This window comes from Oryx dammah, unplaced genomic scaffold (genome assembly GCF_014754425.2).
Source record: "Oryx dammah isolate SB20612 unplaced genomic scaffold, SCBI_Odam_1.1 HiC_scaffold_9, whole genome shotgun sequence".
Taxonomy (NCBI): domain Eukaryota; kingdom Metazoa; phylum Chordata; class Mammalia; order Artiodactyla; family Bovidae; genus Oryx; species Oryx dammah.
The window spans coordinates 60,089,973-60,234,151 of record NW_024070193.1 but is presented as its reverse complement, the minus strand read 5'-3'; the positions used below and the strand labels follow the sequence as shown (position 1 = coordinate 60,234,151).

Below are 144,179 nucleotides of genomic sequence, written 5' to 3'. Positions count from 1 at the left end.
GAACTTTAAAAGACAGTTGTAAATTTCTCTAAGATTTCTGATGACTGAAACACAGCTATACAATGTCTAAATTCATTTCCTTCTATTAGAATGTCATACTTAAAGTTGATTTTGATTTTTTTGCTGTGTTTAGTATAATAACGCTAACTTCTTACATTTATCAAAATAGTTATAAGGGGGTGGACAGGGCTGAGTTAAGGGGCGTGTCCAGAGATGACTATGGACTTAGAAAGTCATTTTAGGCACCATGTCGCCTGATAGTAGGGCTGTGTTCCCAATCAGTTGGTTTTTTGGCATGAGGTGTCCCAGCACTGAAACTTACAGGCTGTTGAGTGGAGCCAGGTCTCCATATCAAGGGCCTAAAGTATCTGCCTCTGACTCCAGCCAGAGTTCACATAGGCCCCTGCTGTGTCTGCCATCAGCTTTTATGACTCCAGAGAGAGCTACAGTCGCCTCCCTGCCTCTCCAAGAGACCCTCCAAGACAGGCATTGTGATAAAATGGAAAAAATTAAACTTGGCAAAAACAAGATTTGATGTCTGGGTCCCAAGTCAGAGGCAGCCCTGCCCAGCTTGAAGCTTTGCTCTTCAGAACACAGGCACAAGTCACCCCTAACAAGAAATCAACACAAACAACCCAACTATCTTTCCCTCCAAGGGCAAAAACCAAAAGGAAGAAGTAAGACAACCCTAAATCCTGAGAAAAGGAGACCTCAAGTGGAGCAAGTCAGAAAAAAGTGATGAAAAGACAGAGAAGTATAGTACAAATGAAAGAGCAAGGCAAAAACTCACAAGACCAAATAAATGAAGAGGAAATAACCAATCTCTCTGGGAGAGAATTCAGAATAATGAGAGTAAAGATGCTCTGAAGACTTGAAAATAGAGTGGAGAAAATGCAAGAAGCATTTAACACAGTTAATACAATCACCAAGGACATAGAAGAAATAAAGAATAAGCAAACAGAAATGAACAACACAATTACTGAAATTAAAAATACTCTAGAAGGAACCAATAGGATACTAACTGACAGAGGAACAGATAAGTGAGCTGGAGGATAGAGTGGTGGAAATAACTGCTTAAGGGCAGAATAAAGGGGAAGGAATGAGAAGATTGAGGATAGCCTCAGAGACCTTTGGGACAATATTAAACAAATCAACATTCGAGTTATAGGGGTCCCAGGGGAAGGAAAAAAAAAGGCACTGAGAAAATTTTTGAAGAAATTATAGTTGAATCCCCCACATGGGAAAGGAAATAGTCAATCAAGTCCAAGAAGCACAGAGAGTCCTGTACAGGATAAGCCCAAGGAGAAACACACTGATACACATATTAATCAAGCTAACAGAGATTAAGTGGAAAGAATATTAAATGCAGCAAGGGAAAGACAACAAGTAACATACAAGAGAAAACCCATATGATTAACAGCGGATCTTTCAGCAGAAACTCTGTAGACCAGAAGGAAATGGCAGGATATATTTAAAGTACTGAAAGAGAAAAATCTACAACCAAGATTACTATACCTGGCAAAGATCTTATTCAAAATTGATGAAGTCAAAAGTTTTACAGACAAGAAGAAGTTAAGAGAATTCAGCACCACCAAACTAGCCTTGAAACAAATACTAAAGGGACTTTACATAGCCACTACATATAAGAGAAAGGAAAGACCTACAAAAACAAAATCAAAATTATCAAGAAAATGTCAATAAGAACGTATGTATCAATAATTACCTTAAACGTAAATGGATTAAATCACTAACCAAAAATACACACTGACTGAATGGATACAAAAACAAGACCAAGTCACTGGGACTTATTGCCTCCTCTGTCCCTGCCACTAGGTTTTCTGGGTGTACAACTGACGCACCTTCTCAGGCAGATGTCAACCTTCCAGAATCTCAAGAAAGCTTGGTTGGCAAAGAAGCCTGCTTGCGGTTTGGTAAATGATGCCTCTCTGGGGCCACAATTGCCCCCTTCTGGCTCTGGCTGCCCTTGCCTGCCTGTCTCTGGCGGGGGATGGGCCGGTCCGCAGCCAGCTAGCTGTAGTCAGTCCTTTGTTCTGTGAGCGGGCCTGGTGGTGTCTTAGGTTAGGGCTTTTCACAGGGTAGTATCCCACAGTCTGGTTTACTCTCTCAAGTTAGTTCCCTCAGATTGGCCTCGGGGCATTCAGGCCTGGTCCTTACTCTAAGCAAAGCAGCCTACACCTCCCTGCCCAGCCCCCACTTGCTAGTGGCGGATGCAGGCTGCCCTGCTTCTCCACTGGGAGTTACCACTGGGCACATAATCTGTGGGTTTTAATTATTTATTTTTCCTTCCTGTTATGTTGCCCTCTGAGGTTCCAAGGCTTGCCATAGAGTCACCAGTGAGAATGTTTCCTGGTGTTTGGAAACTTCTCTCTTTTTTAAGACTCCCTTCCTGGGACTGATCTCCATCCCTACCTCTTTTGTTTCTCTTTTTATCTTTTATATTTTTTCCTACCTCCTTTCAAACACAATGGGCTGCTTTTCTGGGTGCCTGATGTCCTCTGCCGGCATTCAGAAGTTGTTTTGTGGAATTTATTCAGCGTTCAAATGTTCTTTTGATGAATTTGTGGGGGAGAAAGTGGTCTCCTGTCCTATTTCTCTGACATCTTGGGACCGCCTCCTTATATTGTACATTTTTTTAATTGTTAATAAGAGAGTTTTGAATGTTTTGACAAAATTTTTTATGTCCTTGAACAACTGTATTTTCCCCATTGATTAGCAAGATGCCTTTTTTTTTTTTTACTTTTTATTTTCAATTGGAGTATAATTGATTCCCAATGTTGTGTTAGTTTCAGTTGTAGAACAAAGTGATTCAGTTGTACAAAGACATGAATCTATTCTTTATTCAGGTTCAGCTTTCATGATCATTTTATGATCCTTGAACTACCCTGCAAAGGGAGGGCTGTGTGAAATTGTGTCAAAGTAAAATTGTGCTGACTTAGAAAGTTGTTGCATGATTTATCATAATATTCACAGCTTTATTGTTTACATTCTACACTGTCGTGACATTGGAAGACTCAGAATATAGATAAATGTATCAAATACATTTTCAAAGAAAAATTTCTACATTTTGCAAAATAAAAAAGATTTATTTATATTTTGGCTGTGATGGGTCTTTGTTGCTGTACTTGGGCTTTTTCTAGTTTTGACGAGTGAGGGCTACTCTCTGTTGCAGTGCTTGGGCTTCTCTTGTTGCAGAACGTGGCTTCCGTAGATCCAGCTCATATGGCTCACAGGCTTAGTTGTTCCAAGGCGGGTGTGAACTTCCTGGAACAGGGATTGAACCTATGACCCTTGCTTAGCAAGGTGGATTCTTAACCACTGGACCACCATGGAAGCCCCTCCATATTTTTTATTTAATATGGTTATTTTCTAAGAAATGGGACAGAAAGTAGAGACTGACAGGTACTTCGGTTCATGTAATTTTTTACTTAGGAAGAGCTAAAGTAAATAAAATTAATCTCCAAGGGAGACCCACTGTCATGTTATCAAAAGCAGTTCTGACTGCTTGCCACTAGATAGTCAATTTTCAAGAGACAGGGGTTGGTAGGAATGGAAGGGTGATTTTATTTTGGATGCCAGCAACCAGGGGAGAACACAGACTTGTGTCCAAGAACCAACTCCTGATTGCCGCTCAGGAGACAGAAGATTTTAAAGGGGAGTTTTAGGGGAGTATGGATGGAGGGAGGGGGCAGGATGGCACAGTCACCTCCGACAGTCATCTCGATGTCAGTGACATGGCAGCCCATTCAGCATCATCTTTGTTGTTTTGAGTACAGTTTACCTCTAGTTTCAGCATTTGTCCCTGCTTCTTGGCGACAGTTCCTGGAAGTGGAGCAGCTTATGTCAGAGCTTCTGTCTGGTCATCATGCAGTCATCCACTTATCACATAGTCAGCTTCTGCCTGGTGAGGGGACTTCAGCATCTGGAAAACAGCTCACAGGATATGGCTCAGAATATTATCTATGACTCTTGAGGAGTAACTAAAGGTCCTTGGCTCTGTTTAGTGACTAAACTAGTGTGTTTTGTCTTGCATAAAGGCTTAGAGTGTGAGGCATAACTGGGTTTTAGGATGAAGGTTGTGTTTACAGGAAAAGCCTCTATAAATATTAGCTTTTCTTTCTTTCTAATCCATTCATCTAGTCATGGGCATTTAGGTGGTCTCTTTATCTTTGCTCTTGTCAATAAGAATAACATGAACACAGGGGTGCATATATATTTTTCATGTTTTTGTTTTCCTTGGAAAAATATTCAGCAGTGGATCATAAGATAGTATTTTGTTCCATAGTATTTTGTTTGAAGTATAGATAGTATTTTATTTGAGGACCTCTGTATCATTTTCCAAAGCAGTTGTACCAATGGACGTTCCCATCAACAGTGCACAAGGATTCCCTTTTCTCCACATCTTCACCTGCTGTCTATAGTACTTTGTAGGATAGCCATTCTGTCAGATGTGAGGTGATATCTCACTGTGGTTTTGATGTGCATCTCCTCAGTAAGGAGTGATGTTGAGCATCTTTCCATGTGCCTCTTGGCCATCTGTATACTTTTTTGTGAAAAGAAAAAAAAAGTCCATTTGGATCTCCTGCCCATTTTTTCCAGGTTTGTTTGTTTGTTTGTTTGTTTGTTTTTAAGATCCAAAGAAAATCTTGCTAAGATTGATCTCAAAGAGTGCACATACTGCTGTGTTTTCTTCTAGGAATTTGAAAGGTTGTTGTTGAATCACGCAAAGACACCAGGATTCTTGGCCCCTGGAGGAGAAAAATTCAATCCGAGCCCAGAGACAAGGCTTGATCGCTCAGAGCTTTTGTGTAATAAAGTTTTTTTAAAGTATAAAGGAGACAGAGAAAGTTTCTGACATAGGCATCAGAAGGGGGCAGAAAGAGTACCCCCCTGCTAGTCTTCAGCTGGATGTTATATAGTCACTAGACAGTGGCCCCCCACTCCAGTACTCTTGCCTGGAAAATCCCATGGATGGAGGAGCCTGGTAGGCTGCAGTCCATGGGGTCGCCAAGAGTTGGACACGACTGAGTGACTTCACTTTCACTTTTCACTTTCATGCATTGGAGAAGGAAATGGCAACCCACTCTGGTGTTCTTGCCTGGAGAATCCCAACAGGGGAGCCCGGTGGGCTGCTGTGATTCATCTGGGGTTCCTGTTTGTCTGAACTGTGAGGTGTAAGTCTGTTCGAGTCTTCTGCCCATTGTTTTCATTAGGCTGCTTGTTTTTCAGAGGTTGATTTCAGTATATTCTTGGTTTTCTTGGATAGAATTCCTTATCAGATGAGTGTTTTGTTCTGTTTTTATTTACCTTTTAAAAAATCAGAAGGAGGAAGTTCTACAAACTGTTTTGATGGTGTTTTTGTTCTATTTTAAGTGGACTACAATGGGTCATCAACATTTAACATATTTCAAAAGCACATTTATTGTGTAGCATTGCAAAGATTGCCTCAGAACTTGATTTGTTTAATAGATAGCTATTGATTTTCACAGAAAACTTTTTTCCTGTTATTGTGAGAATTCATGCTGAAATCCATGTTCTCTTGACCACAAATGTATTTTCCCCAGTGTCCTGCACACACGCACTTGTTGTCTTTAGACTTTGTCGTGATTTATGAAGAGAGAGATTCTTATTTCCACTTGCATAGGTTCAAGTGTATCATCCTTTCTAACTTATGGACTTTTCCAGTCTGCTTTCAAAAGACCTCCATTCAAAAGGATGACAATTACAGCAATTCCTGCCTTGTTCTCTGAGCGCTTGCCTGATTTTCATTTGTCAGACCTCATCTTCCCTCCTGGGTTGCCAGGTGGTGCCAGTAGTAAAGAATTCGCCTGCAAATCCAAGAGACACAGGTTTGATCCCTGGGTCGGGAATATCTCCTGGAAGAGGAAATGGCCCCCTACTCCAGTATTCTTGCCAGAAGAATTCCATGGGCAGAGGAGCCTGGTGGGCTACAGCCCATGGGGTGGCAGAGTGGGACACAAATGAGTGAGCAGCAGCAGCAGCAGACCTTCCCTCCCTCCCTGCCTTCCAGCCTCCCGCCGTCCCTCGCTCCTTCTTGTCCCCTACCCTCGCTCCCGCCCTCCCTGCCTCACTCCCTTGCTACCTCCCTTGCAAGAGCCTAGGGAAGCTAAGGGTCTTGCTCATGGAGCCCTGGGCAGCCAGTGCCTGCTGTCCAATTTCCCAGAGTTTCCCTGGACTTTTCTCCACCCAGGGATAGCTTGGGGATTGTTTCTTCTTTAGGCACCCTCCTGCCAATGTTTTCCTAGTCCTCGCCCCTGCCCTCCTCAATCTGGGAGAACGCACCCGAGTCTTACAGAGTCAGGGGTTGCCCAGCAGGGAGCTAGCTCCAAGGCCATGCCTCTAGGCTAAAACTGAGGCCTTCAGCCGACCAGGAAGAGTTCTGTGCAACAAGTACACACCCTCAGGCTGCATGCATGTGTGTTCAGTCGGGTCCCACTCTTTGGGATCCAGTGTACTGTAGCCCGCCAGGCTCCTCTGGTCCTCCGACAAGAATGGGCAATCTGTGGAAAACCCGCGGACGTTGGCGCCTGTTGTCTGGCGCCATCTGGCGGCCGCTTTTATGTTATCTCTTTCTCTGGCTACTGGCAACTTTCTCAAGGGATGGGGTTTGATCTCTGGGCCCGAGGCAGAGTTTTGAGAGACCAGCGGCTCCGTTGGCGACTATTGTGGTTGCATGGGGAGCATGAGCATCCCATGCTCTCGCTGAAGATGGGGGATGTCCGTTCTCTCCGCGGGCGCGGGCCGGTGGGGGGGTGATCAGCACTGCACTCCTGAGCCCAGGGGTGAGTCTGCCTGGCCTGGTCTAACCAGAATTCACAGTACTCCTCCAGCTGAGACCTGACCTGACTCTGGTCAGGCTGCTGAAGGGGAAAGGGAAAGAGTGTCCTTGCTACCATGCACGTGACCTGATCATTTTGTGTTAACCTTATTAATTTTCCCATTTCCTCTCTGCTTCCCACCCCAGAGATAAGGACGGGTGTGAGGTGAGGCCGGTGGAGGGCATGAGTGGCATGCGGCCTTGAGTCCTGGTCATTGACTTTGATTTTTCAAACTTCCACTCTGGAAGTGCGGACCAGCATGGGCTGTGAAAAGTGAAATGGATAGCATGGCATGGGCCCAGTCCCTCGTGGGGCCCAGCCTCAGAGCTCCCTCTCTGTGTTTTTCACCATGTCCCCATTCAGAAACTTGGAGAGACCAGTTCTTTGGATGAATAAGGAGGGGATTTGTCTGGTTCACTTACTCTATGTTCTTAGTGCTTGACCCTCTGCCACTGATAGCTTATGGTGAATGATGTCAGATTCATGATCTCTGAAGAAGATTTAACTTCAGGGCCAGGGACCAGGCTTGATCACCCAAGAGCTTTTGAATAGCAGAGTTTTATTAAAGTGAAAAGGGACAGACAAAGCTTCTGACACAGACATCAGAAGGGGGTGGAGAGTACCCCCCTTGCTAGTGTTACAAGCTGTTTCATGTCTGTTTGAAAGCTATTAATCAGATAAGAGAGATACCTCAAGGCTGATGGAGTTTCACCAGGCCCTTCTCCCACAATATGCATTTTTGAGATAGGATGGCATGAGGTGTGTCATCCCCCAGCCATGAAACAATTGATATGAATACTAGTTTGTTGTGCTATTATCAGCCCAGGGTTTGAGAAAAGAAAAAAATATTCATCTTAGGTGGAACCATTTTGAAGAAAGGCAAATTCCAAAGGAAATACATATGTTTTATTAACATAGCTTAAGAAAAATATTTCCATACAGCATTTGTTTCCTCCTGCCACTTAAGGGAGAGATAAACAAAAATGTCTGACACTTGCACCCTATTTCCTCCCTTTGGAGACCCCTGGCCTTCCTGCCTGTTACCCTCTCATCTCCACAATACCTGGGTCCACCATATGGCCCTGAAAGCTCTGGGGCTGGTGGTAATGGGGTAGTACTGGGAACTTGTTGTCAGAGTGAGGTCCCAGGGACCCCTTGCAATTTGTGGATAGACCATATTGCTAGGCACAGTAATTTTTTCACCCAAGGTGAGCATATTTTTGCTGCCAGGTAGGTGTTGGCTTGGTGTTTTTAGGTTTCTGTTTGCAAGCAACTTTTATTTCTGGGCATGCACTGGACTCTAGACTTAACTATCAGTTTGTTCCAGCTCTATTTTCACTTTCTTAACTCCCTCTGAGCCTGACTGCTGGTTCTTGAGGGTGTATCTGACAACCTGCAGTGCAGTTGATAGCAATGCAAGGGAAGTAAAGCCATGCATGGTGGGTTTTCTATCCTGTGTGCTCCCTACAAGAGGCACCTGGTAGTGTCTGAGACAGCTCTATCACAGAGATTCCATGCCATGCATTAGGTATAATCTTCATGGGGTTGTTGGGCATGCTCACCTGAGAAAAGGTGACTGGTAAGGCTGAAGCAGACTCTGTCAGTGATTGTTCTCATTAGACCTCCTTCTGGGAGGTTTTATATATCATGATTATGTGCTATACTGATGATGGGCTCTCTGAGGATGTTTAAGCCATTCTAGATGATGGATGAACTCATGTTAGCTGGGCTGTTGTGTTTTTTTTTCTTTTTTCCTTGCTCATGGTCCCTCACCTTGCCTTTCTACCTCCTGGTGTGTAGAAAGCAGGGGTGTGGAATCTGGTGTGATTTCAGCCTTCCAATATCTGTCTAATGGCATTGACAAGGCTGAGGTCCTCTGATGCCTCACCCTTCACTTTCTTGGTTTGTTTCTTGAGTGGTTCTTCCTACCATGAAGAGGGCTGAGTCCCAGTGTTGTGTGCCCCATCAGCCCACAAATGTGTTTTATTGACCTGCTTGTGATCTTCCTGAAGGGTTCCTGGTCTTCCCTCAGATGCTTGAGACTGGGTGGTGGTATTATTTTCTCTTCTCATTGATCCTCTCCTGTTTGAATTGAGTTTCTTTCTTAGAGATCAAGATAATGTGGACACACCTTCCCCATTGTGGGGCAGGTGCTTCGTTATTGTCATCCCTACTGTGCAGTAAGGGCAATGGACTTGGCTGGATGGGTGCTGTGAGTCCCCGTTTGCCAGGGTTATATATGGACACATGAACAATGGTGCAGGGCAGGCAATGCAAAGAGGTCTTAGACTTCAAGTGAGACCCAGATGAGTCAGAGGGAGTGCTTCCCAACCTTCACCATGAAGTCTCAGGTTGGTCCATTGATTACTTCTGCTATGAATTACTCCAGACCCAACTACACCCTGGCACCTGTTGAAGTGCCTCTGAGGGTCTCACTGGGAAATGGTAATGATTGGAGAATGTGTGCCTTGGTGGAAAAAGACCTATGTAGTGATCTGAGAGCTATTTGGGGTGGGAGGGGGGTACTGAACCCTTAAGGTGCTGCACTTTCAAAATGTGTAGTACCCATTGGTGAGGTGCCACTGCCGGTGAGCAAAGCTTGCTAACTTCCCCTGTGATGACTCCTTGGTGCAGGTGACCACCACCTCCCTTTGATTACTATAGTCTGTGCTTTTCTCCAATGAGTCAGGGAGGGTCCCTCCAGCCTGGTGTCTGGCACAGGCATGGATATATGTGTGGTTCCCAGGTTGTGTGCTAAGGGGGAATGCTCATTTTCAACTTATCTGTTCCCTCACTAACCAGGTGTCTTTCTTTGGCAGCTGATTAGCACTGGGATTACTTCTGATAAGTGGCAGAGTAGATGCCCCCACACTGACTGCTTTTCCAGTGCCTAGTCTATATACCAGACTTAGTCACCTTTCTGCCTCTCCATACTGGTTGCTGATCCCAGTGCTATGCCCTGATACATCTCACTCCCCCCAATATCATCTTGGCTTCAGTGTCCTTTTGCTATTTGTAGAGTGTTGGCAGCACATGGGGGTGAATTTCCTACTCTGCCTTGACCCACTCTTGTAAGGCAAACCTGAGTGTCAGTGTGAGTTTGGCTGTAGTTACTGGTTTTGACCAGCCACAGTGGACACACTAACTAGGTGAGCATGAGTGGGAGCTGGTCTTGGTACAATAATCTGGTGCCTTAGTCCTCTTTTCATGCCACCTAGAGGGTTGTACCTGGGTTGCACTAAGGCATAATCTCAGTTCAGTTTAGTCACTCAGTCGTGTCTGACTCTTTGCGATCCCATGAATTGCAGCACACCAGGCCTCCCTGTCCATCACCAACTCCCAGAGTTCACTCAAACTCACGTCCATCGAGTTGGTGACACCATCCAGCCATCTCATCCTCTGTTGTTCCCCTCTCCTCCTGCCCCCAATCCCTCCCAGCATCAGAGTTTTTCCAATGAGTCAGTTCTTCGCATGAGGTGGCCAGAGTACTAGAGTTTCAGCTTTAACATCATTCCTTCCAAAGAACACCCAGGACTGATCTCCTTTAGAATGGACTGCTTGGATCTCCTTGCAGTCCAAAGGACTCTCAAGAGTCTTCTCTAACACCACAGTTCAAAAGCATCAATTCTTTGGCTCTCAGCTTTCTTCACAGTCCAACTCTCACATCCATACATGACCACTGGAAAAACCATAGCCTTGACTAGACATACCTTTGTTGGCAAAGTAATGTCTCTGCTTTTGAATATGCTATCTAGGTTGGTCATGGGCTTCCCTGGTGGCTCAGATGGTAAAGAGACTGCCTGCAATGCGGGAGACCTGGGTTCAATCCCCGGGTCAGGAAGACCCCCTGGAGAAGGAAATGGCAACCCACTCCAGGATCCTTGCCTGGAAAATCCTATGGTCATAGGAGCCTAGCAGTCTACAGTCCATGGGGTTGCAAAGAGTCAGACACGACTGAGCAACTTCACTAGGTTGGTCATAACTTTCCTTCCAAGGAGTAAGCATTTTAATTTCATGGCTGCAATCACCATCTGCAGTGATTTTAAAGCCCCAAAAAATAAAGTCTGACACTGTTTCCACTGTTTCCTCATCTATTTCCCATGAAGTGATAGGACCAGATGTCATGATCTTAGTTTTCTGAACGTTGAGCTTTAAGCCAACTTTTTCACTCTCCTCTTTCACTTTCATCAAGAGGCTTTTTAGTTCCTCTTCACTTCTGCCATAAGGGTGGTGTCATCTGCATATCTGAGGTTATTGATATTTCTCCCAGCAATCTTGATTCCAGCTTGTGCTTCTTCCAGTCCAGCGTTTCTCATGATGTACTCTGCATAGAAGTTAAATAAGCAGGGTGACAATATACAGCCTTGACATACTCCTTTTCCTATTTGGAACCAGTCTGTTGTTCCATGTCCATTTCTAAGTGTTGCTTCCTGACCTGCATATAGGTTTCTCAAGAGGCAGGTCAGGTGGTCTGGTATTCCCATGTCTTTCAGAATTTGCCATAGTTTATTATGATCCACACAGTCAAAGGCAACAAAGCAGAAATAGATGTTTTTCTGGAACTCTCTTGCTTTTTCCATGATGCAGTGGATGTTGTCAATTTGAACTCTGGTTCCTCTTCCTTTTCTAAAACCAGCTTGAACATCTGGAAGTTCACCATCCAGCTATTGCTGAAGCCTGGCTTGGAGAATTTTGAGCATTACTTTACTAGCGTGTGAGATGAGTGCAATTGTGCAGTAGTATGAGCATTCTTTGGCATTGCCTTTCTTTGGAATTGGAATGAAAACTGACCTTTTCCAGTCCTGTGGCCATGGCTGAGTTTTCCAAATTTGCTGGCATATTGAGTGCAGCACTTTCACAGCATTATCTTCCAGGATTTGAGATAGCTCAACTGGAATTCCATCACCTCTGCTAGCTTTGTTCATAATGAGGCTTTCTAGGGCCCACTTGACTTCACATTCCAGGATGTCTGGCTCCAGATTAGTGATCACACCATCGTGATTATCTGGGTCATGAAGATCTTTTTGGTACAATTCTGTGTATTCTTGCCACCTCTTTTCTTAATATCTTCTGCTTCTGTTAGGTCAATACCATTTCTGTCCTTTATCCAGCCCATCTTTGCATGAAATGTTCCCTTGGTATCTCTAATTTTCTTGAAGAGATCTCTAGTATTTCCCATTCTGTTATATTCCTTTATTTCTTTTCATTGATTGCTGAGGAAGGCTTTCTTATCTTTCCTTGCTATTCTTTGGAACACTGCCTTCAGATGCTTATATCTTTCCTTTTGCTTCTCTTCTTTTCACAGCTATTTGTAAGGCCTCCCCAGACAGCCATTTTGCTTTTTTTGCATTTCTTTTTCTTGGGGATGGTCTTGATCCCTATCTCCTGTACATTGTCACGAACCTCAGTCCATAGTTCATCAGGCACTCTATCTATCAGATGTAGGCCCTTAAATCTATTTCTCACTTCCACTGTATAATCTAACCTTATATAATTAAAAATGGTCTGTTATCCTTATTTTCAGTCCTGTAGTCAAGAAGCCCAGTAAACTCTTGCATCCTCCCTTGGCTTAGAGGAACCTCCTTCATAACAGTAGGGGGTACACTGTCCCCTTTCTCAGGTCTCTCCAGGGCACTTGGGTGGATGAGGGGTGGGTGAGGGTGTTTGGTACGGCCATCAGCCTGCAGCTGAAAAAGACCAAAATGGCATGAGCTGCCATCTGAGACACTGGCCCATCACAACACTGGCAGTAGACTTGAGTTCCCAACAAATCAAAGCTTTGAGAGTGCGGATATGGGTTGTGCTGGGGGAGGGCAGGGGAGTGGACAAGGATTGCTTCCTTCTTTGTCTGAGGCCTTCGTCCTTCTTTGTCTGATCCTTCCTGCTGATTGCCTCCTCCTCCTCTCTGCCCGCTGTTTCTTTAAGAAAGCACACACTCTTTCCATGTCCCATTGTTGGCACAGGTCAGGGCATCATTCTGTTCAGAATGTCCATGCTTCCTTCCTTGGCTTAGTGGAACCTCCTTCGTAAGAGTGGTGGGTACACTGTCCCCTTATGCGGGTCTCTCCAGGGCACTTGGGGTGGGGGTGGGCTGGGGAGCTGCGGGCATCAGGCTCCACCTGAAAAAGGGGCATCAGCTCCCCCAAAGGGCATGAGCTGCCATTCGAAATGCTGGCCCATCAAGTCTCTGGCAGTAGCCTTGAGCTCCAGGCAACTCAAAGCCTTGGGGGCAGTGGACTGGGACTGCTGTAGGGAAAGGATGCCAGGAGGGCAAGGAGGAGTCGGGAAGGGAAGTGGGAAATGGAGGCAGGGAAAGCAAGGGACCTCGGTGGAGGCCCTGGAGAGAGTGTCCAGTGTCCGGGAATGCCTGGGAGGAGCTGTCAGAGGCAACTGGGGCCAAGGTAGGTGTAGAATGTGAAAAGGTGGGAAAACCCAGAGCGTTTTGGAAGGCAAGGCAGCCTGGGAAAGGGGGCATGGGCAACAACTTTCAAGGGACCTAGGGGAATTCCTAGGAAGTTAGGATTCTGTGCACTGCTGACAGCACTGAGGCCAGGGTTGATCCCACCTGCTAAGTTGGCAGGGCCACAGATCAAAGACCCGAATGGCCCACCCAGCCCAATATGGACCTTGGAGGTCTGTGGAACAAGCTGTGCCCGTGAAAGCCCACTCACTCCACAGGATTCTTTCCAGGGTCTCTGCTTGGAAAGAGGCCAGGGGCATCCCTTCCATCTAGGCATCCACCTCTATTTACAGAAATAGAGGTGGAGCCACCTCACACACTCCAAAGTCCTGAGCTGCTGGGTCCTGGCCTGCTAGGCCAGCAGTCTGCAGAGTCCTTGTGGGTCTCTCATCATGCCTTCATCTGGCTACTCCAGCACCTCAAGTGATGTGTTTACACTCAGTCCCTGGGATTAGGGTTAGTGTTAGCCCCAGCCCCCCAGCCTCTTAGATGAGCTCTTGGCAGCCACAGGTGTCCTGGACATGCAGGCGCCTTCTCCATGGGTCTTTGCTGATGCAGAAGTGCACAGTGCCCTCCCAGGTGCACCCAGCTTCCTAGATGAACCCTTGATGTCCACCAGCATCCCGGACATGCTGGGGCCTTACATGCGGGCCTCTGTAGTTGCAGGACAACAGCCAGCTCTTGCTAGCACACCCAGCCTCTTAGAGGAAATCTTGGCTGCCACGGGCATCCTGGACATGCCAGGGCTTTACCTGGGGCCCTCTGCTGAAGCACGAGCCTGGGCCCATGCTTCCCAGGAGTCAGGTGTGCCCAAAGAGGCATCGCTTGTTCGTTTTTCTACTTTGACACACACATGGCATCTCCTTTCTCTTTTCTGTGATGACGGTGTTGGTTGAGGGGGCAGGGGTAGAGGGGGGATTGGGATGGGACCTTCTTTCCTCATCTTCCTGTGGAAATGGAAGTTGGGGAGCTCTGTGGCTTTGCCACCTTCAGTGGCTTTCTCTCCACAATGGCCTAGTGCCTTCTGTCTTCTGTCAGGTGTTGCATGTTGGGCTTCACTTCGGCTTCCTTCCCTTTCCTTTCCTATGGTCCGTGGTCATGTTAGCCCCGAGAAGCTAGGTGCCCTCCCATTGGCGTCGTGATGGAGGGAAATCTGGGAGAAGCCCCATCGAGACGTTTCCCAGGCATCTCCCCAAATGGAAGGGAAAATGCGGCTCGATACTGTTGTGGTCTTTGGTAGGTGGGAGTTCTTGCTGCCATTGTTTTTGGGCTGGGTTTGGTTTCCTTTCTACTTGCTCGTGTTTCTTGGATTCTTGTGTGGGTGGGGGTTGGGTGGGGGATTTTCCCATCGCCCTTTCCTCTCAGCCTGGCTGTCGGGGTGTAGCCAAGTGACTTCCAAATGCACACCCATCCCCGGGTTCCCAGCTTTGCTCAGGCACAGGGGAAACTAGTCTGGGCAGGGAGCATTCTTGGGTTCTTCCGTCGAGTCCTCCCCCATGTCCTCTGAGACTTTTCCCTTTCTTCTCTTGCACAGGCCCCATTGCCACAGGATCTCAAAGGAGGAGTCTTGTTCTGAAGTTGAGCTGGAAGGATATCCTACAAGCGCTCTTTCAACAGAACCCCTACCCTGGGATAGCGACCAGAGAATGACTGGCCCGAGAGCTTGGCATTGCCGAAAGCAGAGTTCAGGTAGGCCACCATCTCTCCACCCATTCTCCTTTTCAGGCTCTCCATGCCAATCCAAGTCAGTTGAAATCATCTGGTGGCCTTTCTCTTGAGAAGGAATTCTCTCTGTTTGCCCCTAGGTCTGGTTTCAAGAGCAACGAAGAAGACGGTTAAAGCAGAGCCGATCGCCTCCTTAAAATGTGTCCCAAGACTGGGAAGGAGCACCAAGGTGCACGCCCAGGCCACCATTGACACCTCTTCATACTCAGTCTTCCTCTCAAGGTAATTTACCCAGCGTTCTGCAAAGACTAGTCCCCCAGAGGGGGTCCTGAACACTGCCCCTCTTTCCAGAGTATTCTCTCTGCTGGAGATGACCAGTGGAGGCCCAGAAACACCAAGGAGGGAGGGAACAGGGCAACCTGGTTGTTGCAGCCATCAGTGACCCAGATAAGGGGACCATGCCCCCAGTCGGCAGGGACAGGCAGCACTGTTGCCCCTTTGCAACCCCTCCACAGCCCCCATCGGGAACATTAGCTCCTGGCTACCCAGGCAACCTTGGCAGAGAAGCATGCTTCAGGACACTCCACGGCAAGAGGAGGAAGGAGACACACAGGGACATGCATCTGTGCGGAGTGTGCATTTGTGCATGTGTGCACGCACATATCCACGATGGATCCAGGCACGTGATCCATCTGTGGGTGTATTCATTAGAGCTGCCCCAGCTGCAGAGCCACCTGAAGTGATTCAAGTGTGTGGGACTCTCCATCCCCTCCACATCGTCTAGGGTATCTGTGCTGTGAACATTCCATGGGCCTTAAAGTCCTCTCCTCTTGGTATGTTCTTTCTTTGGTAGAACACTCGGCCAGAGAAGCCAGGAGAAAGAGGACAGTCATCTCTCCTTCTCAAACAAGGATCCTTGTGCAAGCCTTCACGTGGGATTGTTTTCCAGTGAATTGCTGCCAGGGAAGAATTGGCTCATCAGAAGAGAATCCCAGAACTTCGAATCCAGGTAAGTTCTCCACCTAGTGCATGGACCCAGGACATGGCCCAGGAGAAAGGAGAGTTCAGCCCTGCCAAGTGTTTGGAGTTGGATACACGTAGGCTTGGGCTGGGGAAGAGGGGGCCAAAAGTTGGTGGGCTGAGTGGTGGGTTTGGGGCCTGTTGTGGCCATGCAGGCACCCCTGATTTCCCAGGGCCAAGGGACTCATTTGCAGAAAATGGCCCTGTAGAAGTCACCCTGGGCCTGAAGACCAGAGGACGGGTGGCCAGGCCAGCTGTTGAATGGGCTCTGTGGAGGCGCCAGCATGTTGATCTGTACGGTCATGACTTCTGATGTGCCTGTCTGCCTTTTGCTCCCCTAAATATAGTTTCAAAACCGAAGTCCTTGGCACCCCCAGCAGAAGGCTAGGGGGTCCATCAATGGCCAAGGCCAAGGCCCAGGAGGTGCATCAGCCATGACTACTCCTGCTCCAGAGGACCGAAGGGCCCCCCTGCTGTCCACAGCGCCTCTCCTCCCCTTCACCCCTCTCAGCCACAGGAGAGCATGCCACCCTTGGCTGCAGCCACCCTTTGGGGCTTTCCCACTTTCTGGGTGCCAGGGACTGCCTCTGGGGTCTGTGTGGGCCAGCCGTTGATGATCTTCATAGTCCAGCCCAGCCCGGTGCCTCTCCAGCCAAGTGGGAAGCCACCACCTCCTCCCCAGGTAGCAGTTCCCTGGGCCAAGTGCTCCCTTGCTGTCACGGCCCCTTGGCAGCCTGGGCCAGGGGCCATTATGACGCCAGGACAGCCTGGGACACACATCCTGTGGTGGCCGGAATCACACTTTGGTGAAGGCATGGCCCCTCTACTAGAGCCATAGCCCCATCACCCAGCCTTCCAAGCTCAACAAGCCTCCTAGATGAGCTCGTGGCTGCCACAGGAGACCTGCACACGCAGGCGCCTTCCCTGAGGGCCGCTGCAGATGCAGATGCGCATTCTGCCCTCCCAGTCTCACCCAGCTTCCTAGAGGAGCTCTTGGCCGCCTCGGGCATCCCAAACATGCTGGTGCCTTCTCCCAGGGTCTGCTGCAAACGCAGGGTCGCACCCTGCCCTCCCAGGTGCACCCAGCTTCCTAGATGAGCTCTTGTCAGCCACACATGTCCTGGACATGATGAGGCCTTCCCTGGGGCTCTCTGAAGATGCATGAGCACACCTCACCCTGCCAGGCTCACCCAGCCTCCAAGACGACCTCCTACCTGCCACATGCATCCCAGGCTCACTGGGGCCTTCCCTGGGGTCCCTACTGTCATCACAGGGTACCGTCCAGCCCTCCCCAGTCACCCAGCCTCCTAGAGGAAATCACGGCTGCCACGGCCATCCAGGAAACACCCTGGTCTTCACTGGGGTCTTCTGTGGTAGAAGAAGTAGTTAAGGCAATCCTGGAAGCACCCCTCGGTGAGGTGATAACCAGGCCCTCCTGGACATGCTTCCAGGCTCCACAGCCCCTTGGGCTTAGAGGGAGAGGAAGGAAGGGACACCTTCTCCCCTGATCCCCTTTCAGATTTCCTTGACTGGAATGCAGAGCCATGGAGCTCGGGGAAATGGGTGGTATTGGGTGAGGGGAGGAGAGAATACAGACAGGATGTCTACCAACAACTTTGGGGACAAACCCAAGAAGTGGACCTCTGGGAAGATTTGGCCCACCCATGAGGGACACCCCACCTGAAGCCTCAAGGAATCCCAGTATTGCAGTGAATAAGAGGGTGCCTATGAAGGGACATGCCATGGAGCCAATAAAGAAACCCTGTGCCTCACCAAGGTGCTTCTGGTCTGGCCCTTCTCTTTTCTGGTCCGGCTCTTCTCTTTTCTGGTCCGGCTCTTTTGTTTTCTGGTCCTGTCTTGCAAGCAGTCCACACAGGAGAACTCCATGCCAGGGGCAGCACAGGGAGGAGGAGTGGGAGATATGGCAGTGGGAAGGTGGAAGGCTGGGAGGTGCAGGTGGGAGGGGGCGAGTGTGTGGAGGGAGTGGGTGGGTCGAGGGAGAGAGTGGCAGTGAAGGGAGAGAGTTGGGGAAGGCTGACTGGGAGAGGGAGGAAGGGAGAGAGGGAAGGGAGGCAGGGAGAGTTGGGGAGGGAGGGTGGAAGAGGGGGGTCGGGGGAGGGGGGTGGTGGCCCCGTCTGGGACTCAGCTTCAAGCCACCAGCAAACCCTGTAAGTATCCCTAAAATACTCTATCAGGGCCAATTTTCCCTTGGTTTTTGAGTGCCTGTTCAGGGCAGGTTTCCCAAGGTTAGATCCTCTGAGCCAGCAGTAGGGACCTACCCACACAACTGCTTTCATGACCAGACTCCATATGAACACACATGCCCGAAATAGCTGCAAAGGCCAATCATCTCCGTGTGTCTCTCTGATCCTCAGTGTAGTGACTGAGCTCGCCCAGCCACCAGCATCTCCCCATCACCTGCAGACATACAGATATTTACTTGCAAACCCATTCCTGAATTCGTAGATCCAGTGGTTTCGAAGTACATCCAAACCCCTGCCTGTTCTCATGTGACCCCCCATGGTTGGGTTTAGAGACCTGGATGGCCAAAGAATACTTTGCTAAAAATGGCTGTGGGTGTGGTGTTGTGGTTCGTTCGTTTCTTTTCAATTCATTTGGGACCTGTTCAGAGCAAAAAGAGAAGTGCCTCTCATCGACCATCACCCGCGTTGCCTCACACAGCCTCTTTCCTTCTTTGTCTGCTCCTTCCTCTTGATTTCCTCCTCCTTCTCCTCTCCACCCTCTGTTTCTTTAAGAAAGCACACACTATTTCCATGTCCTGTTGTTGGGCAGGTCAGGGCTTTGTTTTGTGCAGAACATGCAGGCTTCCTTCCTTGGATTAGTGGAACCTCCTTGCTAACAGTACGGGGTACACTGTCCCCTTTCCCAGGTCTCTCCAGGGCACTTGGGCTGGGGGGTAGGCTGGGGATATGCCGGCATCAGGCTCCACCAGAAAAAGCCCCAAATGGTGTGAACTGCCATTTGAGACGCTGACCTATCACGTCTCTGGCAGTAGACTTGAGTTTCTGGCAACTAAAAGACCTGGGGGTGTAGGTGGGGGGTGGGCGTGGGCAGGGTGTTGGACTGGGACTGCTGTAGGGGAAGACCCCAGTGGGGTACGGAGGAGTTGGGGAGAGATGTGAAACGGAGGCAAGCAAAGCAAGGGATCTAGGTTGCAGCACTGTACAGAGCGTCCAGTGTCTGGAAATGCCTTGGAGGAGCCGGCAGAGCCCATTGAGGCCAACGTATGTGTGGAATGTGAAAAGGCAAGAAAACCCAGAGGGTTTCGGAAGCCAGGGCAGGCTGGGAAAAATGGCGTGGTTGGCCACTTCAAAGGGACCCAGGAAAATTTCTGGGCAGTTAGGACTCTGTGCACCACTGATGGCACCTGAGCCCGGGATTGATCCCAGCTGCTGCCTAGTAGGGCCACAAACCAAAGCCCAGAATGGCCCACCCAGCCCAACGTGGACCTTGTTGGTCTGGGGCACGTGCCGAGGCCATGAAAGCCCACTTGCTCCACGGGATTCTTTCCAGGGTCTCTGCTTGGTGGCCAGGGGTGTCCCCTCTGACTAAGCACCCACCACTATTTATATAAATAGGGGCAGAGCGCCTCACCTATCCAAAGTCCTGAGCTGCTGGGTCCTGGCTCACTAGGCCAGCAGTCTGCAGCTTCCTTGTGACTCTCCCACCATGGCTTTGTCCAGCTCCTCTAGCACCTCAAGTAATACGTTTGTCCTCCCTCCCTGGGGTGGGATCACGTCTCAGGGGGTTTGTGGATCGTCCAGGAAAGCGTTCCTGGCAAACGTGTAGACTGACCACCAGGAATGGCAGGGACCATTTGGCTGAGCCCCTGGTCTCCAGGCGTCAGGTGTGCCCAAAGAGGCACCATTTGGTTGTTTTGCTCCTTTGGCACACACATGGTTTCTCCTTTCTCTTTTCTGATGATGGTGTTGGTTGAGGGGGCAGGGGCGGAGGGGGGACTGGGATGGGGCCCTCTTTCCTCATCTTCCAGTGGAAATGGAAGTCGCAGAGCTCTGTGGCTTTGCCAGCTTCAGTGGCTTTCTCTCCTCGATGGCCTAGTGCCTTCTGTCATTGAGTGTTGGGCTTCACTTTGGCTTCCTTCTCTTTCCTTTCCTTTTCCACTAGTGACGGCAAATATGGCCCAGGCTCGTGTTAGCCCCAAGTAGCCAGGTTCCCTCCCACTGGCATCATGATGAAGGGAATTCGAGAGAAGCCCCATCAAGATGTTTCCCAGGCATCTGCCCAGGCAGGTGGAAAAATATCTCCACAGACAGGTGGGATAGTGTTGTGGCCTTTGGTGGGTGGGATTTCTTGCTGGCTTTGTTTTGGGGGTGGGTTTGGTTTCCCTTCTTCTTGCTCATGTTTCTTGGATTCTGGCATGGGTGGAGGTTGGGGAGTTTCCCTACCACTCTTGACTCTCAGCCTGGCTCTCGGAGTGTAGCAAACTGACTTCCAAATGTGGACCCTTCCCCAGGCTCCCAGCTTTGCTCAGGCACAGGGGCAACTCCCCTGGGCGGGGAGCATGCTTCAGCACCTCCAGTGAGTCATCCCCACCACCACGTCATCTGAGACGTTTCCCTTTCCTCTCTTCCACAGGCCCGATAGCCACAAGATCTCAAAGGAGGAGGCTCATCTGAACCTGAGCTAGAAGAACGCCCTGCAAGCACTCTTTCAACAGAACACCTACCCTGGGATAGCGACCAGAGAATGACTGGCCCGAGAGCTTGGCATTGCCGAAAGCAGAGTTCAAGTAGGTCCCCATCTCTCCACCTGTTCTCCTTTTCAGGCTCTCCATGCTGATCCAAGTCAGTTGAAAGCATCTGGCAGCCTTTCTCTTGAGAAGGAATTCTCTCTGTTTGCCCCTAGGTCTGGTTTCAAAACCAACGAAGAAGACAGTTAAAGCAGGCCAATTGCCTTCTGAAAACATGTGCCAAGACGGGGAAGGGGCACCAAGGTGCACGGCCAGGTCCCATCACCACCTCCTGGACCTCAGTCTTCCTCTCAAGGTAGTTTACCCAGTGTTCTGCAAAGGCAAGCCCCCCAGAAGGGGTCCCAAACCCTGCCCCTCTTGCAAGACAATTCTCTCTGCTGGTGGATTGTTGGGAGCTGCGTTAGGCATTACTGGCAAAATGGAGGCACGGTCCCCAGCCCCCTCTCATTCCACAGGTACGGATCCTGGGATGAAGGAGTTAGGCCTTGTAATTCTGACTTGTCTTTTCCTCTCCTCAGCTGAGTTGACTGAAAAGGAATATTAAGGTGCTTATTGTTCTTGAGAGGAGCATGAGAAGGCACAAAGCCTTCTGCAGCATTGCTCAGAAAATAATTTGTAAAGTTAATCATTGACATTTATTCAAGGACTTTTACAAAAGAGTGTTCCAGGATGAGCACATAGGCCATAGCTTGAGGCCATGGGAGGGATTGATATCTAAAGCCTATTTGCAAGGAGAATGTTTATGGCAAAGGAGTTTACTGAATTTAGGGCTTAGAAATAATTAAAATAGTTATAAGTTAAAGATTTAAGAAATATTGTAAAGTTAGCATATTTTACTATAGCTTATAGAAGTTGGGAATTTTTAGACACTATAGCTAGAAGCCTTTTTAAGGGATAGTGAGCTCAGGATGTTAGGGGCAAACAGGATTTAGGAAGATAAGTAGTAAACTGAGGAATGTAGCATGAGTTACAATGTAATCACAAGTTAACTATAGGACACATTAGAGGAAGTAGATAATAGATGATAATGTTGATTCCAAGAGAATCCCTGAAGCAGGAACTCTGTTTGAGGAGCAACAATGATTTATGGAGATGATAAATCCGGGAGAGGGGGAACTGAAAATGTCAAACTTCTGGCCTAATGTTTTTGTAAAAGTATAAAAGAAAATCTTAAGCTTGGAATAAACGCAGTCCAAAGAAAACTGAGAGGCTGTCTCATTCACCTACACCGTTCACCTCTTCAGGTTGAATCCCTGGCTTCTGGAGTTGGACTCTGGCAGTGGATGACCACCAGAGGCCCAGAAACACCAAGGAAGGAGGAAACAGGGTCATCTGGTTGTTGCACCCACCAGTGACCCAGATAGGGGGACCACTCCCCCAGTCAGCATGGGTGGGCAGCATTGTTCCCGCTTTGCACCCCCTCCCCAGCCCCTGACAGGAACATTAGCCTCTGGCTGCCCAGGCAACCTTGGTGAGGAGCATGCTTCAGGGCACTCTGTGACAAGACCAGAGGAGGAAAGAGATACACAGGGACATGCATGTGTACAGAGTGTGCAGGCACCCATCCATGATGGATCCAGGCAGGCGATCCATCTGTTGGCGTATTCCTTAGAATCTTGCACTGGCTGCAGAGCCACCTGAAGTGATTCAGGTGTGTGGGATTCTCCATCCCCTCTACACCATCTAGGGTATCCCTGCTGTGAACGTTCCATGGGCCTTAACATCCTCTTCTCTCAGTGTGTTCTTTCTTTGGTAGAAAGTCAGAGAGGCCAGGAGAAAGAGGGCAATCATCTCTCCTTCTCAAACCAGGATCCCTGTGCAAGCCTTCACGTGGGATTGCTTTCTGGTGGATTACTGCCAGGGAAGAACTGGCTCATCAGATGGGAATCCCAGAACTTCGAATCCAGGTAAGTTTTCCACCCAGAGCATGGACGCAGAACATGGCCAAGGAGAAAGTAGCATTCAGCACCGCCAAGCATTTGGAACTGGATACACATAGGCTTGGGCTGGGGCTTAGGCTAGGGGAGAGGGGGCCGAAATTTGGTGGGCTGAGTGGTGAGTTTGGGCCGCTTGTGGCCATGCAGGCACCCCTTATTTCCCAGGGGCAAGGGGTTCATTTGCAGAAAATGGCCCTGCCAGACTCACCCTGGGCCTGACAGATCAGAACACGGGCGGCCAGACAGGGTGTTGAATGGGCGCCATGGAGGTCCCAGCACATTGATCTGGACTGTCACGACTTCTGATATGTCTTTATGCTTTTTGCTCCCTTAGAAATGGTTTCAAAACTGAAGAGCTCGGCACTCCCAGCAGAGCACAGGGGGCCCAGGAATGTCTGGGCCCAAGGCCCAGGTGGTGTGTCAGCAATGACTACTCCTGGTCCAGAGGACAAAGTGCCCTATCCATTGTCCACAGCACCTCTCTTCCCCTTCTCCCCTCTCAGCCACAGGAGTGCATGCCACCCTTGGCTACAGGCACTCCTTTGGGCGCTCCCAACTTCTAGGTGCCTGGGACAGCCTCTGGGGTCTGTGTGGGCCAGCCGTTGATGATCTTCATGGTCCAGACCAGCCCGGTGGATCTCCAGCCAAGTGAGAAGCCACCACCTCCTCCCCAGGTAGCAGTTCCCTGGGCCGAGTGCTCCCCTCTTGTCACGGCCCCTTGGCAGCCTGGGCCAGGGGCCATCTTGCCGCCTGGACAACCTGAGACACACTTCCCGTGGTGGCCAGAGTCACCCTATGGTGATGGAATGGCCCCTCAGCTACAGCCACCACCCCATCTGGCCAGCCTTCCAAGCTCAACAGCCTCCTAGGTGAGATCGTGGTGGCCACGCGTGTCCCGGACATGCAGGCGCCTTGCCCGGGGACCGCTGCCAATGCAGGAAGGAGCACACCCTGCCTTCTCAGGTGTACCGAGCTTCCTAGATGAGCTCTTGGAGGCCACAGGCATCCTGGACTCGCAGACCCCTTTCCCAGGGTCCGCTGCAGATGCAGGAGTGCACCCTGCCTTCCGAGGCACACCCAGCTTCCTAGATGAGCTCTTGGCGGCCTTGGTCATCCCAGACAGGATTGGGCCTTCCCTGGGACCCTCTGCAGATGCACCAGCACACCTCGCCCTCCCAGGCTCACCCAGCCTCCAAGATGAGCTCCTACCTGCCACATGCATCCCAGGCTCGCCGGGTCCTTCCCTGGCATACACTACTGTCATGGCAGGGGACCATCCAGCCCTCCACAGGTAAACCAGCCTCCTAGAGGAAATCATGGCTGCCACAATCATCCAGGACATGCCCTGGTGTCACCGGGGTCTGCTGTGCAGGAACAAGGTGATGAGGAAATCCTGGAAGCACTCCTCAGTGAGGATGATTACCAGGCCCGCCTGGACATGCTGCCAGGCTCCCCAGCCTCTCAGGCTTAGAGGGAGAGGAAGGAAGGGACACCATTTCCCCAGAGCACCTTTCAGGTCTCCTTGCCTGGGATGCAGACCATGGAGCTCAGGGAGGAATGTGGTTTTTGGTGGGGGGAGGAGACAATACAGACAGGATGTCTATGAACAACTTTGGGGACAAACTGGAGAGGTAGACCTTTGCTAAGCATGGGCCCACCCATGAGGGACACACCATCTGAAGCCTCAAGTAATACCAGTATTGCAGTTACCAAGAGGGTGCCTAAGAGGGGGCATGCCATGGAACCAATAAAGAAACCCTGAGCCCCACACAGGTTCTTCTTGTCTGTCTCTTCTGCCAGCAGTCCACCCAGGAGAACTCTTTCCTTATGCCAGGGGCAGCAGACAGAGGGGAAGCAGGAGATAGGGCAGTGGGAAGGTGGAAGGCTGGGAGATGCAAGGTGGGAGGGGGCGAGTGGGTGGAGGGAGCGGGTGGGGGTGAAGGGAGAGAGTGGGAGTGAAGGGAGAGAGTTGGGGAATGCTGAGTGGGAGAGGAAGGGAGGGAGAGAGTGAAGGGAGGCAGGGAGAGTTGGGGAATGCTGAGTGGGAGAGGAAGGGAGGGAGAGAGTGAAGGGAGGCAGGGAGAGTTGGGGACAGAGGAAGGGAGGACAGGTCGGAGGAGGGGAGTGGAGCCCCCTTCTGGGACTCAGCTTCGAGCAACAGGCAAACCCTGCAGGTATCCCTAAAATACTCTATCAGGGCCAATTTTCCCTTGGTTTTGGGGTGCCTGATGTAGGCCGGTATCCCGAGGTCAGATCCTCTGAGCCAGCAGTAGGGACCTACCCACACAACCGCTTTCATGACCAGACTCCATGTGAACACACATGCCCGAAATAGCTGCAAAGGCCAACCATCTCCGTGTGTCTCTCTGATCCTCACAGTGTAGTGACTGAGCTCGCCCTGCCACCAGCATCCCACCATCACCCACAGACATACAGACTTTATTTACTTCAAACCCGTTCCTTAATTCGTAGATCCAGTGGTTTCGAAGTACATCGAAACCCCTGACTGATCTCATATCAACCCCCGTGTTTGGGTTTAGAGACCTGGATGGCCAAAGAATACTTCACTAAAAATGGCTGTGGGTGTGGTGTTGTGGTTCATTCATTTCTTTTCAATTCACTGGGACCCGTTCAGAGCGAAAAGAGAAGGGCCTCTCATTGTTCATCATCTGCGTTGCCTCACGCAGCCTCTTTCCTTCTTTGTCTGCTCCTTCCTCCTGATTTCCTCCTCCTTCTCCTCTCCACCCTCTGTTTCTTTAAGAAAGCACACACTATTTCCATGTCCCATTGATAGCACAGGCCAGGGCTTTGTTTTGTGCAGAATGTGCATGCTTCTTTCCTTGGCTTAGTGGGACCTCCCTCCTAACAACAGCGGGTACCCTGTCCCCTTTCCCAGGTCACTCCAGGTCACTGGAGCTGGGGGGTGGGCTGGGGAGGTGCGGGCATCAGGCTCCACCTGAAAAAGCCCAAAATGGTATGAGAAGCCATTTGGGACACTGGCCCATCACATATCTGGCATGAGACTTGAGTTTCTGGGAAACGGAGGCAAGGAAAGGGAGGGATCTAGGTGGAGGCACTGTGCAGAGCATCCAGTGTCTGGGAATGCCTCGGAGGAGCCAGCAGATCCCATTGAGGCCACTGTATGCGTGGAATGTGAAAAGGCGGGAAAACCCAGAGAGTTTCATAGCCAAAGTAGGCTGGGAAAGGAGCCATGGGTGGCCACTTCAAAGGGACCTAGTGGAATTCCCGAGCAGGTAGAACTCTGTGCACTGCTGATGGCCCCTGAACCCAGGGTTGATCCCAGCTTCTTCCTGGGTGGGCCACAAACCAAACCCCAAAAACACACCCAGCCCAACGTGGACCTTGGGGGTGTGGAGCATGGGCCATGCCCATGAAAGCCCATTCACTCCACGGGATTCTTTCCAGAGTCTCTGCTTGGTGACAAGGGGCAGACCCTCTGACTCAGCACCCACCACTATTACATAACTAGGTGTGAAGCCACCTCATCCTATCCAAAGTCCTGAGCTGCTGGGTCCTGCTAGGCCAGCAGTCTGCAGCCTCCTTGTGGCTCTCCCACCATGGCTTTGTCCAGCTCCTCCAGCACCTCAAATGGTACATTTGCCCTCTCTCCCTGGGGTGGGATCATGCCTCAGGAGGTTTGTGGATCACCCAGCCAAGGGTTCCAGGCAAATGTGTCAACAAACCATCAGGAATGGCAGGGACCATTTGGCTGGGCCCCTGATTTTCAGGTGTCAGGTGGTCCTAAAGAGGCACTGTTTGGTCATTTTGCTCCTTTGGTACACACATGGCTTCTCCTTTCTCTTTTCTGTGATGATGCTGTTAGTTGAGGGGGCAGGGGGAGCGGTGATCGGGATGGGGCCCTCTTTCCTCATTTTCCTGTGGAAATGGAAGTCGGGAAGCTCTATGGCTTTGCCACCTTCAGTGACTTTTTCTCCACAATGGCCTACTGCCTTCTGTCTTCCATCAGGCGTTGCCTGTTGGGCTTCACTTCAGCTTCCTTCCCTTTCCTTTCCTTTTCCACTAGTAACAGCAAATATAGCCCATTGTCGTTTTAGCCCTGAGAAGCCAGGTGCCCTCCCATTGGCGTCGTGATGGAGGGAAATCTGGGAGAAGCCCCATCGAGACGTTTCCCAGGCATCTCCCCAGATGGGTGGAAAATGTGGTGGGATAGTGTTGTGGTCTTTGTTGGGTGGAAGTTCTTGCTGCCTTTGTTTTGGGGCTAGGTTTGGTTTCCTTTCTACTTGCTCGTGTTTCTTGGATTCTTGTGTGGGTGGGGTGGGGGATGGGGGTGGGGTGGGGGACTTCCCCATCGCCCTTTCCTCTCAGCCTGGCTGTTGGGGTGTAGCCAAGTGACTTCCAAATGCACACCCATCCCCGGGTTCCCAGCTTTGCTCAGGCACAGGGGAAACTAGTCTGGGCAGGGAGCATTCTTGGGTTCTTCTATCGAGTCCTCCCCCATATCCTCTGAGACTTTTCCCTTTCTTCTCTTGCACAGGCCCCATTGCCACAGGATCTCAAAGGAGGAGGCTTGTTCTGAAGTTGAGCTGGAAGGACGCCCTACAAGCGCTCTTTCAACAGAACTCCTACCCTGGGATAGCGACCAGAGAATGACTGGCCCGAGAGCTTGGCATTGCCGAAAGCAGAGTTCAGGTAGGCCACCATCTCTCCACCCATTCTCCTTTTCAGGCTCTCCATGCTGATCCAAGTCAGTTGAGAGCATCTGGCGGCCTTTCTCTTGAGAAGGAATTCTCTCTGTTTACCCCTAGGTCTGGTTTCAAGAGCAACAAAGAAGACAGTTAAAGCAGAGCCGATCGCCTTCTTAAAATGTGTCCCAAGACTGGGAAGGAGCACCAAGGTGCATGCCCAGGCCACCATCGACACCTCTTCATTCTCAGTCTTCCTCTCAAGGTAATTTACCCAGCGTTCTGCAAAAGCTAGTCCCTCAGAGGGGGTCCTGAACCCTGCCCCTCTTTCCAGAGTATTCTCTCTGCTGGTAGATGACCAGTGGAGGCCCAGAAACACAAAGGAGGGAGGGAACAGGGCCATCTGGTTGTTGCGCCCATCAGTGACCCAGATAGGGCGACCACGCCCCCAGTCCATGGGGACAGGCAGCACTGTTGCCCCTTTGCACCCCTTCCCCAGCCCCCATCGGGAACATTAGCCTCTGGCTACCCAGGCAACTTTGGCAGAGAAGCATGCTTCAGGACACTCCACGGCAAGACTGGAGGAGGAAGGACACACAGGGACATGCATCTGTCAGGAGTGTGCATTTGTGCGTGTGTGCATGCACACATCCATGATGGATCCAGGCACGTGATCCATCTGTGGGTGTATTCCTTAGAGCTGCCCCAGCTGCAGAGCCACCTGAAGTGATTCAGGTGTGTGGGATTCTCCAACCCCTCCACACCATCTAGGGTATCTGTGCTGTGAACATTCCATGGGCCTTAAAGTCCTCTCCTCTCGGTGTGTTCTTTCTTTGGTAGAAAACTCGGCCAGAGAGGCCAGGAGAAAGAGGACAGTCATCTCTCCTTCTCAAATAAGGATCCTTGTGCAAGCCTTCACGTGGGATTGCTTTCCGGTGAATTGCTGCCAGGAAAGAACAGGCTCATCAGATGTGAATCCCAGAACTTGGTGGGCTGAGTGGTGTGTTTTGGGCTACTTGTGGCTTTGCAGGCACCCCTCATTTCCCAGGGCCAAGGGGTTCATTTGCAGAAAATGGCCCTGCAGAACTTTCCCTGTGGCTGACAGATCAGAGGACGGGCGGCCAGGTAGGGTGTTGAATGGGCGCTGGGAGGTGCCAGCACTTTGATCTGGACGGTCACGACTTCTGATGTGCCTGTCTGTCTTTTGTTCCCCTAGACGTGGCTTCAAAACTGAATATCTCAGCACCCCTAGCAGAGCACAAGGAGCCCAGGAATGTCTGGGCCCAAGGCCCAGGTAGTGCATTGGCCATGACTACTGCTCCAGAGACCCGAAGGGCCCCACCCACTGTCCAGAGCACCTCCCCTCCCCTCACACCTCTCAGCCACAGGAGATCATGCCACCCTTGGCTGCAGCAACACCTTTGGGCACCCCACCTTCTGGGTGACTGGAACTGCCTCTGTGGTCTGTGTAGGTCAGCTGTTGATTATCTTCATGGTCCAACCCAGCCAGGTGGATCTCCAGCCAGGTGGGAAGCCACCACCTCCTCCCCAGGTAGCAGTTCCCTGGGCTGAGTTCTCCCCTGCTGTCACGGCATCTTGGCAACCTGTGCCAGGGGCCATCTTGCCACCTGGGCAGCCTGAGACACACATCCCACGGTGGCCAGAGTCACCCTATGGTGAAGTAATGGCCTCTCCACTACAGCCACAGCCCTGTCCACCCAGGCTTCCAAACTCAACAATCCTCCTAGATGAGCCTGTGGTGGCCACGGGTGCCCCAGACATGCAAGTGCCTTCTCTTGTGGCCACTGCAAATGCAGAGGCACACTCTGCCCTCCCAGGTGCACCCAGCTTCCTAGAGGAGCTCTTGAAGGCCACAGGCATCCTGGACATGGAGGTGCTTTCCTTGGGGGCTGCTGCAGGAGTGCACCCTGCCCTCCCAGGAGCCCTCAGCTTCCTAGACGAGCTCTTGGTGGCCATAGGCATCCCTGACATGCAGGCGCCTTTCCCGTGGTCCACTGCAGATGCAGGAGTGCACCTTGCCCTCCCAGGAGGACCCAGCTTCCTAGATGAGCTCTTGGTGCCCCCAGGGAATCTGGACATGATGGAGCCTTCCCTGGGGCCCTCTGCAGATGCACCAGCACACCTCGCCCTGCCAGGCTCACCGAGCCTCCAAGACGAGCTCCTACCTGCCACATGCATCCTAGGCTCGCCGGGTCCTTCCCTGGTGTCCTCTACTGTCATCGTGGGGACCGTCCATCCCTCCCCAGGTCACCCAGCCTCCTAGAGGAAATCATGGCTGCCACAGCCATCCATGACATACCCTGGTCTTCATTGGGGTCCACTGCGAAGGAAGAAGGAGTTGAGGTAATCCTAGAAGCACCCTTCAGTGTGGATGATTACTAGGCCCTCCTGGACATGCTGCCAGGCTCCCCTGCCCCTCCGGCTTAGAGGGAGAGGAAGGAACGGACACCATCCCCCAGAGCACCTTTCAGCTCTCCTTTTCTGGGATGCGGAGCCATGGAGCTTGGGGAGGGGGGCGGTATTGGGTGGGGGGAGGAGAGAATACAGATGGGATGTCTACCAACTGCCAGGAGCCTGCACGGGAGATCCCACCAATGACAAGGTCATGTGGAAGAGAACTGTTAAGCAAGGCTTCAGGACTCGAGGGGCTCCCTAACCTGCTCGAGCATCTACCCCCAAACCAGAATGTCTGTCTTACTATCTTGTGCCTTTCACCAACTCTCCTGACATACAGGGGCTATCCCCGACCACCTTTCTCTGGAGAAAATCAACTTAGGGCTCTAGCTAATAAGTCTCCTGGACATGAGAGGAATATTTCAAATCAAACCCCCTCTGTTAGCATTCTAGCTTGCTTGGCAGGTTTATCCAGACTCTTTCAGCTACGCATGTAATTATTTACAGCCTCCCAACTGTGAGAGGCACAGGAAGCCTAAAACATAGAGCCTTTCAAAGAGTTAAAAGTTATTAGAGTAGTGCTGGTGTAGGATTTCATTATTGGGCCAATGCTTGCTGCTAAGTTCCCATATCTCTTATCCATTGTGCACCTGGGAGTGCATTAGTTAACATAGTTGGAATGTAAGAAAAACAAGTGTAGCCTTGAAATTAACCACATCAGACCTTTGAGCTAATTGGTTCTTTCTTGTAATTCACTGTACCTTTGCTCCATGAGAAATGTAACTCTGTTTAGCATTTTCTAAGGCTGACATAGATTAGAAATATAAAGAAAAAACATTTCAAGGGAAAATAAGTTTTCTGGTTGAGCAGCCTTTATCAAAAGAGGGTCACAAAATGTTCACAGGCCTCCAAGGACAGAAGATAATGTACAAAACATTGTTTACTGGAAAGGTATGCAGAAAAAGTCCTGCCTGGTTTTGATAAAGACAAAACAGATGTAATGTTTGGGCTGACTCTGTATGACTTTGCATATTTCATTTCCTTCTATGTACAAGCTAAGGTATAAAAGTCCCTTTTGAAAATAAAGTAAGGAGCCTCACTCACCAAAGAAGCTTGGTCACCCCATGTTTTTCTTTTTTCTCTTTTTTTCTTTCTCTCTCACTCTCCCTCCCTCTCTTTTTCAGGCTGATCCCTTGGAACACAGAGGCTGTCTGTGTTCACTTTCCTGCCTGGGCTTCTAAGACTTTATTAGCTTTCTGTGTAAACCAAAGAATATCAGTCTCTTTCTCTCCTCTATTTTCTTATCTACAACATTCTTTCCTTATCTCTCTCTAAATCATTCACCGACGCCATTTCTCCTTCGGGTTCCTCTGGATCCTGTGGGGGCTGGACCCGGCAACCAACAACTTTGGGGACAGACCCAAGAGCTGGACATTTGGGAAGCAAGGGCCTCCCAAGAGGGAGAGAGTTGGGGGAAGGCTGAGTGGTAGAGGGAGGGAGGGAGAGAGGGAAGGGAGGCAGGGTGTGTGGCGGACCAAGGGAGGGAGAGGAGGGTTGGGGGAGGGGGGTGGAGCCCCCATCTGGGACTCAGCTTCAAGCCACTGGCAGGTATCCCTAAAATACTCCATCAGAGACATGCTTCCCTTGGTTTCAGGATGCCAGCTCTGAGTGGGTTTCCCAAGGTCAGATCCTCTGAGCCAGCAGTAGGGACCTACCCACACAACCGCTTTCATGACCAGACTCCATGTGAACACACATGCCCGAAATAGCTGCAGAGGTCAATCATCTCTGTGTGTCTCTCTGATCCTCACAGTGTAGTGACTGAGCTTGCCCTGCCACGAGCATCCCCCTGTCACCCACAGACACACAGACTTTATATACTTGCAAACCCGTTCCTGAATTCATAGATCCAGTGGTTTTGAAGTACATCCAAACCCCTGACCGTTCTCATATGAACCCCCGTGGTTGGGTTTAGAAACCTGGGTGGCCATAGAATACATCGCTAAAGATGGCTGTGGGTGTGGTGTTGTGGTTCGTTCATTTCCTTTCAATTCATTGGGACCTGTTCAGAGCAAAAAGAGAAGTGCCTCTCATCAACCATCACCCGCGTTGCCTCATGCAGCCTCCTTCCTTCTTTGTCTCCTTCTTCCTCCTGATTTCCTCCTCTTTCTCCTCTCTGCCCTCCGTTTCTTTAAGGAAGCACACACTCTTTCCATGTCTTGTTGTTGGCACAGGTCAAGGCTTCATTCTGTGCAGAATGTGCATGCTTCCTTCCTTGGCTTATTGGAACGTCCTTCATAACAATAGAGAGTACACTGTACCCTTTCCCAGGTCTCTCCAGGGCACTTGGGTTGGGAGGTGGGCTGGGAAGGTGAGAGCATCAGGCTCCACCTGAAAAAGCCCCAAATGGTGTGGATTGGCCCATCACGTCTCTGGCAGTAGGCTTGAGTTACTGGCACTCAAAGACCCGCGGGTGTAGGTGGGGGTGGGGGTGGGCAGGGGGATGGACTGGGACTGCTGTAGGAAAAGGATGCCAAGGGGTTCTGAGTAGCTGGGGATGGGTGTGGGAAATTGAGGCAAGGAAAGTGAGGGGTCTATGTGGAGGCACTGAGAGAGCGTCCAGTGTCCGGGAATGCCTCAGAGGAGCCTGTAGCGCCTATTGAGGCCAATGTATGTGCGGAATGTGAAAAGGCGGGAAAACCCAGGGAGTTTCAGAAGAAAGGCAAGCTGGGAATGGGGACATGGACGGCAACTTCAAAGGGACCTAGGGGAGTTCCCAGGCAGTTACGACTCTGTGCACTGCTGACAGCACCAGAGCCTGGGTTTGATCTCAGCTGCTGCCTGTGTGGGCCAGAAACTAAAGCCCTGAACAACCCTCCCAGCCCAACGTGGACCTTGGGGTGTGGGGCACAGGCCGTGCCTGTGAAAGCCCACTCGCTCCACGGGATTTTTTTTTTAATATAAATTTATTTAATTGGAGGCTAATTACTTTACAATATTATATTGGTTTTGCCATACATCAACATGAATCCACCATGGGTGTAAACGTGTTCTGCATCCTGAACCCCCCTCCCACCTCCCTCCCCATACCATCTCTCTGGGTCATCCCAGTGCACCAGCTCCAAGAACCCTGTATCATGCATCAAACCTGGACTGGTGATTCATTTCACATATGATATTATACATTGTTTCAATGCCATTCTCCCAAATCATCCCATCCTTGCCCTCTCCCCCAAAGTCCAAAAGACTGTTTTATACGTCTGTGTCTCTTTTGCTGTCTCCCATACAGGGTTATTGTTATCATCTTTCTAAATTCCATATATATGAGTTAGTATACTGTATTGGTGTTTTTCTTTCTGGCTTACTTCACTCTGTATAATAGGCTCCAGTTTCATCCACCTCATTAGAACTGATTCAAAAGTTTTCTTTTTAATGGCTGAGTAATACTCCATTGTGTATATGTACCACAACTTTCTTATGCAGTCCTCTGCTGATGGACATTGCTTCCATGTCCTGGCTATTATAAACAGGACTGCAGTGAACATTGGGGTACACGTGTCTTTCAATTCTGGTTTCCTCAGTGTGTATGTACAGCAGTGGGATTGCTGGGTCATATGGCAGTTCTATTTCCAGTTTTTTAAGGAATCTCCACACTATTCTCCATAGTGGCTGTACTAGTTTGCATTCCCACCAACAGTGTAAGAGCGTCCCCTTTTCTGCAAACCTTCTCCAGCATTTATTGCTTGTAGACTTATGGATAGCAGTCATTCTGACTGGCATGAAAGGGTACCTCATTGTGGTTTTGATTTGCATTTCTCTGATAATGAGTGATGCTGAGCATCTTTTCATGTGTTTGTTAGCCATCTGTATGTCTTCTTTGGAGAAATGTCTGTTTAGTTCTTTGGCCCATTTTTTTGATTGGATCATTTATTTTTCTGGAATTGATCATTCTTTCCTAGGTTTCTGCTTGGTGGCCAGGAGCGCCCTCTCTGACTAAGCACCCAATACTATTTAAAAAACAGGGGTGCAGCTACCTCACTCTATCAAAAGTCCTGAGCTGCTGGGTCCTGGCCCACTGAGACAGCAGTCTGCAGAGTCTGTGTGGCTCTCCCACCATGGCTTTGTCCAGCTCCTCCAGCACCTCAAGCAGTACGTTTGCCCTCACTCCCTGTGGTGGTATCGCATCTTAGGGGGTCTGTGGATTACCCATCCAAGGGTTCATGACAAACCTGTTGACTGACCACCTGGAATGGCAGGGACCAATCAGCTGGGTCCCTGGTTTCCAGGCACCATGTGTGCCCAAAGAGGCACCATTTGATCGTTTTATTCTTTTGGCACACACATGACTCCTTTCTCTTTTCTGTGATGATGGTGTTGGTTGTGGAGGGGAGTGGGGAGCGGGGCCTGGGATGGGGCACTTTTTCTTCATCTTCCTGTGGAAAGGGAAGTCGGGGAGCTCTGTGGCTTTGCCTCCATCAGTGGATTTCTCTCCACAATGGCCTAGTGCCTTCTCTCTTCCATCAGGTGTTGCGTGTTGGGCCTTGCTTCAGCATCCTTCCCTTTCCTTTCCTTTTCCACTAGTGAAGCATATATGGCTCGGGCACGTGTTAGCCCGGAGAAGCCAGGTACTTTCCAATTGTCATCATGATAGAGGGAATTCTGAGAGATGCCCCATCGAGACGTTTCCCAGGCATCTGCCCAAACAGGTGGGAAAATGTCTCTTCAGACAGGAAGAAGTGTTGTGATCTTTGGTGGGTGGGATTTCTTGCCGGTTTGTTTTGGGGGTGGGTTTGGTTTCCTTTCTGCTTGCTCATGTTTCTTGGATTCCACAGTGATTGGGGGTGGGGGGGTCCCCACCAGCCTTGACTCTCAGCCTGGCTCTCGGGGTGTAGCCAAGTGACTTCCAAATACAGACATGTCCCTGGGCACCCGGCTCTGCTCAGGCACAGGGGCAACTCCGCTCAGCAGGGAGCATGCTTGGGCACTTCTGTCAAGTCCTCACTCACTCCCACGTCCTCTGAAACTTTTCCCTTTTTTCTCTTCCACAGGCCTTATCGCCAAACGATCTCAAAGGAGGAGCCTCGCTCTGAAGCTGAGCAGAAGGATGACGTGCAAACCTTCTTTCAACAGAACCCCTACTCTGGGATAGCACCCAGAGAATGACTGGCCTGAGAGTTTGGCACTGCAGAAAGCAGAGTTCAGGTAGGCCCCTCTCTCTCCAACCGTTCTCCCTCTCAGGCTCCCCGTGCCGATCCACGTCAGCCGAAAGCATCGGGCAGCCTTTCTCTTCAGAACGAATTCTCTCTGTTTGCACCCAGGTCTGGTTTCAAAACCAACGAAGAAGATGGTTAAAGCAGAGCCGATCGCCTTCTGAAAATGTGTGCCAAGACGGGGAAGGGGTGTCAAGGTACACAGCCAGGCCTCCATCACCACTTCCTGGACCTCAGTCTTCCTCTCAAGGTAATTTACCCAGAGTTCTGCAAAGACAAGTCCCCAGAGGGGATCCTGAACCCTCCCCACTTGTCAGAGAATCTCTCTGCTGGTGGATGACCATGGGAGGCCCAGAAACACCAAGGAGGGAAGAAACAGGGCCATTTGGTTGCTTTCTCCATCAGTGTCCCAGATACCGGCACAACCCCCTCATTCAGTGTGGACGGGCAGCACTGTTCCCCCTTATACCTCCTCCCCAGCCCCCATCAGGAACTTTAGTCTCCAGCTGCCCAGGCAACCTTGGCCAAGGAGCATGCTTCAGGGCACTCTGTGACAAGACTGGAGGAGGAAAGAAACACACAGGGACATGCATGTGTGTGGCATTTGCCTGTGTGCGTGTGTGCACACACACATCCACGATGGATCCAGGCACGCGATCCATCTATAGGTGTGTTCCTTAGAACCCTGAACTGGCTGCAGAGCCACCTGAGGTAATTGAGGTGTGTGGGACTCTCCATCCCCTCCACACCATCTAGGGTATCTGTGCTGTTAATGTTCCATGGGCCTTAAAGTCCTCTCCTCTCAGTGTGTCCTTTCTTTGGTAGAAGATTCGGCCAGAGAGGCCAGTAGAAAGAGGACGGTCATCTCTCCTTCTCAAACAAGGATCCTTGTGCAAGATTTCACGAGGGAATTCTTTCCAGGGATTGCCTCCGGGGAAGAACTGGTTTGCCAGTAGGGAATCCTAGAATCTGGAATCCAGGTAAGTTCTCCCCCCAGCACATGGGCCCAGGACATGGCCCAGGAGAAAGGAGTGTTCAGTCCTGCCAAGCGTTTGGAGCTGGATACACCTAGGCTTGGGCTGGAGTTTGGGCTAGGGCAGAGGGGGCCAAAAGTTGGTGGGCTGAGTAGTGGGTTTTGGGCCAATTGTGGCCTTGCAGGCACCCCTCATTTCCCAGGGCCAAGGGATTCGTTTGCAGAAAATAGCCCTGCAGAAGTAGCCCTGGGCCAGAGAGATCAGAGGATGGGTGGCCAGGCGGGCTGATGAATGGTAGCAGCGGAGGCACCAGCACATTGATCTGGATGGTCATGACTTCTGATGTGCCTGTCTGCCTTTTGCTCCCCTAGGTATGGTTTCAAAACCAAAGAGCTTGGCACCACGAGCAGAGCACTAGGGGGCCTGGCAGTAGCTGGCCAAGGCCCAGGGGGTGCATCAGCCAGGAGTACTCCTGCTCCAGAGGAGTGAAGGGCCCTACCCACTGTCCACAGCACCTCTCCTCCCCTTCGCCCCTCTCAGCCACAGGAGAGCATGCCACCCTTGGCTGCCGCCGCTCCTTTGGGCATGCCCACCTTCTGGGTGCCTGGGACTGCCTCTGGGGTCTGTGTGGGCCAGCCGTTGATGATCTTCATGGTCCAGCCCAGCCTGGTGGCTCTCCAGCCAAGTGGGAAGCCACCACCTCCTCCCCAGGTAGCAGTTCCCTGGGCCAAGTGCTCCCCTGCTGTCACAGACCTTTGGCAACCTGGTCCAGGGGCCATCCTGCCACCTGTACAGCCTGAGATACATATCCCATGGTGGCCAGAGTCAGCCTATGGTGATGGCACGTTTCCTCCACTATAGCCACAGGCCTATCCACCCAGGCTTCCAAGCTCAACAAGCCTCCTAGATGAGCTAGTGGTGGCCATGGGCATCCTGACACACAGGCACCTTCTGCAGGGGTCACTGCAGAAGCAGAGGCGCACTCTGCCCTCCCAGGCACACCCAGCTTCCTAGAGGAGCTCTTGGCGGCCACAGGCATCCCAGACACGGAGGAGCCTTTTAAAGGGTCTGCTGCAGATGCAGGAGCACACTCTGCCCTTCCAGGTGCACCCAGCTTCCTAGACGAGGTCTTGAAGGCCTCGAGTGTCCCAGACTTGCAGGTGCCTTCCGCGGGGGCCGCTTCCTATTCAGAGGCACACTCTGCCCTCCCAAGGACACTCAGCTTCCTAGATGAGCTCTCGGCGGCCCCGGGCATCCCGGACCTAGAGGCGCCTTCCCTGGGGGCCCCTGCAGATGCAAGAGTGCAGCCTGACCTCTCAGGCACACCCAGCTTCCTAGACGAGCTCTTGGTGGCCACAGGCATCCCAGACACGCAGGCGCCTTCCTCGGTGGCCGCTGCAGATGCACAATCACACCTCTCCCTCCCACACTCACCCAGCCTCCAAGACGAACTCCTGGCTCCCATGTGCATCTTGGGCTCGCTGGGTCCTTTCCCGGGGTCCTCTATTGTCATTGCTGGGGACCACTCAGCTCTCCCTGGGTTATCCAGCCTCCTAGGGGATATTTTGGCTGTCACGGCCACCCTGGACACACCCTGGTTTTCCCCGTGGGCCACTGCAGAGGAGAAAGGAGTTGAGGCAATCCTGAAAACACCCCTCAGTGAGGACGATTGCTAGCGCCTCCTAGACATGCTGCTAGGCTAGCCTCCCTAGGCTCTCAGGCTTAGAGGGAGAGGAAGGAAGGGGCACCTTCTCCCCCGAGCCCCTTTCAGGTCTCCTTGCCTGGGATGCAGAGCCATGGAACTCGGAGAGGGGGTGGTTTTCGGTTGGGAGAGAAGAGAATACGGACTGGATGTCTACCAACAACTTGGGGACAAACACAAGATCTGTATCTTTTGGATGCATGGGCAGGGGCAGGAGGGCTCTTTTTTGCCAGTGTCCCCTCCCAATGAAGCGCTCAGCCATCCTTCCCTAACCGCCCCCCCCCCCCCCCCCCATCCCCCCACCCCCACCACCCCCCACCCCTCGTCGCCTCTCAAGCCAGCCTGGACGTTCTCAAAAGATCCATGTGTCTTAATAGAAAGGCATATGGGTGCAGCCTAGGGGGGGCACCCACTCACTCACTGATCTTGGGTCTTCAGAGAATGACAAGTGCGCTCGTAGTAGGTGGTGGTTGGATGGCGGGAAATTCAACAAAGCAGCAGACATCTAGGCGTCCACCATGAGCTCAGCTACAGGGCTGCAAAATCCTAGATGAGATGAGGAGTGTTCAAACCACCCTCCCGCTCTGCTCCCCCTGCCCGCCTGCCCCTGCCGTTCCAGTGGACTGGTAACTGATCAGAAGGGGAGGAAAGGCAGAATTCGAGCCATCCGTCCTAGTGAGACTGCATCCTGCCCCATGATCATGCCAGGGAAAAAAAGGTCTATTTCCCACTCCGTGGCTGATGCTATGCGACCCTGTAGACTAGTTCTGGAGGCCAGATGGTAGCTTTCTCCCTTCTCCAGGGGATCTTCCCAATGCAGGAATCAACTGGGGTCTTCTGCAATGCAGGCGGATGCTTTACCAACTGAGCTATCAGGGAAGCCCCGAGCACAGGCAAGCCAAGTTCAAGGCCATGCCCCCAGGAGAGAACAGGCTATTTGATCTCGGTGTCATCCATCCGCCAACCCCCAGCCCCCCACATCCCATCCAACAGCACGTCCCAGCATGAATGAGGAAGCATACGTCAGAGGAACAAGCCCCAGTGGAAGCACAGTCCTCCAGGTACTGGCTTCTTTCCCCTGGCATCGGTGTCCTCCAGGTTCAGCCATTTGGCTTGCACCATGCAGAAAAGCGTCTTCTTCTCGAGAGATGGGGGGATAAAACGCATTTGGGAGGGCACAGCAGCTTATCAGTGTCCACACACCTTTCCTTTTCCCTGGACAGTTCAGGTGCTTGACTAAAGTCTTCATGCTTGAGAATCCTGATGCCGATGAACAGGGCATAACTCCCATCTCTGCCAGGGGCCTTACCCCATTTCAATTCTTGGTTTGGCTGGAGGGGCAGTGTGTTGAGCCCGGCCTGACCTGCTTGATCCTCTGGTAGGTCCTTCCACTCCACTGGTGCAGCTGCAGGTCCAACGCTCACAGCCAGGCTCCTTTTGCCACGACTTGCCTTCCTCAACCCTGCCCCATGACCCAAGGACCCTCCCCTCTCCGGTTCTTTGTGTGTTGGGGAGGGGTGGGAAGGGGAGACTAGTTTTTCTTTTTCAAAAACGATGACATTGGCCATAGGGCACTTTTTACCAACCTTAGTAAGCAGGATGGGGTGGCATGGTGTGGTTGAAATTTGAAGGAAGTTCTTGCTATATATCCCCAGGCAAACAAGAGGAGCCTTTCTCTAGTAGAACTGCTCCAGCCCACACCCTCTGGGGGAAAAGGTCATTGCACATATCCTAGGCCATTAACTATCCAGGCTTTCCAGAATTCCCCTGCTTCAGGTGGCTGATAATTTGAGCCTTCGCCGTTGGTCTGTGGCCAAAAGAGTGCACTACTCCAGGAGTGAATGGAGGCATGGGCTGAGGCTCCACTCTTTTCCCCTCTCAATCCCCGCCCACCACCCCCTGACCAAGGTTACTTAAGGCCTTGCCCAGGGGGCCCTCTGTCTCTGTTTGGTCACGGACATTCAGAGGAGGGATAATTTGGTTGGACCTTCTCCCTGTGCCCAGTGCTTACAGCATCCTGCAACCTGGAAGCCCATTGCCAAGACAGAAGGAGGGAAAGCCTGAGTCTCAGTCTGTCTCTTTTGTTCTTAAATCTGAGCTGCTGGGTGGTGTGGGGAGTGTTGCTTTTGCTCTTGTTTTTGGTGGTGCTGGGGTGGTGGCGGTGGGGAGTGGGGACACGTTCCATCCTTGACCCTGCAGGCGCTCACCTATGCGTTCACGGAACCACTACCCCGACACATGCTGCACGCACACACACACACACACACACACACACACGTACACATACACATACCTCATCCCTCATTGCTGTTGAGGGCAGGAGAAGAAGGAGGAAAAGGGGTGTGCAATCAGGGTGTCCTAAAAGCCAAAGGTTTTCTCCAGTTGGCATGTGAGGAGACAGACACAATGGATGTCTCTCGCCCCAGGGGTCCTCTGGCCTTCACTGCCCACATGGTGGGCCAGGCTCATCCAGCCTCTCAGGATGCAGAGGCGATGCCTTATCAGGGGCACCACAGGGGCAGGTTCCTTCCATCCCCAGGCCAAGCACCTTGGAGGTTCCACCTCCAGCACCCTCCTTGGATTTCCCACTTCCCTGGGGAGAGAGCATGGGACAGTCCCCACTGGATTCAGGGGGCTCAACATCAGCTTCTTCCCGCGTGGTGTCCTCACTGTCCCCTGGCTTCACCATGAGGTACCATATGTTTGTCCTGTCATTGCCTAGTCCTTCATGCCCTCCCCTCATGGAGTCCTCCGTGGGCCCCAGCTGCTTGTCACCCAGCACACCTCCCAGACCCCAGCGGGAATCAGAACCCAGTCCTTGGGACACCAGCGGTCCCTGGCAGAGTTCCCACATGTCTTGCTCAGGGTCACCCCTGGCATCAGCGGCAGCCCCCTGAGACTCTCCTGAGGACCCCACCTATTTTCCAACTGTCTCCAGGCTTGTGGGTCCCTGGGCCCATCCCACACAGGAAGCATCAACCCAAGCACCAAGCCTGCCAGGTGCTGGCCCAGGATCTTCTCTGGGTTCACCCATGGCCCTTGGCTCCTTGCCACCCTGCACCCTGCCAAGCCACAGGTGGGAGGAGAAAGCCAGCTCCCCCACCCCAGGCTCCGAGAGGCCCTGGCAGACCTCCCCCATGTCCTCAGCAGAGCCCCCCCTGAGATGGGGCACAGAGCCCTGGGAGCCCTGCAGGAACCCCTGCAGCTGCCAGAGGTGCCAGCGGGAGGCAAAGGCCAGCCCACCGGTTCCCTGGCAAACCTTCCGGGTCTCTTCCACCGAGTCTTCCATGGGCTGTGTCACAGACCCCAGGGAGCCCCCCAACTCCCCCAGGTCCTGCAAGCCCTGCAACCCACCAAGCTGCTGTGTGGCCCCTGATGGCAGCTCCGCAGGTTCCTGGCAGACCTCCCCAGTCTCTTTCACAGGGTCTCCCCTGAGCTTGGGCCCCAAACCAGGCAAGCCCCCCGAGGCCACGAGCTCCTGGCCGCTATGCACCCCTCGGATGGGCTGGCGCTACACAGAGGGCAGCCGAGCAGGTATGCCTGGGCCCTGGCAGAGTTCCCCAGTGTCTTTGTCCGAGTCTCCCCTGAGCTGGGGAGCAGACCTCTGGGAGCCCCGTGGGCACTCCTGCAGCTGCCAGAGGTGCCAGTGGGTGGCAGAGGCCAGCCCGCCAGGCTCCTGGCAAACCTCCTCGGTCTCTTCTCAGAGTATCCCATGGGCTGGGACCTAGATCCCATGGAGGCCCCCCCACCCCGATGTCCCCAGCTCCTGGCTGCCCTGCATCCTGCTGAGCCCCCAGCAGGTTGCAAATGGCAGCTCCTCAGATCCCTGGCAGACCTCCCCCATCTTTTTGACAGAGTATCTGCTGGACTAGGACCCTAAACCTAGCGAGCCCCCTGAGGCCCTCAGCTCTTGGCCACCCTGCACTCCTCCAATGAGCCGGCGGGAGGCAGGGGCCAGCCAGTCAGTGCCCTGGCAGACCTTCCACATCTCTTTGGCAGTGTCTCCTCAGAGCTGTGATGCAGGCACCTTGAAGACCCACGGGGCTCCCTGCACTCCTCCGAGGCATCGGCAGGAGGCAGGCAGGAGGCAGAGCCCAGCCCACCACCTGGGCCCTGGCAGGCCTCCTGTTTCTCTTGGGCGGAGTCTCCTCTGGGATCCCCTGAAGGGAGCTGGGGCTCTCCCATGGCGTCTCCCACTGGCCCCACCCATCCACTGGAGTGGACATGTTCCAGGCTGGAAAGCCCTGTTCTGGCACAGACTTAATGGCTTAACTCCCTTCCCTTTGCCATTTCCCCAGCAAAGACTCTGGCCTCTTTTCCCATGCTCCCACGCTCACTTGGCTTCCCACTGGGATGGACCCAGGGTGTTCCCACCCCTCCCCCTGACGGTTTCTTCCAGGACAGGAAGGCATTGTCTTGAGGATCAAATGGCAGATTCAAGATTTTTAGAGTCAGCAGCAGTAGGCTCACATAGATTATTAGGGCCATCTGAAAAGTACAGAGTCAGAGCCTAGAAAGTAAAGACATAAAACGACATCACTTAGTTCTCCTCAGGGTGCCATCTCTTAATTCAAGTGTGGTATATGCACAAATCAATTCCTGGCACTTTGACAGCTGTGGGAGAAGAAAGAATAACCTGGTAAGGGCCTTCCCAGAGGGGCTCGAGTAATTGGCCCCCAGATCCCAATGTTTTTATCAGGACCCTGGTTCTTGGCTCAAAGGGCAGCTTGCTTGACTCAGAGACTGGGTCAAGAGTCACCTCTTGGACTTCCATTAAGGCCTGTTGAAAAGCTCAGAGATGAGTTTCATAGTTAGTTAGTTCCAAAGTTCTAGGAAAACTTTTCAATTGAGTATTTTCAGGAATTATTAATCGTCCATCCTCTGACTGTAACCACATTTTATCAGTGATCTTTGCTCCTCTTTTCTCATATCTTTCTAATTCTTCCTCAGTATATTATATTTTTTCCTGTTCCACAGGACATGTCCAGATCAAAGGCATCTGCATTGAAAGGGTTTTCTAAAGTGTGGCCTTTCTGGTTTGACAGTCAACCAGCTGATTACCTTCGGCTACTTTACTCCTGGCCCTGCTGTGCCCTTTGCAATGCATAACACCTACTTCTTTAGGACAATATATAAACAAATGACAAGAGTGAACATCAACATTCTAGGAATCAGTGAACTAACATGGACTGGAATGGGTGAATTTAACTCAGATGACTATTATATCTACTACTGTGGACAGGAATCCATTAGAAGAAATAGAGTATCCACCATAATCAACAAAAGAGTCTGAAATGCAGTACTTGGATGCAATCTCAAAAATGACAGAATGATCTCTGTTCATTTCCAAGGCAAACCATTCAATATCCTGGTAATTCAAGTCTTCAGCCCCAACCAGTAAGGCTGAAGAAGCTGAAGTTGAACAGTTCTATGAAGACTTACAAGACCTTCTAGAACTAACACCCTTTAAAAGATGTCCTTTTCATTATAGGGGACTGGAATGCAAAAGTAGGAAGTCAAGAAACACCTGGAGTAACAGGCAAATTGGGCCTTGGAGTACAGAATGAAGCAGGGCAAAGGCTAATAGAGTTCTGCCAAGAGAATGCACTGGTCATAGCAAACCTCCTCTTCTAACAACACAAGAGAGGACTCTACACATGGACATCACCAGATGGTTGACACTGAAATCAGATTGATTATATTCTTTGCAGCCAAAGATGGAGAAGCTCTATAGAGTCGACAAAAACAAGACTGGGAGCTGACTGTGGCTCAAATCATAAACTCCTTATTGCAAAATTCAGACTGAAATTGAAGAAAGTGGAAAAAACCACTAGACCATTCAGATAAGACCTAAATCAAATCCTTTAGGACTATACCGTGGAAGTGAGAAATAGATTTAAGGGACTAGATCTGATAGACAGAGTGCCTGATGAACTATGGATGGAGGTTCGTGACATTGTATAGGAGACAAGAATCAAGACCATCCCCAAGAAAAAGAAATGCAAAAAGGCAAAATGGCTGTCTGAGAAGGCCTTACAAATACCTCTGAAAAGACGGGAAGTGAAAACCAAAGGAGAAAAGGAAAGACATAAGCATCTGAATGCAGAGTTCCAAAGAATAGAAAGGAGAGATAAGAAATACTTCTTCCATGATCAATGCAAAGAAACAGAGGAAAAAATAGAGTGGGAAAGACTGGAGATCTCTTCAAGAAAATTAGAGATACCAAGGCAACATTTCATGCAAAGAAGGGCTCGATAAAGGACAGGAATGGTATGGACCTAACAGAAGCAGAAGATATTAAGAAGAGGTGGCAGGAATACACAGAACTGTATAAAAAAGATCTTCACGACCCAGATAATTATGATGGTGTGATCACTAACCTAGATCCAGACATCCCAGAATGTGAAGTCAAATGGGCCTTAGGAAGCATCACTACAAACAAACCTAGTGGAGGTGATGGAATTCCAGTTGAGCTACTTCAAATCCTGAAAGATGATGCTGTGAAAGTGCTTCACTCAATATGCCAGCAAATTTGGAAAACTCAGCAGTGGTCACAGGACTAGAAAAGGTCAGTTTTCATTCCAATCCCAAAGAAAGGTAATGCCAAAGAATGCTCAAACTACCACACAATTGCACTCATCTCACGTGCTAGTAAAGTAATGCTCAAAATTCTCCAAGCCAGGCTTCAGCAATACGTGAACCATGAACTTCCAGACTTTCAAGCTGGTTTTAGAAAAGGCAGAGGAACCAGAGATCAAATTGACAAGGATCATCAAAAAAGCAAGAGAGTTCCAGAAAAACATCTATTTCTGCTTTATTGACTATGCCAAAGCCTTTGACTGTGGGGATCACAATAAACTGTGGAAGATTCTGAAAGACATGGGAATACAAGACCACCTGATCTGCCTCTTGAGAAATCTATATGCAGGTCAGGAAGCAACAGTTAGAACTGGATATGGAACAACAGACTGGTTCCAAATAGGAAAAGGAGTACGTCAAGGCTGTATATGGTCACCCTGCTTATTTAACTTCTATGCGAAGTACATCATGAGAAACGCTGGACTGGAAGAAGCACAAGCTGGAATCAAGGTTGCTGGAAGAAATATCAATAACCTCAGATATGCAGATGACACCACCCTATGGCAGAAAGTGAAGAAGAACTAAAGAGCCTCTTGATGAAAGTGAAAGAGGAGAGTGAAAAAGTTGGCTTAAGACTCAACATTCAGAAAACTAAGATCATAGCATCAGTCCCATCACTTCATGGCAAATAGATGGAGAAACAATGGAAACAGTGCCTGACTTTATTTTTGGGGGCTCCAAAATCACTGCAGATGGTGCCTGCAGCCATGAAATTAAAAGACGCTTACTCCTTGGAAGGAAAGTTATGAAAAACCTAGACAGCATATTAAAAAGCAGAGACATTACTTTGCTAACAAAGGTCCGTCTAGTAAAGGCTATGGTTTTCTCAGTGGTCATGTATGGATGTGAGAGTTGGACTATAGAGAAAGCTGAGCACCAAAGAATTGATGCTTTTGAACTGTGGTGTTGGAGAAGACTCTTGAGAGTCCCTTGGACTGCAAGGAGATCCAAAAAGTCCATCCGAAGGGAGATCAGTCCTGGGTGTTCATTGGAAGGACTGATATTGAAGCTGAAAATCCAATACTTGGCTGCCTGTTGCAAAGAGCTGACTCATTTGAAAAGACCCTGATGCTGGGAAAGATTGAGGGCAGGAGGAAAAGGGAAGAACAGAGGATGAGATGGTTGGATGGTATCATTGACTCAATGGACATGGGTTTGGGTGGACTCTGGGAGTTGGTGATGGACAGGGAGGCCTGGCTGCTGCGGTTCATGGGGTCACAAAGAGTCGGACAGAACTGAGTGACTGAACTGAACTGATAGCAGTCAAAAGTCTCTCAGTCTCTCTGAGACACTTAATAGGTTCTCCTGTTGCCATTTTAAACTGTTTTTCTTTCCATATTGCAGCATGAGTATGTAAAGTCAGATAAGAATTCTTAGAATCAGTTTAGATATTTACTTGTAGCCCTTTGCTTAACTCTAGAGCTCAGGTCAGAGCCACAAGCTCCAGTAGCTGAGCACTTATTCTCTGGGGGAGAGATTTTGCTTTTAAAATCTTTTCAGCCATCACCACAGCGTAACCTGCTTTATGATTCCCATCCCAAACAAAAGAACTACCATTTGTAAATAATTTCATGTCAGGATTGTCTAACGGGGTATCCATCAGATCTTCCCGAGCTGCATAGCTTAAAGTTAGACATTGGGAACAATCGTGATCATGTGTTTCATTTTCCTTTTCAGGAAGGAAAGTGGCAGGATTAAGTTTCCACAAACGTTAAGCCTAGTTATTGGTCCTTTTAACAACAATGACTGATATTTAAGAAGCCAACTGTCTGTCATCCAAATTTAACCTCAGAGTTTAAGAATACATTCCTAGTGGCTACTGGTAAGGCCTTTGGTGTTGTATCAAAACTCCCAAGTGCATACCTTTTCTTTCAGTGACAAAGAAATTAAATTCTGATCCTGTGGGTAAGTTCAAAGTGGGAGCTTGCAGGAGAGCAGTCTGAAGAGCCTTAGAAGACTTTGAGAATCTGGAGACCAAATCAGTTTGTCAGTTTGGGCTTGTTAATTTCAGTTATAAGTTTATATAAAGGCCAGGAAAGTTGCCCATAAGCCAGAATCCAAATGTGGAAGTAGCCTGTGATCCCTAAAAATCCTCTCAATTGTCTTAAAGTCATAGGTAGGGGATGATTTAGTGTAGGTTTAATTCTAGAAAGCATACTGAAAAATATTTGGCTCTTTCAGGAACTTTAGATAATAGAATATAAGAATTAGGTACCACGGGGTGCAAAGGAACTACAGCCTTATTTATTATTCATAAATCTTGAACTAGGCTCCATTTATCATTTGATTTCTTTATACCCTAAATAGGAGTGTTGCATGGACTGTTACAAGGAATTAATAGCCCCTGCTCCTTTGAATCCTCAATGATGAGTTTTAACCCTTCCTCAACCTCAGGTTTCAGAGGATACTTCTTTTTATGTGGAAATAAATGCATCTTTGCATTTGACAACTACAGAAATAGCATTTTGTGCTCGACCCACAGATTTTCGATCAGTCCACACTCTAGGATTTACATTTTGTTCAATTAAAGGGAGAAAAAGGGAGGGCTTCATATTCATGAAAACAGAGGCATAGACCTTGCTCAGTATATCCCTCCCTAAAAGGGATGAGGGAGACTTTGGCATGATCAGAAACTCATGTGAAAATAGCACAGAGTCCCAATTGCAGCTTCGAGGATGACTGAAATAATGTTTGGCTCATCCTGACAGTCCCATTATGGAAGTGGATTGGGGAGAAAATAGGCCAGGGGCTTCAGTAAGCACAGAGTAAGTTGCCCTAGTGTCTAAAAGGAAATTGATGGATTGTCCCCCACGGTTATTAATACCCAGGTTTCCTCAGGTGTAATTAGGATGGGAGCTTGTGTGCAGATCCCCAGGCACCTTCAGTCCTGATTGTCTTGAGAGTCCGACCCCTGAAACCTATGCCTCTAGGGGCAGTCTTTCTTCGAGTGTGGTCCCTTCCAAACTGGATATGTAGCCAGGAGCGACTTAGATGCCTGAGGGCAATCCCGCTTGAGGTGCCCTTCTTTCCACAGTAATAGCAAGCCCACCCCTTTCCACCTGGGTCCCTCTGGGCATTTTTCTCAGGCTGTTTACGGCCGCTTCTGACAGCCACTACACGGGCTTCTGCCTGCTCTTTTGTCTTTCTCTGCCTTTCTTTTCCTCACATTTTCTGCCATAATAAACTGTCTGAGCCAGTTGCAACAGATTATTTAAAGACTGACTGGTACATACACCTGTTTTAATAGCTTACAGCAGATATCTGGAGCCGACTGACTGAGAAATCTATCTTTTAAGATCACTCTTCCCTCTTCACTCTTGGGATCAATCTCAGTGAATCTGTGAAGGGCTTCTCTCAGTCTATCTAGGAATTTACAAGGATCTTCCTTCTCTTCCTGTTCTATGTCTGCCAATTTGGTATAGTTTAATTCTTAGCATGCACTTGCCTGAGTCCTTCAAGAATACATCTGACAAAATGACTTTGATCTCATCTTCCTTTAGCCATGTTATAGTCTCAATCTGGTTCTATAGTCAGGACCACGTGATACCCAGTGAGGAGGGCAGCTATCTCATCCTTCCCCTTCCCTACTGATTCATCACCAAGCCATTAATGTCCATAGGCAACAGCTTTCCCCAAAACTCGAGTTTTTTGAGTCAAGAGATAGCGTTTGTCCCAAGTAAGGGCCTTTGTCCTTCCAAGTAAGGTCATAAAGCAGAGTAACACCCTTAAAATCTCTAATATACTTTTCTGGGTCTTCTAAATAATCTTCCAGATCATGCTTGATTCTTTGTATTTCTTCATAAGAAAAGGGCTTAATAACTCTCATAGATAGATTATTTCTCCCAGTGGATGCTTCATGAAGACGCAAAAGCTTGTGTGGCTGCTGTTCCTCACCCTCTCTGGCTGCTTGGTGCATATGATCCCATGGATAGACTGGAGAAACCTGTTTTTCCTTATCTCTTTGTCTCCTGTCCTCCATCTCAACCTGTATTTCACCCTTAGTTTTTGCTGTCTAAGCTTCTCTTTCTTCGATTGTCTGAGTTTCCATTGAAACCAGAATTCTGAGGTTGTACTGAGACAGGGGTTGTTTGGACCTCTACTTGGACAGTTTGAATCTGTTTAGGTTTTTACCGACACCAAGGCAACCATTTCTGGGGGTGTTCCCTGACTTTCAGTTTGTTCAGTTCGGAGCCTCAGTTACGGGGGCAAAGTAGGAGGACAGGAGGGAGCTGAAGGTTTCATACCTAAATCTACACTCTTAGGACATAAGTCTGGTATGTCTCACAGAGGGAAAAAGGGCAACACATATGCTACTTCTACCCATTTCCCTTGTTTTCTACAGAACTGGTCTAATTGTAAAACAGTATTATAGTTAAAAGACTCTCCAACTGACCTCCATTCACCATTCTCCAATGGATATCATGACCATGTACTATCACATCAGAAGATCAGGCATATCTTCTTCAAGCTCTGGGGATCAAATCTATCCCAGTTTTTCAGGATACAGTTCAAAGGAGTGAGGCTGGAATTGTTAGCTCCCATCTGTATGAGAGGAAAAAATTGACCAGTGCCATCTTTCTACTGGAGGTGTCCCTCCCTCATCTAGATGGGGGTGTAGACAGACTTTACAAGAAAGCTTTCATTCCCTGGTCAGACTTAGTCTGTCCCTTTCTGACGCAGGCGCCATACTCAGCCCTCCCAGTTCTACCACTGAGGTGGGATGGAGATGCACTAGGGGTAGACTTGATGGCATCCCAGACTAGTGTCCAGTTCCTCACTATTAAAACCTTGCTTGCCTCTGATGCCACCTGGGGTGCAATCAGAGTAACATTCTGGAATGCCTCCAAGCTAAAACCGCTGGGGAAAACATTTGTCTCCTGAGTGCCTGTGCATGACCTTGAGTATATTCCTGACCATAATAAGACCGGTATGGACATAAAACCAATATGTTCCTTTCAAGCATCACCACACCAGTAGAAGTGATAGCAAAAGAGACGGAAGGGGTGGCCAATGAGGAAAAAGTGATTTTTGTCCTCGAGTTATTAGGGCTATTCCTTCCAGTTCATTCCCACAGATTCCACAGAAAGGATATTTAAGGAGTTGGGACAAAAGCCACTGGAGAGCCTCCTCTGGTCCACTAAGAGCTAGCTTTACCAAAGGAAGAAGACCACTGTACTTCCTATCTGAGTAACCTTTAACCTGAGAGATGCTCTTGGAACTGGAGCTCCATCTAGCTTTTGAACTTTCGACTCCTAGCAAGTCTAAGTGCTTCCTGACTACCAATCCAAGTTTGGGACCTAAGTAACAGTACAGAGTAACAACATAGATCACAAGTGCCTTGAAAGTCTATGATCTGAGAGATTAGGTTAGTATTTCTAATTCCCAGGAAGTTATGAAATAGTCAAACTGGAAAGTTTGACTGAGAAAGGAGAGTTTGGTCCACGTGCTTTGTCCATTTCTGGCCATTCCTGCAGGATACATTGGGTGCCCTTGACATTAGCAGGGGGGTATAATCCCCTGACAGGGTTTTCTGCCATAAACTGTATGAGGTCACCTCAGAACCACAGATTAGGACACAGCTCTCGGTTTGCACATGTGTGCCTCTTTCAATTGATCACACACACAAGCACCCCCTAGAGTTAGTAAAGTACAGCAGAAAATGTGTTTGCTAGGAGAACAAGAACTAGAGCACCAAGCGTCCTTAACTTGTCCTGAAGAATCCCAGATGAGCCCCCAAGATGAAAGGTTGTTGCCGAGCTATGAAAAGATACCAGGATTCTTGGCCTCTGGAGGAGAAGAATTCAATCCAGGGCCAGTGAGGAGGCTTGATCACTCAGAACTTTTGTGTAATAAAGTTTTATTAAAGATAGAGAAAGCTTCTGACATAGACATCAGAAGGAGCAGAAAGAGCACCCCTCTGCTAGGCTTTAGCTGGATGTTATATAACTATTAGCAGTCTGCTAATTAGAAAAAGGAAAAGGCTCTAAACTCAGAGACTAGCACCAGGCCCCTCACCCACAACATGCATTTTGAGATAACATTGGCACAGAACAACAAGGTAAGTTGTCCTGGGCCATAACATGATTGACATGAATCTTGAAGAAAGGCAGGTTTCCAAGCAAATACAGTCTCATTACATAGCTTAAAGAACATTTGCATGAGTAACACATACTGGTTTGTCAAGTGGGTTCTGAGTCTTAGGCAAAACAGACTTGAAGACAGATTCTAGGGTAAAAACATAGTTCATTAACATAGCTTAAAACAAACATTTCCATTAAAAAAAAAAAAACACATTGGTTAGGTCAAGGTTTGAGAAAAGTTAAGTTCAGTTGGAGCCAGGCATTGTCATGGCAACACAGAATTTTAAGAGAAACCCCTTTTTAAGTTTGTATCAGTTCAGTTCAGTCACTCAGTTGCCTCCAACTCTTTGCGACCCCATGGACTGCAGCACGCCAGGCCTCCCTGTCCATCACCAACTCCCTAAGTTTACTCAAACTCATGCCCACTAAGTCGGTGATGCCATCCAACCATTTCATCCTCTGTCATCTCCTTCTCCTCCTGCCCTCAATCTTTCCCAGCACCAGGGTCTTTTCAAATGAGTCAGCTCTTCGCATCAGGTAGCCAAATTATTGGATTTTCAGCTTCAACATCAGTCATTCCAATGAATATTCAGAACTTATTTCCTTTCGGATGGACTGGTTGGATCTCCTTGCAGCCCAAGGGACTCTCAAGAGTCTTCTCCAACACCACAGTTCAAAAGCATCAATTCTTTGGTGCTCAGCTTTCTCTATAGTCCAACTCTCACATCCATACATGACTACCAGGAAAACCGTAGCCTTGACTATATGGTCCTTTGATGGCAAAGTAATGTCTCTGCTTTTTATTATGTGGTCTAGGCTGGTCATAACTTTCCTTCCAAGGAGTAAGCATATTTTAATTTCATGGCTGCAGTCACCATCTGCAGTGATTTTGGAGCCCAGAAAAGTAAACTCGGACACTGTTTCCATTGTTTCTCCATCTATTTGCCATGAAGTGATGGGACTGGATGCTATGATCTTAGTTTTCTGAATGTTGAGCTTTAAGCCAACTTTTTCACTCTCCTCTTTCACTTTCAAGAGGATCTTTAGTTCTTCTTCACTTTCTGCCATAAAGGTGGTGTCATCTGCATATCTGAGGTTATTGATATTTCTCCTGGCAATCTTGATTCCAGCTTGTGCTTCCTCCAGCCCAGTGTTTCTCATGATGTACTCTCCATATAAGTTAAATGAGCAGGGTGACGATATACAGCCTTGACGTACTCCTTTTCCTATTTGGAACCAGTCTGTTGTTCCATGTTCAGTTCTAACTGTTGCTTCCTCTGACCTGCATATAGGTTTCTCAAGAGGCAAGTAAGGTGGTCTGGTATTCCCATCTGTTTCAGAATTTCCCACAGTTTATTGTGATCTACACAGTCAAAGGCTTTGGCATAGTCAATAAAACAGAAATAGATGTTTTTCTGCAACTCTCTTGCTTTTTTGATAATCCAGCAGATGTTGTCAATTTGATCTCTGGTTCCTCTGCCTTTTCTAAAACCAACTTGAACATCTGAAAGTCCACAGTTCATGTGTTGTTGAAGTCTGGTTTGGAGAATGTGTAGAAAAGGGGGAAATGTATAGAGAAGGGGAAAAATCTAGCACTTATTTGTTTCCTCCTGCAGCTTAAGAGAGAGAAAGAAAATGTCTGACACTTGCAGCCCATTTCTTCCGTTTGGAGACCCCAGTCCTTCCTGCCTGTTACCCTCTCAGTAGGTCATTTGTTTTTGTTTCTCCTTGCAATCTACTGGTGCCATTTAAAAAGTGATTTTCAACTGGGGCAATCTTGCCCCAACCCCCCACACCCAGGGGACAAGTGGCAATGTTTGGAGATATTTGGGGCAGCTACCACTGAGGAGGTGCTAGTAGGCTGAGGACAGGGGTGCTATTCAACATCCCACAATTAACAGGCAGCCCCCACACCCAAGAATTCTCCAGCTCATAATGCCTTTGATGCTGTGATTGAAAAATCTTGCCTCAGAGCAAGAGCAAAGAGCTTAAATTTCACACAATGTAAATTCTGCACTTTTAAAGGAGAGTGTTTGACTAATATCTTTGTACAGAAAGTACAGACATCTTTGAGATGAGTTGCATTGTAACATCTTTTATTGAAAGTCACCCTCCAAAAATGCAGTTCTTTTCCTGAGCTTCTTGTATATATTGGAACTGTCTACAGCCTGATGAGGGGCTACAATAACTTCTTTTTCTCCTGCTTGGTATATGCAAAACTCTGTTAAGAGGATTATACTGTCAGAGGGGAAAAGAGCATGCAGATGAAACAAGCTCTGAGAGTTTAGAGTGCCCAAAACAAGGAGTGGAGTCTCTGGATAGAAGCTGCAGTCACAAACTATGAGAAGCAGAATAGGAGTGTATGCTCATACAGTGTCAGCCGCCCTGTCCTTAGTAAATGTTCGTGGAATACCTGCTACATGCCAGGCATGGAAATGTCACAGCATAGCCTCAAGCAGCTCCCTTGTGAGCCTGGACCCTCAAGACATGGAATAGGTGCTGTGATAGACACTAGAATATTCTTCAGTTGAGGAGGACACAAAGCATAGCTTGGGGACAGCAGAGGCTCTAATTTGTAAACCTTGAGGCTCCAAGTGTAATGTAACGTGAGAAGCCAAAGAAGAGCCTGATGAAAGGCCAATATTCTTACTCTGTGTTTCCCTAGGAAGGCTGTCTGCCTGGGGTGCTGAGAGACCAGCCCCAGGGAGGACATAGCCAAGCTGCCACCACAGCTGCCTCCATAAGATCTGAACTGCCTGCTCCCATCAACCATGCTGGGCCAACTTGCTCTTTTGTGTGAACAGAAAAGGTCTCTAGTTCACTTTTCTCTGACATTTCTCATTTGTCTGGATGATTATGCAATAACATTTTAAAAGTAGTCAGACAATTTTGACCAAATTAAGTGTTTTGCAGACTTTTCTAAGTTAAATTCCTGTTTAGTCTGTTATCCGAAAAAAAAAAAAAAATGGCAACTAATAAATTTCCCAATGACAAATCTTTGCAAATCTGTGTAGAAGTTAGAAATCTCTTACTTTAAAGCTAGAAAACCAAGTGTACGAGAATAGGCTCACTCAAATTCTGAATTTATTAAATCATCCTACTTTTATCAAGGGAGTTTTCTTATTTTATTTATGAACTATAGCTTAAACCAATTCACTGTTTGTGCTTAAGTGGAAAGTATTAATGACCTCCAACACATTCTACATCCCCACGTGGGGGAATTCAGAAATGCCCTTAGTTGGTCTTCGCATCCAACCATCTGGAAGGGAGGAAACTGAGAGCAGGCATCCAGGATCTCTAGCCAGCTCTAAAAGAGGAGGATAGGGGCAAGGACAGCTGACTGACTAGAAGGAAGGTGCATATGCCTGGCTGTGTCCCCAGCCTGGGTGGCACCAGCCAGAGAGAACCAAAGAAGGGAAAGAAAAGAAACAGGAGGGAGGAGAACAGTTGGGAGACAGTAACTTTCTCCAAGCCAGGATTCAGCAATACATGAACCGTGAACTTCCTGATGTTCAAGCTGGTTTTAGAAAAGGCAGAGGAACCAGAGATCAAATTGCCAACATCCACTGGATGATGGAAAAGGCAAGAGAGTTCCAGAAAAACATCTATTTCTGCTTTATTGACTATACCAAGCCTTTGGCTGTGTCGACCACAATAAACTGTGGAAAATTCTGAGAGAGATGGAAATACCAGACCACTTGACCTGCCTCTTGAGAAATCTGTACGCAGGTCAGGAAGCAAAGTTAGAACTGGACATGGAACAACAGACTGGTTCCAAATAGGAAAAGGAGTACGTCAAGGCTGTATATTGTCACCCTGCTTATTTAACTTATTTGCAGAGTACATCATGAGACACGCTGGATTGGATGAAACACAAGCTGGAATCAAGATTGCCAGGAGAAATATCAATAACCTCAGATATGCAGATGACACCCCTCTTATGGCAGAAAGTGAAGAGGAACTAAAAGCCTCTTGAAAGTGAAAGAGGAGAGTGAAAAAGTTGGCTTAAAGCTCAACATTCAGAAAACAAAGATCATGGCATCAGGTCCCATCACTTCATGGGAAATTGATGGGGAAACAGTGGAAACAATGTCAGACTTTATTTTGGGGGGGATCCAAAATCACTGCAGATGGTGATTGCAGCCATGAAATTAAAAGATGCTTACTCCTTGGAAGAAAAGTTATGATCAACCTAGATAGCATATTCAAAAGCAGAGATCTTACTTTGCCAACTAAGGTCCGTCTAGTCAAGGCTATGGTTTTTCCTGTGGTCATGTATGGATGTGAGAGTTGGACTGTGAAGAAGGCTGAGCACCAAAGAATTGATGCTTTTGAACTGTGGTGTTGGAGAAGACTCTTGAGAGTCCCTTGGACTGCAAGGAGATCCAACCAGTCCATGCTAAAGGAGATTAGCCCTGGGATTTCTTTGAAAGGAATGATGCTGAAGCTGAAACTCCAGTACTTTGGCCACCTCATGAGAAGAGTTGACTCATTGGAAAAGACTCTGATGCTGGGAGGGATTGGGGGCAGGAGGAGAAGGGGACGACAGAGGATGAGATGGCTGGATGGCATCACTGACTCGATGAACGTGAATCTGCGTGAACTCTGGGAGTTGGTGATGGACAAGGAGGCCTGGCGTGCTGTGATTCATGGGGTCACAAAGAGTCAGACACGACTGAGTGACTGAACTGAACTGAACTTTCTTTTTTTGTCGCATCCTTGTCAGGTTTTGGTATTAGGGTGGTGTGGCATCATAGAATGAGTTTGGAAGTTTACCTTCCTCTGCAATTTTCTGGAAGAGTTTGAGTAGGATAGGTGTTAACTCTTCTCTACATTTTTCGCAGAATTCAGCTCTTCAGCCGTCTGCACCTGGGCTTTTGTTTGCTGGAAGATTTCTGATTACAGTTTCAATTTCCGTGCTTGTGATGGGTCTGCTAAGATTTTCCATTTCTTCCTGGTTCAGTTTTGGAAAGTTGTACTTTTCTAAGAATTTATCCATTCTTCTACATTGTCCATTTTATTGGCATATAATTGCTGACAGTAGTCTCTTATGATCCTTTGTATTTCTGTGTTGTCTGTTGTGATCTCTCCATTTTCATTTCTAATTTTATTGATTTGATTCTTCTCCCTTTGTTTCTTGATGAGTCTGGCTAATGGTTTGTCAATTTCATTTATCCTCTCAAAGAACCAGCTTTTGGCTTTGTTGAATTTTGCTGTGGTCTCTTTTGTTTCTTTTGCATTTATTTCTGCCCTAATTTTTAACATTTCTTTCCTTCTACTAACCCTGGGGTTCATCATTTCTTCCTTTTCTAGTTGCTTTAGGTGGAGAGTTAGGTTATTTATTTGGCTTTTTTCTTGTTTCTTGAGGTATGCCTGTATTGCTATGACCTTTCCCCTTAGCACTGCTTTTACAGTGTCTCACAGGTTTTGGGTTGTTGTGTTTTCATTTTCATTCATTTCTATGCATATTTTGATTTCTTTTTTTTTTTCTTCTTCTGTGATTTGTTGGTTATTCAGAAGCGTGTTGTTCAGCCTCCATATGTTGGAATTTTTAATAGTTTTTCTCCTATAATTGATATCTAATCTCACTACATTGTGATCAGAAAAGATGCTTGGCATGATTTCATTTTTTTTGAGTTTACCAAGGCTAGATTTATGGCCCAGGATGTGATCTGTCCTGGAGAAGGTTCCATGTGCACTTGAGAAAAAGGTGAACTTCATTGTTTTGGGGTGAAATGTCCTATAGATATCAATTAGGTCTAACTTGTCTATTGTGTCATTTAAAGTTTGTGTTTCCTTGTTGATTTTCTGTTTAGTTGATCTGTCCATAGGTGTGAGTGGGGTAATAAAGTCTTCCACTATTATTGTGTTATTGTTAATTTCCCCTTTCATACTTGTAAGAATTTGTCTTACATATTGCAGTGCTCCTATGTTGGGTGCATATATATTTATAATTGTTATATCTTCTTCTTGGATTGATCTTTTGGTCATTATGTAGTGTCCTTCTTGTCTCTTTTCACTGCCTTTGTTTTAAAGTCTATTTTATCTGTTATGAGTATTGCTAGTCCTGCTTTCTTTTGGTCTCTATTTGCATGGAATATCTTTTTCCAGCCCTTCACTTTCAGTCTGTATGTGTCCCTTGTTTTGAGGTGGGTCTCTTGTACACAACATATATAGGGGTCTTGTTTTTGTATCCATTCAGCCAATCTTTGTCTTTTGCTTGGGGCATTCAATCCATTCACATTTAAGGTAACTAATGATAAGTATGATCCCGTGGCCATTTACTTTATTGTTTGGGGTTTGAGTTCATACACTGTTTTTCTGTTTCCTGTCTAGAGAAGATCCTTTAGCATTTGTTGGAGAGCTGGTTTGGTGGTGCTGAATTCTCTCAGCTTCTGCTTGTCTGTAAAGCTTTTGTTTTCTACTTCATATTTGAATGAGATCCTTGGTGGGTACAGTAATCTGTGCTGTAGGTTATTTTCTTTCATTACTTTAAGTATGTCCTGCCATTCCCTCCTGGCCTGAAGGGTTTCTATTGAAAGATCAGCTGTTATCCTTATGGGAATCCCCTTGTGTGTTATTTGTTGTTTTTCCCTCGCTGCTTTTAATATTTGTTCTTTGTGTTTGATCTTTGTTAATTTGATTAATATGTGTCTTTGGGTGTTTTGCCTTGGGTTTATCCTGTTTGGGACTCTCTGTGTTTCTTGGACTTGGGTGATTATTTCCTTCCCCATTTTAGGGAAGTTTTCAACTATTATCTCCTTAAGTATTTTCCCATGGTCTTTCTTTTTGTCTTCTTCTTCTAGGACTCCTATGGTTCAAATGTTGGGGCATTTAACATTGTCCCAGAGGTCTCTGGAGATTGTCCTCATTTCTTTTAATTAGTTTTTCTTTTTTCCTCTGATTCATTTATTTCTACCATTCTATCTTCTACTTCACTAATCCTATCTTCTGCCTCTGTTATTCTACTATTTGTTGCCTCCAGAGTGCTTTTGATCTCATTTATTGCATTATTCATTATATATTGACTCTTTTTTATCTTTTCTAGGTCCTTGTTAAACCTTCCTTGCATCTTCTCAATCCTTGTCTCCAGGCTATTTATCTGTGATTCCATTTTGATTTCAAGGTTTTGGATCATTTTCACTATCATTATTTGGAATTCTTTCTCAGGTAGATTCCCTATCTCTTCCTCTTTTGTTTGGCTTGGTGGGCATTTATCCTGTTCCTTTACCTGCTGGGTATTCCTCTGTCTCTTCATATTGTTTATATTGCTGTGTTTGGGGTGGTTTTTCTGTATTCTGGCAATTTGTGGAGTTCTTTTTATTGTGGAGTTTCCTTGCTGTGGGTGGGGTTATACGGGTGGCTTGTCAAGGTTTCCTGGTTAGGGAAGCTTGTGTTGGTGTTCCGGTAGGTGGAGCTGGATTTCTTCTCTCTGGAGTGCAATGAAGTGTCCAATAATGAGTTATGAGATGTCAATCAGTTTGGAGTGACTTTGGGCAGCCTGTATATTGAAGCTCAGGGGTATGTTCCTGTGTTGTTGGAGAATTTGCATGGTATTTCTTGCTCTGGAACTTGTTGGCCCTTGGATAGTGCTTGGTTTCAGTGTAGGTATGGAGGCGTTTGATGAGCTCCTGTCAATTAATATTTCCTGGAGTCAGTTCTCTGGTGTTCTCAGGATTTGGATTTAAGCCTTCTGCTTCTGGTTTTCAGTCTTATTTTTACAGTAGTCTCAAGACTTCTCCATCTATACAGCACCATTGATAAAACATCTAGGTTAAAGATGAAAAGTTTCTCCACAGTGAGGGACACCCAGAGAGGTTCACAGAGTTACATGGAGAAGAGAAGAGGGAAGAGGGAGTTAGAGGTGACCCAAATGAGATGAGGTGGAATCAAAAGAGAAGAGAGCAAGCTAGCCAGTAATCACTCCCCTATGTGTGCTCCACAGTCTGGACTGCTCAGAGATGTTCACGGAGTTATACAGAGAAGAGGAGAGGGAGGAAGGAGACAGAGGTAGCCAGGAGGATAAAAGGGGGAATCAAGAGGAGAGAGACAGATCCAGACAGTAATCGGTTCCCTAAATGTTCCCCACTGTCTGGAACATACAAAAAAATTCACAGAGTTGGGTAGAGAAGAGAAGGGGGAGGGAGGAGATAGAGGCGACCTGGTGGAGAAAAAGGAGAGTCCAAAGGGGGAGAGAGCGGTCAAGCCAGTAATCTCACTCCCAAGAGAAATGGGTACTGAAGATTGGATTCTTAAAGGTACAAAATTGATAAGAAATACCAGAAAGCAAAGATTAAAAATCTACAGTAGAGGTTGGATTTTCAAATACAATATTAAAGAAAAGAAAAGAAAAAAAAAAAGAAAAGAAAAAAAGTCACAAAAATTATAAATATATATATATATGAAGTTTGCTTTAAAAATAGGTCTTTTTTTGCAAAGTAATAGTAGGTTATAAAAATGAAAATTAAAGAAGAACAGGACTTAAAATTTTAAAAAAATTTTAAAAAGATGATAGTAAAAATGTATCTAGGACTTTCTCTGGTGTTGTTGTGGGCAGTGTGGAGTCAGTTCATTTTCAGATAGTTCCTTGGTCCGGCTTATATTTAACAAGATCTATAGGCCCCTTCCTATGTAGTTGGTACTAACTACAGGGTTTTAATCTATTGCACCTGTCACTTCCAAGGCAGTTCCCTCTGTTTTAGCTTCTGTTTGCTGGTCTCTTGAGTGTCTAATTTCCACTCTGACACAAGGGGGCGGTGGTGGACTCTTTTTTAGGCTGACTTGTTCAGTCACACTGTGGGGAGGGAGGGACACTGCAAACAAATAACCCTGGCATGTGCTTGCACTGTCTCAGCTACACTGGGCCTGCCCTCACTCACGGTGTGTGTGCCCTCCCTGCCCACACTGCTCAGTCTCTAGGTTGCCCGCCAGGAACCATCCGAGGCCAGCCCTGGGCTGAATGCAACTCCCAGGTCTAAGCCACTCAGGTTCAGGCACTTGGGTAGTCCTCAGAGGCGCAGACTCGGTTGGGCCTGCGTTTTGTGACCTTCCCAGGTCCAAGCAGCTCAGGTGATCAGGTGTTTGGCCAGCACAGTCGCTGCGACTTATCGCCTCCCCCGTCCCTGCCGCTCAGTTCTCTGGGTGTACAACTGGTGGATGTTGACCATCCAGAACCCCAAGAAGTCTTAGCAAAGAAGCCTGCTTGCAGTTTGGTAGATAATGCCTCTCTGGGGCCATGATTGCCCCTTCCGGCTCTGGCTGCCTGTCACCGGAGGGGGATGGTCTGCAGCTGGCTAGCTCTGCTCACTCCTTTGTTCTGTGAGTGGGCCTGACGGTCTCTTAGGTTAGGGCTTTTTGCGTAGCTCTAGTAGAGTTGGACATGACTGAAGCGACTTAGCAGCAGTAGCAGCAGCTAGTCAGTCCTTTGCTCTGTGAGTGGGCTTGACGGTGTCTTAGGGCTTTTCGCATGGTAGCTATCCCACAGTCTGGTTTGCTAGCCCAAGTTAGTTTCCTCAGATTGCCCTCGGGGTATTCAGGCTCAATCCTTTCTCTAAGCAAGGCAGCCCACGCCTCCCTGGCCAGCCCCCGCTTACTAGTGGCGGATGCAGGCGTCTGAGCTGCTTCTCCGCTGGGGGAGTTACCATTGGACATGTAACCTGTGGGTTTTAATTATTTATTTTTCCTCCCAGTTATGTTGCCCTCTGGTTCCAAGGCTCGCCACAGACTCGGCAGTGAGAGTGTTTCCTGGTGTTTGTAAACTTCCCTCTTTTTAAGACTCCCTTCCTGGGACGGAGCTCCATCCCTACCTCTTTTGTCTCCCTTTACATCTTTTATATTTTTTCCTACCTCCTTTCAAAGACAATGGGCTGCTTTTCTGGGTGCCTGATGTCCTCTGTGGGCATTCAGAAGTTGTTTTGTGAAACTTACTAAGCGTTTAAGTGTTCTTTTAATGAATTTGTGGGGGAGAAAGTGGTCTCCCCGTCCTATTCCTCTGCCATCTTAGGACCACCCCTGTTTTATCTACAATTTTAATAACCAAAAACTATATTACAATGATGTAATGTTATTTTTAATATAAATTTATTTTAATTGGAGGTTAATTACTTTAAAAAAAAAAAGCAGCCTTGCTTAGGGAACTGACAGAAAGCAGCACCTGGGAAAAGCAATGGACAGAGATTAGAGTTCAAGTCTTCTTCTTCAGGGATTGTATTCTCTGAACTTCTTTTCATTAGCAAACGATAAGGACAGGATTCTTAGCATCTGCATGAATTGTTCATGACTTTACTATTGTTTTTCCTCCTCCTTCTGTGCCTCCCCCTAGTACTGCTAATTTGCTTCCTCTCTCCAGATCTGACACCTTTTGAGTTCAGGTGGGCACTGTCTCTCTTTCGCACTCTCAGCGGGTTCTTAACACAGCCCTCTGGCTGCACCTTCTCCACCCTCGTGTTTGCCTTCTCTGTGTGATAAGTGATCTGTTTTAACTGCAGCTCTGAACATGTCAGTTCTCTGTAGCATTTGAATAGCTCCCCATTTCCCTTGGAAAGAGAATGGCATGTACGGCCAGGCCCTAACCCTCTTTCATTCTCTCTTCCTTGTCCCCTTCCTCTGCTGCACCCTCTCTGCATGAACTCCTACAGCCCATGCTTCCTTTGACATCTTCCAGGAGCTTAAATGTATCCTATTCCTTCACACCTGCCTTTTTCAGAGGACTTTCTCTCTATGTTGCACCTACCATTGGCTCCTGGCTCCAGATTCTTGGCTGCTAACTGTATTTCTCAGGCATTGCTTGAACACCATCTCCTCTGACTCCTTCAGGCCGAATCACATCTCCTTGTCCATTCTTCTGGTCCTGTGTGCCATTTGTTTGGTGAGCATCTACCATACGGTGGGACAAATATTTCTTGTCTGACTCCCCTCCTAGGCCCGAGGCTTCCTGAGAGCACGAACCCAGTCTCCAGCCTTGCATGGGCACAGAGGTGCTTGCTGTTTGTCTTCGCAATGACTGGAAGCTGTGACTGTTTCATAAGGCCTCCTGGCTTCCTTGGTCTTTCATCACAAACAGTGTCTGTGCTGTGGAGGAGCAGCTTTTCACTTTAAGGCCCCCTATTTCTCCATCTTCCCAACAGAGTCACATGCTCTCCAGCTTATCCTACTCTACTCCTTCTCCCATTCACTCTTCAGTGTCTGCTGTCTACTAGGGCTGTGGGAGCCCAAGAACACAGATGTGCAGGATTCATCAGCCCTGCCTTCCAGGAGCTTCCAGAGCAGTGGCAGGAGGGGGGAAGGAACAGACAGGCAGGAACTTGAGCATGCCACTTCATATAGGTCCTATGTGTGTTAGGGAAAACACTAACTGAAACCACTCACCCTACCCAGGCACCCTGGCAACCATTTGTATGAGCTATTTTATGACAGGAGGTCCTGGCAAGGAACATAGAACAAATAAGCCACCACTAACCAGAAGAATCTGAGTTAAAGATTCTTTAACTCAGAATGGGTGAATTTAACTCAGATGACCATTATATCTACTACTGTGGGCAGCAATCCCTTAGAAGAAATGGAATAGCCATCATGGTCAACAAGAGTCTGAAATGCAGTATTTGGATGCAATCTCAAAAATGACAGGATGATCTCTGTTCGTTTGCAAGGCAAATCATTCAATATCATGGTAATGCCCCAACCAGTAATGCTGAAGAAGCTGAAGTGGAATGGTTCTATGAAGACCTACAAGACCTTCTAGAACTAACACCCTTTAAAAGATGTCCTTTTTATTATAGCGGACTGGAATGCAAAAGTAGGAAGTCAAAAAACACTTGGAGTAACAGGCAAATTTGGCCTTAGAGTACGGAATGAAGCAGGGCAAAGGCTAATATTGTTTTGCCAAGAGAAGGCATTGGTCATGACAAACACTCTCTTCCAACAACACAAGAGAAGAATCTGCACATGGACATCACCAGATGGTCAACACCAAAATCAGATTGATTATATTCTTTGCAGCCAAAGATGGAGAAGCTGTAGACAGTCAGCAAAAACAAGACCAGGAGCTGACTGTGGCTCAGATCATGAACTCCTGATTGCCAAATTCTGACTTAAATAGAAGAAAGTGGGGGAAACCACTAGACCATTCAAGTATGACCTAAATCAAATCCCTTATGATTATACAGTGAGAAATAGATTTAAGGGACTACATCTGATAGACAGTGCCTGATGAATTATGGACAGAGGTTTGTGACACTGTACAGGAGACAGGGATCAAGACCATCCCCATGGAAAAGAAATGCAAAAAAGCAAAATGGCTGCCTGAGGAGGCCTTACAAATAGCTGTGAATAGAAGAGAAGTGAAAAGCCAAGGAGGAAAGGAAAGATATAAGCATCTGAATGCAAAATTCCAAAGAATAGCACGGAGAGATAAGAAAGCCTTCCTCAGCGATCAATGCAAAGAAATAGAGGAAAACAACAGAATGGGAAAGACTAGAGATCTATTCAAGAAAGTTAGAGATACCAAGGCAACATTTCATGCAAAGAAGGGCTCCATAAAGGACAGAAATGGTATGGACATAAGAGAAGCAGAAGATATTAAGAAGAGGTGGCAAGGATACACAGAAGAACTGTACAAAAAGCACCTTGATGACCCAGATAATCACGATGGTGTGATCACTCACCTAGAGCCAGACATCCTGGAATGTGAAGTCAAATGGGTCTTAGAAAGCATCATTATGAACAAAGCTAGTGGAGGGGATGGAATTCCCATTGAGCTATTTCAAATCCTGGAAGATGACACTGTGAAAGTGCTGCACTCAATATGCCAGCAAATTTGGAAAACTCAGCAGTGGCCACAGGACTGGAAAAGGTCAGTTTTCATTCCAATCCCAAAGAATGGCAATGCCAAAGAATGCTTAAACTACCGCACAATTGTACTCATCTCACACTCTAGTAAAGTAATGCTCAAAATTCTCCAAGCCAGGCTTCAGCAATACGTGAACCGTGAACTTCCTGATGTTCAAGCTGGTTTTAGAAAAGGCAGAGGAACCAGAGATCAAATTGCCAACATCTGCTGGATCATGGAAAAAGCAAGAGAGTTCCAGAAAAACATCTATTTCTGCTTTATTGACTATGCCAAAGCCTTTGACTGTATGGATCACAATAAACTGTGGAAAATTTTAAGAGATGGGAATACCAGACCATCTGACCTGCCTCTTGAGAAACACATATGCAGGTCAGGAAGCAACAGTTAGAACTGGACATGGAACAACAGACTGGTTCCAAATAGGAAAAGGAGTACATCAAGGCTGTATATTGTCACCCTGCTTATTTAACTCATATGCAGAGTACATCATGAGAAATGCTGGGCTGGAAGAAGCACAAGCTGGAATCAAGATTGCAGAGAGAAATATCGATAACCTCAGATATGCAGATGACACCACCCTTATGGCAGAAAGTGAAGAGGAACTAAAAGGCCTCTTGATGAAAGTGAAAGAGGAGAGTGAAAAAGTGGACTTAAAGCTCCACACTCAGAAAACAAAGATCATAGCATCTGGTCCCATCACTTCATGGGAAATAGATGGGGAAACAGTGGAAACAGTGTCAGACTTTATTTTGGGGGGCTCCAAAATCACTGCAGATGATGATTGCAGTCATGAAATGAAAAGACGCTTCCTCCTTGGAAGGAAAGTTATGACCAACCTAGATAGCATATTGAAAAGCAGAGACATTACTTTGAAGATTAAGGTCGGTCTAGTCAAGCCTATGGTTTTTCCTGTGGTCATGTATGGATGTGAGAGTTGGACTGTGAAGAAAGCTGAGCACCAAAGAATTGATGCTTTTGAGCTGTGGTGTTGGAGAAGACTCTTGAGAGTCCCTTGGATTGCAAGGAGATCCAACCAGTCCATCCTAAAGGAGATCAGCCCTGGGTGTTCATTGGAAGGACTGATGCTGAAGCTGAAACTCCAGTACTTTGGCCACCTCATGCAAAGAGTTGACTCATTGGAAAAGACCCTGATGCTGGGAGGGTTTGGAGGCAGAAGGGGATGAAAGTATGAGATGGATGAGTGTGAGTGAACTCTGGGAGTTGGTGATGGACAGAGAGGCCTGGCGTGCTGTGATTCATGGGGTCGCAGAGTCCGACACAACTGAGCGACTGAACTGAATTGAACTGAACCAGAATTCGGTAAAGGTCAAAAGGAGACTTCCCCTACCACCTCCCAGAATCCATCTTGGCTGAGCAACATATGTGACACTAGAAAGGACCCTGAGTGAGAATGATTGGTCAGAAAAACGTGGAAACCAACCCCATTGTCATTAAACCTGAGACTGTGAGCCATGTGACAGCAGTTCTCCTGGGTTCCCTTACCCTCTGTTCTGCCAAGTTTTAACTTTCATCTTAGGTTCAAATTATTTGTTAATGAAATAAACCACTTGTTATATACAAATTAACAATATTAATATTTATTAGAGAATTATCAAGCTTATTTTCAAGACACTAACAGTAAAGGAAAAGAGAAACAGCAGAGGATTCATCAGCAGATTTCGATCAACATTTAGACTTCAACAGCACCGGGACATCCCGTGTCATAGCTAGTCCGGGGTCCCAACTGGGAAAAGGTCCCAGGCAGTACGTTCGCTCCACGGGTGACTTCAAAAGTCGCACTCTGGTGTTCCTGCTTATCATCCTAGGGCCACAAACTGATATCGTCATCAGTCTGTGAGCAAACTGCAGCTCCAGTTTCAATGTTAATGCTGTTTGTTTTACCTTGTGAGTGTTGATATTCTCCAGATCTGGGAGATTGGTTGGATCTCCAGGGTTCACGAGAATTCCATGACTCACTACCTATCCTATCTATGATGCTACTCAGCTGGCTGGTAACAAGTGCAGGCAGACATATAGCCAGGGTGGCATCCAGGCAGGTCAGGGACAAGTCAGAGGCCTGCTCTGCTTTGTCTCTGAAGCCTAAACAAGACTACAACATCTTCCTGCTTTCCGTCAGGGTGCCCCCTTCCCAATAAAGTCTCTTCTTTGTCAGCATGTGTTGGAGAATTCATTTCTGAGTGTTAGGAAGGGGTCCCCATTCCTGCAACATGCACAGACCACATGGGTGGCCCAGATGGGGTGCAGAGAGAGGACTGGCTACCCAACTGACTCCCAGGATGCTCGCCTGTGTGCATCAGAAGGTAAGGAAGAAGAGGGCCATCATTTCAGGATGTAGTGGGGACCAGATAACACCTGTAGCTGCCCCAGCACCACAGTTGTCCCTTCAGTGTCTGCAGTGACACCACTTGGCCAGAACCTCCCCAGCTGTTTGCAGGGGCTCTGGTACTATGGAGCTGCCACATAGAGACCTCACACTTCTGACACCTGCCAACTTTGTTGATGCCCAAACACTGTTGGAAAATCAAGTCACCACAAGGAACTAAGAGTAGCCTCATTTTACACATGAGGATGCTGACCCCAGAGGTGTCACCCAGTGTGTGGCAGAGCTAGAGCCCAGGGTCTCTCCTGAGCCCACTGCCTTCTCCCACATCAGAAATAAAAGTCCTGTGTCCATACCGGGCCACTCAGGGCCACCGGGACGTCAGGGGGTTTGTCTGAGGCTTGGGGGCGTGGACATCACCTATAGTCACAGACGCTGAGAGCTAGGAGTAGCCCATCTGGCTCCTGTGTGGCACAGATGTTTCCTTTCCTTCCCAATTTTCTACTCCTCACAACGAAATAAAATTTAAAGCTTCTCAAGCAAGTCCATTTCATTTTTTAACAACTGTAGCAAAGATTCCCCCTTATATTGCTTTAAATCTTTAATTTCCCACTGAAGCCTTGAAACAATGATGACAAATTGAGTGAAGTCCTCATGGAAAGTGTTACTGTAGACACTAATAAGGGTTCCTAATGAGCACTCCAAGAAAAATTAAACAAACGCCCAGAATGTTAAACCACTTGAGGAGTTATAGCATTCCCAGCCTGTGAAAACCACTGATTTATTTTTCTCTGTAGCAAGGAAACACTACCTCAGTTCATCCCACAGCTATTCCAGGTTGTCAGGAAGGGAGGCCAAAATAGCCCTTGTGCTCCACTCATCATAATTGTAATCTGATCCCTTAGAAACCAGCCCAGCTAATCTCCATCCTCAGGTGCTTTAAGACCTTGCTGTGGGCTTCTCTGGTGGCTAAGTGGCAAAGAATCCACCTGCCAAGGCAGGAAACATGAGTTTGATCCCTGAGTTGGGAAGATCCCCTGGAGAAGGAAATGGCAACCCACTCCAATATTCATGCCTGGGAAATCCTGTCTAGAGCATTCTGAGCCTGGCAGCCTAGAGTCCATGGGTTTGCAAAACAGTCAGACATGACTGAGTGACTAAACAACAACAAATTCAAAGTACAACCCAGGGACCTGCAGCATTGGCATTTTCTGGGCGCTTGTGAGAAATGCAGGATCCCAGACCCATCCCATCCAATTGTATCAAAGGCCGTATGTATCCTTTACCTTAATGAGAAGAAGGGAAGACTGCAAACCCTGAAGGAAAGCTCATCGTTTTGGCTTTGTTTGGAATTGTTAGAATACTTACTGCCCTCTCCCCCGGCTTTTTTCTGTTTTTAATTGATGCATAATTGACATATACCATTATATTAGTTTGGGGTGTACAACATGATGACTGAATATTTGTATATATTGTAAATGATTATCATACTTTCACTTCACACCCTCATCTATTTTGTTGTTGTTCAGTTGCTCAGTTGTGTCCGACTCTTTATGACCACATCGACTGCAGCACACCAGGCTTCCCTGTCCTTCACGATCTCTCAGAGTTTTCTCAAACTCATGTCCATTGAGTCAGTGATGCCATCCAACCATCTCATCCTCTGTTGTCCCCTTCTCCTCCTGCCCTCAATCTTTCCCAGCATCAGAGTCTTTTCTCTTGAGTCAGATCTTCACATCAGGTGGCCAAAGTTTTAGAGCTTCAGCTTCAGCATCAGTCCTTCCAATGTATATTCAGGGTTAATTTCCTTTAGGATTGACTGGTTTGATCTCTTTGGTGTCCAAGGGACTCTGAAAAGTCTTCTAGCACCACACCTCAAAAGCATCAATTCTTTGGCAGTTAGGCTTCTTTATGGTCCAACTACACCTGTACACGACTACTGGAAAAACCATAGCTTTGACTATACAGACCTTTGTCGGCAAAGTGAGGTTTCTGTTTTTTAATACATTGCCTAGGTTTGTCATAGCTTTCCTTCCAAGGAACAAGCATCTTTTATAGAACAGCTGAAAACTTCCCAAACCTGGGGAAGAAGCTGTATATACAAGCCCATGAAACTAAGAGAATATCTACCTACTTCAATGCAAAAAACCTTCTCCAAGACATATGAAAACTGTCAAAAGTCAGTAACAACAACAACAAAAAAAAATCTTAAAGGCAGCCTGTAGGGGAAAAAGAAAGTAATCCCCAAAGGAACCCCCATTAGGCTATCAGCAAAGTTCTCAGAAGAAACTCTACAGGCCAGGAAAAAGTAGAATGACATACTCAAAGTGTTAAAAGATAAAAACTGCCAGTAATGAATACTTAACTGAAAGGAAATGGCAACCCACTCCAGTGTTCTTGCCTGGAGAATCCCAGGGACGGGGGAGCCTGGTGGGCTGCTGTCTCTGGGGTCGTACAGAGTCAGACACAACTGAAGCGACTTAGCAGCAGCAAGAATACTTTATCTGGCAAAGTTAGCCATCAGATCAGAAGGAAAATTAAAGGCTTTCTCAGATAAAGCTGAGAAATTTCACCACCACTAGATGTACCTTTCAGAAAGACTGAAAGGAGCTCTTCAAGTTGAAATAAAGACACTAACTAGTGACATAAAAGCTAATGAAAGTACACAATATTCTTAACAAATGTGAAAAGTAAACAGAATGAGAAAACTGTGACTCCATATATTACAATGGTACATTAACCACTTAATATAAAGGCTAAAGGGACACAGCATTTACACAACTACAGCTGTGATAATTTCTCAAAAAATTCACAGCATAAAAAAGGTAAATTGCAACATTAAGAGATGTAAAATGGTGGAAACTTTATAGGTGGATAAAATTAAGGTGCTATCTGCATAAAAATGATTATTTCACCTGAGATGTTTCACGTAAATCACATGGTAACCTCAAAGCAAAAACCTACAGTAGAGTCACGAAACACACACAAAGAGAGGGAAGCTGAGAAAATTCCATGAAAAACCAGACAGAGAGAGAGGGGAAAACAAATGATGCAAGACTTCCCTGGTGGTACAGTAGATAGGAGTCTACCTGCCAGTGCAGGGGACATAGGTTCAATCCCTCAAAGATTTCACATGCCACGGAGCAGCTAGGCCCATGTATCATAGCTACTGTGCCCACACTCTAGGGCCTATAAGCTGCAACTACTGAGCCCACATGCCACAACTACTGAAGCCCACATGCCTACAGCCTGCAATAAATAAGGTGACAGCAGTTAAGTCTTTACATGTCAGTAATTACTCTAAATAGAAATGGTCTGAAGTCACCAGTCAAAAGATACAAAATGGATGGATTGATTAAAAGACAAGACCCAACTATAAGCTACCTACAGGGAACTCATATCAGCTCTACAGATATACAGATTTAAAGTGGAAATATTGAAGAGGATATTCCATGCAAGTAGAAACCAAAAGTATGCATAGTCATAGAGCTATCAGACAAAATACACTTTAGCCCAAAAATGACAGGAAGAGACAAGGACAGTATATATTGATAAAAAGGTCAATTGTAAATCACACTGGAGCACCACAATATAAACAAATACTAACATATCCAAAAGGAGAAACAGACAATACATTAATAGTGTGTGCATGCGTGCTCAGTCACTAAGTTGTATCCAACTCTGCAACCCCATGGACTGTTGCTTCCCAGGGTTCTCTATCTGTGGGATTTCCCAGGCAAGAATACTAGACTGGGTTGCCATTTCCTCCTCCAGGGGATCTTTCTGACCTAAGGATCAAATCCTATCTCCTGCTTGGAAGGCAGATTCTTTACCACTGAGCCACCAGGGAAGCCCATATTAATAGTAGGGGACTTCAACACCCAACTGCCAGCAATGAATAGATCATTCAGATGGAAAATCATCAAGGAAACAGTGGAATTGAAATATACTCCAGAACAAATGGAATTATCCAATATATATTTTTTTAAATTTCATTCAATAGCAGCAGAATATAAGTTCTTCCCAGCGGTACATGGAAAATTCTCCAGGGCAGTTAATTTGATAGAAAACAAATCTCAGAAAATTTAAGAAGACTGAAATCCTATCAACTATGTTTTCTGACCACATGGTATAAAACTAGAAATCAACAACAACAGAAAAAGCTTGAAAATCTACAAATATATAGAAACAAAACAGCACTTTTCTGAACAACCAATGAGTCAATGGGGAAATAAAAAAATATCTCCAACAATTGAAAATGAAAAAACAACATATAAAAACTTATGGAGTGCAGCAAAAGCAGTTTGGAAAGTTTATAGCAATAAATACAAATATCATCATCAGAAAGACACAAAAAAACACTTACAACTCAATGTACTAGAAAAAGAACAAATTATGTCCAAGGTTAGCACAAAGAAGGAAATAATAAAGATCAGAGTGGAAATAAATGAGAGATCAGAAAAACAATAGGAAGAATCAACAAAACTAAGAGGCGGTACTCCTCAAAGATAAAATTGACAAAACTTTACCTAGACTAAAAAAAAGAGAAGACTTAAATTAAATTAGGAATGAAAATGGTGGGGTGGTAGAGACATTACAACTGATCTGACAGAAATACATAGGTTCATAAGAAATTATTATGAACAATTATAAGCCCCCCAAATTAAATAACCTAGAATAAATGGATAAATTTCTAGAAACATACAAGTTACCAAGACTGAAGAGACAGAAAATCTAAACAGACCAATAATAAGTAAATAGATTTACTCAATAACCAAAAACCTCCCAAAAGAAAACCGCAGAACCAGAAGTCTTCAATGAAAAATTCTACCAAGCATTCAAAGATTTAAGACCAGTCCTCAAACTTTCAAAAACTGAGGAGGATGGAATACTTCCAAACTTATTCTAGGAAGCCAGAATTACCCTAATAGAGCAAGATAAGGACACAATGAGAAAATTAAATCAATATCCCTGATGAATACAGATGCAAAAGTTCTCAACAAAAGATTAGCAAACAGAATTCAAAAGCACATAAAAGATTATACACCATGATTAAGTAGGATTTATGAGGAGCTTCAAGATGGTGGAGGAATAGGACAGGGAGACCACCTTCTCCCTCACAGATACATCAAAAGATCATCTCCATGTGGAACAATTCCCACAGAACAACTTCTAAACACTGTCAGAGGATCCCAGATTTGCAGAAAGGCAAACCAATGTCCTCGGAATGAGGTAGGGCAAAAGACGACGAGAAGGGAGACAAAGGACTTTGGGATGGGGGACCCATCCTAAGGAGGGAGTCATGAAGGAGGAGAAATTTCCACACAACAGGAAATCCTCTCACAGGTGGGGTCAGGGATGAGTTTAGGAATGTCAGAGGGAAGTACAATGAGGCAAAACGGAAAAAATTCACCACAAAGATTGCACCAAAATGCAACTTCCAGCCAAGAAGCAGCTCCCACACTTGTGTCCAGCTGCAGTGAATGGGGGCTGGGTGCAGAAGCACAGGCTGCGTGGGTCGGTCCTCAGGAAAAGGACTGAGGTTGAATGCCATGAAGACATGCTGAGAAGGCTAATGTGACACAGTATAGGCAGGACAGAGAAAACCCTGGAACCACCAGGAAAACAAAAGATCATTCCCACAGGAAGGCTCCAATGCCGCACTCTAACTCAGTGCACTCACAGAACAAAGGACTGCACCCTAGCAAATACCAAAGTGGGGTGGGCTGGCTGTAGTCTACAGCTCCAGAGGAAGACAGGCAGGCACATGACTGCCAGAATCAGAAGGCAAGGGCCTGCTGCAATCTCAGCCCCAGAGACCACATCTGCTGCCAAGCTGTGAGCAGCCGCCAGTTACCACCCACTTCCTCCTGTGATCCTCAGCTCAGATCCACCAGCAGTGGTTACAGCTCGAGACCAGCTTCCCTGGGGAAGCGCACAACCCACCTGGGACTGTGACCTCATGGACTAGCCAGGAGCCCAGGCAGCTTGGCAAAGGGTCCCACAGACTGAGACTGACTCTCCTGGGAGGTGCATGCCCACCTATGGCAGTGGCAACCTCCCATGTGGTTCAGCCACAGCAACTGGACCCCATACACGAAGCAGCGTTTGCAGTGTCCCTCCCTCTCCACAGCATAACTGAGCAAGTGAGCCCAAATAAGTGGTCCCTTTCAACCCCTCATGTCAAGGGGTAGATCAGACATTGAAGAGAGACTTGCAAGCAGAGGCAGGCCAAAAAACAAAGCAGCAGTGTGAGCAAAGCAAAGAAGGGGAAATCGCACCAGAAGTGGCGAGTGCAACAGATTAAACTCCTGCAGTTAACTTCAGACTGTGTGCTTTAGGGGAAACTGTAGGCTTTCAGACCCAAGTAAAAGCCAGAACAATGGAAGATCTTGAGACTGAACTGATTCCACACTGCACACAAGTCCAGAGACCTTCCAAGATATATTGAGAAGGCAAAGCAACTGGAGCAGAAAAAGGGAGAAATCACACAAACATTCCTCTCACTACCACCATATACATACTATCTACCTCCTATAAATTTATTTTAAAATTTATTTTATTCTTTTAACCCCTTTTTTCCCCCTTATACTGTCTTAATACAGTTATTACTTTTTAATTTTTATAGCCTTTTTTCTTTAAAAAAAAAAAAACCTTATTTTAAAAATAAATTCCATACTTTACTTTTGTGTTTGATATTTTTTTTATATTGGACTTTTGAAGGACTAATTTTTTTCTAGGTTTTTAATTTTTGCTTTATGATATTTTATTAATTTTTTTTCTTTGTTAATCTTTGAAAATCTAAGTTTTAGTATCCATTTTCACTTAAGGATTTGAAAGTTGGCTTGGTTGCTCTCTTCTGACTCTTCCTTTTCTCCTTTTCACCTTCTTCTGTTCTCTACATAACTCTGTGAATCTCTTTGGGTGTTACTGGCTGTTGAGAGTTGTTTCACCATTAACCTATGGGTTTTGTCTCCTGTGCTGTGTGGCCTGAAAAGTTTTGGTGCTCCTGTAAGAGGTCGGAACTAAACCCAAGGCAAGAGACTCAACTTCAGGACTTTGAAACATCAGAGATCTCCCACACCCATGGAATATTAATAGAAGAGATCTCGCCCAAAAAGCTCCATAACTACACAGAGACCTAGCTCCACCCATGAGCCAGCAAGCTCCAGTGCAGGACACCACATGCCAATCCTCCAGCAGGAACACAACCCTGCATATTAATAGACAGGAGGCCCAAAACCACATCAAACCCACAGATACTCCCAAACTCACTACTGCACACTGCATTGCCCTCCAGAAAGATGAGATGGAGCTCTACCCACCAGAACACAGGCACAAATCCCCCCAACCAGGAAACCTTCACAAGGCGCTGGTGCAGCCACACCCACAGGGAGCAGACTCCACAACTAAGAGGAACTATGCCTCTAAAACCTTCAGAAAGGAGACCCTAAGCATAGCAAACTAAACAAAATGATAAAACAGAGAAATATCTAGCAGGTAAAGGAACATGATAAAAACCAAACAAAAGAGGAGATAGGGAATCTATCTGAAAAAGAATTCAGAATGATAGTAAAGATGACCCAAAATCTTGAAAACAAAACAGAGACATGGATAAATACACTGGAGGAACAGATTGAGAAGAGGTAAGAAATGTTTAACAAGGATCTAGAAAAAATACAGAATAGTCGATTAGCAATGAACAACACAATAACTGAGATTAAAACACTCTGGAGGGAACCAACAGTACAGTAACTGAGGCAGTTACAGATAAGTGAGCTGGAAGACAGAATGGCGGAAATAACTGAAGCAGAGCAGAAAAAAAGAAAAAAGAAGAAAAAGAAATGAGGGCAGCCTTAGAGACCTAAGGGACAATGTTAAGCACCCCAACATTAGAATCATAGGAGCTCCAAGAGAAGACAACAAAAGTAAAGGGCATGAGAAAATATTTGAGGAGCTAACAGTTGAAAACTTCCCTAAAATGGAGAAGGAAATAGCCACCAGAAAGCCCAGAGAGTCCCACAGAGGATAAACCAAAGGAGAAACATGCCAAAAGATATATTAATCAAACTAACAAAAATTATTCACAGAGAAAAAATCTTAAAAGCAGCAAGGGAAAAGCAAAAATTACATACAAGGAAATTCTCATAAGGCTAAAAGCTGAGCTTTCAACAGAAACTCTGCAGGCCAGAAGGGAATGGCAGGATATACTTAAAGTGATGAAAGGGAAAAACCTAGAACCAAGAATACTCTGTCTAGCAAGGATCTCATTCAGATACAAAAGAGAAATAAAAAGCTTCAGATAAGCAAAAGCTAAGAGAATTTGGCACCACCAAACCAGCTCTTCCAACAAATGCTAAAGGAACATCTCTAGACAGGAAATACAAAAAAAGGATTATAAAAACAAACACAAAACAATAAAATAAATGGTAACAGGAATATTTATCAAGAATTACCTTAAACATAAATGGGTTAAATGATCCAACTAAAGACACAGACTAACTGAATGGATACAAAACAAGTCCCCTATGTATTCTGTCTATAAGAGACCCACCTCAAACCTAGGAACACATTCAGACTGAAAGTGGGGAGTGAAAAAAGATATTCCATACAAAGTGAAGGTTAAAGTGAAGCTGCTCAGTCGTGTCCAACTCTTTGTGACCCCATGGACTGTAGCCTATCAGGTTCCTCTGTCCATGGGATTTTCCAGGCAAGAATACTGGAGTGGGTTGCCATTTCCTTCTCCAAAGGATCTTCCCAACCCAGAGATCAAACCCGGGTCTCCTGCATTGTAGGCAGACGTTTTTACCATCTGAGCCACCAGGGAAGTCACTATTCCTTGCAAATGGAGACCAAAAGAAAATAGAAGTAGCGATGCTTATATCAGGCAAAATAGACTTTAAAATAAAGATGGTTGTAAGAGACAAAGACACTACATAATGATCAAGGGATCGATCCAAGATGTAATTATTAACATACATGAACCCAACAAAGGAGCACCTCAAGATGTATAAGGCAAATGGAAATAACTATTAAAAGGGAAATCGACAGCAACACAGTAATAGTGGGGGACTTTAATCCATCCACTCATGGATGCATAGATCATCCTGACAGAAAATTAACAGGAAACACAAGTTTTAAACAATACATTGGACCAGTTGGACCTAATTAATATCTTCAGTACATCTGATCCAAAAACAATGGTCAGTTCAGTTCAGTCACTCAGTCGTGTCCAACTCTTTGCGACCCCCTGAATCGCAGCATGCCAGGCCTCCCTGTCCATCACCAACTCCCGGAATCCACTCAAACCCATGTCTGTTGAGTTGGTGATGCCATCCAACCATTTCATCCTCTGTCATCCCCTCCTCCTCCTGCCCCCAATCCCTCCCAGCATCAGGGCCTTTTCAAAACAATAGATTTCACTTTTTTCTTAATTGCACATGGAACATTCTCCAGAATAGATCAAATCCAGGACCACAAATCAAGCCTTGGAAAAATTTAAAAATGAAATCATTTCAAGCATCTTTTCTGATCACAATGCTGTAAGCTTAGATATTAACTACAGATGGTGTATTAAAAAGAAAAGACATCACTTTGTCAACAAACGTGCATATACTCAAAAATATGATCTCTCCAGTAGTCATCTATGAATGTGGGAGCTGGACCATAAAGGCAGAGTGCCAAAGAATTGATGGTTTTGAACTGTGGTGCTGGAAAACACTCTGAGAGTCCTCTGGACAGCAAGGAGCTCCATCAATCCTAAAGGAAATTAACCCAGAATGTTCACTGGAAGGACTGATGCAGAAACTGAAGCTTCAATACTTTGGCCACCTGATGCAAAAGCTGACGCACTGGAAAAGACCCTGATGCTGGGAAAGATTTAAGGCAAAAGGAGAAGAGAATGACAAGGGATGAGATAGTTGAATGGCATGACCAATTCAATGAAAACGAACTTGGGCAAACTCCAGGAGACAGTGAAGGACAGGAGGCCTGGTATGCTGCAATCCACAGGGTGACAGAGTTGGGCAAAATTTGGTGACTGAACAACAACAACAGGATAAAAAACTATAAATAACAAGAAACATGGAGGCTAAACAATGCACTTCTGAATAACCAATAGATCACTGAAGAAATACAAAAGGAAATCAAAACAAGCTTAGAAGGAAATGACAATGAAAACAAGACAAACCAACACCAATGGGATGTAGTAAAAGCAGTGCTAAGAGGGAAGTTCGTAACAATAAAAGCCTACCTCAAGAAACAAGAGACATCAAATCAACAACCTAACCTTACACCTAAAGCAACTAGAAAAAGAACAACAAGAACAAAAAAAAAAGTTAGTAGAAGGGAAGAAATCATAAAGATCACAGCAGAAATAAATGAAAAGGAAACGAAAGATAGCAAACATCAATAAAAATAAAAGCTGGTCTTTGAGAAGATAACATTGACAAACTGTTAGCAAGATTCATCAAGGGAAAAAGGGAAAAAGACTCAAATCAATAAAACTAGAAATGAAAAAGAAGTTACAAAAGACAACAAAGAAAAACAAAGGATCATAAAAGACAACTATGAGCAACTATATGCCAATAAAATGGACAACTTGGAAGAAACTGACAAATTCTTGGAAAAGTAAAACTTCCAAAACTGAACAAGGAAGAAATAGAAAATATGAACAGACCTAGCACACACATGGAAATTGAAACTGTAATCAAAAATATAGATCAATGGAACAAAACAGAAAGCCCAGAGAAAAGTCTACCCACCTATGAACACCTTATTTTTTACAAAGAAGGATATACATGGAAACAAGATAGTCTTTTCAATAAGTGGTGCTGGGAAAACTGGTCAACTAAATGTAAAAAATGAAGTTAGAATACTTCCTAACACTATACATAAAAATAAACTCAAAATGGATTAAAGACCTAAATGTAAAGACCAGAAACTTTTATAAAACTCTTAAGAGGAAAACAGAGGCAAAACACTGATATAAATCACAGCCAAGATCCGATATGACTCTCCTCCTAAAGTAATGGAAATAAAAATAAGAATAAACAAATGGGACCTAATTAAACTTAAAAGCTTTTATAGAACAAAGGAAACTACAAATAAGGTGAAAGACAACTCTCAGAATGGGAGAGAATAATAGCAAATAAGACAACCGACGAAAGATTAACTTCAAAAATATACAAGCAGTTCCTGCATTAGCAGGAAAAAAAAATTTTTTTTAGATATTTCTCCAGAGAAGATATACAGAGGACTAATAAACACATGAAAAGATGCTCAATATCGCTTATTATTAAAGAAATGCAAACCAAAACCAAAATGAGGTATCATCTCACACCAGTCAAAATGGTTGTAATAAAAAAAATCTACAAATACATGCTAGAGAGGGTTTGGAGAAAAGGGAACCCTCTTACAATGTTGGTGGGAATGTAAATTGACAACCACTATGGAAAACAGCATGGAGAGTCCTTAAAAAACTAGGAATAAAACTATCATACAACCCAGCAATCCTACTACTGGGCATATACCCTGAGGAAACCAGAACTGACAAAGACACACGTACCCCAAAGTTCCCTGCAGCACTGTTTACAATGGCCAGGACCTGGGAGCAACCTAGATGTCCATCGACACTGAGTGGATAAGAAGTTGTGGTTGTTCAGTTGCTCAGTCATGTCCAACTCTTTGTGACCCATGGACTGCAGCATGCTAGGCTTCCCTGTCCTTGCCCATCTCCCAGAGCTTGTTCAATGAGTCAGTGACGCCATCCAACCAATTCATGCTCTATTGCCCCCTTCTCCTCTTGCCCTCAATCTTTCCCAGCCATCAGGGTCTCTTCCAATGAGTTGGCTATTCCCATCAGGTGGCCAAACTGAAGCTTCAGCATCAGTCCTTCTAATGAATATTCAGGGTTGATTTCCTTTAAGATTGATTGGTTTGATCTCCTTGCAGTTCAAGGAACTCTCAAGTCTTCTCCAGCACCATAATTCAAAGGCACTAGTACTCAACCTTCTTTATCGTCCAACTCTCACATCCATACATGGCTACTGAAAAAAACATAGCTTGGTGTATACGAATCTTTGTCAGCAGCAATGTCTCAGCTTTTTCAAACACTGTCTAGGTTTGTCATAGCTTTTCTTCCAAGGGGAAAGCACCTTACAATTTTGTGGCTGTAGTCACTGTCTGCAGAGATTTCATGATTAAAGAAAAAAAAAAAAAAACACTCTCAACAGATTGGGTAGAGAAGTAACATACCTAACATAGTAACACCATATATGACAAACCAGCCTTGTCATCATGAGGCTTGCAAAACTTAATGAAGCTATCAGCCATATCTTGCAGAACTACCTAAGAAAGACAGGTCATAGTGCAGAGTTCTGAAAAACAAGGTCCATGGGAGGAGGAAATGGCACACCACTCCATTATTCTTGTCACAAGAACCCCATGAGCAGTATGACAAGACAAAAAGAAATGAAACAAGAAGATGAGCTCTCCAGGATGGATGGTTTCCAGTATGCTACTGGGAAAGACTATAGGGCAATTACAAATAGCTCCAGAAAGAATGAAGCTGCTAGGCCAAAGCAGAAACAATGCTCAGCTGTGGATGTGTCTGGTGTTCAAAGTCTGATGTTGTAAACAACAATACTGCATAGGAACCTGGAATGTTAGATCCATGAATCAAGTTAAGTTGATCACGTAGATGGCAAGAGTGAACATCAACATCTTAGTAATTAGTGAACTAAAAAGGATGGGAATGGGAGAATTTAATTCAAATGACCATTATATCTACTATTGTGGGCAAGAATCCCTTAGAAGAAATGAAGTAGCTCTCACAGTCAACAAGAGTCCAAAAGGCAGTACTTCGGTGCAATCTCAAAAACAACAGAACGATCTTGGTTCATTTCCAGGGCAAACCACTCCAGATCTATGACCCAACCACTGATGCCAAAGGAGCTGAAGTTGCCCAGTTCTTTGAAGACCTACAAGACCTTCTAGAACTAACCAAAACAAAGGATGTCCTTATGTCATAGGGAAGTGGAATGCAAAAGCAGGAAGTCAAGAGATACCTGGCTAAACAGGCAAGTTTAGCCTTGGAGTACAAAATGAAGCAGGGCAAAGGCTAACAAAGTTTTGCCAAGAGAATGCACTGGTCACAGCAAACACAATTTCCCAACAACACAAGAGATGATTACACATGGACACCACCAAATGGTCAATTCCAAAATCAGGTTGATTGTATTCTTTGCAGCTGATTGAGAAGCTCTATACAGTCAGCAAAAACACAACCAAGAGCTGACTGTGGCTCAGATTGTGAACTCCTTATTACAAAATTCAGACTTAAATTGAAAAAGGTTTTTTAAAAAATAACTGCTTTATAATCTCCAAAAATGGATCTTTCCATTTTAAGAGAAAACAAAGAACTTCAGGTAAAGTTCCTGACACAGTGATTGGCACAGGATACGCACTGAACCATAGCTATTACCTAAACCTCAGGTAACTGGCAGCCTTCTTGGGAAGCCTGGAGCATGCTCAAAGACCCTATTCTAGTACTCTAGACAGACCAAGAAGTAAGACAACATGGAGAGTCTATTTATTCAACAGCAACTCTGAAGACAAAGTCTCAGAAATCTGAGGGGATGTATTTCCCCTATTTCTACTTCAGTCCATTTTCACAAGTTTCTGTCCTTTGCAGGCTACAACTTGATATAAAAAGCTTGATGTATGTCCTAGATATACTTATACACAACCTTTGAGGGAACAGTTTGGAGGTGCAGACGAACAGGACACTTGTAAAAGTGGGACAGCAGGGTCTCACTGTAGCCCACAAGGAAGTAGAACTTGTGTGCAGGTAGCTGCCTCAGGACCAGGGCACAGATCTCCACCTGGTTAGCCCGGCGTTTTAGAATAAGTTGGTCAGCCAGGCAGCCTGGGAAGGTGCCCAGCATAAATTTGCGAAGGAAAACATCTTCCACTGTTCGCTCGGCAGCATGGTCCTCCCCATCCAGGTTACCTAAAGAGAGAAGGGTACCAAGGTGAGTTGGCCAAAACTCCAGAGGTAACATCCAAAAGCACTAAGCATTCAATTCCCCACCTTAGCCTCTTCTCTTTTCTTCTACAGTGGAAAAAGAATAATACCTGAAGCTTCAAGAACATTATTTCAATAATCCCCAAACAAATCCTGTGAAGTATGTATTATCATTATCTTGTCTCACAAAAGAGAAGGGCACAAAACAGAGATGATTTCTTTACGTAGACACAGAGTACCCCTTTCCCACTTTCTCCTCACTGCCATACAGAAGCACTGATCATTCTATGGGCCAGAGAGATGAAGTCATCAGCTACTTCTGAGATGTGAGCTCTCTCACTAGCTAAAGCCATGACCTCAACAAGTAAATTCTCACTGTAGACCATAAACCTTTGCACCTCTTACAATATTTGTTATGAGTCTCCACACCCACTCCCTAGACCTCAGAACAAGAACTTGAAAAGGGTTTGGGATAGAAATCCATACTTTAAGTTCTCTACACAGATGTATCTCATTCAAGTTGAGAACCCTTATAATGAACAAAATATTGTTGATTCTCATTAATTCACAGTAGTTATGCTTTGTAAAGTTAAGAGTTATGTTCTATATAATCAAAATGAATGACAAATTAGTAAATACTGAACTAAACCACTGCTCCTGGTGGAAATTCTGCAAGTCTCTGGTTACAATATTTTTATCAAAAGATTGATATTAAGCCTTATTTTATTTCTCTGTTAAATACACCTACAAATGGCTGATTAACACTGAACTCTCTCCCAACAGCTCTGTAACACATGCCAGAAGGAAGCTTTTCTAACAACCCTGCCCTGTAAGGCACAACACAGTCTTCTTGTGCTTAGGAACACTAGATGGTGTTGCAGTGAAAAGGAAAAAAAAAGCAATGAGTTTCTCTTTTTTCTTTCCCTTTCCTGAGTACAAAGGAAATAATGAGAACAGTAAACAAGCTGGATGTAAAACATAAACAGGGCTGAAAGAGATAATCACTCCTAATTTTAATTAATTCCTAATCTGTAGTCTGTATCTAGGTTTCAGTTCAGTTCAGTCGTTCATTCGTGTCTGACTCTTTGCGACCCCATGAACTGCGGCACACCAGGCCTCCCTGTCCATCACCAACTCCTGGAGTTCACTCAAACTCACATCCATCAAGTCGGTGAGGCCATCCAGCCATCTCATCCTCTGTCGTCCCCTTCTCTTCCTGCCCCCAATCCCTCCCAGCATCAGAGTCTTTTCCAGTGAGTCAACTCTTTGCATGAGGTGGCCAAAGTACTGGAGTTTCAGCTTTAGCATCATTCCTTCCAAAGAAATCCCAGGTCTGATTTCCTTTAGAATGGACTGGTTGGATCTCCTTGCAGTCCAAGACTCTCAAGAGTCTTCTCCAACATCACAGCTCAAAAGCATCAATCCTTCAGCGCTCAGCTTTCTTCACAGTCCAACTCTCACATCCATACATGACCACAGGAAAAACCATAGCCTTGATTAGATGGACCTTTGTTGGCAAAGTAATGTCTCTGCTTTTCAATATGCTATCTAGGTTGGTCATAACTTTCCTTCCAAGGAGTAAGCGTCTTTTAATTTCATGGCTGCAATCATCATCTACAGTGATTTTGGAGCCCCCAAAAAATAAAGTCTGACACTGTTTCCCCATCTATTTCCCATGAAGTGATGGGACCAGATGCCATGATCTTTGTTTTCTGAATGTTGAGGTTTAAGCCCACTTTTTCACTCTCCTCTTTCACTTTCATCAAGAGGCTTTTTAGTTCCTCTTCACTTTCTGCCATAAGGGTGGTGTCATCTGCATATCTGAGGTTATTGATATTTCTCCCGGCAAGTATCTAGGTTTACTTTTCCCCAAAACTAATCTGACACTATGTAAGTTACAGCCTGCACCTATTGGCCCCTAACTGCATGAGTTACATCCAGAACCTATTACCCTTTCCTAACTGAAGTTGCTCAGTCATGTCCGACTCTTTGTGACCCCATGGACCATAGCTCCTCCATCCATGGAATTTTCTAGGCAAGAGTACTGGAGTGAGTTGCCATTTCCTTCTCCAGGGGATCTTCCCAACCCAAGGATCGAACCCAGGTCTCCTGCATTGTGGACAGAAACTTTACCGTTTGAGCCACTGAGGAAGCCTATTACCCTTTAACTCTTTGCTAATTACATCCAGTACCTAGTGCATACTCTCATCACACTCTCTTTGTAGACCACTCCTTGTAGCTTTTTCATTTCAGAAAGAAGGCCACATTTAATAAACCAGAGACAAATGAACCCAATTACTGGGCTACCTGATGCCTGCTATGACTGTTTTGAAACAAGAATGCAAGACCTTCATTACTTTGAGCCTTATCATTTACCCTAAGACCAGGAGACCCAGGCTATATAAAGTCTACAGAAACAAACACACACAAAAAATGAAGTCTCCTGGTTCACAGTTCCTGAGGCACTAGCATGGTGTGTTTTCCCCTCAGCTGACTTCTTCCTCTAAACTCTGTCTCCATAATTTTTATTTGGCATGGGTGGGCAGAGAAAGCGAAGATTTTGGTAGCAATAAATGGGAGCTCATGCAGAATCTGCTTGTGGGCAGGTGACCCCACAGGGCCCCTTGGCTTGATTGGAAGTTTAAGGATCTCTCTCCACACCAGGCTCTTTCGGAAAGAATGGCTCATTGGGGGTTTTCTCTGAGGCAGGATGGCCTGGGACTCCCTGTTGTAGGGCTGTACCCCAAACACACCCAACTGGCCAACTTGGCTGCAGAATTCCAAGGCTATGGTGGAGAACAGGGGAGAAGATGCCCTACAGCTGCAGAAGCTTTATTTCTGCCTTGAGGACGCCTTCTCTTCCACTGCCCTCTCTGGCATGGATTTCTACTCCGAGAAGACATTAATTCATGGAGGATAAAAAAGAGGGAGTTTGGTATGTCCCAAACTGCTATGTTTGGTAAGCGCCCTAGAGAGTGTTGATGTTTGTGGAATAGCTTCAGTACCAGTTTAGAAAATTCTATGAAGAGATGCTGCTTTCACAAGGTGTCACTTTGGACAAATGTCACAGGTTTAGCAGGACTTGGAAGTAACACTTAAGGCATTCTTGCCATTTGGCTTTTTGACTTTTGGACATCTTCATGCCATCCTTTTGGGGCATCTTTCTGCTCCCTTGTTTTTGATTTCTGGGCATGTCTTTGGCATTCTTTGTTTTTAGTGACTTCCTGCTCCTGCAGTTTGGTTTCTTTATATTGTTATGAGCATGCAAACATCCAGTTCTAACTGTTCAAGCTAGAATAGGAAGCATTTCCTCTAAGGTTCCATCACTGAGTCCCCTAGGAAAAATTTTAAGTTATTGTCGACCTATAGATAACAAGACCGGGAGCTGACTGTGGCTCAGATCATGAACTCCTTATTGCCAAATTCAGACTTAAGTTGAACAAAGCAGGGAAAATCACTAGACCATTCAGGTATGACCTAAATCAAATCCTTAACAATTATACAGTGGAAGTGAGAAATAGATTTAAGGGACTAGATCTAATAGACAGAGTGCCTGATGAACTATGGAATGAGGTTCATGACATTGTACAGGAGACAGGGTACAAGACCATCCTCAAGTAAAAGAAATACAAAAAAGCAAAATGGCTGTCTGGGGAGGCCTTACAGATAGTTGTGAAATGAAGAAAAGAAAAAAACTAGGAGAAAAGGAAAGATATAAGCATCTGAATGCAGAGTTCCAAAGAATAGCAAGAAGAGATAAGAAAGCCTTCCTCAGCGATCAATGCAAAGAAATAGAGGAAAACAACAGAATGGGAAAGACTAGAGATCTATTCAAGAAAATTAGAGATACCAAAGGAAAATTTCATGCAAAGAAGGGCTCGATAAAGGACAGAAATCGTATGGACCTAACAGAAGCAGAAGATATTAAGAAGAGGTGGCAGGAATACACAGAAGAACTGTACAGAAAAGATATTCACGACCAAGATAATCACGATGGTGTGATCACTCACCTAGAGCAACATCCTGGAATGTGAAGTCAAGTGGGCCCTAGAAAGCATCACTACGAACAAAGCTAGTGGAGGGGATGGAATTCCAGTAGAGCTATTTCAAATCCTGGAAGATGTTGCTGTGAAAGTGCTGCACTCAATATGCCAGCAAATTTGGAAAACTCAGCAGTGGCCACAGGACTGGAAAAGGTCAGTTTTCATTCCAATCCCAAAGAAAGGCAACGCCAAAGAACGCTCAAACTACTGCACAATTGCACTCATCTCACACGCTAGTAAAGTAATGCTCAAAATTCTCCAAGCCAGGCTTCAGCAGTACATGAACTGTGAACTCCCTGATGTTCAAGCTGGTTTTAGAAAAGGCAGAGGAACCAGAGATCAAATTGCCAACATCTGCTGGATCATGGAAAAAGCAAGAGAGTTCCAGAAAAACATCTATTTCTGCTCTATTGACTATGCCAAAGCCTTTGACTGTGTGGATCACAATAAATTGTGGAAAATTCTGAAAGAGGTGGGAATACAAGACCACCTAACCTGCCTCTTGACAAAACTATATGCAGATCAGGAAGCAACAGTTAGAACTGGACATGGAACAACAGACTGCTTCCAAATAGGAAAAGCAATACATCAAGGCTGTATATTGTCACCCTGCTTATTTAACTTATATGCAGAGTACATCATGAGAAACACTAGGCTGGAAGAAGCACAAGCTGGAATGAAGATTGCCGGGAGAAATATCAATAACCTCAGATATGCAGATGACACCACCCTTATGGCAGAAAGGGAAGAGGAACTAAAAAGCTCTTGATGAAAGTGAAAGAGGAGAGTGAAAAAGTTGGCTTAAAGCTCAACATTCAGAAAACAAAGATCATAGCATCTGGTCCCAACACTTCATGGGAAATAGATGGGGAAACAGTGGAAACAGTGTCAAGACTTTACTTTTGGGGGCTGCAAAATCACTGTAGATGGTGATTGCAGCCATGAAATTAAAAGACGCTTACTCCTTAAAAGGAAAGTTATGACCAACCTAAATAGCATATTCAAAAGCCAGAGACATTACTTTGCCAACAAAGGTCCATCTTATCAAGGCTATGGTTTTTCCTGTGGTCATGTATGGATGTGAGAGTTGGACTGTGAAGAAAGCTGAGCGCCAAAGAATTGATGCTTTTGAGCTGTGGAGTTGGAGAAGACTCTTGAGAGTCCCTTGGACTGCAAGGAGATCCAACCAGTCCACTCTGAAGGAGATAAGCCCTGGGATTTCTTTGGAAGGAATGATGCTAAAGCTGAAACTCCAGTACTTTGGCCACCTCATGCAAAGAGTTGACTCACTGGAAAAGACTCTGATGCTGGGAGAGATTGGGGGCAGGAAGAGAAGGGGGCGACTAGGATGAGATGGCTGGATGGCATCACTGACTTGATGGACGTAAGTCTGAGTGAACTCCGGGAGTTGGTGATGGACAGGGAGGCCTGGCGTGCTGCAATTCATGGGGTCGCAAAGAGTCGGACACGACTGAGCAACGGCACTGAGCTGAACTGAAGCTGGATGTCTTATAAACAGTGACAATATGTAATTTCCCTTAAAGATAGGGACTGTAACAGAACAGACTAAGATAACTTGGGGATATACTGGGTTACACCTAACAGAAGTTCTTGACTTAAATTCTAACTTAACCCTACTAACACTGTTAGTTATTTTCTATATTGCCTGCTTTAGAAAATTGTTTCTTACATTACGAAAGGTGTGATTGAGCCTCTGATAAAATGATGATATGTAGTTCCATATGAAAGCAGTGATTCTAACAGTTTAACTCTAGATATGGGAAAAGCAACAAGAGGGGATATCTTCCTGGACCACAAGAGACTAGAAAAGACAGGTAATTCAGAGAATTCTGGATATTGTTTTACAGCCTAACCCAGTAACAGCACACTGAGTGGCCTGTCAATGAAATCTTCACCAGACCTGGGAATAAGCATTCCTATTTGGATTGTGCAAAGTAATTCTGGTTGGGGAAAAAGCAATTGAGGTTCAAAGGTAATTGCAGTTGAGTTTTGCACCAACTGTAATTACTCTTTCTTCTGCATCAACCACAATTACTTGTGAACCTCAATTACTTTTGCACCAACCAAACAGCACACTGGGACAAAATGGCCATGAAATGCCCCCAAACCATGGTCAAATTTATGACCCTAAAGGGAATCTACCAACTGGATATTGGCACTTGCCATCTACTTCTACAAAGATTAAATCATGGCCACTGCAGCTGCGGACTTTCAACATCTCTTGAAAGGAGTTCAGAGTGGAGATCAGGAATGAGGCACTCTGTGCTCTGGAACAACTGGCAGAACAGACCTTCAAATAGTTAAAATACTTTCAAGAGGAGATTTTATGAGCCCAGACTCCTGCTCATACCTACCTCATCTTCTCATACCTAGAGAAACACTAGCACCATTGAGACTGACATTTGCTTTGGCTATTACGGAGAAAACTACAATTAAAAGTCAAAATAGAGTAGCTGTGGTTCAGACATTCAAGGAAATAACTGGATGGCACAGTGGGTATGATTTCAGACAAGTCCTTATATTGTTAAAAACCTGAGTTTCCTGAGTTGTATCCAACTTGGGATGCCATTCAGTTCAGTTCAGTTCAGTCTCTCAGTCATGTCCGATTCTTGGCAACCCCATGAATTGCAGCACGTCAGGCCTCCCTGTCCATCACCAACTCCTGGAGTTCACCCAAACTGACATCCATAGAGTTGGTGATGCCATCCAGGATGCCATTAGCCATTCTCAAAACAATGTCTGCTTGCAGTTGGTCACAGAATGTTACATTTTAAAGGTCTCCTCTTGTAATTACTGTATGTTTAGACAATGAAACTGCCTCAGATCACATTAACAAAAATAGAAAACACATGTGCAGTGACCAATAGCCATATTAAAGGTTAAAACCTACTTGGATAAAACCAGACAACTGGCTACCCTGGCTTCAAGTCTCCTTGAAGTGTAAAGTCTAGATTAGGATTCAGGTGTATTTTCCTAAAAAGAAATAATTTCTATTCTGTTTACTAACATTCTCAGTTCAATTCAGTCACTCAGTCACGTCCGAATCTTTGTGACTCCATGAATCGCACCATGCCAGGCCTCCCTGTCCATCACCAACTCCCAGAGTCCACCCAAACCCATGTCTATTGAGTCGGTGATGCCATCTAACCATCTGATCCTTGTTGTTCCCTTCTCCTCCTGCCCTCAATCTTTCCCAGCATCAGGGTCTTTTCAAATGAGTCAGCTCTTCGCATCAGGTGGCCAAAGTACTGGAGTTTCAGCTTCAGCATCAGTCCTTCCAATGAACACCAGGACAGATCTCCTTTAGGATTGACTGGTTCGATATCCTTGCAGTCCAAGGGATTCTCAAGAGTCTTCTCCAACACCATAGTTCAAAACCATCAATTCTTTGGCACTCAGCTTTCTTTATACTCCAACTCTCACATGCATACATGACCACTGGAAAAACCACAGCCTTGACTAAAGAGAGGGACCTTTGTTGACAAAGTAATATCTCTGCTTTTTAATATGCTGTCTACATTGGTCATAACTTTCCTTCCAAGGAATAAGCATCTTTTAATTTCATGGCTACAATCACGATCTGCAGTGATTTTGGGGCTCAGAAAAATAAAGTCAGACACTGTTTCCCCATCTATTTCCCATGAAGTGATGGGACCAGACGCCATGATCTTAGTTTTCTGAATGTTGAGCTTTAAGCCTACCTTTTTGCTCTCCTCTTTCACTTTTATCAAGAGGCTCTTTAGTTCTTCACTTTCTGCCCTAAGGGTGGTATCATTTGCATATCTGAGATTATTGATATTTCTCCGAGCAATCTTGATTCCAGTTATAACTGAGTGCAAATGGCTCCAATCCTTTGGACAGGATAACCCAAGCAGTGACCATTATCTGGACCGCACTTAAAAGTGTTATCAAATGTAGCTTGGTTCTTATTCCTGCTTTGATTCCTAGTTACAGTAATTCTTTCACTGACCTTTGGCCTCTGCTTTTTTTTAAGAAAAACAAATAACTACTTGTCAAATTTTGCCTCCTCCAGATTACAACAGATTCACTTCAAGGTAATGACGATACAGAGATTACAGCACTCCTAAGAACAGACCCACAGAAATTACAGCACTCCTAAGACCAGTGCATTTTGCCAAGAAAATGCACTGGTCATAGCAAACACCCTCTTCCAACAACACAAGCGAAGAATCTGCACATGGACATCACCAGATGGTCAACACCAATATCAGATTGATTATATTCTTTGCAGCCAAAGATAGAGAAGCTGTAGACAGTCAACAAAAACAAGACCGGGAGCTGACTGTGGCTCAGATCATGAACTCCTGATTGCCAAATTCTGACTTAAATAGAAGAAAGTGGGGGAAACCACTAGACCATTCAAGTATGACCTAAATCAAATCCCTTATGATTATACAGTGAGAAACAGATTTAAGGGAATACTTCTGATAGAGAGTGCCTGATGAATTATGGATGGAGGTTTGTGACACTGTACAGGAGACAGAGATCAAGACCATCCCCATGGAAAAGAAAAGCAAAAAAGCAAAATGGCTGTCTGAGGAGGCCTTACAAATAGCTGTGAATAGAAGAGAAGCGAAAAGCCAAGGAGAAAAGGAAAGATATAAGCATCTGAATGCAGAGTTCCAAAGAATAGCAAGGAGAGATAAGAAAGCCTTCCTCAGCAATCAATGCAAAGAAATAGAGGAAAACAACAGAATGGGAAAGACTAGAGATCTCTTCAAGAAAGTTAGAGATACCAAGGGAACATTTCATGCAAAGAAGGTCTCGATAAAGGACAGAAATGATATGGACCTAAGAGAAGCAGAAGATATTAAGAAGAGGTGGCAGGAATACACAGAAGAACTGTACAAAAAAGAGCTTCATGACCCAGATAATCACGATGGTGTGGTCACTCACCTAGAGCCAGACATCCTGGAATGTGAAGTCAAATGGGCCTTAGGAAGCATCACTATGAACAAAGCTAGTGGAGGGGATGGAATTCCTGTTGAGCTATTTCAAATCCTGGAAGATGATGCTGTGAAAGTGCTGCACTCAATATGCCAGCAAATGTGGAAAACTCAGCAGTGGCCACAGGACTAGAAAAGGTCAGTTTTCATTCCAATCCCAAAGAAAGACAATGCCAAAGAATGCTCAAACTACCGCACAATTGCACTCATCTCACACGCTAGTGAAGTAATGCTCAAAATTCTCCAAGCCAGGCTTCAGCAATACGTGAACCGTGAACTCCGTGATGTTCAAGCTGGTTTTAGAAAAGGCAGAGGAACCAGAGATCAAATTGCCAACATCCGCTGGATCATGGAAAAAGCAAGAGAGTTCCAGAAAAACATTTATTTCTGCTCTATTGACTATGCCAAAGCCTTTGACTGTGTGGATCACAATAAACTGTGGAAAATTCTGAAAGAGATGGGAATACCAGACCACCTAACCTGCCTCTTGAGGAATCTGTATGCAGGTCAGGAAGCAACTTAGAACTGGACATGGAACAACAGACTGGTTCCAAACAGGAAAAGGAGTACGTCAAGGCTGTATATTGTCACCCTGCATATTTAACTTCTATGCAGAGTACATCATGAGAAACTCTGGACTGGACGAAACCCAAGCTGGAATCAAGATTGCCGGGAGAAATATCAATAACCTCAGATATGCAGATGACACCACCCTTATGGCAGAGAGTGAAGAGGAGCTAAAAACCCTCTTGATGAAAGTGAAAGAGAAAAGAGAAAAAGTTGACTTAAAGCTCAACATTCAGAAAACAAAGATCATGGCATCTGGTCTCATCACTTCATGGGAAATAGATGGAGAAACAGTGGAAACAGTGTCAGACTTTATTTTTTTGTGCTCCAAAATCACTGCAGATGGTGAACGTAGCCATGAAATTAAAAGATGCTTACTCCTTGGAAGAAAAGTTATTACCAACCTAGATAGTATATTCAAAAGCAGAAACATTACTTACCGACTAAGGTCCATCTAGTCAAGGCTATCATTTTTCCTGTAGTCATGTTATGGATGTGAGAGTTGGACTGTGAAGAAAGCTGAGCGCCGAAGAATTGATGCTTCTGAACTGTGGTGTTGGAGAAGACTCTTGAGAGTCCCTTGGACTGCAAGGAGATCCAACCAGTCCATTCTGAAGATCAACCCTGGGATTTCCTTGGAAGGAATGATGCTAAAGCTGAAGCTCCAGTACTTTGGAGACCTCATGCAAAGAATTGACTCATTGGAAAAGACTGATGCAGGGAGAGATTGGGGGCAGGAGGAGAAGGGGACGACCCAGGATGAGATGGCTGGATGGCATCACGGACTCGATGGACGTGAGCCTGAGTGAACTCCGGGAAATGGTGATGGACAGGGAGGCCTGGCGTGCTGCGATTCATGGGGTCGCAGAGTCGGACACGACTGAGCTACTGAACTGAACTGACTGAACTGAAGAACAGATCCTAGAGAAATAACAAGAGAACTCACTCGAGGGCCCCTTAATAAAACATAATGAAACAGAGCGAGAACTCCACGACCCCAACCAGGTAGGGTCAACAGGTCCCTTGTCAGCCTCAACAAGCTACAGAAGACAGACCATCGTCCCTCATCTTCCCAATAAAGATTTCTTGGGGTTCACGTCTCTCAAAGGGGATTTGAAATAGGACATAAGTGAGCCCCTGGGTTGACAGCTGGTGACTGTCAAGTGGAGCAAAACTGAGGTTTTATCCTCAGCCAGACAAGAATGACACTTATTTCCCTTCCTCCACTGATACGGATAAATAAATTAACACTGGGGAATTTGTTGCAGTGAAAAGGAAAAAAGAAGAATGAGTTTCTCTTTATTTTCCTTTCCCTTTCCTGAGAATAAAGAAAATAAAGAGAACACTGAACAGGCTGGAGAAGAAACAAAAACAGGCCTGAAAGAGCTAATTTTAGTTTTACTAGTTTTTTACCTAGTGTTACTTTACCTATTCCTAATCTTAGTCTGCAACTAGGGTTGCTTTTCCCAAAACTAACCTGACTGTACATAAACTGCACCCTGTACCTACTGCCCCCTAATTCCGCATGAGCAGCATCCTGCACTACCCTGTAACTCTATGCTGATTACATCCTGGACCTGTGCTTACTTACCTTCACTGCACTCCCTTTGCAGACCACCCTTGTGGCTTTTTGCATTTCGGAAAGAAGGCCACAGTACAATAAACCAGGAACAAACGGACCCAATTACTGGGCTACCAGATGGCAAAACCCAATTACCAGGTTACCTGATGCCAACTATGACTGTTTTGAAAGAATTCAAGAAAAATTAAAAATCTTCATTACTTTAAGTATTATCATTTACCCTAAGACCATAAGACCCAGGCTATATAAAGTCTCATTTCCCCTAGGAGTGGGGCGCAGCTCTTCAGACACTAGCCTGCTGTGTTCTCCCCTCAGCTGGCTAAAGATTAAAGCCATCTTTCTATTCCCTCGAAACTCTACCTGTATTTTTGGGGCTGGGCATCAGTAGGCAGAGAAAAGCAAGATTTTACTGGTAACAAGAGCATGTCAGGGGAATCAACAACCAAAAGCACAAAATTTGAAAACATGCCACTGTGGCTAAGTTGCTTAGTTGTGTCCGACTCTGTGTGACCACATAGATGGCAGCCCACGGGGCTCCTCCATCCCTGGGATTCTCCAGGCAAGAACACTAGAATGGGTTGCCATTTCCTTCTCCAATGCATGAAAGTGAAAACTGAAAGTGAAGTCGCTCAGTCGTGTCAGACTCTTCGCCTCCCATGGACTGAAGCCTACCAGGCTCCTCCTTCCATGGGATTTTCCAGGCAAAATTAATGGAGTGGGTTGCCATCCCATCCCAGGGATCAAACCAGTGTCTCCAGGTTTCCTGCACTGCAGATTCTTCACTGCTGAACCATGCAGGAAGCCCCAAATAACCAATAGCAATGCAAAACAATTATCTTTAGGCATGCAAGTAATTTCTGTGGAAGTTCAACAAAGTCCTTGCCGCCGCCCCCCATGGAAAAAATCAATTTTGCATCCCTTCAAATACATTTGGACATACTGTATCACATACCTCTCATCTATATTAATTCTCCTTTACTTTGTTTAACTGATTTCTGATCCACCCATTTATTACTGAGTTAAGTAAAATCTCTGACACGTGTTCAATTGGTGTTTTATGTGACAGTCACGACACAGCACGTCTTCTGTCCCGCACCGTCCCCTCACCTGTGTGCAGTGACAGCCAGCCCTTGCGGTGGGCGATGTGGTGAGGCGCATGCGCTTCCTCGTAGGTCACTGGTTTGTTCCCCTTGGCCACGCGGACTCGGGCCGCCCGGTTCTGAAAAGAAAAACAGGCCGTGACTTTCCGCGACCACTGACCAAGGGCGAGCCCCAGGTCATGTCCCCACCCCCAGGTCCCAGACCCCCAGGTCGCGAGTCCCCATGCTGCGCTCACCTTGGAGCAGACCGCGGAGGTATGCAGGGCGCGCCGGATGCACGGCAGATCCCGGCTCCAGGACAGCATCTGTAGGGACAGTGAGGGGTGAGACTCAGACAGGGGCCCTCACTTCCACCCGGCCTTCCAGCCCGCACCGCCTACTCACCAGAGGCTTGAGCCCGCGACCGCAGTATAGGGCCACCATCTTGGACGTGGGGGTGGGAGGGGGCGGAGCGGAGCGGGCCGGGTAAACACAAACCTCGCGAGGCTTCCACCCCGGCGAGACCACCGCGGGCTGGCGCAGGGGGGCAGGCCTCTCGGCCTGGCGGGGCCGCGCACCATCGGCCCCGACCTGCTGTGGGCGGTGAGGCCCCGGCTCCGGGCTCAGGAGCCGGGCTGTGTGGGGCCAGGAGGTGCGGGGAGTTGGACTCTGCGCCTCCCCCGGCAGCCCTGTGCACGTCTCGCACCCCTCCGCCGTGCCACAGTCGTGGTTTGCCTCATCGATGCGGAAACTGAAAGATGCTGAACTCGAGGATTCGCTGTCTTGAAAGTTCTCACAGGTGGAGTGACGAGTGTTTCGGAGGGTTGGTGCTAACCCTACCCCCTGCCAGGGTCTCTAGGGAAACAGCGTTTTACCACGTCTGACAGATAAGACTGCTGAGCTCTGTCTTCAAATAATATCCTTTAAAAAAAAGGTGGGGGGGGGGGGGTTGACTGACATCCATAAATAAAGAAGAAATATCTTTTGGTTAAAACTTTATACAGTTCTTGGGAGGGGCAAGATAGGGGTACGAAACTGAAATGAAATATTTCCTGCCATATTGGTGGGCAAGCGATGTCACAGCTTCCTGCGTGATTCCAGCCTTCCAAATGTGAATTCCTGAGCCATGCTGACACTCGGCACCACTGCCTACATAAGGAACTTAAGGATGTCACAGTCACCAGTGATTGACCAAAGTCACAGTTACAGCCTCCAATGTGAGCCAGAAGGCCCTAAGGGAACTCAGGAAAGAGAAATTATCTCTGTAAATACGCAAGATGGTGGCCCCAAGCTGAGAAGCATATGAAAGGAATGACTTAAATAATACCACACTCTTGCATCTTCCCATTACATAGAAGAATACTAAATTCTTAATCTTGATAGCTGGGTTTCTTTACTTAACAATAATCTTCGATGTTTAGATTGCCTGCCCCCACCTCTCCCTTTGTTGCAAACTTGACTGCACATCTGGCACCCACACCCCCCTCCGTGGAGCAGTGTTCTGAGAGCTACTGAGCTGCTGTCTCCCAGGCTCAGGGTCGTAAACATTCTCACCAAATAAAATGACTGTATTTACAGGTTGTAACTAATATTTTTTTAGTTGACAGGGTTAAGGGACACAGACTGCAATGTAAAAATAAATAGGGTAAAAGAAATATTGTTCAATACAAGGAATATAAAAAGTTTTAATTTTATAATAACTTTAAATGAAGCATAATCTATAAAAATATTGAATTATTAATATTGTTGTACACCTAATATAATATTGTACACTAATATTAATAAATTAGCTGTAACTTAAAAAGCATCCAAGTCTTCAAGGAGGGGTTATGCAGAGGGTAGGTTTTCACATCTTGTTATACCCAAGTCGCAAAATCTCCCAATGACCACCAGGGAGCCGTTATCCGATGCAAAAGCAAGAGTTTTTATTACCAAGCTCGAGCTGGGGCTCCCACCGATACCGACACAGCATCTATAGGGAGGAGCCCTGAGCTCTGGGTTACATTGCTTATATAAGGGATTCTCGCACAAAAAATTCGAAAACCAGGAGTCTCCCGGTCTGATTGGTCACCTTCTGGTGAAGGGTTAGGTGTTGAGTTCTGATTGGTTCTCGTTTCCTGGGCTGGCCACGGGTGCTGATTGGTTCCCATTTCCCGGGCTTGATTTGAATTTCCCCAGGCTGGCCAAGGGTTCTGATTGGTTCGCAGGTGGTGGGGTGAGGTCAGGGGATTTCCAAAGGCTCTGGGATTTCCAAAGGCTCTTTTCCTGGAACCTTACAAAATGGAGTAGCTTAGATTCTTCAATCTGACCATACCCCAGGATCTGGTCCTTGAGGAAGGGAAGCTTTAAAGGAGAAAGGACTGATGGTCAGAAAATTCTTGCAGATATTATAGAACCTGCTCTACTCAAACGAAAGTATTGCCATTGTAATTGTATCCAGAAATTATTGTCAGAGGAGAAAATATCAACACTGGATATCTTAGTTCAGAATTCAACATAGTAATGAAAAAAAACACAGACTCTGGATTCAGGTATAACAATCTTTGTACAATTGAGCCTCAGTTCCATAATCTATACAACTGGTTTTGTTAATAATACCACCTCATGAAGAAGGCAATGGCACCCCACTCCAGTACTATTGCCTGGAAAATCCCATGGACAGAGGAGCCTGGTAGGCTGCAGTCCATGGGGTCGCCAAGAGTCAGACATGATTAAGCAACTTCACTTTCATTTTTCACTTTCATACATTGGAGAAGGAAATGGCAGCCCACTCCAGTGTTCTTGCTTGGAGAATCCCAGGGACAGGGGAGCCTGGTGGGCTACCGTCTATGGGGTCGCACAGAGTCAGACACGACTGAAGTGACTTAACAGTAGCAGTAGAATAGAGCTCTTATTGGTACTGTTAGGGTGAATCATGTGAAGTTGCCACCATTTGACCATTTTGACATAAATCATTCAGCCTTATGCTTCTTAAAACTGCTGTGTTTTCCCATGGGAGGGAGGACTAGATTATCATGTGTGTGGAAGGGAAAGAGAGTTCTAGTTCAGTTCAGTCACTCAGTCGTGTCCGACTCTTTGCGACCCCATGAATTGCAGCACGGCAGGCCTCCCTGTCCATCACCGTCTCCCGGAGTTCACTCAGACTCACGTCCATCGAGTCAGTGATGCCATCCAGCCATCTCATCCTCTGTCGCCCCCTTCTCCTCCTGCCCCCAATCCCTCCCAGCATCAGAGTCTTTTCGAATGAGTCAACTCTTCACATGAGGTGGTACTGGAGTTTCAGCTTTAGCATCATTCCTTCCAAAGAAATCCCAGGACTGGTCTCCTTTAAAATGGATTGGTTGGATCTCCTTGCAGTCCAAGGGACTCTCAAGAGTCTTCTCCAACAGTACAGTTCTAAAGCATCAATTCTTCGGCACTCAGCCTTCTTCACAGTCCAACTCTCACATCCATACATGACAACAGGAGAAACCATAGCCTTGACTAGACGGACCTTAGTCGACAAAGTAATGTCTCTGCTTTTGAATATACTATCTAGGTTGGTCATAATTTTTCTTCCAAGGAGTAAGCGTCGTTTAATTTCATGGCTGCCGTCACCATCTGCAGTGATTTTGGAGCCCCAAAAAATTAAGTCTGACACTGTTTCCACTGTTTCCTCATCTATTTCCCATGAAGTGATGGGACCAGATGCCATGATCTTCGTTTTCTGAATGTTGAGCTTTAAGCCCACTTTTTCACTCTCCTCTTTCACTTTCATCAAGAGGCTTTTTAGCTCATCTTCACTTTTTGTCATAAGGGTGGTGTCATCTGGGTATCTGAGGTTATTGATATTTCTCCCGGCAATCTTGATTCCAGCTTGGGATTCTTCCAGTCCAGAGTTTCTCATGCTGTACTCTGCAAATAAGTTAAATAAGCAGGGTGACAATATACAGCCTTGACATACCCTTTTCCTATTTGGAACCAGTCTGTTGTTCCATATCCAGTTCTAACTGTTGCTTCCTGACCTGCATACAGATTTTTCAAGAGGCAGGTCAGGTGGTCTGGTATTGCCATCTCTTTCAGAATTTTCCAAAGTTTATTGTGATCCACACAGTCAAAGGCTTTGGCATAGTCAATAGCGCAGAAATAGATGTTTTTCTGGAACTCTCTTGCTTTTTCCATGATCCAGCAGATGTTGGCAATTTGATCTCTGGTTCCTCTGCCTTTTCTAAAACCAGCTTGAACATCAGGGAGTTCACGGTTCACATATTGCTGAAGCCTGGCTTGGAGAATTTTGAGCATTACTTTACTAGCGTGTGAGATGAGTGCAATTGTGCGGTAGTTTGAGCATTCTTTGGCATTGTCTTTCTTTGGGATTGGAATGAAAACTGACCTTTTCCAGTCCTGTGGCCACTGCTGAGTTTTCCAAATTTGTTGGCATATTGAGTGCAGCACTTTCACAGGATCATCTTTCAGGATTTGAAAGAGCTCAACTGGAATTCCATCACCCTCACTAGCTTTGTTGGTAGTGATGCTTTCTAAGGCCCACTTGACTTCACTTTCCAAGATGTCTGGCTCTAGATGAGTGATCATGATTATCTGGGTCATGAAGATCTTTTTTTGTACAGTTCTTCTGTGTATTCTTGCCACCTCTTCTTAATATCTTCTGCTTCTATTACATCCATACCATTTCTGTCCTTTATCGAGCCCATCTTTGCATGAAATGTTCCCTTGGTATCTCTAATTTTCTTGAAGAGATCTCTAGTCTTTCCCATTCTATTGTTTTCCTCTATTTCTTTGCACTGATCGCTGAAGAAGGCTTTTTTATCTCTTCTTGCTATTCTTTGGAACTCTGCATTCATATGCTCATATCTTTCCTTTCTCCTTTGCTTTTCGCCTCTCTTCTTTTCACAGCTATTTGTAAGGCCTCCCCAGAGAGCCATTTTGCTTTTTTGCATTTCTTTTCCATGGGGATGGTCTTGATTCCTGTCTCCTATACAATGTCACAAACCTCATTCCATAGTTCATCAGGCACTCTGCCTATCTTCCATAGTTCATCAGGCACTCTATCTATCAGATCTAGGCCCTTCAAACTATTTCTCACTTCCACTGTATAATCATAAGGGATTTAATTTAGGTCATACCTGAATGGTCTAGCAGTTTTCCCTACTTTCTTCAATTTCAGTCTGAATTTGGTAATAAGGAGTTCATGATCTGAGCCACAGTCAGCTCCTGATCTTGTTTTTGTTGACTGTATAGAGCTTCTCCATCTTTGGCTGCAGAGAATATAATCAATCTGATTTCGGTGTTGACCATCTGGTGATGTCCATGTGTAGAGTCTTCTCTTGTGTTGTTGGAAGAGGGTGTTTGCTATGACCAGTGCATCCTTTTGGCAAAACTCTATTAGTCTTTGCCCTGCTTCATTCCGCATTCCAAGGCCCAATTTGCCTGTTACTCCAGGTGTTTCTTGACTTCCTACTTTTGCATTCCAGTCCCCTATAATGAAAAGGATATCTTTTTTGGGGTGTTAGTTCTAAAAGGTCTTGTAGGTCTTCATAGAACCGTTCAACTTCAGCTTCTTCAGCATTACTGGTTGGGGCATAGATTTGGATAACTGTGATATTGAATGGTTTGCCTTGGAGACGAACAGAGATCATTCTGTCATTTTTGAGATTGCATCCAAGTACTGCTTTTTGGACTCTTTTGTTGACCATGATGGCTACTCCATTTCTTCTGAGGGATTCCTGCCCGCAGTAGTAGATATAATGGTCATCTGAGTTAAATTCACCCATTCCAGTCCATTTTAGTTTGCTGATTCATAAAATGTCAACGTTCAGGCTTGCCATCTCTTGTTTGACCACTTCCAATTTGCCTTGGTTCATGGACCTGACATTCCAGGTTCCTATGCAATATTGCTCTTTACAGCATCGGACCTTGCTTCTATCACCAGTCACATCCACAGCTGTGTATTGTTTTTGCTTTGGCTCCATCCCTTCATTCTTTCTGGAGTTATTTCTCCACTGATCTCCAGTAGCATATTGGGCACCTAATGACCTGGGGAGTTCCTCTTTTGGTATCCTATCATTTTGCCTTTGTGTACTGTTCATGGGGTTCTCAAGGCAAAAATACTGAATTGGCTTGCCATTCCCTTCTCCAGTGGACCACGCTCTGTCAGACCTCTCCACCATCACCCGCCTGTCTTGGGTTGCCCCACAGGCATGGCTTGGTTTCATTGAGTTAGACAAGGCTGTGTCCTAGTGTGAGTAGATTGACTAGTTTTCTGTGAGTATGGTTTCAGTAAGGCAAATGGTGAGCTGCCTCAGATGACACTGGGAGGTTTGGAGGGGACTCTTGGCTACAGTGCAGTACATTTTCCATGATCACGTTTCCTCTGACCATTGGGAGCTGGCTTCTCCAAAAAGGGACAGCGTCTTTCATGCCCACTTTACTAGGAACATTTTATTTCTAAAATTTTTAACTGTGGCCTCCAGCTGTTCTGCAGATTGAATAAGGGGACAGAATAGGACTGAGACAGAGAAGGCGATGGCACCCCACTCCAGTACTCTTGTCTGGAGAATCCCATGGATGGAGGAGCCTGGTGGGCTGCAGTCCATGAGGTCGCTAAGAGTCGGACACGACTGAGCGACTTCCCTTTCAATTTTCACTTTCACTCATTGGAGAAGGAAATGGCAACCCAATCCAGTGTTCTTGCCTGGAGAATCCCAGGGACGAGGGAGCCTAGTGGGCTGCCATCTCTGGGGTCGCACAGAGTCGGACAAGACTGAAGAGACTTAGCAGCAGCAGCAGCAGCAGCATAGGACTGAAATGTTCTTCAATCACACTATTTTTTCAAATATAAGAACTTTCAACTTTAACTGAAGGACTTTTTTAAGCTGATAGTATTTTTTTTAAGTTTCCATAACGTTTGGTAATTTATATTTTGGTAAATTTTTGAAAAGTGAAAGTTGCTCAGTTGTGTCTGACTCTTTGTGACCCCATGAACTTCAGTCCATGGAATTCTCCAGGCCATAACACTGGAGTGGGTAGACTTTCCCTTCTCCAGGGGACCTTCCCAACCCAGGGATCAAACCCGGGTCTCCCACATTGCAGGTGGATTATTTACCAGCTGAGCCACAAGAGAAGCATTTTTAAATCTCCAAAGTGGTGAGGAATGTGGGATCTGGTAGATATAGATCAGGTAGAACTACAACTTCCTGGCTTGTCAATTTAGGCAAGTGACTTGACCTTCCTGAGTCTCAGTTTCTCTTATCTATAAAATGAGGACAATGATGGTTGTTGTGAAACTCACATTGTAAAATGCCTGATGGAGTGAACAGCTAATAAATTTTTTTGTTGTTGTTGTTTAAATAATAAATTCCCTGATATCTATATCCTCTTAGAGAAATGAACCAGCCATTGAGGGTTCATGAGAATTCACTGGAACACCACCTTCACCGAAGGAATTTCAAACTGATCCAGGTCATTTGCTACCTTTTGTTTATTTTTATTTTATACTATGCCTTGTTGCAAAAAGGGATTCAGCTGGTTCCTTGAAAGGGGGTGGTGGGAGAGGGGGGATCACATGAATGTGTTTGCATGATTTAAACAACTTAAAAGTACATTTTAATACATTAGCATGAACTTACATTGTTTTAGACCACCAAGAGAAAAAATTTAGTAGGATATTTATTTTTCTGTAATTTCCATTTAACAAAACACTAATGGTGTTTTTATGTACTTTGCTTCTCCCATCAATCCTAGAAAGGAGACAGTATTGTCCAGGTTTTGTAGATCAGAAGGTGGAAGCTCAGAGACTCCCCTGAGGTTACAGAACTAGCAAAGGGTAGCAGCCTTTTTGTTCCAAAGCATGTGCTCATTCCGTATCTGGGGTTCCACTGCATCACTGAGTGGGGGTGAGTGTTCAGAACCATAGAGAATGGATGAATGGCCGATGTGTCTGTGGTTGGGCACAGAGCACTCAGGACTGGCCCTGGGGGACTCCCTTGCTGGGAGTCCAGGCCAGAACCCTGGGGAGACAAGGGTGTCCAGCTGTTTATTCTCACCGGTGAGCTCCTTTGCTCTCCTCATGGTAGCCAGGAGGATCCAAATTCCCATTTACTCTCAGAGCAGCGATTCTCCACCCTGAATGCATATTAGAGTCCATTGCATGCACCCCATACCACCAGGACAGTACTGAGCAGAGGGGTGGCACCTGTTCTCCTGCAGCACTCCTTAGATAATCCCAAGGATAATCCTTGGGATTAGATAATCCTTTACAGCCAAGATTGAGAAACAGCATCCTCAACTCCAGGTTTATGTGAAAGATCCTCAGAACCTGATCTGTAGAGACCCCTTTGCAGGAGAGGGATATTAGATGATCCTTACAACCCTTTCCTACCACCAGTCTTGTGAGACCATCACAGTTCTTATTCTGAGGGGAGTAGAAAAAGGAGGGGGCTGCTGTGTGGTCTGGACATTTTTTTGAAGATGGTCTGTTCAGTGGGTCCAGTGTAACCCAAAGGCTGACTTGTATCAAAGGATAGAGCAGTGGCTAGGCTGTGGGGTGGCACTGTGTGAGGAGACTGCATAGCACAGCACAGCCTAGAACAGTGTTTGTTTCCTAGAATTCACAAGCGTGCAGCCTCTGGGAGAGGTGTCTCACACAGAGATGTCTGCAATCCTGTTGGCTGTGGGGTCATGGAGACAGCTCCACTCTTGTTGGTTCTCCTCACAAAATGGACTTGTTATAATTCAGAACTGCTGATACTTTAAATTTTGTAACCCTATGGTTTTTGTGTCACTCTTGATAAGTCATTTTCTGCTAATAACCAACCCATTCACTAAGAGAATCCCAGAGGTTCTCACAACCTCTCTTCTGTGAACTACGCCAAACCACCACTGAAACCAAATTAAAGCAGAGTCTTGAATTGTCTTCTCTCTTGCATAGGAAGCTAAAGGGGCCCTAATCCCATATTTCTCCATGAGCCTCTACTCCTATCCATCAACTCTTCTTCTGTTGAGGCACAAGAAGTGGGGTCACATCCAAAACTATCATTACTGACCAGCATTGGCATGCTGAGGAAGTCCAGTCTCCTGATGGTGGAACCAACTAGAAACACCCTTTGCTACACTGGTAGCCTAAGCTAAAAGGGTCCTACTTCAGGACTCCTCGAAGTAGATAGATAGAAGTGGGCCTTATGTATGAAAGGCATCGAGACGTCACTCCCTAGTTCTTAGCTATTGTGCTAGACATGGACACACACACAAAAAAACAGGCTTGATATCCTTTCTTCTGATGGGGAGGGCAGAGAAGGAGACAAGTAAAGGGGGCTTAGATAAGGACCATGACCCCCTTAGGTGGTAGAGTGGAGGTGAGGCTGCCATCAAAGCCATCCTGAAGGCCCAGCCAGGACCAAGGACAGGTGGACGGAGGCCCCAGGCAGACAGCGTAGATGCAGCCATGGAGCCCAGAGTGTAGGTGCTGCAGATGCGGGCTGGAAAGTCACAGAAGCCAGAGCAAGACCACCTTGGAGCTCTCTTCTGCGGCTCTGACTTACTGGTGCTTGTAAGGCTGCATTCTGATGTAATTTTGTTGAAATTTTAGGAACTCAGGATAGGTTTGTAGCGAAAATCATTTTTTTACTACTGACTCAGAAAGAAAGGATTTCTCTTTATTGGTCTAATTCACATCTGAGGAGCTGGGGAGAGCTACCAGATCAGGTTTACACTGGTACAGATTTCTCAACAGTAGCCCTGCTAGACAACATGTTTCAGTAAATCTAAGATCACATCGTTTAGAAGACATTACTATTTAGGAGAAAAGGCTGCAAATTAAGATATAACTAATCAATTACAAGATAAATCCTTTTTGGCCTGTTAAAATGAAGTTGATAGAGAAGGCAGGCAGCTTCCTTTGCATGAGTCTCATGGGTATGCAGACTGGTATAGACACATCTTCAGGTGCCTTGTTTGTGCACACAGACTGGCTCCTCCAAAACCAGCTTTTGTGCACTCACCACAGAGGAGGTGCTAGTAGTGACAGATAAGGCTTAGAGATGTTGAATGACTCTGTTTAAGGGCCTTATAATTAGCAGGAAGTAAGGCCAAGTTCAAAACCAGGCCTTGAGTTCCACATCCTACTTTCTGTCTCCAAGGAATGGGGCAGGCGCTCTGTGCCCAGTCTTAACACTCCTGGGCCCATTTACTCCAAGATCATTGACATGGTTTATGTTCTCACCAAAGTACCTGATACCCTGTGAGCTGTCCACCCACTCATTCCTCTGAGAGGCTCTCACATCACGAAGCTGGGCTCCAAAGACATTACTGCCCAGTAGCCCCACAGCAAGTTCCATGACCTCTCAGACCCTAAAGATGTCTTCAGGTATGATGTAGGGAGGCCTTCTGACTGTGGTGCACCCATGAATGGCTACAGTAGGCTGATGTTTAGTGTTCTGAGCTCCAGGGCCAGGGTCACCTGTCTGAGCCTCAGACCCCAACCCTAGTTCTGGAAATCTCTTGCTTGGGCCCTAGGGCCTCCTCCCCTCTGTACTTTGCAATTTCAAGAAAATGAGGCCTCCAGGTGGGGACCAGGAACTTCTGTCTGTTCCCTGAACTCTTACCACACTTGGAAAGGGAGCTCTCCAGACTGGAACCCTTTCTTTAATGGCAGGCTCCTCAACCCCTGTTCCAGAGCCCCAGGATGTTCCGCCTGCTGCCCCTGATGTTCAGAATGTGGTCCCTGTGCTCTGGGAGCCTGGCTCTGGACATGTGAAACAGAGGTTGGAAGAAGTGCTGGAACTCGGGGAACCTAGTCTTTTGCTAACAAATTTAGGAAAACCTTATCACTTCTGAGGGCTTCTCTTGTGGCTAAGATGGTAAAGAACCCACCTGCAATATGGGAGACCAGGGTTCAATCCCTGGGTTGGGAAGATCCCCTGGAGAAGGAATAGGCTACCCACTCCAGTATTCTGGCCTGGAGAATTACATGAACTCTACAGTAGGTGGGTCACAAAGAGTCATATGATATGACTTTCACATATCACTTCTGAAACTCAAAAGAGTTTCTAGTGCTCAGGCACTAAAAATTCATTTCTTCCTGGATCATTATATACACAAATAGTAAGATGCTGGTTTACCTGGAAATACCAAAACCTGCCCTTCCTTTTTCCCTCTTAGAGTCATGAAAACTACCCAGTTGCCTCTCTAGCACTTATAGGAATGTCACCCAGGACATTCCTGGGTCCCAAATTCAAGCACTTGAAATTTCTTACAATGGTTGAAAATCAACCAGTTCCTTTAAAAACTGATTCAAGCTATTCCAGCACAGACAGATTTCAGCTGGAGACTCACCAGAGGGGAAACTCCATGTTCTGACTCATAGTGTCAAGTGGGCCATGGATGATGTCAGCGGTCTGGCCCTGGAGGCATGAAACTGGGGACGCCCAGGGGCCAGGCTCGGGTTCAGCCTGGAAGCTGTGGAAGTTTGGGGACAATAAGTGGTCACCAGCAGAGGTGCAGGGCAGAAGGCACCCACTTCCTCATCAGCTCCTCACCACCAATGCAGGTTTGCAGGCTGTATGAGCTACTGAACTGCTCCAGGCCTCCTTTCCTAAAATGGGTAATGATGGAGCTATCATCACCATCACAGAGTTCCTGTGAAGATATTTAGTTCAGTTTTCTATTAATAGCTTGAAGACTGGATCTCTGCTTAAAGAAAGGGGACATGATGGCATTTTTAAAGATGCTCTCCCAGGGGTCCACTATTTCAGATGTTCTAGTAAGCAACCCCCTGAGATGACACTGTGATCCTCTTTGAATAAAAAGAAAAATCAAGGCACAGAGAGGAACCTCCCCATTACCACCCATGCACCATTTGTGCATTCACTAATTTCATTCATTCAACACACATTTATTAAGTGCTACAGTGTGTCAGGCTCTGGGGGTACAAATGTGGGTCATGTACTCTCAAGGAGCTCACAGGTCTAGACGAGAGGCAAACATATGCACAGGTACGACACTGCACATGTTGAGTGTTGTGGCGGAGGTGTAAACAAAGTGCTGTGGGTGCAACAGAAGCAGCCGAGCCCTCCGGAGGCACGGGCAGTCCACACATCGTGTGCACACAGCGGGCACCCCCTCAGTGGGCAGGACCGGGTCACCCATGCTGATGCTGAAGTTTGCTAGTGGGAAGGCCTACCTGCTTCCTCAGGGCACCTTCCCAGCCCTATCCTGATTACTGTCTGCCTGGGCTGCAGTTGTCAGGAGCTCCTCTCTGCTTCAGAGGCTAACGACAGAGAGTAGCTGTACAAAAGGCAAACCACCAAGGGCTGCAAAGTTCACAGACAAAGAATACTTTACTGCTTGTGTCAATAGCTCCTGCCCCAGGTTGTTATACTCCTGAAAGCATCTCTGAGCTGGTCTGTGCAGTAACTTCCTTTCCTAACACTGTGTAGGCAACTCCAGACCCAGCCCCATTTTCACTTTTCTCCCCTCTCAGAAGCTGGGCACAGCCCTAAGTGGACATGCCCATCAGAACAGGTTGCCCAGAGGAGGCCTCTGGCAGCTGATCTTTTCTTTTGATGACTCACAGCCGTCTTACCAGCTCAATGAGCTGTTGAATGTTTTTATTTTGATTGGACAGGCCATTCCTGATGTTTTCTAGCAGGCATCTCTTCAGTTCAAAAATGGCTTCACTGTACGCCAAGTTCACAGCGGCCATGGGAGGCACTCCATGCCATAGGCCAGGGATGTGCCAAATGTGCTGCTTCTCAGGGTCCCAAAAGGCCAGGTCAGCCAGCGTCTGGATCCCATCACCCTGTTTCTCCATTTGCACTGTGGCTCTGCCCACATCACTGGGCTGGTCCAGGAGCTGCCTCCGCTCTCTTGGCTTGGAGCCAAGGGCAGACACATCATGAAGGTTCTGGTATACAAACTGATAGTTGGGCATGTGCCCTGTTTTTTCCAGCCTTAGAAATGCATGCAGAATAGCTGGTGGAATGTTCCTTGTTTCAGCTAAACTGACCACAGTGACATTGCTCAACCCCATAATCAAAGTGGCCAGGGAAGCCTCCCGCTCAAACCTCTCCCCTGCCTCGGTCCGGACTCCAGCTATCAAGCCCCCAGAGTCTATTACCAGGATGTGATCACAGCCCAGGTCCTGGCTAAAGCTCTCCGCCACCTTAATGAGCTGCATGAAGGCCCCTCGAGGACCACGGCCCCTTCCTGTGACAAACCGCAGCCCGAACATGGTATTGAGAAGGGTGGACTTGCCGGTGCCTGGCATGCCGAGTGCTGACAGGACTACCAGGCGTGACCTCCTCTCCAGGCGGACGTGTAGCTCCTTCAGGAGCCCTGTGACCCAGCGCAAGGCGGGGCTCAGAGTGTTCCCATCGATCAGCTCCAGGGGAAGCCCCTTCAGCAGCAGCTCCAAGGCCAAGCCTGGGAAATGGGCAAACCGCCTCTGCCCTGCTGACAGCTTCCCTGCCTCCACAAGGCAGCTTTCGGCCTCATAAAACTGTCCCATCTCCCGCAGGAAATGCTCCACCCCCAGGGGCTCAGGCCAGAACGGCTCACTGAAGTCCATGGCTCCACAGTGCTTTGGTCTCAGGGTAAAAATCATCTCTGGAGATGGTCTTGGCCTTGGCTGGGCAACCCGGGCCAGTCCCCACTCCATCCACTTCAGGAAATACTGCTTCTCCCCCAGGGAGGGGCTGCTGATGCCCGAGATGAACTCCTGGACCCCCCAGGAAGGGTCATGGTCATTCTGCTGCATTCGAAGTTCCAGTAACCGATGCCTCAGCTCAGCCCTGTACTTCTCCGGAGGGTCACTGGCCCACTGGATCTGGCAGAGCTCCTTCTCCACCTGGGCCACCTTTCTCCAAGGTTCCCCCTGTAGCCTCAGCTCATCCCTGCAGTAGGCTTCCAAGTCCTTGATTTTCCTGGTGATCTGCTCCATCCGGTCCTTCGCCCGCTGACACTCCTCGCAGTCCTCGTCGACCTTCAGACCCAGCTTGCGGGCCGCATTCGCCATGTCCTCCACGGATACCCTCCTGCAGGGGGACCGGGTCACATGTGTGACAATGGCGCGAACCCTACGCACGAAGCCCACACTGTCTGTGCTGCTGACCTTCACGAGCACGTGAGAGTGGTCCATCTTCAGCACGGGAATTAACCTGTTCAGAAATCTCAGGTTTGTGTTTCGTTTCCCACGGTAGGGACTCAGGATGAAGTAGTATTTTGTGGCTGACCCCTTCATGGAAGACAGTAATTTGTATTCCTTCTTACTGATATTGTCAGTCAAGATGAATATGGCTGAGGAGATTTCTGTCAAGAGCTTGAACTGCAGCCAGTGAGACCCAATGTCACCTCTCAAGTTTAGGAAGGCCATGGGCTCTGGGAAAATATCCAAGTCCTCCCTGCCACTGGGAAGAAACCAGGAAATTTCTACCAGCCCATCTGCTATCTCCCGAGGGTTGGTGCCCAAGTTCAGATCCCGATGCCAGAAACAGTCCTGCTGCCTGTGGCTGGGGCTGAGCACGTCATTGAGAAGCTGGGATTTGGAGTTGCTGCTGACCTCCATGCGCACAAAGGCGAAGGCAGGTGCTCGGGACAGGACCATGCTGTCTTCTCTGAAGCTTCCCACCACCCTTGGGGGCTGTGACCCCCATGTCCGCACAGTCCCCCTCATGGCCCACAGCAGAAATGTGTGGTAGTGGTTTTCTGGGTCAGGCAAAATGAGAGGGAGTGCAAACTGGCAGAGAGACATTTTTGACACAATTTCCTGTTGCAGGAAACTATCAGAGGAAAGCAGAAGGGCACAGAGAAGGTCCAAGGGATTCACAGGTGTGTCAGGTGTTGGCAGCTCGGAGAAGGAATAGATGTCTGCTGAGATGTCCTCAGCCGTGTCCCAATAGATGATCTCCTCTTCCATTTGACTCTCCTTCTCCACAGGCCTGGTGTCCCGGGGAAGGTCCAGGACCATGGTGGTATTCCTGGCTTCAGCATTGAGTGCCTGCAGCTTCCTGAGGAAATTCCAGGGCAAGTCTTTGGGAGTCTGAGGAGCCCAGTTCTTTATGCTGTCACTGCTGATCTGTAAGGCGTCCTGGAGGCTGAGTTTCTGTGTTTGGTATGTCTCTAGTCCCAAAAGGAACAGCATTTCTTGTAGTCTGCTCCTCTCCTCTGTGGAGAGAAATGAAGATATAATTGCTTACTCTGCATTTCAGGGGACCCAGGTTAGAGGTGGGGAGGGAGAGCCCAACTCAGCAGGTAGGAGATGGCCTCCTTCAGAGCAAAATGCAGGCACCCCTAGGCCACCTGAGAACAAGACAAAGGTAACATCACCCACCCCAGACCCAAGAGCAGCCAGATACATGTGACATTAGAGATGAAAAAGAAAGGGACATCCAGTGGCTACATTTAAGAATTGGGAGATTTTATGTAAAAAATATCTTGTTTCTCTTGAAGCCTCCAAGATTTAGCAATGCCAAGCCCAAATTTAATTGGCTAGAGTGAGCAGCTATGCACTTTAGATGTGGAACACGGGCCTCATTCTCTGGCCACACCCCTCTCCCTTCAACATACTCCTGTGCTTCTGGCCCAGCAGTGGATTCCCTCACACTGTTACCAGGAATTTTCCACAGTGGACACAATAACTGATTCACTGTGATTTTCTGGTTGATGTTCTTTTCTGTCTACAAACAAGCTGGAAATTTTGTTAAGGAAACGGAGTTACTCTTGGTACAGAGTAATAGCAATCACTTTTAAATAACATTTCTCCAAACCTGAAGCCAATAGTATGGTTTTAAATTTTTACTGTATTAAAATATTTGGTAGAGATCATAAGTCTGTACTTATTTGTTCAGATTTTCAGCCATAACATCCAACAGAGTATGAATTCTTACAAGCACTAGATGCTCAGAACAGTAATGCCACCTGCAAAGGTTTCCTCCACCATCCCTGTTCTTGGCCACAGCATCTTACCAATTTTCATTGCATATAATTTACTTCATATAATTTGTTCAGTTGCCAAGTTGTGTCCAACTCTTCGTGACCCCATGGACTGCAGCACACCAGGCTTCCATGTCCCTCACCATCTCCTGGAGTTTGCCCAAATTCATGTCCATTGCATCAATGATGTCATACAACCATCTTATCCTCTGTCACCCTCTTCTCCTCCTGCCCTCAGTCTTTCCCAAAATCAGGGTCTTTTCCAATGAGTTGACTGTTCATATCAGGTGGCCAAAGTACTGGAGCTTCAGCTTCAACATCAGTCCTTCCAATGGGTATTCATGGTTGATTTCCCATAAGATCGACTGATTTGATCTCTTTGCTTGAGAGTCCAAGGGACTCTCAAGAGTCTTCTCTAGCACCACAGTTCAAAAGCATCAATTCTTCAGTGTTCTGCCTTCTTTATGGTCCAGCTCTCACAACCATTCATGACTACTGGAAAGACCACAGCCTTGACTATACGGACCTTTGTTGGCAAAGTGATGTTTTTGCTTTTTAACACACTGTCTAGGTTTGTCATAGCTTTCCTGCCAAGAAGCAGTCATCTAATTTTATGCCTGCAGTCACCATCCACAGTGATTTTAGAGCCCAAGAACAGGAAATCTGTTACTGCTTCCACCTTTTCCCCTTCTATTTGCCATGAAGTGATGGGGCCAGATGCCATGATCTTAGTTCTTTTAACATTGAGTTTTAAGCCAAATTTTTCACTCTCCTCCTTCACCCTCATTAAGAATCTCTTTAGTTCCTCTTCACTTTCTGCCAGTGGTATCATCTGCATATCTGAGGTTGTTCATGTTTCTCCTGGCAATTTTGGTTCCAGCTTGTAATGCATCCAGCCCAGCATTTCACAAGATATGCCCTTTGTATAAGTTAAATAAACAAGGTGACAATAAACAGCCTTGTTTTACTCCTTTCTCAATCCTGAACCAGTCAGTTGTTCCATGTCTGGTTCTAACTGTTGCTTCTTGACACATACCGGTTTCTCAGGAGACAGGTAAGATGGTCTGGTATTCCCATCTCTTTAAGAGTTTTCCACAGTTTGTTGTGATCCACACAGTTAAAGGCTTTAGCATAGTCAATGAAACAGAGGTAGATGTTTTTCTGGAAATTCCCTTGCTTTCTCTATGATCCAATGAATGCTGGCAATTTGATCTCTGGTTCCTGCCTTTTCTAAACCCAGCCTGGACATCTAGAAGTTCTCTGTTCATGTAATGCTGAAGTCTAGCATGCAAGACTTGGAACATAACCTTACTAGCAGGGGACATGAGTGCAATTGTCCAGTGGCTTGAACATTCTTTAGTACTGCCTTCTTGGGGACTGGGATGAGGATTTACCTTTTCCAGTCCTATGGCCATTGCTGGGTTTTCCAAATTTGCTGACATATCGAGTGCAGCACTTTGATAGCACTGCATATAATTAGAAAACTTTAAATGTTAAATATTTTAACAAAACAAACACAAATCCTGCTAAGCTCTAGGATTCTCTCCATTCTTTTCTTAAAAGAGGAAGCTATGCCTATGATGCTACCTTAGATGCTGACAGAAACCACAGGAGGAAGTGCAAGTGATCAGCCTTCTTCTTGTTCCCAGTAAGTTATATGATGGGATCAGGACCATGCCTGGGTGAAGAGCAGGACTCAAAGCACTCATTCCCCTGTAGGGATCACTTGCTGCCTAATGTCTCTCTTCAGAAGCTCAGCCTTCCACAGGGGCTAACTGGCCATGCTACCGTCCCAGAGAGTCAAGAGCTGGCAAAGTTGTTGCAGAAACAAAAGAACCACATGGGGAGACTCATCTTAGTAGAAATCCATCATATAAGTAACTTAGTATCCTGATTGTTGCCTGAATGAAACCAGGGACACTGTTTTTCTTATCCAGACATAGAATAACTTTTTTAAGTAGCATGGTAGCTAAATGTGACAGGGAAAGCCAGAGCAAACAAACCTATTAATGTGTACACCCATGCCCAGTCCATGGCCCTTGGCAGATCTATAAATGAAACCACCGCATCAGATGAATGACTCCCAAACTTGGATAAGCTTTAGAATCACTTTGGGAACTGGAGCTTCACGCCCAAATATGTAAATTCATTATGTTACTCTATATGGTAACAGCTCCCTAGGGGTTATTTTCCTGGCAGTATTATTAATGGCACATAAAGGATTAATGGACTAGCAGTGCTTCTGATACAGTCAGGGGTTGAAACTACCAGCCCAGATGATGTTTTCCATCAATAACCCAGACAGAGCAGAGAGATGAAACATACCTATTGGAAAGTCACTATCCTGAGCTTCATTCGGACCCTCTAAAAAAAAGCAAAGGAAAATGAAATATCAATCAAATCAGGGGGCTTGAATTGACACAAATTAATTTAGGCTAAACTCAGAACCCCCATTCTTTCTTGCTAAGGTAGTAACTTCTCCCAGTTGTTCAAAATCTAAAATCCCAGTTATTTTTTTCACTTTGCCTAACTTTGCCTATCACTTCCTTATCTCTTTCCCTAATCCAGTCTGTTGCCAAATCCTGTAGTTTCTACCTCCATAATGAAACTCGCAGTCATCTCCTTCCATTTCTCTCCATTCCAAATCTGGAAGAAAAAAACATACATACACATTTAGTTTCATCATCAAGTTAGGACCTTTCTACCAAAAAATTCAAGTGAAGGTACAATGTTTATTTTAGTACTATTATTGGTTTCAGTTTTTCCTATGTAAATTTCATTTGCTTACAACCCCAAATATGACCCAAAGTAGTAATAACCACACACACAAGATAATGATTTGCTCTAGGATCACTAGTCCAAAAGCACAGGCCACAAAAAATACATAAACTGGACTTCATCAAAGTAAAATTCTGTATGCATCAAAGAACATTCTCAAGAAAGTGAAAGACAACCTATGAGTGTGGAAAATATGTGCAAACCATATGTGATTGGATCTAGTATCTGGGATATGTAAACAAGTACAACTTCACAACAAAAAAGACAAAAAAAAAAACTTAATTGAAAAGTGGAATATTCAAAGAACTTGAAAAGACATTTCTCCAAAAAAAATATACAAATGGTCACAAGCACATAAAATGATGCTCAACATCATGAGTCACTAGTGAAATCAAATCAAAACCACAGTGAGATAGCACTGCACATCTGTTAGGATGGTGATTTTAAAAAGGGATGGAAAATAGCAAGCATTGACAGGATCAGGGGAAATCGGAACCCTTGTACATTTCTGGTAGGACTTTAAGTGGTGCAGCTGTTGGGAAAACAATTTGGCTGTTCCTCAAACAGTTAAACACAGAATTACCATTTGACTTGGTAATTCCACTCTGAGGTATATACCTAGAAGAACTTAAAACAGGGACTCAAACAAGTACATGTACATGCATGTTCATAGCATGATTATTCACAATAACCAAAAAGTGGAACCAAAGAGCAAAAGGTCCACTGACAGATGAATAGATAAACAAATGTGGTCTATCCATACAATAGCATATAATTCAACCCTAAAAACGAACAACGTGGAGGAACTCCAAAACACTACGCTAGGTTAAAAAAAAAAAACACACACAAAAGGGCATATATTGTATGACTTCATTTATAGGAAAATACTTTACATAAATGTAAACAAAGACAACACAGATTGGTGGTCCAGCCTGGAAGCTGGGAGGAGAGATGGGAGAAACTGCTCAAGGGGTAGAGTTTTACTTTCAAGTGATGGAAATGTTTTGGAAATCAATAGATAAGAAATGGTGATTTCATAAGTTTATGAATGTACTAAATGTCATAGAATTGTTCATCATAAAACACTTTTTTCCTTCAGTGTTTTTCTGTTTTAAAAAATTGTGTTAAAATACACATAACATAAAATTAACTATTTGGGGGGGGGGGGGGCAAGGCATGCCACACAGCTTACAGGATCTTAGTTTCTGGACCATGGAGTGAACCCAGGCCCTGGGAAGTCAAAGTGCAAAGTCCTAACCACTGGACCACCAGGGACTCTTGACAGTCCCTTGGACTGCAAGGAGATCCAACCAGTCCATCCCAAAAGAGATCAGTTCTGGGTGTTCATTGGTAGGACTGACATTAAAGCTGAAACCCCAATACTTTGGCCACGTGATGCAAAGAGCTGACTCATTTGAAAAGACCCTGATGCTGGGAAGAATTGAGGGCAGGAGAAGAATGGGATGACAGAGAATGAGATGGTTGGAGGGCATCACCGACTCAATGGACATGGGTTTGGGTAGACTCTGGGAGTTGGTGATGGACAGGGAGGCCTGGCATGCTGTGGTTCATGGGGTTGCAAAGAGTCAGACGCGACTGAGTGACTGAACTGAACTGAACTGATAGATATGTATAATCCTATTACTGTTTTCTTAATTGTTTTGGGTTTATTTTCTGTAGGTCTTTTCCTACTCTTGTGTTTCCTGCCTAGAGAAGTGCCTTTAGCATTTGTTGTAAAGCTGGTTTGGTGGTGCTGAATTCTCTTAATTTTTGCTTGTCTGGAAAGCTTTTGATTTCTCCATCAAATCTGAAGGAGAGTCTTGCTGGGTAGAGTAAGTATTCTTGATTATAGGTACTTCCTTTTCATCAGTTTAAATAAATCATGCCATTCCCTTCTGGCTCATAGAGTTTCTGTTTAGAAATCAGCTGATGGCCTGATGGGAGTTCCCTGTATGTTATTTGTTGTTTTTCCCTTGTTGCTTTTAATATTTTGTCTTGTCTTTAATTTTTGTCAGTTTGATTAGTCTGTGTCTTGGTGTGTTCCTCCTTGGGTTTTTACTTCCTAGGACTCTGTCCTTCCTGGACTTGGCTGACTATTTCCTTTCCCATGTTTGGGACATTTTCAGCTATTATCTCTTCAAACATTTTCCCAGGTCCTTTCTCTTCCTCTTCGTGCCCCTCTTACTGTCTCACTGCAGCTTCTTGTTTGTCTTTGGACGTGAGCTATCTTTCTTCGGTGGTTCCCAGCATTCTCCTGTTGACGGTTGTTCAACAACTAGTTGCAATTTTGGTGCTCTCACGGGAGGAGATACACACACATCCTTCTACTCCACCATCCTGAACTGGATCTATTAGTTTTCTATTCTCTATTTCATTGATCTCTGCTCTAATCTTTTATTATTTCTTCCTTTGTGTGAGCTTTGTGTTTAGCTTGTTTTTCTTTTCCTGTTACAACTTAAAAGTTGTAAAGTTAATCTGTTTATATGGGATGTTTCTTTTATCATGAGCATTTATAAATTTCCCCTTAGTACCACTTTGGGTGCAGTCCATAAGTGTTAATATGATGTGTTTATATTTTCATTCATGTCTTCTTAGCTATTTTTTAAATTTCTTTGTGATTTTGTCTTTGATCCATTGGTTGTTTGAAAGGACATTGTTAAGTCTCCAAAATTTTGTGAATTCTCCAGATTGTTATTGATTTCTAACTTTATCTCACCATGGTCAAAGAAGACATTTTGTATGATATCTATCTTTTAGAAACCACTGACACTTACCTTGTGGCCCTATATATGGTCTACCCAGGAAAATATCCTATGTCCAGTTGAGAAGAGTGTTTATGTTGCTGTTGTTGCTGGCCGGGGGAGGGGGATGTTCTGCATATGTCTCTTAGATCTAGTAGGTTTATTGTGTTGTTGAAGGCCTCTATTTCCTCACTTATCTTCTGTCTGGTTGTTCTATCCATTATTTTGAGTGGGGTATTGGAATCCACAACTATTACTGTAGAACCGTCTATTTTCTCCTTCAGTTCTCTCGGGTTTTGCTTTTTATATTTTGATGGTCTGACATTACATAAATGCTTATAATTGTTGTATCTTCTTGCTGTATTGAAATGTTTGTTAACATGTAATGTCCTTCTCTGTCTCTTGTAGTTGTTTTTTACTTAAAGCCTATTTCATCTGAAATTAGTATAGCCACTGCAGTTCTCTTTTGATAATTATTTGCACATAATATCTTTCTCCATCTTTTTACTTTCACAAGTTGTCTTTGGATCTCAAAAGTGAGTCTCTTATAAACAGCATATAATTGAGTCATGTGTTTTTATCAATTCTGCCAATCTCTATTTTTTGATGGGAGAGTTTAATCCACTTACATTTAAAGTAATTACTGATAAGGAGGCACTTATTTCTGTCATTGTGCTATATATTTTTGTGCCTCATTTCCTGCATTCCTTTCTTCTTTTGTGTCTATTTATTTTTTGGTAGTGAAATGTTTAAATTCCTTCTTGATTCCCTTTTGTGTATATTCTATAACAATTTCCTTTGTGGTTGCCATGGGGATTACATTTAGTCTCCTAAATTTATAACATTCTAATTTGAATTTATACTAGTTTAATGTCAACAACATATATTCTAAAATTGTTTACATGCTGTAAAACCAAAAACCCCTTTTGTTTTTTGATATCACAAAATTACATCTTTATATAATGTGTGCCCCTAAACATAAACTAATAACTCTTCAAATGTATTAGTCTTCTAAATTCAGTTCAGTTCAGTCACATACAGAACAAGATCTGGAATTACAAATCAATGCTACAGTAGTGCTAGCTATTACATTAATTTTTAATTTAAATATATTGGTCTCTTACATCACATAGAAAACAAAAAGTGCAGTTACAAACAACTGTTACAATAATATTAGCTATATAATTGCCCATGTATCTACCTTACTGAGATCTTTATTTCTCATACAGCATAAGGTTACTGTCTAATGTCCTTTCTCTTTGCAGCACTCCCTTAAGCACTTCTTCTAGGGATAACTAGTGGTTACAAACTCCCTCAGCTTTTGTTCATCTGGGAATGTCTCGATTTCTCTCTCTTTTCTGAAGCACAGTTTTGCTGGATATATGAATCCTGGTTGACAGTTTTTTAAACACTTTGACTATATCTTCTGGCCTCCAAAGTTTCTAATGAGAAATCTGCAGATAATCTCTTTGAAAATCACTTGTAGTGACTTATCACTTGCTGCTTTCAAGATTTCTTCTTTTGCTTTGTATTACGTGTCTTGGTGTAGGTCTCTCCGAATTAATTTTACTTTGAGTTCATTGAGCTTTTTGGATGATTACATACACATCTTTCTTTAGATTCAGGAAGTTTCAGCCATATTTCTTCAAATATTCTCTCTGCTTCTTTCTCTTCTCCTTCTGGGTCTCCTACAATGAGTACCTTGGTCCTTTTGATGGTGTCCAACAGGCTCTGTCTGCCTTTCTTCAATATTTTCTCTTTCTGTTCCTCAGTTTTGATAATTTCCACTGTCGGATCTTCAAGTTCACTAATTCATTCTTCCTCCTGCCAAGTCTGCCTTTGAATCCTGCTAGTGAATTTTTCATTTCAGTTGTTGTACTCTTCAACTCTAGAATTTGTTTTGGCTTATTTTTAGGTTTTCTATTTCTTTACTGATATTCACCTTTGGTTCACTCACCATTCTCTTGACTTTCTCCATATCCTCCTTTAGTTCTTCTAGCATCTTTAGGATTGTTGTTTTAAAGTCTGTCTAATATATCTGCCATAAAGTCTTTTGAGGGACAGATTTTGTTGATATATTTTTCCTTTTGAATGGACCACATATTCCTGTTTCTTTCTATGCTTTGTGATGTTTTTGTTGAACACCTTTGAATCTAATAATGTGCTAACTATGGAAATCAGATTATTTCCCCTTACTCAGGGTTTGCTACTGTTATTTTTTTATTGTTTGTTTTTGATTGCTGCTGGCTGTTGCTACGCTGAGATTCAGCTTAAGATGTAAACTTAAGAGTCTTCTCTGATCTTTTCTTGAGCATTTTCCTGGGAATGCACATTTTCTAATTTTTTGCATATATGCAGCTGTTTTTTAATGTTCTACTCTTTAATGTGTGGCTTACAAAACAGAAATAAGCAAATAATGATAGATAGGAAGGTGTTGATCTTTTGATTCCCCCTGTAACGCCCTTCAGCTGGAGGGGGAGGGGCTTGCAACAATGTTTGGGGTTTTGACAATTGCTGCCCCCCTCTTTGCCTTCAGTTCTGTGATCAGAAACAGCAATCCATAATTAGAGCACAGATACTGGATATTTAGAGGATGGGTTTTTTTGCTCACCCTGGTCCCACATGCTGTGTCAAGTCACTCCAAGACCATGTACACAGTGGCCTGCCACTTGGCTGCGGGTGGAGATGGGTAGCTGCTACTGTATTAAGAGCTGAAACTGACCACAATCAACTGCAGTTTACCCTCTAATTCTCCCCCTGGAAGTTGGAGCCTCCATCAGACTGCAGAGTCCCAGAGTAATTACATCAGACAGATTCTGCCAGTGCAACTTACTGTGCCATCTTTCAGAACTCTCTTCAATGATTTAGATAATTTTTTTTTAAAGAAAAAGTTATGAAGTAATTAGAGTCCTCAGACTTGAGATAAAGCAAAACCAAATATATTCTATAGGATAATTATATAAAGCACAAATCAGGCAAAACTAATCTAAGCTTTTAGAAGTCTAGTGGTTATGTCTGGCAAAGGCAGTGTAGGAAGTGATTAGAAGGTGGACTTCTTAGGTAATGTTTTTGTTTAGCTTCTTCTCCTGGATGCTGGCTAACATAGGTCAGTCTTTGTGAAACTTTATCAAGCTATGTGCTTACAATATGGACACTTTTCCATATTTATATTATACTTCAATACAACTTTTTTTTTAATCTTATAGGTTAAAAAGCTTGCTTTAGGTCTTAAAAATATGTTTCAGAGGAATTCACATGCCTCAGGAAGAAATTTTTTTTAATAATTACAAAAGCCTTATTCAGTGGGAAGGTAGAATTTTGGAGAAGGGTCAGAACATCTCTGAGCCTCAGTTTCCTCAAATGAAACAAAGAACTGATAATGACTAACTTATGAGGCTGTTGTAAAAAACTAAATAGGGCAACCTAGCTCACAATAAGCCAGCAAGGCCACTGCTTTTCCCCAGCCCACCCTGAAATTTTCTTTCCTGATTTTCTACAGCACTGCCTGCCAATAGACTGCCTTGTTCTATATCTACAGTTAAACATGCAGTCACTAGCTGCATGGCAACTGAGCATTTGACATATGGCTAGTGTGAATGAGGAACTGAATTTTGAATTTTATTTAATGTTAAATGTGTGCCTAGTGGCTAATGTATTGAATAGTACAATTCAAGGTCTTGAGAAACTGAAGGGCTTTGAGCAATTATTGCTTGATCTCAACTTTGCTTAGCCTTGACCAACTGACCATGAACTCCCACAGTGCCTACCTTCTAAAACTTAAGTTCCAAAAAGACTAGGATTTTTGGTTATTGCATTCACTATTGTTTCTTATATTCACAAACCCTACAACAAAGCCAACATATGGTAAATAGTCAACAAATATGTGTTTGAATGGATAAAATAAAATTTGATTAACCCAAACTTATTTGCATATTTTTGTAGGGTTATTTTTGCATAACACTATTAATATCCAATAGGACACATTCATTTTGAGTAGCACCAAATTAATAAAAGATAGGTCCAAAATCGGGGCTTCCCTGGGTTGGAGAAATCTCCTGGAAAAGGGAATGGCTACCCACTCCAATATTCTTGCCTGGAGAATTCCATGGACAGAGGAGCCTGGCAGGCTACAGTCCATGGGGTAGCAAAAAATCAGACATGACTGAGCGACTAACACTTTCACTTTACTTGCAGATCGAAAATGAAGTAATTAAAAGAAGTTAAGATGTCTAGACTTTGGTTGAAGTCATGAGGGGCAGCTACAGCCCCACCCCATACCCCAAATTCCCAGAGAAATGAAAACCAGCTAATATGGACCATATTCAGAAAGATTACAAGCCCCAGTCTACTAGGACAGTCGCAATCTATTCCTCTTGTCCCATCAAAACACATTGTTCATTCTCATGTGTGCCCAGTTTAGAAACTAGACAGTCACCCTCAACACAGCTCAGGATGTGGGAATAACAATGTGCTCAAATTGGAGTGATTTACCAGTGTTCCTGGTAAAACTGTGGTAAATACCTTTTTAAAAGTGAACCCTATTTTGCATATATGAAGGAAACTTAAAAGACCCTTAAATGGATCTTCTTGTAAAAGGAAAAATAAAAACCTTATGCTTATTTATTTTTGAGGTCCATGATCCTGCCCAATATGGTGCTGGAATCCAGAATCCCAGTGGGGACAGAAGAAATGGATTTGTTCCAGGGTGGGCCCAAACCCAACTTTACCTGCAATGGCCACAGCTGTTCGTCTCTCAGAAACTTTTATTTCTGATGCTACTTCTCCCAAATCTGAGTGTCTGAAACAATTTCAGAAGAAAATTATTATTAAATTAATGAAATACCACTTTCACCTATCAAATTGGATGCACATCAAAATCTCTTAAGAAGCCTTTAAAAACTATAAATCCTGGTAACACTTCAGATCCTCAAAACTAGAATCTTGAAGCCAGGCCCACATGTGTCTAAGAAAACCAGCACTGAAAAACTGTGGAACAGAGCAAACAGCCATCCAGAAAAGCATAAAAAAATATATACCCTTTGACCAGTAATTCCACTTCTATCCTACTGAAACAATTAAAATTTAGTTACAAATATGTTGTTGCCAAGTGGATAAGAGATAGATTTTCATTGTTTTACACTATTATGTGAAAAATTGGACATCTTTTAAATCAAAGTCCAATAAAGGGAATTATGGTACAGTCTTACTGTGCAATCATTAAAAAATATTCTATGGATCTCATTTTGTGGGAAAAAAAGATGCTATATGATATGGAATGATGTTAATGATATTTTCATTGGTTGGGGAAAAGCCAGGTTACAGAACAGTATGTAGAGTGTGATTACTATTTAATAAAACTGTCTTTCTATCTAAAGGTGTATACAGGGAGATCTAGAGGATATTCATCAAAAGTTAATAGTGTGGGCAGGGAGGGATGATCCTGAATTAATTTAAGTAGCCTTGATAAGTATTATCTATTCAAGAATAAATTATTTAAGGTAATATTATGGGAATGATTAAATGTGTTCATTTGCCAGAAGTCAGGATTCCATTGTTGAAGAAAGGGCACACAAATAAGGAATGGAGGAAGTTAGAAAAAGAATTTACAGAGGTACACTGGGATTGGAGGTGCTGGTATGCACTCGTGATTTCTACATGCATGTTCGTGTACACGTGCATACGTTTCCTAGCTCTGTCCATTGAAAAGGCCCGAAGCAAAGACACTACGGTATCAGTGAGCATACCAAGTACCCTTCAGTATCACACCACACTAAAAGGTATCAGGTCTCCTTGGAGAAATTACAGAGTCCAGAGATGGAGTAGCAAAAGAACAAGATGAGCCTGAGCATTTCATTTCTGAAGACTAAAAGTGAAACTGAAAGTCTGAGTCGTGTCTGACTTTTTCTGACCCCATCTACTAGACAGTCCATGGAATTCTCTAGGTCAGAATACTGGAGTGGGTAGCCATTCCCTTCTCCAGCAGATCTTTCTGAACCAGGAATTGAACGGGGGTCTCCTGCTTGATTATATTCTTTGCAGCCAAAGATGGAGCAGCTTTATACAGTCAACAAAAACAAGACCAGGACCTGACTGTGGCTCAGATCATGAACTTATTACCAAATTCAGACTTAAATTGAAGAAAGCAGGGAAAACCGCTAGACCATTCAGGTATGACCTAAATCAAATCCCTTATGATTATACAGTGGAAGTGAGAAATAGATTGAAGGGCCTAGATCTGATAGATAGAGTGCCTGATGAACTATGGAAGATAGGCAGAGTGCCTGATGAACTATGGAATGAGGTTTGTGACACTGTACAGGAGACAGGGATCAAGAACATCCCCATGGAAAAGAAATGCAAAAAAAGGCAAAATGGCTGTCTGAGGAGGCCTTACATATAGCTGTGAAAAAAAGAGAAGTGAAAAGCCAAGGAGAAAAGGAAAGATAAAAGCATCTGAATGCAGAGTTCCAAAGAATAACAAGAAGAGATAAGAAAACCTTCTTTAACAATCAATGCAAAGAAATAGAGGAAAAGAACAGAATGGGAAAGACTAGAGATCTCTTCAAGAAAATTAGAGATACCAAGGGAACATTTCATGCAAAGATGGGCTCGATAAAGGACAGAAATGGTCTGCTTCTGACAGAAGCAGAAGATATTAAGAAGAGGTGGCAAGATACATAGAAGAATTGTACAAAAAAGATATATTCATGACCCAGATCATGACGATGGTGTGATTACTCATCTAGAGCCAGACATCCTGGAATGTGAAGTCAAGTGGGCCTTAGAAAGCATCACTATGAACAAAGCTAGTGGAGGTGATGGAATTCCAGTAGAGCTATTTCAAATCCTGAAAGATGGTGCTGTGAAAGTGCTGCACTCAATATGCCAGCAAATTTGGAAAACTCAGCAGTGGCCACAGGACTGGAGGTCAGTTTTCATTCCAATCCCAAAGAAAGGCAATGCCAAAGAATGCTCAAACTACCACACAATTGCACTCATCTCACATGCTAGTAAAGTAATGCTCAAAATTCCCCAAGCAGGCTTCAGCAATACGTGAACCATGAACTCCCTGATGTTCAAGCTGGTTTTAGAAAAGGCAGAGGAAGCAGAGATCAAATTGCCAACATCCACTGGATCATGGAAAAAGCAAGAGAGTTCCAGAAAAACATCTATTTCTGCTTTATTAACTATGCCAAAGCCTTTGACTGTGTGGATCACAATAAACTGTGGAAAATTCTGAAAGACATGGGAATACCAGACCACCTGACCTGCCTCTTGAGAAATATGTATGCAGGTCAGGAAGCAACAGTCAGAACTGGACATGAACAACAGACTGGTTCCAAATAGGAAAAGGAGTACGTCAAGGCTGTATATTGTCACCCTGCTTATTTAACTTATATGCAGAGTACATCATGAGAAACTCTGGACTGGAGGAAACACAAGCTGGAATCAAGATTGCTGGGAGAAATATCAATAACCTCAGATATGCAGATGACACCACCCTTATGGCAGAAAGTGAAGAGGAACAAAAAAGCCTCTTGATGAAAGTGAAAGAGGAGAGTGAAAAAGTTGGCTTAAAGCTCAACATTCAGAAAATGAAGATCATGGCATCTGGTCCCATCACTTCATGGGAAATAGATGGGGAAACAGGAGAAACAGTGTCAAACTTTATTTTTTGAGGCTCCAAAATCACTGCAGATGGTGGATACAGCCATGAAATTAAAAGACGCTTACCCCTTTTAAGAAAAGTTATGGCCAACCTAGATAGTATATTCAAAAGCAGAGACATTACTTTGCCAACAAAGGTCCATCTAATCAAGGCCATGGTTTTTCCAGTAGTCATGTATGGATGTGAGAGTTGGACTATGAAGAAGGCTAAGCATCGAAGAATTGATGCTTTTGAACTGTGGTGTTGGAGAAGACTCTTGAGAGTCCCTTGGACTGCAAAGAGATCCAACCAGTCCATTCTGAAGGAGATCAACTCTGGGATTTCTTTGGAAGGAATGATGCTAAAGCTGAAGCTCCAGTACTTTGGCCACCTCATGGGAAGAGTTGGCTCATTGGAAAAGACTCTGATGCTGGGAGGGATTGGGGGCAGGAGGAGAAGGGGATGACAGAGGGTGAGATGGCTGGATGGCATCACGGACTCGATGGACGTGAGTCTGAGTGAACTCCGGGAGATGGTGATGGACAGGGAGGCCTGGCGTGCTGCGATTCATGGGGTTGCAAAGAGTCAGACACGACTGAGTGACTGTAGTGAACTGAACTCCTGCATTGCAGGCTAATTCTTTACCAGCTGAGCTACCAGGGAATCCCTCTGAAAACTAGGAAGTACTCAAAAAAAGAAAATGCTGGGGTACGTCACAGGACACAGAAGCCATCTTGAAGGGGCTCCCACTACCAAGTGTTAGTTAGTTTGAGCATGAATATAATTAAATACAGTAATCAATTTAAAACCATTGAAAAACAGGTATTAGTGAGTCCGTATAGTTAACAAACAGATAAACAAATGGCAGGGCGGAAATGATGGCTGTTGCTTATAATAGAATGCTGATGTGGAGGGTGCTGCGGGTAGCACAGCATCACTTTTAGAATTATCCTAATAAAGAATGGTTCAAGCTAGAAACACCAATGAACGCCAATTCTGGCAAAAGAATGTTGACAGGGAGCAAGATATTTGCCCAGGCCCATAATGTTTCCTTACAGATTGCTTATTAGGTGCCAGGAGGAAAAAAGAAAAAGCCATTAATTATACTTGATGGGGTAAGCAAAGCCAGTGAACATGGGGATAGATAGCTGTATGTGCCTCCAGCTGTGGCACCTTGAGGAAGTACACATCATCACCTATGCAGCACCCTGGCTGAGACTGTAGAGCCTTGATATAATCATAAGGACAAACCCAAAATGAAATGTATTGTGACGGGGAAAACAATATTATCACAACATATGAATGTCTTGGGCTTCCCTGTGGCTCTGCAGTAAAGAACCCGCTTGTGATGAAGGTGACCCGGGTTTAATCCCTGGGTTGGGAAGAGCCCCTGGAGAAGGGAATGACAACCCACTCCAGGATTCTTGCCTGGAGAATTCCATGGACAGAGGACCCTGGAGAATGGGGCTCCTCTACAGTCCACAGGGTCACAAAGAGTTGGACATGACTAAACAACAGCAATGAATGTCTCAAAAGAAAAAAAATATTGATGAGCTTTCCAGATTAAGGGTGCTAAAGAGACAAGGGAAAAATGTAGTAACTACCCCTAGACTGGATCTTAAACCAGAAGGAGACATTTTGTGATCTATTGACTAAATTGAAATATAGATGCTATCCATGTCACATTTACTGATGTTGATAACTGGTACTATGGTTATGTAAGAGAATATCTCTGCTGCTGCTGCTGCTAAGTCACTTCATTCGTGTCCGACTCTGTGTGACCCCATAGACGGCAGCCCACCAGGCTCCCCAGTCCCTGGGATTCTCCAGGCAAGAACACTGGAGTGGGTTGCCATTTCCTTCTCCAATGCATGAAAGTGAAAAGTGAAAGTGAAGTCGCTCAGTCGTGTCCGACCCTCAGCAACCCCATGGACTGCAGCCTTCCAGGCTCCTCCTTCCATGGGATTTTCCAGGCAAGAGTACTGGAGTAGGGTGCCATTGCCTTCTCCGGAGAATATCTCTACTCTTAGGAAATAAAGTACTGAAGAATTTAGGGATAAAAAGTAATGATATATGCAAGTTAGTTTCTAACTTTTTCTTAAGTTCTAGTTAAGAAAAAAAGTATATATGTATGTATTTATGTGTGTGTGTGTATTCACATGCATACCCATAGAATGATAAATGGGAATGGTAATATGAGCTAGAAGATTAAGAATAGGAGACTCTGTATGAGGTGCCTTTTTAATTTTGTAACTTATCTCTAAGTAGAAGTTATTTCCAAACAAAATGCTTTAAAGTTAATAGTGTTAGTCATTTCTGGGTAGTATGATATCAGTTTATTTTGTCTTATTTGAATTTTTTTAAATAGAAGAGGCTTGTATTGATTTAATAAAGCTAAATGAGCTATTAAAGTAATGCTATTAGTCAGGGTCAGGGTGAGAACTGGATGTGTGTCTGCCTCAAGAAAACTTGTAATCTGCTGCCCCTTCAAACCAATGTTTTTCCAAGAGTGTAAAACACTGTGGCAGGCCCCCTTAGAGACAAGTAATCTAGCTCCATTTAATTCATCAGCAAAACAAATGTTTTGTGTTAATGAAATTCATCCTCCTAGAGGAAAGAAGGATTTCAGGACCATTGGTTATTATTCCAGCATGTTCCTTGAAGGTCTCATCCTGAGCCCTCTCCAAAAAGAGTTCTTGTAACCCCAGTGGTTATGGTGTTCACAGCTGTTTTAGCCATTTTAATGCAGTGTGTGTATGCTCAGTTGTGTCCAACTCTTTGCGACCCCATGGACTATATAGTCTACCAGGCTCCTCTGTCCATGCAATTTTCAGGCAAGAATACTGGAGTGGGTTGCTATTTCCTACTCCAGGTTATCATTGGAGGGTACTCGGCAACTCTCTAAATCTGATCCTATTGCTGACAAAAATGGAAGTTTTCACTGTCTTCTCTTCATTTTTCTGAAAAGAACATATATTGCTTTTGTAAAAAGAATAAAAAATTAACCATGACTGGTTAAAAATAGTTTTCCAGAGGGGAAGAAGCAGGCCTGTCCTGGCGGTGACATGGAGCCCTGTGCTGAGACACAGGGAGGACAAGGGCAGAGGACAGGTAGTTCCACCCAGGGTGTTCCCTGGCCTCTTCCCCCTGCACACAGGCTCTCAGGATACACTCGTCAGAAGTTCCCAAGACAGGAACTTAACTTCAGCCCTTTCATTTCCATGCAAGAGGTAGAAGACAAGAGTGTACCTACCACAGGGACAACCCTGAATTTGTGCTCATTTCTAAAAATATACATATAAATCTCTTCTTTTTTCTCATCAAAGAACTTCACATCTAATTGAGTCTCTGTGTTGTCAACTGGAAGCAGAGCCAAGTCTTGCAAGAGAGAGCAGCAGCAGAATCTCACCTTTGTGCCATGCATTTTAGTTACAACTCTGCTTTCAATAATTGCACAGCCTGAATTATATTCCCCCAAATTTCTATAGTAAGACTATATTTGGATATATGACCTTTAGAGAAGTAATTACTGTTGAATGAAGTCACCAGCATAAGGCACTGATCTGACGGGACTGGTGTCCTATGAGAGGAGGAGACCCCCAAGAGCTTGCTCTCTGTCTCTGAAGGTGTGCAGAAAAAGGCCATGTAGGGAAGTAAGACAGTGGTATCCACGGGCCAGGAAGAGACACCTTAGGAAAACTGAATCTGCCTTCTCTGTGCTCTGGGACTTTCAACCTCCAGAACTGCAAAGAACAAATGTGAACAAATGTTAAGTCGCCTAACCTGTGGTTTATTGTTGTGGCAGCCTAAGCTGCCCAACATGACCAAGCTAGGGAGCGCAAAACCAGAACCCAAACATGAATCTTCTAGTTCTCTTTTGGCTCATTAATTTTTAAGGCTCAGATAGGTTTTAGGTAACTAATAATTACAGCTGGTAATTATAAAAAATATAAAAACCAGCCCACCTGCCAATTCCAAGTCTTGCCAAGCCTACGGCTGCCTGTGCACAGGTAGATCAGGCCAAGAGAGTAAAAACAGTGTTTCCATTGGTCCCAGACATGGAGGAGGTGGCTTTCTACAAAGCGATTTTTGAAAATTACTATAAGACAAATATATAATACAGAAAAATACCAAGAAAATGCCTTTGCTCTTTTGAAAAATTATTCAATATATTAATTAACCAATTCTCCCCTACACCTGTCTCTCACTTTTGACCTCTTTGTGCTGCTGTAGTTTATTGCATTAATGAATATATAGGACTATATTCTATGTGTCCTGTTTTGCTTCCTTTAAGGGTTATTTAAAGGTAGGGTTATTTAAAGGCTCTCGGTCTTCTCCTGAGACCCACGCTGGTCCTTTCAGGACCCCAGAGCATAGCGCCACGAGTGGAACTCAGCTCAGTCCCTGGATCCTGGTCTGTGCTGCCCAGGCCAGTGGCCTCGGGACCATGGCACCATGACTCAACTTCCCTTCTGGGGGCACCTCCCATACAAGCTTCTCTCGAGGACAAGAGGGGCTCTGAATGCCATCCTGAGGACCAAATGTGTCCAACAATTCTAAGTTTAGGAAGCAGACATCCTGGTCTGTACACCAGGCTTCCTTCAAGTCTGGCAGGCAGAATCCAGACTCTGACAACCCCAAGCTGTCTGTCACACTGGCTGTCCCTCCTAGGAAACAAGACAAGGCACACTTGCTTGGTCTTCATTCTTTTTACATTGCACAACAGAATTACTTGAGGAACTTTTCTATATATACCTAAAGATTCTGATTCAGGAGACCCACCTCTGAAATGGAGAAACATGCTACCACCTCAGAGTCAAACATTCCTTGTCCCTCAAGGCTAAGAATAAACTGTCCAAACCTTGTGAGCAGGGCTAATTCCTAGCAACAAACCTGGCTCCTTCACTAAGTGGTTCCAATAAAATAAGATAGCATAGAAAATCAAACAAAAGGAGACAAAATACAGGGGTGTTGCTTACCATAATGCAGTTAACAGTATATTGTTGATAACTTTGGATAATAGAGTCTGAGGTCTCCCTCCTTTGGTGCTGGGTAGGGACCCTCACTCCATTACAGCCCCCAAAACAAAACCTAACCTGAGGCTACTTGCTCTACCCAGAAAGTGTCACTAAATTAGTAATAAATTCTGAAACCCTCTGGTGGGTTGAACTGTGTCTTCCATAGCTATGTTCAGATCCTAACTCCCTACTATGAATGTAACCTTATTTGGAAATAGAATCTTAGCCGATCTAATTAGTTAAATGAACACAATGTCATACTGGAGTAAGGTGAGCCCCTAGCGCAATGAACTGGTATCCTTATAAGAGGAAAATCTGAATATACAGGGAAAAAAATTTTGACGACAGAAGTGGAGATTGGAGTGCTGTGTCTACAATCCAAGGAACACCTAGGACTGCCAGCAGCCACCAAAGGGTAGGAGAGAGGCTTGGGACAGATAGAGCCTCCAGAAGGAACCAACACTGCTGACACCTAAGTTTTAGACATTCAGAACTGTGAAAAAAAAATTCTGATTTCTTTAAACCTCCCAGTTTGTGGTACTTTGTTAGAGAATCGCTATCAAACTAAGACAATATACACATGGCTCTTGACAGCTGTATTAGCTTCTGCCTCTGTCTTGACATGGGTTCTCGCCTGTATGTGTCTGTGTCTCTTCTCTGCTTCTTTTAAGAGCACCAGTCACTAGATTAGGGTCCACCCTAACTCAGTTCAACCTCAAATTAACTAATCACATTTGTCTGCAAAGAGCCTATTTTCAAAAATGATCACAATCACAAGTACTAGGGGTTAGGACTTCAACATATGTTTCAGAGGGGACACAACTGATCCACAATATTCAGCCAAAACTAGGGGCCATCCCACCTTTGCAAGGTGACCAGCCACTGAAAAGTTTAAAACTCACTGTGCGGCTGTGAGGACTGGCTGAGAAAACATACGTGAAAAAGTTCCATCAAACAGTGCACGAGGACAAGTTGTTATAAAACAGGTAATGGACAAGCTCTCTGCAGCCTGGCAGTTTAGTCCCTGAAACACACTAGCATGTGCAGGGATCATGGCAGAGGAGCCCACTGCTGTCCTGCTTTTATACACCTAGAATTTCCTGATGGCAGCAAACAGAGCACACTGAGAAAGAGCACACCTGTCATATGTCAGGCAAATGTGCCCTGGCTTCCACCGATGCCCCTCCAGCAAGGCCCTAGGGCAATAATCACTGAAACAACCCAACCTAAGAGGGTCTCAAGGAGAGAACTGGTGTAACGAGCAACAGGTCTTCGTCCTAGGTTCATGCCATGTAGGATCACCATACACAAGGAAATAGCTCTAACATGCTGCCCCAGTACTCCAGGAGCTTCTACTAGGGTTGGGTTGGAGAGATACAGTGATCACTCATTATACAAACCCTACAGAATACATGTACGTTAATCTTTAAAACAAAGCTGGTCATCTCTGCTCTGCACACCTAATGAGACTGCTATAAGGATTCAGAGAGATTTACATATGTGAAGCAAGTTTATATAAGGCAGTGTTCTCTTGCATTTATCCACATATTTGTTTACTGCTAGGAACTTTTCTAGGAGTTCAGGATATATCTGGGAAGGACATAAATACTTCTGCTCTTAGCTTACATTCAAGGAGGTAGGAGAAACTGACAATAAACTATTTTTGAAAGTTTAAATAGAAGACACACTCAGTTCAGTTCAGTCACTCAGTCATGTCCGACTCATTGTGACCCCATGAATCGCAGCACACCAGGCCTCCCTGTCCATCACCATCTCCTGGAGTTCACTCAGACTCACGTCCATCAAGTCAGTGATGCCATCCAGCCTTCTCATCCTCTGTCGTCCCCTTCTCCTCCTGCCCCCAATCCCTCCCAGCATCAGAGTCTTTTCCAATAAGTCAACTCTTCGCATGAGGTGGCCAAAGTACTGGAGCTCCAGCTTTAGCATCATTCCTTCCAAAGAACACCCAGGACTGGTCTCCTTTAGAATGGACTGGTTGGATCTCCTTGCAATCCAAGGGACTCTCAAGAGTCTTCTCCAACACCACAGTTCAAAAGCATCAATTCTTCACTGCTCAGCCTTCTTCACAGTCCAACTCTCACATCCATACGTGACCACAGGAAAAACTATAGCCTTGACTAGACGGACCTTAGTCAGCAAAGTAATGTCTCTGCTTTTGAATATGCTATCTATGTTGGTCATAACTTTTCTTCCAAGGAGCAAGTGTCTTTTAATTTCATGGCTGCAGTCACCATCTGCAGTGACTTTGGAGCCTAAGAAAAATAAAGTCTGACACTGTTTCTTCTGTCTCCCCATCTATTTGCCATGAAGTGATGGAACCAGACGCCATGATCTTCGTTTTCTGAAGGTTGAGCTTTAAGCCAATTTTTTTGCTCTCCTCTTTCACTTTCATCAAGAGGCTTTTTCGTTCCTCTTCACTTTCTGCCATAAGGGTGGTGTCATCTGCATATCTGAGGTTATTGATATTTCTCCCAGCAATCTTGATTCCAGCTTGTGTTTCTTCCAGTCCAGCGTTTCTCATGATGTACTCTGCATATAAGTTAAATAAGCAGGGTGACAATATACAGCCTTGACGTACTCCTTTTCCTATTTGGAACCAGTCTGTTGTTCCATGTCCAGTTCTGACTGTTGCTTCCTGACCTGCATACAGATTTCTCAAGAGGCAGGTCAGGTGGTCTGGTATTGCCATCTCTTTCGTGGTCTGGTATTGCCATCTCTTTCAGAATTTTCCAAAGTTTATTGTGATCCACACAGTCAAAGGCTTTGGCATAGTCAATAAAGCAGAAATAGATGTTTTTCTGGAACTCTTGCTTTTTCCATGATCCAGCGGATGTTGACAATTTGATCTCTGGTTCCTCTGCCTTTTCTAAAACCAGCTTGAACATCAGGGAGTTCATGGTTCACATATTGCTGAAGCCTGCTTGGGGAATTTTGAGCATTACTTTACTAGCAGGTGAGATGAGTGCAATTGTGTGGTAGTTTGAACATTCTTTCGCATTACCTTTCTTTGGGACTGGAATGAAAACTGACCTTTTCCAGTCCTGTGGCCACTGCTGAGTTTTCCAAATTTGCTGGCATATTGAGTGCAGCACTTTCACAGCATCATCTTTCAGGATTTGAAAGAGCTCAACTGGAATTCCATCACCTCCACTAGCTTTGTTCGTAGTGATGCTTTCTAAGGCCCACTTCCAAGATGTCTGACTCTAGATGAGTGATCACATCATCATGATTATCTGGGTCGTGAAGATCTTTTTTGTACAGTTCTTCCGTGTATTCTTGCCACCTCTTCTTAATATCTTCTGCTTCTGTTAGGTCCAGACCATTTCTGTCCTTTATCGAGCCCATCTTTGCATGAAATGTTCCCTTGGTATCTCTAATTTTCTTGAAGAGATCTCTAGTTTTTTCCATTCTGTTCTTTTTCTCTATTTCTTTGCATTGATTGCTAAAGAAGGCTTTCTTATCTCTTCTTGCTATTCTTTGGAACTCTGCATTCAGATGCTTTTATCTTTCCTTTTCTCCTTGGCGCCTCTCTTCTTTTCACAGCTATTTGTAAGGCCTCCTGAGACAGCCATTTTGCTTTTTTGCATTTCTTTTCTGTGGGGATAATCTTGATCCCTCTCTCCTATACAATGTCACGAACCTCAGTCCATAGTTCATCAGGCACTCTATCTATCAGATCTAGGCCCTTAAATCTATTTCTCACTTCCACTGTAAAATCATAAAGGATTTGATTTAGGTCATACCTGAAGATACATTGGGAGGTGTTAAAACACCATGGAAAAAGAAAGAAAGTGTAGGCTAGGATCAGGGTACCAGACATCTGGTGAACAGGCAGCACAGACTGTAGTAATTAGGTCAGGGTGAGCCTCCTAGAGAAGGAGACATCAATTGCGACCTTGGCAAGTGGGGGCATATGGCTGGCTCCATGAGGAGAGCATTACAGCCACCAGACAGGCCAGAAGGTGCTCAACGTTCAGTGGGAAGATGGTGCAACTGGTATGGACTGAGTAGGAGGAAGGCACAGAAGAGGTCAGGTAAGACCAAACTTTCCAGGTCGTAGAAAAGACTCCGGCTTTTATTCTGGAAGGCGGTCTGAGTGCAAGTCAATATGCCTATTTCATATTGAGAACAGACAGGGATGAGGAAGATCAGATCTGGGTGGCAGCACCAGAGGCCACAACACAGGGTTGGGCTCTGAACTCTGTGCAGGACTGGAGAGCATGTGAGAAAGAGTCTGGTAAACCTCAAATGTTAAGACTCAATAGAGGTGCTACTGTCTCAAATGGGAAGGCCACAGATGAGCCTGGCTGGAGGGCACCATGAGCAAGCCAATGCTTAGGTTCTGGCCCAGGACCCACAAACAACCTCCTTGAAGATGCTGAGCAGCACAGGGGATGGGGGCACTTAGGAAAAGCAGCATTCCACCATGGACCCAAAAGATACACAGTCTGCCCATCGCAAAGGAAGAATCAACTTGTTATTTATCTGTGATAACAGAAAGAAAATAGAAGAGATCAACTGAAAAATTGCTGTGAACAATGAGAGAACTTGGTAAGCTGGGGACATACAAAAAAAAATTGTAATAACCCAATTGCCTTTCTATATACAAACAAGTTTAACAATGTGAAAGGAGGACTCCCATGTAGAGTATCAAAAAAGAAAAAAAAAATTTAATATACATAAAAATGTGCAACTTCTAAATGAAAAGAATTTCTAAATACTAAAGAATATAAAAGACTTGAACAAATGAAAAGCCATATCCTTTTTGGAGAAAGAAAGGCTTACCTTAATTTTAAAGTCAATTCTAACTAAATTGACCTATAAGTGAATTTAGGTTCAAAAACAGATAAGCTGACTCTATTCAGGAATATCTGTACAATAATAATGAGGAAAATTCTGAAAAAGAACAGTAATGAAGGAGGACAAAACCTGCCAGACAATAAAACACAGTATAAACCACAATAAATTAAAGCTGTAGTTCAGTTAGTTCAGTTCAGTCGCTCAGTCGTGTCCGATTCTTTGCGACCCCATGAACTGCACCATGCCAGGCCTCCCTGTCCATCACCAACTCCCGGAGTTCACTCAAACTCATGTCCATCAAGTCGGTGATGCCATCCAGCCATCTCATCCTCTGTTGTCCCCTTCTCCTGCTGGTTCACAAATAGACAAAGAGTTCAGTAAAAGAGGAGCCCAGAGTAGGCCCAAATTAAGTTGGGAATTTTGTCCCTGGTCCAGGTAGCTCTAAGTATCTGGTGATTATTCAACTATAACAACTTGGAAAAAATAAAGGTAAATTCTTACTACTCCTTTCACCAAAATGAAAACTACCTGGATCAAAGAGTTAAGTTAGAAAATGAAACAAAAATGCACTGAAATAAATATTTAAGACTTAAAAAAAAAATCTGAGTAGGAAAGGCTTCATAAAGTCAAAAGGCCAGACAGTGGAAAAGCACGTGTAACACAAAGGATGAAAGTTAGTTTTCTCAGTCTACAAATCCAGGAGAAAGAACCAAGCTAAATAGAAACAAAGTAACAAAGATATCTCCAAAAAACATTCTGGGTTTAAAACAGAACAAGGAGGACTGGAATCCACACTGTGCCCTGCCTCCCAGGGAGATGCTTCTCTAATGAGGATGCCAGCTTCTCAGACAGGAGCAGGAGGCAAGGTGCCTGAGTTTTCATTTACGTTCATTTTGAAAATTTTACCATGTGCATTGTTATTAAGACAACTAACAATTTTAAAAAAAGTTATAATGCAGAGAATCTAAGGCAGAACCACGTCTGAACTACAACAGAAAAAAGGCCTTCCTGACATGCAGGTCACCTCAATAGGAATGTAAAACCTCCTAGAGGGAATTCTTCTTTAAAAGAAAGAGCTGTGTCTAAGTTATTCTACACTCAGCCATATTTCATACAAGCAAAATTGACAGTATAACCACTCCACTAAAACAGCTTCTTGCTCCAATAAACCAAGTGAACACATCCTCACTTCACTTTCATTCTGAGCATGCCAGAGATGCTGCATGTGCTTTGTGATCAGAACAAAATACTGAATCGAACATTTTTGTTGTGCCTCAGTAAATAAATTTAAACCAGTTATCCACAACGGGGCTGTTAGGCATCAAGTTTTAACTTAAACTTCTTACTGCTAAGTCGCTTCAGTCGTGTCCGTCTCTGTGCGACCCCATAGATGGCAGCCCACTAGGCTCCTCTCTCCCTGGGATTCTCCAGGCAAGAATACTGGAGTGGGTTGCCATTTCCTTCTCCAATGCATGAAAGTGAAAAGTGAAAGTGAAGTCAGTCGTGCTGGGCCTCAATTTCTTTATCCTTAGAATACAGGTAATAATAGTATTTACTATAGGGTTACTATGAAGATTAAATAACATATACAAAAACACTTCAAGAGGGCCTAAAAACACACTCTTTAGAAGCAGGCAGGATCTAAATTTAAAAAACATCCCCTTGGGCTGGAAAACTCCTGACACTCATGGTTATGGTAAGAAGAGGCTCTCCTTTAAGTTGAGAGAGAAGTCACCGCATGGCCCTCCATCTGACGAAGCACTGGCACATCTGACACCCGTGAGCATGTAAGTGGAGTCTGGTGAGCCGCTCTTGCAGAGCCAGGGGTGCTTCAGCTATAACAACCCTCCCAGTTCTCTAGTGTTCTCCAGTGGGGACCCACTGGGGTGGCTGCTGGTTCACTGGGCAACCCCAGATCTACAGAGGAAGAGCGAAGTCTGCATCCTGCTGCCAAAGCCACATGCATGCATTCTTTGGAGGCCACAGCAGCTCCTGAGCAGAGGCTCAGGGCTCTTTTGGACTTCACCCAGGAGCAGATACATATACCTCACGTGAGTTCCTCAGTGTCTCATCTTCACGGTGTGATCTGTGGGCCCTTTCCTTCCTCCCCCTGGCCTGGCCAGAACACCCATTCTCCACCCAGTGTGCGGAGTTTGAAGCTCTTGTGGTCCATTTGGACCAGAACAGGCTTCAGTGGAAAAGCTGAGTCCTTCCCAGGAGGGGAAGCCCAGGATCCTTTCCTTTCCCACAAAATGTTGGTGTTGGAGAGAATCTTCCTGGACAGGAAAGACAAAAGGTTGCAGTTAAGTCTGGGGTACTTTTAAATGTCCAGTCAATGTTAATGGGAGTTACTTTCAGCTGCCAAGGGAGATGAATCCTGGCGGAGTGGCCAGGAGGGCAGGTGAGGTGTTCGGTGGCTCTCCTTGCTTCCCCTACTTTCAGTCCAGGACAGATCTCATCATCACTCCAGGCCCTGTATAGAGACTACTTAAGTACTACAATGACCACATTTTCTGAAACAAAAACCTGAGGGTATGAGTTTACTTATGGGGTATTATCAGTGGTTAGAGTTCAATGTTATCAACCAGATCAAAGAAATTAGGACTATTTCCAAGGGCTTTCCTTGTGGCGCAGATGGTAAAGAATCCACCTGCAATGTGGGAGACCTGGGTATGATCCCTGGGTTGGGAAGATCCCCTGGAGGAAGGCATGGCAACCCACTCCAGTATTCTTGCCTGGAGTATCCTCATGGACAGAGGAGCCTGGTGGGCTACAGTCCATGGGGTTGCAAAGAGCTGGACACTACTGAGCAACTAAGCTACCAAGGAGATATAAGGAGTCAGGGATGAAGTTTCTATTCTGAAGACAGGGTGAATGGAGATAGCATTAGCTTACTATTTCTTGATTCAATAATTCCATCAGACAGGCAAAACTTTTAAAGTTTGATGTCATCACATGTTGGAAGGTGTAGAGGACCCTTACAATGTGGTGGTGGAAGGGGAATGTGGTACAATCATTTATAAGGATATTTGGTAGCATCAGCTAAAAAACAGGTCCTCTGACCACAATTCATTCACAATTATTTTAGAGAAACACTTGTGCATGTCCATAGGGAGACACCAATTGTACAGCATTATCTTACGAAGAAAACTGAAAGCATTCTTAACTAGATAACATAAGCATGACAGAATATTATATAAATGTCAAATTTTAGGTAGATCTGTTTTTGTTTTCACATGGAAAGCATTTCAAAGCATACTGCTGGATGAATAAAGCAAGCTACAGAACAGTATGAGACCACTTATGTAAAAGAGAGAGCAAATGTTTAAGATGGCAAATTTTATATTATGTGTAAAATAATAAATTAAAAAATGGGGGGGAAAGGATAAAACATGTAAATGCAACAGAAAATGTCTGTCAGGATACCTGCCTAACTAAGATGGCGGCAAGGGCAGGGGGTGGTGGAGAGCGGAGCATGTCTCTCTGATAAAATAATGGCCTGATTTTAAAAATACAGTTAACTAGGTTTGCTATCCCTCTAGATAGGTATGGATGGATGGTTGTAAAGTTGCTCTGGGTAGGAGCCCCTTCAAGACGGGCTGCAGGTGATGAAGGCCACAGACTTTGGTCCCAGGAAAATACACACTTTGTACAATTTTTTTATATAATAAAGAATACTAATTCTTTATTAGTATTTTGTATAAATTCAAATGTATCCAAATACTTTACACAATTTCGAGGAATGAAGGACCTTGGAAGCCCACCTATAAGTTATGAACCCCAGGTTAAGAACCTTTGATTTGGACATTTAAAGCTGCAGAAATGGATGCAATCGTGCAAAGAATATGTGCTACGTAGGAATTAATAGAGATAAACTGTAGAACCCAAAGAACCCCCAACAATGAAGGAGCAGGCAGAGTAAAGAAGAGATGCAGGCTGTAAGGAGTGGAGGCCTGCAGAAGAGAGTAGATGGTAGCAGGCTGATGAGCTCCATCTCTCCTGTCCCCTCTGCCACCTCCAAACTGCTGTCACATGAATTGCCCAAGCACTGTATGACAAACATCCTTCCATGAACAGTGGGCAGTAAACCCACAAAAGGAGGCTAGGTCCTGCAGTTTGACCCTGCCTCCATCTCTGGCCTTATCTCTACGTAGCTCCAAACACACTGAGCTGTGAGTCATCTCAAATATATCTTTTCCCTTTCATGACTTCATTTTGCCATTTTCTTTTGTATAATGTCTAGCACATTGGTAAGGTCCTCAAAAATTGTCAGAATTTCTTCTTTCCTTACCAACTCTCTTATGGAAATTGTCACTTAGAAAAGAACACTAGATTTGGAGGCTCTTCCATATACAGCCCAGCAGAAGTCATGGCTCCCCTCCCATCCCTGCCCTGAATCTCTGGACTTATTCCTGCAGCACCTCATCTAGTAGACTGACTTGGAAAGGCCAAAGGATTAAGAAACCAGGTCTGCCTGGCTAGACACTGGTCTATCAGCAAAACCTCCAGACATCTGGAGATGCGGACTGTTTCCAAATTTGTACATACCATAGTAAGTACAAAGTTCTTTCCATGAAATGAAAATATACAAAAAATGTGACCTTAGTTTTCAAATGGGTACCTCTAAGAAATAAGTACCAACTGCAGACTGATGAGATCACTCAAAAATACTTCGAACTGCAAATATCAAATCTGCACTTATGTGATCTACCATAGGGACACAGTTTAGGGACTATCGGCTCACAGAAGGGCATACCAGCCCAGTACTAAGTCCACCTCTGACCCATGACTACAAAGTAGTGGACACCTAATGCACCATCACTTGTTAAAAGGCCTCATGGAAGCCCCACACAGGCTCAGCCAGCCCTTGCTGCTTCCAGTCTGCCCTGCCTCACCCTTTGCTGACAAGAGGGCCAGCAACGCAGTGGGACCTTGAACCTTTGGATGAATCAACCCGGCCTTCTGAGGAATGACTGTTTATTACATTTACAACCTCAAAGTACCGGGTACTTCTGACTGCTCCTCCCCAAACCTGGAAAGAAGGCAGATAGATGGAAAATGCCCATGACTTGGCTGGAGTCAAATCCAGCTTGCTCCATTAAGACCCACTCCACTGAGTCAGTTCATTAAGCCATGGCATGAGTGAACTCCCATCACCTGTAAGGGTCCTAATATCCATCATTTCTACCTCCCAGCAACCCCACCCCCACACCACGAACAGGTAAAAGCCCTTTGAGATGTGAAAGTATGTACAACTTGAATTGCTATCACAGCCACTAGGCCTATGACACTCTCAACGGTGGACAATAGTCAAATGAATACTAGTAACAACTAAAGCAATGACCTTGAGACTAATTTTCCTTCTCTGATTAATTCTGTCAATCCTAGCTTTCATGATCATAATGAATTGCTGAGGTTTTACTTTGCAATAAAAAAAATTTTTTTTAATTACAAACTGTGTCACCATCACTTCCTAAAAGAACATTTTAACACCAAGACGGTAGAATGGAGGTGATGTCGGAATCGCGGTAGCCACTGTAACCAGGCCCACGGCCCGGATCAAGGAGGCCCCGACCTGGCCAAGTCGAGAGCTGACCCTGCCCTTACCCCTGACGTTCGGGGACATTCAGGTTGCGTCCTGACTGCGATGAGAGCCCAGCATCAACTCTAACGAAAACAAGAGGAGAAAACAGATGCGGAAGGCAGGGTGGCAAACCCCAGCGAGCTCCGGGCGCTGCGGCTCCAGGCCCCGGGCGCCAGTGGGGGTGGGGAATTGCCGCGCCCGCGCTCCAAGCCCTCGACCCCCCCGCGCTGCCCGCCTCCGCGGCCCGGGACCCCGATCCCGCCCCCCACGCTCAGAGCCTCAGCCCGCGCCCCCCCGCCCCCAGCCCGCCCCTGCCCCCGCCTCGGCCGCCCGCGACCAAGGCCGGCAGCAGAGGGCCGCAGAGCCGGGCGGGCGAGGGTCCGGAGCCGCGAGCCGGGGAAGGCCGCCGGCGGTGGGCCAGAGCACCCACCGCGCAGCCCGCACCGGCGCGGCCGCGAGCGCCGCACTCACCCGGACGACGCCATGAGCGCGACGAGGCCGCGGTACTGTCGCCGCCTGTGCTTCCTCCGCGCTGAGCCGCTCCGCCGGGGAGGGGCCTCTCGCCGGCCCGACTCCACCAGCAGGCGGCGGGGACGGCGGGGAGGGCCCGGGGTCAGCGGGAGAAGGGTGTGTGCGCGCCGGCGGCCAGATGAGGCTGAAGCCGGGCATCGGTTCTGCGCGTCTAGGGCGGTGGGGCCTCGGGAGGGGGTCCAGGGCCCGCTCCGAGCGGCCCAGAGCGGGGGGCGGGGGGCGGGGGGCAGTGGGCGCGCTGACGGCGCTGGGTGGCACCGAGGACGAGGGCGGTGCGCGACCCGCAGGCCTGATCCTCCCACCTGCTCAGGTGCACCGCTACCTAGAGGCCAGCAGTCGCTGGAAGACTCGGTGCCAAACCAGCGAGAGAACCTGCCCTGGGGCCACTAAACAGCTTCAGGACCCAGATGAAGTCAGAACCTCCCAGATTTGAGTTTGATTTCCTTAAGAAAATCCTTTTCTTTAGCGCTGGTGCGTGAAGATGTGTTGTTGCTATGAACTCAAACAGTAACTTTGGTATTTCTTACTTGGTGTACTGTGTTGCATGAATGTTAGCCTCGGAGTCAGTTATCCATTGTAAAAGATGTGTAAAATCACATTGTGAAGGCTTGAGGACTGTGGGGGCACTTTTTTAAATTATTCTTTACATTATACGTTTATCCATAGTGATGGCTCTGGAATTCCTGCAGTGGGTTTCACAGCATCAATGATGGGTACTTGAACCTCAGTTCTTGTCTCAGCAAAATGAGTTTTCAGAGGTAAATGAGCTCTTGTAAGTAAGAACACTTAGCAAAAAGCTCTGGATAATGAAAATCATCGTTGATTACACTTCTGTGTTATATTAAATATTATTAATCATTATTTCATTATTTTTACTAATAAGAGTTAAGAGACAATAAAGTTGTGACTGAAAGCCTTGGCTCTGGAGCCAAAATACCTAGATAATTACCTCTACTAATTACTATCTGTGGAACCATAGGAAGATAGAACCTTCCCAGGGCTACAGTTTCTTCAGTTGAAAAACAAGGATAATGATAGGTCCCTTCCTTTCTATGAGGACTGAATGAGGTAATATTTGTAAAGTGATTAATACATTGCCTGGTAGATGGCCTTGTTGACTTAAAGATTAACAACCTAAAAGCTGAGAGTTATGTTTTATTCAGTGGGAATTTTTAGGACCTTAAGCCTGGAGACAGCATCTCAAGTGACCCTGAGAGAACTGCTTGGAGAAGCTGAGGGGAGGAGCCAAGTTATATAGAAGTTTTGTAACAAAGGACAGGTAGTCTGAATATCAAAACGTTATCATTAAAGAAAACTAGATAACCCAAGTTAAGTAATTTAGCATTTTCTATGTATGGAGAGATACAAGAGTCTGGGCTTCCTGAAACCATTCCTTTGATATGTACTCCAGCTTTCTGGGGCCAGTATCCTGTTTTTATATCCTGAGCTTCCTGGAGGCTCACTGTAGGTAATGACTGCAGTCTGACAGCTGCTAGATGGCATATATTCTCTCTTTTTTTAAAATTTTATTTATTTATTTTTAATTGAGGGATAATTGCTTTATGATAGTGTATTGGTTTCTGACACACATCATCATGAATCAGCCATCAGTTCAGTTCAGTTCAGTCACTCAGTCGTGTCTGACTCTCTACGACCCCATGAATTGCAGCACACCAGGCCTCCCTGTCCATCAAATCCCGGACTTCACTGAGACTCGCATCCATCGAGTCAGTGATGCCATCCATCCATCTCATCCTCTGTCGTAGCCTTCTTCTCCTGCCCCCAATCCCTCCCAGCATCAAAGTCTTTTCCAATGAGTCAACTCTTCGCATGAGATGGGCAAAATACTGGATCTTCAGCTTTAGCATCATTCCTTCCAAGGAAATCCCAGGGTTGATCTCCTTCAGAATGGACTGGTTGGATCTCCTTGCAGTCCAAGGGACTCTCAAGAGTCTTCTCCAACACCACAGTTCAAAGGCTCAGCCTTCTTCACGGTCCAACTCTCACATCCATACATGACCACAGGAAAAACCATAGCCTTGACTAGACGGACCTTAGTTGGTAAAGTAATGTCTCTGCTTTTGAATAAGCTATCTAGGTTGGTCATAACTTTTCTTCCAAGGAGTAAGCGTCTTTTAATTTCATGGCTACAGTCACCATCTACAGTGATTTTGGAGCCCAAAAAAATAAAGTCTGACACTGTTTCCACTGTTTCCCATCTATTTCCCATGAAGTGATGGGACCGGATGCCATGATCTTCGTTTGCTGCATGTTGAGCTTTAAGCCAACTTTTTCACTCTCCTCTTTCACTTTCTTTCTTTTTTTTATTTGTATTTTTACTTTATTTTACTTTACAATACTGTATTGGTTTTGCCGTACATTTTAGTTCCTCTTCACTTTCTGCCATAAGGGTGGTGTCATCTGCATATCTGAGGTTATTGATATTTCTCCTGGTAATCTTGATTCCAGCTTGTGCTTCTTCCAGTCCAACGTTTCTCATGATGTACTCTGCATATAAGTTAAATGAGCAGGGTGACAATATACAGCCTTGACATACTCCTTTTCCTATTTGGAACCAGTCTGTTGTTCCATGTCCAATTGTAACTGTTGTTTCCTGGCCTGCATACAGATTTTCAAGAGGCAGGTCAGGTGGTCTGGTATTCCCATCTCTTTCAGAATTTTCCACAGTTTATTGTGATCCACACAGTCAAAGGCTTTGGCATACTCAATAAAGCAGAAATAGATGTTTTTCTGGAACTCTCTTACTTTTTCCATGATCCAGTGGATGTTGGCAATTTGATCTCTGGTTCCTCTGCCTTTTCTAAAACCAGCTTGAACATCAGGAAATTCACGGTTCATGTGTTGCTGAAGCCTAGCTTGGAGAATTTTGATCATTACTTTACTAGTGTGTGAGATGAGTGCAATTGTGTGGTAGTTTGAGCGTTCTTTGGCATTGCCTTTCTTTGGGATTGGAATGAAAACGAACCTTTTCCAGTCCTGTGGCCACTGCTGAGTTTTCCACATTTGCTGGCATATTGAGTGCAGCACTTTCACAGCATCATCTTTCAGGATTTGAAATAGTTCTACTGGAATTGCAAGAGGGCATCAGAGGGCAGACACCATACTCACAGAAATCCAGTCAATCTAATCACACTAGTACCACAGCCTTGTCTAACTCAATGAAACTAAGCCATGCTCGCAGGGCAACCCAAGACGCCCGGGTCATGGTGGAGAGGTCTGACAGAATGTGGTCCACTGGAGAAGGGAATGGCAAACCACTTCAGTATTCTTGCCTTGAGAACCCCATGAACAGTATGAAAAGGCAAAATGATAGGATACTGAAAGAGGTACTCCCCAGGTCATTAGGTGCCCAATATGCCACTGGAGGTCAGTGGAGAAATAACTCCAGAAAGAATGAAGGGATGGAGCCAAAGCAAAAACAATACACAGCTGTGGATGTGACTGGTGATAGAAGCAAGGTTCGATGCTGTAAAGACCAATATTGCATAGGAACCTGGAATGTCAGGTCAATGAATCAAGGCAAATTGGAAGTGGTCAAACAGGAGATGGCAAGAGTGACATTCTAGGAATCAGTGAACTAAAATGGACTGGAATGGGTGAATTCAACTCAGATGACAATTATATCTACTACTGCGGGCAGGAATCCCTCAGAAGAAATGGAGTAGCCTTCATGGTCAACAGAAGAGTCCGAAATGCAGTACTTGGATGCACTCTCAAAAATGAAAGAATGATCTCTGTTCATGTCCAAGACAACATTCAATATCACAGTAATCCAAGTCTATGCCCCAACCAGTAACGCTAAAGAAGCTGAAGTTGAACGGTTTTATGAAGACCTACAAGACCTTTTAGAACTAACACCAAAAAAAGATGCCCTTTTCATTATAGGGGACTGGAATGCAAAAGTAGGAAGTCAAGAAACACCTGGAGTAACAGGCAAATTGGGCCTTGGAATGCGGAATGAAGCAGGGCAAAGACTAATAGAGTTTTGCCAAGAAAATGCACTGGTCATAGCAAACACCCTCTTCCAACAACACAAGAGAAGACTCTACACATGGACATCACCAGATGGTCAACACCGAAATCAGATTGATTATATTCTCTGCAGCCAAAGATGGAGAAGCTCTATACAGTCAACAAAAACAAGATCAGGAGCTGACTGTGGCTCAGATCATGAACTCCTTATTACCAAATTCAGACTCAAATTGAAGAAAGCAGGGAAAACTGCTAAACCATTCAGGTATGACCTAAATCAAATCCCTTATGATTATACAGTGGAAGTGAGAAATAGATTGAAGGGCCTAGATCTGATAGATAGAGTGCCTGATGAACTATGGAATGAGGTTTGTGACATTGTACAGGAGACAGGGATCAAGACCATCCCCATGGAAAAGAAATGCAAAAAAGCAAAATGGCTCTCTGGGGAAGCCTTACAAATAGCTGTGAAAAGAAGAGAAGCGAAAAGCAAAGGAGAAAAGGAAAGATATAAGCATCTGAATGCAGAGTTCCAAAGAATAGCAAGGAGAGATAAGAAAGCCTTCTTTAATGATCAATGCAAAGAAATAGAGGAAAAGAACAGAATGGGAAAGACTAGAGATCTCTTCAAGAAAATTAGGGATATCAAGAGAACATTTCATGCAAAGATGGGCTCGATAAAGGACAGAAATGGTCTGGACCTAACAGAACCAGAAGATATTAAGAAGAGGTGGCAAGAATACACAGAAGAACTGTACAAAAAGGATCTTCACGACCCGGATAATCACGATGGTGTGATCACTCATCTAGAACCAGACATCTTGGAATGTGAAGTCAAGTGGGCCTTAGAAAGCATCAAAAAGCTAGTGGAGGTGATGGAATTCCAGTAGAGCTATTTCAAATCCTGAAAGATGATGCTGTGAAAGTGCTACACTCAATATGCCAGCAAATTTGGAAAACTCAGCAGAATCAGCCATAGGTATACCTACATCCTCTCCCTCATGAACCTCCCTCTCACCTCCCGCCTCCCACCCTATCCCACCCCTCTCGTTTGTTACAGAGTCCCCATTTGAGTTCCCTGAGTCATACAGCAAATTCCCATTGGCTTTCTATTTTACTTACAGTCGTGTACAGAGAATGAGATGGTTGGATGGCATCACCAATTCAATGGACATGAACTTGGACAAACTCTGGGAAATGATGAGGGACAGGGAAGCCTGGCATGCTGCAGCCCATGGGATCACAAAGAGTTGGATACAACTTGGCGACTGAATAACAAGTGTATATGTTTCCATGTTACTCTCTCCATTTGTCCCATTCTCTCCTTCCCCCCACCCCCCGCACCATGTCCATTAGTCTGTTCTCTATGTCTGTGTCTCCATTGCTGCCCTGTGAGTAGGTTCATCAGTACCATCTTTCTAGATTCCATATATATGCATTAATACAATATTTGTTTTTCTCTTTCTGACTCACTTCACTCTATATAATAGACTCTAAGTTCATCCACCTCATTAGAACAGACTCAAATGCATTCCTTTCTATGGCTGAGTAATACTCCATTGTATATATGTACCACAACTTCTTTATCCATTCTTCTGTTGATGGACATCTAGGTTGCTTCCATGTCCTAACTATTATAAATAGTACTGCAGTGAACATTGGGATGGCAGGTATTCTTTCCTTCCTGAGTTCCCTTGTGGCTCACCAGCTTACCATCCATGGTAGCTGTAATCACTGGTGACTGTGACATTCTTGTTTAATGATATGGGAGGAATTATTCCATTTCTCAGCCTCTTAACATCCAGAAAACCCATCCAATGTTTTGAAAATTCTCTTTCCTTCAGTAAAATGGAATGTCACAATTGATGCCTTGAGTTCAGAAGATAATGCTCTGTAAATGTGAGCTGAAAAGTAAAGCTACAGGGGTTTGTGAGACCCAAAGTAGGTGTGAATCTTAGAGGGTTAAGGAAGAGTTTGGGGAATGGGCAACTGATAAAGTGGCCAGATTCCAGGCAGCAGTAGTTGCCATTGGAGCAGAGGAGGTCCAATGTTTTTTAAAAAATAAGCTGTTGGTTTTAAAATATGTTTTGAAATAATGACTAGTATTAGTTCAATGAAAGTAAATATTCTTCCTTAATATGAGTTATATGTAGCATTTCACTGCATGGTGGACCATCATATGTTTTAACCAGCCCCTATTGTTGTGGTCCATGTGTGGATTGGAAAAGCATTTTCTTTTTTTGTTTGTTTGTTTTCTTTTGTTTTTTAATTTAAATTTATTTATTTTAATTAGAAGCTAATTACTTTTCATATGAAGCAGAATGAGAGGAGAATAAAGTTTATTAGAGTGGGAAGCACTGTTAGAACAGAAGGCCAGCCCAAGAGACAGCAGAACCCTTTTGCAGGATTATAGCCAATTTTTATAGCCTCAAGACACAGAAAATTCCTACTGGAATGGTGGGATTAGGTGATTGGTTAGGGTTCTGTAGGGTGGGTAATGAAAAGTGAAAGTGAAAGCCACTCAGTTGTGGCCAACTCTTTTCGACCCTGTGGACTATACAGACCATAGAATTCTCCAGGCCAGAATGCTGGAGTGGGTAACTATTCCGTTCTCCAGGAGATCTTTCCAACCCAGGGACCGAACCCAGATCTCCCTCATTGCGGGCAGATTCTATACCAGCTGAGCTACCAGGGAAGCTCAAGATTACTGGCGTGGGTAGCCTATTCCTTCCTGATCTAGGAATTAAAGCTCAGGGTGGGTAACAGCGTGGACATTTTACCTAATATGGGGTCAGGGAACTGGCCTGTTTAGATCCAGAGGCTCAAGGCAACAGTTGCTATGAGGCTTGGTCAGTTCCAGAGGTTTTTGTCCTGTGACCTTCGTACAGGGCTCCACACCTATGACTTTGGGCTTCCCTGGTAGCTCTGATGGTAAAGAATCCGCCTGCAATGCAGGAGACACAGATTCAATTCCCAGGTCGGGAAAATCCCCTGGAGGAGGAAATGACAACCCACTCCAGTATTCTTGCCTGGATAGTCCCATGGACAGAGGAGCCTAATGGGCAGGCTTGCGGACTGCAGTCCTGCAGTCTTGGGGTCACAGAGTTGGACATGACTGAGTGACTAACACTTTCACTTCTTCCATATATATTATTAGACAAAATTTTGCTTCCAATATTTCATTATTATAGAGAATATGGACTATAAATATAAATATAGCCAAAATTCTGTATATATACCCATGAGTATTTCCTTAAGCTAAGTTCCCAGGAGTCAGATGATACTAGTATTTTAGGCCTCTTCAGATACATAT

General features: G+C 45.3%; 2 protein-coding genes and 3 long non-coding RNA genes across 6 annotated transcripts; 2 read left to right on the top strand and 3 right to left on the bottom strand.

Moving 5' to 3' along the window:
• Window positions 1–60,418: 60,418 nt before the first annotated feature.
• Window positions 60,419–61,867, bottom strand: LOC120867916. Its single transcript, XR_005722070.1, has 2 exons — window positions 61,088–61,867; window positions 60,419–60,508 (listed from the first exon to the last, which is right to left on the bottom strand). It is a non-coding gene; the product is annotated as an uncharacterized LOC120867916 (long non-coding RNA).
• A 17,245-nt stretch (window positions 61,868–79,112) lies between these two features.
• MRPS24 (mitochondrial ribosomal protein S24) lies at window positions 79,113–92,305 on the bottom strand. Its single transcript, XM_040246376.1, has 4 exons — window positions 92,234–92,305; window positions 92,086–92,154; window positions 91,857–91,968; window positions 79,113–79,554 (listed from the first exon to the last, which is right to left on the bottom strand). The coding sequence occupies exons 1-4, from the start codon at window positions 92,270–92,272 to the stop codon at window positions 79,271–79,273; spliced, it is 504 nt and encodes a 167-aa protein (XP_040102310.1). The 5' UTR covers window positions 92,273–92,305; the 3' UTR covers window positions 79,113–79,270.
• A 59-nt stretch (window positions 92,306–92,364) lies between these two features.
• On the top strand, window positions 92,365–118,773 carry LOC120867914. Its single transcript, XR_005722068.1, has 3 exons — window positions 92,365–92,627; window positions 106,757–106,931; window positions 117,903–118,773. It is a non-coding gene; the product is annotated as an uncharacterized LOC120867914 (long non-coding RNA).
• LOC120867904 (up-regulator of cell proliferation) lies at window positions 101,458–136,918 on the bottom strand. 2 transcript variants are annotated; one of them, XM_040246358.1, is made up of 5 exons: window positions 136,814–136,918; window positions 117,999–118,069; window positions 110,348–110,398; window positions 110,078–110,116; window positions 101,458–106,984 (listed from the first exon to the last, which is right to left on the bottom strand). In XM_040246358.1, the coding sequence occupies exons 1-5, from the start codon at window positions 136,825–136,827 to the stop codon at window positions 104,391–104,393; spliced, it is 2,769 nt and encodes a 922-aa protein (XP_040102292.1). In that variant the 5' UTR covers window positions 136,828–136,918; the 3' UTR covers window positions 101,458–104,390. The 2 variants fall into 2 exon arrangements, with proteins under 2 accessions (XP_040102292.1, XP_040102293.1); XM_040246359.1 differs by lacking the exons at window positions 117,999–118,069; window positions 136,814–136,918 and adding an exon at window positions 116,014–116,105.
• LOC120867915 lies at window positions 121,554–122,012 on the top strand. Its single transcript, XR_005722069.1, has 2 exons — window positions 121,554–121,741; window positions 121,773–122,012. It is a non-coding gene; the product is annotated as an uncharacterized LOC120867915 (long non-coding RNA).
• Window positions 136,919–144,179: the final 7,261 nt, after the last annotated feature.

Excerpts from the sequence above, each read along its gene's own strand:
- MRPS24 (XM_040246376.1), bottom strand. The coding sequence starts at position 92,272 with ATGGTGGCCCTATACTGCGGTCGCGGGCTCAAGCCTCTG. Across the intron at positions 92,155-92,233 it reads GTCGCGGGCTCAAGCCTCTG|ATGCTGTCCTGGAGCCGGGA; the intron begins GTGAGTAGGCGG and ends CTGTCCCTACAG. Across the intron at positions 79,555-91,856 it reads CTGGCTGTCACTGCACACAG|GTAACCTGGATGGGGAGGAC; the intron begins GTGAGGGGACGG and ends TTCTCTCTTTAG.
- LOC120867904 (XM_040246358.1), bottom strand. Across the intron at positions 110,399-117,998 it reads AACAGCTGTGGCCATTGCAG|ATTTGGAATGGAGAGAAATG; the intron begins GTAAAGTTGGGT and ends TTTTTCTTCCAG. Across the intron at positions 106,985-110,077 it reads GGATAGTGACTTTCCAATAG|AGGAGAGGAGCAGACTACAA; the intron begins GTATGTTTCATC and ends TTCTCTCCACAG.